The 142,517-nt window shown below is 48.0% G+C and overlaps 3 protein-coding genes and 2 long non-coding RNA genes across 12 annotated transcripts in view; 2 read left to right on the forward strand and 3 right to left on the reverse strand.

The window, feature by feature from the left end:
• Positions 1-215: 215 nt before the first annotated feature.
• On the reverse strand, positions 216-3,945 carry LOC144296799 (uncharacterized). 3 transcript variants are annotated; one of them, XR_013363755.1, is made up of 2 exons: positions 2,577-3,945; positions 216-1,095 (listed from the first exon to the last, which is right to left on the reverse strand). XR_013363755.1 is itself a non-coding variant. In XM_077869995.1 (2 exons), the coding sequence occupies exons 1-2, from the start codon at positions 3,485-3,487 to the stop codon at positions 790-792; spliced, it is 453 nt and encodes a 150-aa protein (XP_077726121.1). In that variant the 5' UTR covers positions 3,488-3,926; the 3' UTR covers positions 216-789. The 3 variants fall into 3 exon arrangements, 1 of the variants encoding a protein (XP_077726121.1); XR_013363754.1 differs by having other exon boundaries at positions 2,455-3,945; XM_077869995.1 differs by having other exon boundaries at positions 3,341-3,926.
• A 4,672-nt stretch (positions 3,946-8,617) lies between these two features.
• Positions 8,618-83,177, reverse strand: SLC4A8 (solute carrier family 4 member 8). Of its 4 annotated transcripts, none has more exons than XM_077869996.1 (26): positions 83,005-83,177; positions 69,848-69,929; positions 60,301-60,447; positions 59,653-59,788; positions 57,933-58,093; positions 54,542-54,730; positions 53,538-53,629; positions 52,460-52,617; positions 51,253-51,340; positions 49,811-49,957; positions 48,894-48,994; positions 43,622-43,796; positions 42,910-43,043; positions 41,736-41,981; positions 38,413-38,518; positions 37,667-37,828; positions 34,804-34,917; positions 31,661-31,822; positions 30,540-30,791; positions 27,417-27,485; positions 25,432-25,605; positions 22,879-23,016; positions 17,700-17,791; positions 16,482-16,528; positions 15,517-15,612; positions 8,618-13,874 (listed from the first exon to the last, which is right to left on the reverse strand). In XM_077869996.1, the coding sequence occupies exons 1-25, from the start codon at positions 83,161-83,163 to the stop codon at positions 15,542-15,544; spliced, it is 3,402 nt and encodes a 1,133-aa protein (XP_077726122.1). In that variant the 5' UTR covers positions 83,164-83,177; the 3' UTR covers positions 8,618-13,874; positions 15,517-15,541. The 4 variants fall into 4 exon arrangements, with proteins under 4 accessions (XP_077726122.1, XP_077726126.1, XP_077726123.1 ...); XM_077870000.1 differs by lacking the exon at positions 83,005-83,177 and adding an exon at positions 82,599-82,617; XM_077869997.1 differs by lacking the exon at positions 16,482-16,528 and having other exon boundaries at positions 83,005-83,176.
• Positions 83,178-99,565: 16,388 nt separating this feature from the next.
• On the forward strand, positions 99,566-103,856 carry LOC144296801 (uncharacterized). Its single transcript, XR_013363756.1, has 3 exons — positions 99,566-99,712; positions 100,614-100,887; positions 101,823-103,856. It is a non-coding gene; the product is annotated as an uncharacterized LOC144296801 (long non-coding RNA).
• A 60-nt stretch (positions 103,857-103,916) lies between these two features.
• LOC144296802 (uncharacterized) lies at positions 103,917-111,416 on the reverse strand. Its single transcript, XR_013363757.1, has 3 exons — positions 111,130-111,416; positions 106,091-106,193; positions 103,917-104,199 (listed from the first exon to the last, which is right to left on the reverse strand). It is a non-coding gene; the product is annotated as an uncharacterized LOC144296802 (long non-coding RNA).
• Positions 111,417-112,652: 1,236 nt separating this feature from the next.
• Positions 112,653-142,517, forward strand: part of GALNT6 (polypeptide N-acetylgalactosaminyltransferase 6) — a 35,613-nt gene continuing 5,748 nt past the window's right edge. Inside the window, exons 1-8 of one of the 3 annotated variants that reach the window (XM_077870001.1) lie at positions 112,653-112,760; positions 119,127-119,371; positions 124,417-125,010; positions 126,441-126,613; positions 136,421-136,570; positions 137,627-137,861; positions 140,609-140,726; positions 142,044-142,244. In XM_077870001.1, coding sequence (XP_077726127.1) covers positions 124,520-125,010; positions 126,441-126,613; positions 136,421-136,570; positions 137,627-137,861; positions 140,609-140,726; positions 142,044-142,244 — 1,368 coding nt within the window. In that variant the 5' untranslated portion in view covers positions 112,653-112,760; positions 119,127-119,371; positions 124,417-124,519. Of the gene's footprint in view, positions 112,761-116,614; positions 116,873-119,126; positions 119,372-124,416; positions 125,011-126,440; positions 126,614-136,420; positions 136,571-137,626; positions 137,862-140,608; positions 140,727-142,043; positions 142,245-142,517 lie in introns of those variants that run through there. The other 2 variants (XM_077870002.1, XM_077870003.1) reach the window with 2 other exon arrangements.

Consider the following 142,517-nt stretch of genomic DNA (forward strand, 5'->3'; position numbering starts at 1 on the left):
TTTTTTTATCTTTGCAGACTCTTATACTTGGTTGCAGTGAGCAGAGTCATCAGATGGCCCCTGGTGATTCCAGCTCCTGGCATCCACACCCTTGTATAATCGCCTTCCTTGAGTGTGGGTGGAAGCCGGGAGATTAGAAGCACTTGCTTCTGGCCGCCAGGCTACAGCAAAGGTGAGGGGATGCCCCTCTGTGGTTAGGTGCCATCAGACAGCCAAGGTTCGGGATTGCTCAGATGTAACTCAAGTTGGCTGATCAGTTGGTCTCAGGTCATCAGAAGGGAGGTTATCCTGGGTGGGCCTGGCTTAATCAGGCGAGCCAGGCGCTCTCGTGCTGGCCCCTGCTGTAAAGTGCCTGCGGAGACGAGCGGCCTCCAGGAGCTGAGGGCCACAGTCCACAGCTGCAAGGGCCTCAATTCTCCCAACACCCAGTGATCTTGGAGGAGGAGCTGAGCCTCAGATGAGACAGGAACCTTGACTGACTCCCTGATTACGCCCCACAGAGGCCTTGAGCCGAGGACAGCCGCGCCGCGTCCACTGGCCATCCACGGCAGTGGCTCCACAGTTCTGTGATTTCCGTTTATGGTAAATGTGCGGGATCCGACCCGTGAAACAAACCGCAGGTGAAGGTCCGCTCGGAGAAGGAATGAGACGTGTATGGACCCAGGCAGGAGGCCACGAGGACAGCCAGGACAGCGCGGACAGGCCCGGGGGCCCGAGTGTTCTCATCTCTAAAAGGAAATAAGGATAATCGCTCACAGGCGGTTTCGAGATCAAGTGAGATGCCGTCTGCTAAGAGGGCTGCTGTGGAGAGGGACGCCTGGCCCGGCAGCCCCCGCAGCGGGACGAGCGGGCGGCAGCAGCTGCTCCCCGGGCGCTCGGGCTCTTCCGACCCAGCAAAGGAGAACGGAGGGACGGGCTCCCGATCCTGCGGGCTCCCTCTCCTTCCAGCTCAGAGACACCCGCGCTTCGCAGTCTAAGGCGCTGGCAGGGAACTTTCTGGAGTCGCTCTTCCGGCTGAGTAGAGGGGAATCTGGGGGGCCCCGGGGGCTGGGGCGCCGGGGGAGGAACGTCTTCCTGTGAACACGCACAGCCTCCCTAGGGTGCAGGCAGGGAGCAGAATAAGGAGTAGGAAAAAGCATGTTTAGTGTGAGGAAATAATGTCGTATCTGGATAACAAACATCAGCGTGAAAGGCTCCAGGAGCCTCCCCCAGAGGTTCTGGGAGGTAAATGAACAAAGTCCAAAGAGGAAAGTGCTTCGGAGTCAAATGGGGCCCCCAGCGGCTCCGTGATCTCGGCCAGTGACTAAGCAGCTCGGAGCGGCACTTCCTACGAAATAGGAAGGATGACCCCACTACCCTAGGAAGGATGACCCCACTACCCTAGGAAGGATGACCCCACTACCCTAGGAAGGATGACCCCACTACCCGGCTGCCAAGGGGTTGGAGACTATGGCCCCTGCCCCGCGGCATCCCTTAGCTCACCCGCTCCTGATCCCCGGGTGGGGCTGAGGGCTCGGCGGATGGGAGGGGGCCGCGGCCGGCCGGGCCCTGCTGGGCGCCCATGGGGCTGGGCACCCACGGGGCTGGGCACCCACGGCGAGGGCCAGGAAGCGGGCGAGGCCCGGAGCTGGGGCTTGAAGAGGATGAAGCCCCGCGGAGCCTCCTGGGCCTGTTGGCCCTTCGTGAGGGGAGACGTGGGTGGGAAGGACGAGCCCGTGCAGGTGATTAGCTTCTGTCACCCTGGGGAGAAGCTGGTGCAGAGGCCGGGGCAGGTGTCTCCTTCCTCGGTGGGTGGGCAATCCCCCCCCGCCTCCCCCCCACCCCCCCCGCCCCCCCCACCCCGTCCTGGTTGTGGCAGTGGGATGAACACTCCAGCCGCAGGGATTGGTCTGCAAGGTCGCAGGGGTGTCTGGGGCTGTGGCCATCCCTCCCGCGACATAACGCATCCGCCTTCTGCTTAGATTTTTCCAGTAACTCATTGAAGGCTGAATAAAGCTGAGTCTGTGACCCAGTGATGATATGAATGGATCCGTGTTGCCTTCTCCAGGCAGGAGATCGGAGGCCACAAACCCCCTGCTTCGGACTCTCGTCAAGGTCAATGTGGCAGACCTAGGAGGCCCCATAAACGTGGGCAGCAGTCTGCCCCAGGGGGGCCCCTGAGGGTCGAGGTCCCCAGGGGGACTCCCCTGCCCCGGTGCCACTAGCTCCAGCTTTCACCCATCGGATCCCAGGCCCCCCCGTGGGAGCCCCCTTAGCCGCCTGGGTCCCCGGCCTCAGAGCCGTCCAGTCTTGCGGGCTGCGGCCTCACCACACCTACAGCCCGCGGTTGCTCGCCCTGCGCAGACTCAGGGGACATCGACCGCGGAAGACAGCCACGAGTCCCACGAAACACGACCCCGGGACTGCACGGAGGAGGAACACGGAGGCCGAGGGCAGTCAGGCCCCGAACCGTACCTCCTGACGTCTCCTCTCCCAGGGCCTTGCGGCAACCCCGAGACCGAGGCCCCTTCCAGGAGCTTTCCAAGCGGCGCATCCTGTTGGGGAGGTCGGCCGCCCCCTCAGGGGCACGTGCTCACCTAGGTCACCCCCTTCTGCGCTGGAAGCACCGTGCGTTTATCCGCCGCCGCGTCCTCAGCCCTGGAGCGGTGCTTGGCACCAGCATCACTTGTTGAATCAGCGAGCGCGTCGCTGCGGATCTGGCCAAACCAGATGAGTCAGCCCTCAAACAAACGTTCATCGGGCCTCGGCGACCGGACAAGCTGAACCAGTGTGGTCAGAACAATGAACGATGATGTGGTTTGGGGCGTGAATGCGCTTTGGACCCAGAAAGACCTACGTCTGAATCCTAACTCTGACATCTCCTGGCTGCACGTCGTCGGGCAGATCACTTAACCTTCTTAACGTCAGTTTCCAGACCCGTAAAAAAGGAATAACCATGCTCACCCCAAAGAGCTGCTGTAGAGTTAAATGAATTGTACACTTAGAGGACTTGGCCCAGTGTTCGACGACTGCTAAGCACTCCGGGTGTGGCAGCTTCTCGTATCAGGGACGCTTCGTGAGCAACGAGCCGGCTCTATCCCGACCTCCCACCAGGAGCGCCCCCACCCACGGCCTCTGCTGCCCGCGTGACCCTGACATGGATGGGACACCACTGGGCGGACAGGGGCAGGGAATTAGTAGTAGAGGTTAACCTGTTCCAGCCCCTTCTCTGTGGGACGTGGGCCTCCCAGTGGGGACGTGGGCCTCCCAGCAGTGAACACTCTCCCTTTGGCACACCGGAGGAGCCAGGGCAACTCAGAGGCTTTGGGAGCCTCCCTGACTGGGAGAGGGGGCTCCTTACCCCGGTCAGGACGGATGGCTCAGCGTTGCTGCCCAGAGCGCCCTGGTGCGTGGGGTGTCGGGCCCGGGCAGCATGGATTGGCACAGCATGTCCGCGGCGGGTGATGGAGGCAGCGGTGGTGGCAGGGTCTTGCTCAGCAGCGGGCATGGCTCAGAGAGCTGGAACTGGGGCCTGGCACGGAGAGGTTGTCACTGAGGTCACCATGTTCAGGAGCAACGCGAGTCAGCTCTGGGGTCTTTTAAGAGGGCGTGGAAGGGGACGCCTGGTTGGGGGGGTTGCTCAGCGGTTACGCCTCTGCCTTTGGCTCAGGTCGTGACCCAGGGGTCCTGGGATCGAGTCCCGCATCAGGCTCCCCGCAGGGAGCCTGCTTCTCCCTCTGCCTGTGTCTCTGTGCCTCTCATGAATAAATAAAAGCTTTAATAAAAAAAAAAAAAAGAGGGATCCCTGGGTGGCGCAGGGGTTTGGCGCCTGCCTTTGGCCCAGGGCGCGATCCTGGAGACCCGGGATCGAATCCCACATCGGGCTCCCGGTGCATGGAGCCTGCTTCTCCCTCTGCCTGTGTCTCTGCCTCTCTCTCTCTCTCTCTCTGTGACTATCATAAATAAAAAAAAAAAAAAAGAGCGAGTGAGCAAGCCTGGAGGTCCTATCACAGCAGGTGGGGGGGGGCTGGGGACAGCCAGGAAAGCGCCCTCTATGTCATTCTGGAACCCTATCTTTTTAACCTAGGTCCGTGTACCCTAGGACACACGTGACCCAAAGACCCTGCCCTGGAGCAGTGGGGACCCAAAGGGCCGAGGCCCCAACCTCCTGCTCGGCCCCAGCTGCAGACGACCTCACCGCCGGCCTGCAGCCCACACCCCTGCTGCCCGCCCACCCCTGCACCCCACCTCCACCGCGCCTCATCCCCGTCTGCCCCCATCGCGGCCCCGGTGTCCACCCCGCACCCCCGGGGCCCCGGCAGCGCCGCCTCCAGCCTGGACCGCTCTGCGGCCTTAGGACCGAGGCCGGCCGGCGAGTCCTCCTTGTCCCCGCGCCAGCTCTGGTCTGGGCTGAGGCTGGAGAGGCTGGCGCCCCACGCCGCCCCGGCCCCACAGCGTCTCCGTCGCCGCCCTGCCCCTTGGTGGCCGCGGCCCTGGGCCTCTCCGGAGCCTGCCAGCTCGCGCTGCCCCCCCCAGGCCGAGGCCGATGAGCTTCCTGCAGAGCCTCCCTCTGCCCCGGGGTAAGGTCCTGCGGAGCCCCGGCCACCTGTCCCCCCAGGGTGGCTCGGGGCCCGGGGAACCCTGGCTGCTTACCTGTCTCCTCAAGTCCCCTTTTCTGCGTCTCCACCTGGGCATGCAGCTGCTTCCCGCGCGGTCCTGGAGCCGCAAGCAAGCCAGCCCGACCCAGCACCCGCAGAACATTCCACCCGCGCCTCTGCCACGTGGCCCATGCCCTCTCCTCTCCCCCTCCGCCCCGACCCGGCCTCGGCGGCCTCCCCGACCAGGGGCTGTGCCGGGTGCCCCTGCCCCACGGAGCCCACGGGCCGCACCACTGTGCCTGCTGCATAGGGGTCCCCCCGCGGGCCGCCGGGCCTCTGGGTCCCACACGCCCTTCCCGGGACCGGGACGGGACGAGCCAGCGGTCAGGGCCCCCAAGCTCCCCTCTGTTCTCCTGATGCTCCTTTCGAGGGCCTGCTTCGGGTCAGAGGCCACAGCCCTCCCCGTGCGACGGCGATACAGGGGATCGCAGCCGAGCCACCTGCCGGGTGACAGTCCCTCCCCCGGGTTCCCGGCGCAGGAGACCCCTCTTCGCTCCTCACGATGCACCCTGACGCGCTTCTTGTTGGGAGAACTTTCCCTGGACCGCCCAGGACTGGTTACAACTGCCCTTGGTCATTCATTCAAGACACAACCCACGTGTCGCCTGCCCGGCCACATTCAGGCCACGCGTCCCCCGAACGCTGAGCTCAGCTTCTGCCATTTACAAGCGACGTAACTGTTCCCGTTCTCCGGGCCCCTATTTCTCCGGCTTCTATTTGCAGCGTCGTCGGACTCTTCTGTGCACGGAAGCGGTGCGTCCCCCGAGCAGCCGGGCCAGGGCGACGCGGAGGCCTCGGGCCCAAAGGCGGCGCTGGGCTCACGGAGGCCGACGTCACTAGGAAACTCCCTGTTGGCCTGGATGGTCAAGGCCTGGGCCCTCTTGGTCCGCTGTGTAGTAAGGAACTCGGGCCATTGTCGTTCAGTCCGTAATTTCTGGGAGTGGGGAGCGGCAGTGGGGGCCCCGGCATAACAGGGACGCGCCCACAGCGGGCTTGGGCCACCCTGGTCACCGCGCCTCTGTCCTGGGGACCCGGGGAGTACCCCTGGGGGGCCGCCGCCCGGCACCCGGATGAAAGGCTCAGGTGCAAGCTGGGCCGGGCAACACGGCTGGGGCCGGGAAGCCCAAGGGGAGCTAACACCTTCGCCCCTCGCCTTCGCCCCTCGCCTCGCCGCCGAGCCCAGGACCCGAGGAGCGACACAGGGAGCGCCTGTCCCGCCATGCCTGGTGATCCAGTGCTCCCTGCTGGCCCTGTGAGGCAGGTGGCACTGGGGCCTCCATTCAGTGGAGAAACTGAGGCACAGACGAAGCCAGTTGCCCAAGGTCGCACAGGCGTCAAGGCAGAGCCAGGACTTGGACCGAGGCCGGCGTGTCCCTGGTTTACCTGTTATCGCGCTGCTGGTGGCTGAGCCTGGTCACCCCCCCATTACCCCCCCGCCCGCGCCCTGGGCCTCCTGCCGGCAGCTCTGCGCTCCCCTCCGTCAGGGCGCCCCGGCCCCGCGAGGCTGTGGGCCACGGCTGGACAGGGAGCAGCGCACTAACTTGCACAGTTTTCTTGCAAATGTGTGTCCGGGTGTCCCCGTAATTAAACACAAGCAGGAGGAGGTACTACAAGGGGCATTTGTGGCCAGGTCATCACTAGGACGTGCGGACACGTCACTTACTGCGTCTCCCTGGCCCCGGCCCCCTCCAGGAGGGCCCCACACCCCGCAGCTCTGCTGAAGGAACAGCCCTGATGGCCATGCTTTTCCCTGCTTGCGTGTCCCTCTCGCCCAGTTGGCCCAGGGGTGGCTCCAGACCCAGAGGCCCCGGCCGAGGACCACGCCGGGGCCCAAGGGACCAGTCAGGTGTTCTCCATCTTAGGGCTCCCCCTGGAAGTGGCGAGACAGTGAGGGTGAAAGGACGTGGAGGTGGTTCAGGCGGTGACAGGCCAGGCACAGGGAGGGGCTGCGCAGGAGGCGGCGGGAGTGGCACAGGCCGCGGCCACGGAAGCCCCGGGGAGCCGTGTGCGCCCTGCCCGGAAGGACGCCCGGAGAATTTTACAAACATCAGTGTCCCCGCTTGTCCCCAGGCCCTCGACGTAATGGGCACAGAGTGGGGACCAGGCACCGGGGGGTTCAGTCTCCCCGAACGAACCGCATCAAGGCGGGAGGCCCAGTGGCCTGCAGGACGCTGCGGTCCCCGCTGTCGCGCTCCTGGTGCCCGGAGACCCCTGGTCCCGCTGCTGCCTGGTCCGCTCTGCGGTGCACCCCGGGCCACCTCGTCACCTCCTGCCCCGCCTGCCTTGATCCTGTAGGAGCCCGGGTGCAGCGGGACATCGAGGCACCTGGCTCCCGGTTCAGCCCGGGGTGGCGGCTCCGTCCTGACCGCCCACCCGGTGGGGCCCGCGGAACCCTAGGAATCATTTTCCCCTTGAGAAGACAGAGTGACGGGGGCACCTGGGGCCGTGACTCCGGGGTCCGGGGTTGAGTCCCACATTGGGCCCCACATGGAGCCTGCCCCCCCCCACTCTCTGTGTCTCATGAATAAATAAAATCTTTAAAAAATAAGTAGGGAGAGAGAAGCTGGAGAAATGCCCTCTCTCTTCCTGCGCTTGACGGACGCCTGGGGCTTCTGGAGCCATCTGGGGACGACTGCGAGGGGCAAACCCAGGGGCCGCGGAGACTCTGGTCAAGCCCTGATGTGACGGCTGCCAAGCTGACCGCCCCAGCACCCCCCCTCCAGACTGGTTGTTGTTGACTGTGTGCTCGGTGCGAGCCGGGTGCCAGTCTAGTACTTTCCATGTGCTACTTTATGGGCTCCTGCACAACCCTGAGGCCCGTCCTCTGGACGTGAGCGTGCTCAGTGCTCCCCCACATCAGAACTGGCCAGTGCCCCGCACGGGCGGCCTTCCCATCCACTACCCGAGACTCCGTGCCATCCAAGCAGGTTTCTCTGACGCGGAGGGCATGTTGTGTACATTGTCAGGATAGTTAAAAAATAGCCAAAAGATAGCAAGAGGCTTCAGAGCTGGGGAGTTCTGGGTCTACAGCCCAGCGTGGCCTGGTTCTCCTTAATAAGATACTCACACTGCGCTGCGCGTTCCGGGGGCTTTCAGGTGGCGCCTCCCTTTCTAGGAACCCGGTGAGGCTTGCTCACTGCCTCCCCACGCGCTTGCCTTTCACCCCCTCACTGGTCTCTCTGCTCATACTCCATTGCTTCCCTCTTCCCCTCTTCTCCAACCTTCCAACAGATGGATTTGAGATGAAGATAAATAGGACACCCCCTGCCCCTCAAGCCCCAAATGCTCCAGAGTGAAAGCAATTTTTAACATCTGGATATTTTTTCTTTTAAGGGGAGGAGTGACTTTTTTAAGTTCATGTATTTTTAAGTGATCTTCATACCCAACGTGGGGCTCGAACTCACAACCCTGGGATCAACAGTCACATGCTGGGCAGCCCCGATGGCAGCGGTTTAGCGCCGCCTGCAGCCCGGGGTGTGATCCTGGAGACTCAGGATCGAGTCCCACGTCGGGCTCCCTGCATGGAGCCTGCTTCTCCCTCTGCCTGTGTCTCTGCTTCTCTCTCTCTCTTCTGTGTTTCAATAAATAAATAAAATCTTAAAAAAAAAAAAAAAAAAGTCACATGCTCTTCCAACTGAGCCAGCGAGGTGCTCCTAAAATCTGAATTTCTAGCTAGTGGAGAGTCCTTAAATGTTAGCAATTGCTCTCATGGGCCTGGTTTTATCTCCAAACTGGGCTGTCTTTTCCCGCTTCCCTGTCCCCCCACCCAAACATAAGTCTAGGCAGTCCCTTTCTTTGCCAAGGGCCATGCCGGGTCTGCAGCAGGGGGTACACATGCCCCTCTGACGGCGCGCCCAGCAGACTCCCCACCCTTTCTCTCAACCATCTCCACGACTCGTCTTCACTCTTCTTTCACGCTCTGAAACTGGCCCGCGTTGGCTCGGCCCCCTGGTTCAGGCTCAAAAACCACCACAGGTGTGAACAGTTTACACAGACTTTATTTGTCACCCGTTGAGCACAGGAAGGTCTGGGCAGGCGAGGTGTCACAATCGCCTCCCCTAGTTCACAGACACACACCGAGAGACTTGGTGGCAAGGGAGAGGGTCCTATTCCTACCACAGATTGCTATGGGATTATCACAACAACACATTTGTTCTCGGTTCTATTTACACCATGGAGTGTGGAGAGGGTACATTTCTTACACTAAAAATATATATTTTGGAATCTCTAAAACAAAAATATCTCTATCTCTACATGAGACCTACTAGAAAGAAGAACATAGAAAACAAGAGAAATGTACCAGCACCTCAAGCTGTCCCCTCCCGCGGGAAGGGTGCTCTGCTCTCCACCTGACGCCCTTAGCTCAGGGCGGCCGCGTCTACCCCGCCGCACAGACGGACACAGGTGCACACGAGGGAGGCTGATCATCTCGGGGGAGTGGAGACGGGGGAGAGGAGCGGGGGACGGGACTGTGGCCTCTTTTGCAGCATTATTGCCTGTGTGAAAACCTGCCTGTCGGAGGCGATCGCAAACCCGCTAAGAGAAGCCCAAGCTCTGCTGCCGTCTGCGGGGCTTGGAAAAGCGCCGTGGGTGGGTTTTCTCTCTCTCTCTCAGGAAATATTAATGCCAGCAGCTAGAAGAAGAAGTTCTGTTTTCTCCAATGCTGAAAGTGGGGTAGGTTTGAGAAAAATGCTACTCGTTTTCTTTTCGGAAGGATCAGAAACCGTTCCATTCCCTTTGAGCACAGAACCTCCTAAAGGAATGATGCCTGTGGATGAATCATTCCACTTCCTGAATTTTCCTACTGAAGAGATCCACGTAATGCTCTTTCCTCCTTTCGTGCTTCACGCAGCGAGACAGCGCCTTCACGCTCTTTTGGTTCTGGTGGAGAAATGGTAACTGAGCCAACTGCCCGTTCTCTGTCATTCACGTAAGAGAACACGGGCGCCACGAATCGAAAAGAATAGATTTGGAAGAAAAACCACTTTGATTTGCTTGTGGGGCGTCTCTGTTTACAGTGAAATGTGGATGAGCTCGAGGGCTTGAGTCTTTGGTCTCTTACACCAAGTAAGGAAAATAACCAGTAAGTCCCCTTTCAGAGAAGCCCCAGACCTGTCCAACCTCCTCACCTCTCTCACCACCCCCACCTGGGGGGATTGTGGGGACCTCTGAGTGGGAGCCTCAGGCCTCCAAGAACTTGAGAGACTGGGCAGAGAGGGGAAGAAGTGCTGCCTGAGGAGGCTGAGTCAGGAAAAGAGCCAGAACCTGGAAGATGTCTCGTGTGGCCAGTCAGTCCCCACGGGAAGAATTTCTACGTGACGGAGGCCTGACAGCTGCAACCAAAAGAAAGTCAGGAAGCCTGAGAACATTCAGTGCAAGGTTCCTGAATGTCCTGCCAGGATGCGTCTTAGAAACCTGAGAAGTCCGAGGAAAATGCAGCGACGAACTAGAAAGACTGCTTCAAAGTCCTAGGAGGAGGCGCCAACACTCTTGCAAGGAAAAATTTAGAGAAGTTGAGATAGTAGCAGAGAGAATATAGCGGATGGGACTTCCGACGCCAATGAGAAGGAAAGCCGGGGGCCCTGGGGTGGCACCTCCTATGCTTCGGGAAAACGTAGACTCAGAACATGGACAGTGAAGTCGATAGAGAAGATGCAGGGAGAACTGCTGATTCCTCTACTAAGAGGGAAGTCTGGAGAGTCCCAGTAAAACTGGGAACTGTCTTTTCTGGATGAGCAGAGAGCACAGATTCCTAAAATCAGAGACCTCTTCAAGGTCACAGTTGTCATAGCCTGAGATGTCAACCCAGCCTGAGGCTTAGCGTTTGTCAGATTTTTATCAAATATTTACGGTTAGTTTAAAAGCCAATCACAGCCCAGACAAAGAGAAAGAGCCACTATTCACACCATCTTCTGGAATACACGGTTCACGGCCCCTCTCTCCCCTTATGACTGAGGTGGGGACAGGTGCTGTTATCTCCCGATAATCCCCTCCCTCGTCAGAAGCTGGAAATCATATGTGGACACAAGGAGGGAGCCTGTGTTCTCTGCAACCAAAGAGATCTGGCAAGTTCACCGCACGTGGTTGCGTCTTCCCCTTCTCTCTAGACCAACCCTTTCCCTCAATGTCACGAGCTAGGAAGTAACCCAACCACCCAGCAACACCCGTTCTTACCACTAGAACCAAGATTTCACCTACCACCACTTTCTTAAACCCCCGGCCTCCCTCCCTTCCCACCTCGACACATCAGGGCATTGGCCAACTCTCCAACTATTCCTGAACTCGCCTTGCACTGAAGGGCAGACTGCTTCTCTGGGCCAAGCAAACCTGGTACAGAAATTACCTAACTACCTGCCTTGCTTTCTACCACTAAGTCAGTTCCTCCTTGATGTTGAGTTTAAACACCTTTTCCTAAAGGCTAATCTGCCTGTATTTGTCATCAGGCTATTCTCTCAGAGAAGCCCTAGATAGGAGAAAGATCATATTTTTTTAATGTCCCCCCAGCTTAGGTACGCAGCTGCTACCTAATAGCAGCAAGGACATCTTGTGGACGCACTTGCATTTGTTGATGAACGTACATGCACACACACACATACACACACACATACACACACATTCACCTCCACTTCCAGTTTACTACCCCAAACACTGCCCAGCTTGACTCTGCCACCAGGGCCACCAGCCACAGACGTGAGCGAGGAAGCACTCGGGTAGGATGGGGGCCGAGCGTTTGGTGGGAGTTGGGGAAAGAGAGACTATTAGAGCGGGGAATGGTTTCTACCACTGAGACGCAGCAGAGATGAGGCTGGCTATTGTTTGAGAAAGATGTAATGGCCTACAAGGATTGGCACAGGCTTCCAAAGTAACTAGTATTCCTAAGGTGTAGGAACCTAGGAGCGTCGGGCTCAGGAAGGACCTGGAAGTAGACCCAAGGTCCTGTGACCGCACTGCACGCAGTTAACAGGTCTCCGGCTCTCAAGAGGCCTAGCTATACAAGGCATCATGGGACATGGGTATTTAGGAGAGAGATTTTTCTGAGTGATAGTGTCACCTAACTTGTTGTATGGTAGGCTTTGTCCTGCCACACTCCTTCCGGCTGTGCTGAGGCTGAGGGGACAGGAGAAGCGGTCACCAACCTTCCCACACAGAGGTAGCAGGAAGAGATGGGAGGGGCAGGAGGGGGGAGGAATGTGGGCGAGTCCTCGGAGAACAAGGAAGACGGAGGAGGAGGCAAGCTCAAGGAAGCGGCCAGAGACAGACTGGGAAGGCCAGCAGGAAAGCTTTTCCCACCGACAGGTTGTCTTCCGATTTTTCTACATTAGGTAGGTAAACGGGTACAATCATCACATTTCTGCTAACATGATAAAATGTGAAGCTTTGGCTCGCAAAGATTTTAATGCCCATAGAGTTCAAAGATGCATGCCTGGTCCTGTCTGCACCATATAAAGGGAAGCCGAGGCTGTCCCTAAAACAGCCTTGTGAGCAGAAATCAGACAATCCAGGAACAATACCCATGATTCAAAGGGTTATCGTTTCAGCGTTTGAAAGCAGCATGGCGTTCGGCCAGCAGGCACCGGTACAGCCCCGCGTACTGCCTGTTTACAGCCGGCATCCGTTCTGAGTGGTTGGCGTCCATCCTGTACCAGTTGGGTTAAGTGTTCTGAAAATCATCTGTGCGTTAGACGAGGCGTGGTTCTAGGAGATGGGGAAATGTCAAAGAAATGCAGGATTCCTTCCATTTCAAAGGTCCTCAGGCTAAGACTAGAATACACTGACATATTTGAAGAGTGAGAGGAATGCAAAATTCAACAGTTTCATCACCAACTCTTCACCTACGAAAGGAGAGCAACCCGTAGGAACGTCCCACCGCACCAAGATTTTATGGATGGAGAACTGATGTGCTTGAATTCCGTGGGTCCCGGCACACTTACTGTGCACAGAAGCAGAGAAGGCCTATACACACTGGGGCCCGAACGCTTCGTACTCAACACAACAGCGAAGAGGAGAAAAAAACTAGAAATCTGGTTCTCAACTAAATACCAAAATTAATTTTACCACTTAAGGTTCATTTCCCAGTGTGGCTTTTTACATCTGAGAGCCAAAATGTCTGTCAACCAAAAGAAACACGTGATGGTGAAGAAACCACATGGCTGAAGGTGGTTTTGGTCCATTGAGTTGATAATGGTTCGCTACTAAGGCAGCTAAGGAGACATAATCACGTAATCATACGCACTTGGTCTCTCCAGGAGTCGAATCAGAACGTATCCTCAAGAGACAGCAGCAAAACATGGGTGTTTCCACAACATGGCCAATAAAAACAGCTCATCTCCCTTCCTACTCACAAGCCACTCTTATCAAACCTTCCCCAGGAGTCTAGAAAGCAGGCACTCTGACAAACGCTCAGGCTGGGAAGCCCTTCCTGGCGTCTAAACCAACTCCTTCTGCAGCAGCTGAAGCTCATCCTCTTGGTCCATCCTCAGTGAAACCGAGAGAAGCTGCCGGTCCTCACTTAGCATTACTGATTTTCCCCCGAGCTTTTTCCTGTCTGAGCTAAACAACTCCAGTGTCCCTCGTGGCCCTTTCATCATCCAAGGTTCTTGCCGAGTTATGGCTGCTGCTAGGGAGCGACACAGACGCGCCCGGGGCGGAGGCACCTTCTGGCCGCGCCCAGGCCGCCGACCCTCCCAGTGGCAGGCCCTCCTGACGACCTCTGGGTCTGACCAGCATCCCCCAGAGGAGGCATCAAACCAAGGCCCAGGTCTGCCTCGGGGCCAGCAGATTCTGCGGGACTGGAGAGCCCTCCCTCTGCTCTCTGCTCTCCTCCCATGCCCCGACCCCATCCTTGAGGAGAGGGAACTCATGGAATGGATCCATATGGCTCTGCGGGCCAGCAGAGAGGTTCAGAGAGAATGTCTGGAAGGTGGGAAGCTGGGTCTTCACTGGTGGCAGTTCTGAAGAGAAAGAGAAAGGAAGAAGAGAAGTACCAACAGGAGGTGGTCTTCCGCTTCCACGCTCACACCTGGCGGCTGGCTGCTGCCATGGGGATGGCGCGTGCCCTCCAACGCACAGCACGGGGAACGCAGTGCTTCGGCATGGCTTGGACGGGACCGCGGACAGGGCCAGGCTTGGTCTTGCTTCTTCTCGGAGAGACTCGCCATCTTCTCTGTAACCGGAACTTCCCTGAGGCACCTCACGGCCCAAATCTTCCTTCCCAGCAAAGACTTTTAGTTGAAGAGACTGAATAAAAGTGTTACAATTAGACAAAAAGGGAACACATGATTCACTCCTGCTTTTAACACAATACTTTGAAGATGTCACCACAATTTGGATTTGGCTGTATTTTAAGTTCATTTACAAGTAGACTAGTTCTTGGCTAAAAATAACCATGTGCGTTATACATTTCGACAGCTGCCTGGATTTTCCTCTGAAGGAAACAAGATTCTATATTTCACTCACATTCAGCACAGATTTATTTTAACCCATTCGATGAAGAAACAGCCTACCACTACCACCCACTGGTGGCTGTGACTTTTCAAAGTACTTCAGCCCCTCCTCAGATCACTCTCAGGAGGGAGACGGTATTATTATCCCCACTTTACTGCTGAATAAACTGAGTCCCCGAAACAATGGCCTGCCCACTTATACAAGGATGAATGGCTAGACCAGGTCCCCTAATTCCTAGCCTACTTACTGCCTTTTTTTCTTAACTAGAAAAGTTGTCTTCAGGGGCGTCTGGGTGGCTCAGTGGTTGAGCATCTACCTTTGGCTCAGGTCGTGATCCCGGGGTCCTGGGATCGAGCCCTGCACTGGGCTCCCTGTTCAGTGGGGAGTCTGCGTCTCCCGCTCCCTCCGTCCCTCCCTCCTGCTCATGCACACGCTCCTTCTCCCTGTCAAATAAATAAATGAAATATTTTTTAAAAAAAAATACACAATTCTTAAAAAAAAAAAAAAGTTGCCTTTAATATAGACCTAAGACTTTGCCTTTAGTTATCTGACTTCTTAAATTAAAATAGCTTGGACTAAATCAATCAAGTAATTTGGGTGCAAAGCCTACCTCAGTGAAGGCAAAGACGCCTCGAGTCTTCCATTTTCTTCAGTAACCTGATGAAAATGGATCTATGCTATTGGCAAATGATATACAGAATTTCGTTTCCCAAATATGTAAACTGTTACTATATTTAGAATCTTTAGTTGGCAGTAATTGTCATTATGGAATGAGTTAACTAGTCTCTATCAACACTATTGACACTCAGCCCCTGCACATTTTAGCTCCTTTCTAGTTTGTGCAGTTACAGTAACCAGGGAAATTTTGAAATAAGAACTTTCAATGTTTTTTTTTTTGTTGTTTATTTATTGACATATATTTTTTAGAGAAAGCGAGCAAGTGCATGAGCTGGGGGAGGGGCAGACGGAGAGGAAGAGAGAGAAAGAGAGAGAGAGAGAGAACCCCGAGCAGGCTCTCCGTCCAGTGTGGAACTTGACCTCATGACCCTGAGATCATGACCTGAGCTGAAACCAAGAGTCGAATGCTTTAACCGACTGAGCCACCCTGGTGCCTCGGAAATGGGAACTTTTAGAAACCGGATTAAGATGATCAAATAGATAAAGCAAATTTACATCCCCAAATAATCCCAGCCTGACTCTGGGGCTGTGTAAAGGGGCAGCTCCAAATAGCACATCTGTTCAAATAGTCAGAAAACATGTGTCCTTTTCTTAGGCTTCTAGCAATTCTCCTGAGGTTAGCGGCAGCCCTGGAAGTGGTATTTTTTAGACAATTCAATCTTGCAACTAAGAGATATTTTACTTTCAATGTGACTGCTATCTTTAAAAGCCAGAAATAAACAAAAATTAGCAATTATAGTTTTTTTTTTTTTTTTACCTCTTCTCCTTTGTATTTCCAGAATTCATACTGAGAGCTTTCCATACCGTAGTTTTAGGCATTTCATCAGATATATTAATCTCGGAGGGGTCGCATCTGAAATCAATGCTTAGGACAGTAAATGTAGGACATACAGATATAATACACATATCAGTCTAGAATGATCAGCACGTCACCGCATGGGAAAGAGTAAGCCTGAGGGAGCTCAGCTAACAGCTCTCGGCAGCACCAGGAGCTGGATGACTGGAACGTAGGGAGGCAAGGTGGCCCACGAGGTGGTGCTAAGGGCTCAGCTGGGGCTCTGAGAGGCAGGCAGCTCTGCCCCCACAATCCTGCCCTCTTTCAAAGGGCCCCTCTGGGGGGCTGATGACAGCCTCAGGAGCTACCACCTACTGAGTGCTTGCTGTGTGCCAAGCTCGCCGTGTGCCAAGCGTGGTGCTAAGCATTCTTCATGGTGCTAAGTTTTCTCACTTACATGGCCGAATGTTTTCCATTCCTGGTTTACAAAGGACTCTCACAATATATTATCTTAACTATCAAATCAGAGATTATTCACATCCTTCTTTTGAAAGTACAGAAACCAAAGCTCCCAGAGCTAAGTGATCGTCCAAGGTCAAATGTCAGTAGATGGAGAATCAAGGCCTTGCATCCAGAGTCCTTGGTCTCCTAGCACCCAGAGTACTGGGAAATTTTCTACAAGCCAGACAGTCTCATTTTAAAAGGCCAGGAGGGGAGGCAGTAACCCAGCAGAGAGGGAGCACTGCTCCTCTTTTGCTACCAGAGAATTCAAAGTCTATGGCTACTTCCTTCACAAGTTGTAGAAAGTTTATTAAGGTCCAGAGATTCCATTTCCTGGGGGTTAGTCATACCCAAAAAGTCAAACTCATAGGAACAGACAGTAGAATGGTGGTTCCCAGAGGCTGGGAGCAGGGGAAAAGGGGAGCTGTTGATCAAAGGGTACAAACCTGCAGTTAGGAGTAAGTTCTGAGGACCTATATATGCAGCACGGTCACTGTTAACAGTAATGTACTGTACACATGAAGTCTGCTAAGAAAGTAGATCTCAAGTGTTCTCACCACACATACACACACACACACACACACATACACAAAGAATAGTAACTATAGGAGGTAATGAAAATGTTATTAGTTTGATTGTAGTAATCATCTCACAATGTGTACATATAGGCAAAACATCACATTGCTTAAGTATCTATTTTTATTTATCAAAGACAAATAAATCAAAAATTTCTAAATACCAAAGACAAGATTTTCCTCATTCCCCATCAGTATGAACCACAATCAGTTCAATGATTCGGCAATAAATTATCTAGGAGCTACATGATCCAAATCCCCTTTCTTCCTTTTCTGCCCCCTCTCGGCCTCTGGGCTTCTTCCAGTTTATGTGTACCTCTTCCACAGTGGAAACAAAATGCCAGGAACGAAGCCACAAATGGACCAATTCAGCGCCTTGTGACCTGTGGTGAGCAATAACTGCTCAAGAAGGGGGGGGCTCTGATTACTGGCAGAAGTAAGGAATTTGGGAGACCCCAGTTCAGTAGCCCCCTTGGCTCCTAGGACCACAGATGCCCTGAGTCACACTGGAGGGGCTGCCTCTGCTCCTTACCAAAGGCTCACCCAAGCATGGGAATTTCACACCCCCCAGGTTGAGGACTCTCTGGAAACAAAGGCCACATCCTATCCATCTCTGGAAAATGGCAGGGAAAGGAAAGGGAGTACTGACCTGAAGAATAAAAGGCCAGGGTTTGAATCTTAAACTTTCTATTTAGCAGTGTTGTGACCTTGGGCAAATTCCCTAAACCCCTCCAAGCCTGTTTCCTGATTGTACAAACATGGATAACATGACTTTTATCAGAGAGTTGTTGTAAAGATTAAATGAGAATATCTAATAAAGCTTCTAGCACATTCCCAGCACAGAGAAGGTGCTTAGCACATGGGCTCCCTTACCTCTGTTCTTGTGATTCCCAACACCTGGTGTGGCATCTGGCACAGAGCAGGTGCTCAGTAAACCAAGAAAGGAAAGGTGTTTTCCCAGGTTGGGGCTGGGAGGCTGAACGTCAGCTCTTTATGCCATCAGGTATGTTTGCCACCACCTCCACCACAAACCCACATGTTTACAGAATAACCAAAACAATAAATTTCCTGGTGTTTATGGAGTTTTACCTGAAACTGTTGCTCTTTCCAGGACTACTTAGTAACTTCCTGCTCTCCAAGGGGAACTTGTCTCCCCCCATTTCTAACATTTTCTCAGCCTCCTGCAAGAGAAGAAGACATTATTCTGTCTTAGACCAAGTAAAACCGTGAGTCCACATCACCCATATTTCTCTCACCACAATTTCTACCTAATTTCTCTCACATTTATTATAGAAAGGTGTACTTATGTTCTTTCATAATTTGGCTTGTCACCAAAAAAGAGAGAACCAGATTATTTGTACCTATGGAATAGTACTTTTTATTTTTTTTAATATTTTATTTATTTATTCATGAGAGAGAGAGAGAGAGAGAGGAGCCCGACATGGGACTCGGCCCCGGGTCTCCAGGATCATGCCCTGGGCTGAAGGAGGCGCTAAACCACTGAGCCACCGGGGCTGCCCTGGAATAGTATTTTTTAAAAGGTAAAAGAAAATGATTCTGAATAAGCCTCTAGAGCCAACTACCAATTTACTGGAAATATAGAGAACAGAGAACATATTGTTAAATGTCACCAAGGGACACAGTGAAATCTAAATGGTGGAAAATCCTAAAGGTCACAGATCCAGTTTCTTCAACAGAAAGAAAAAAAATACAAAAGATACTAAGGAGATTTAAGAAACATCAACCATTGTAATATATAGACCTTATTTGGACCCTGATTCGAATAAAGAGATTGTTAAAAAAAAATTAGACGGCAATTGGGGAAATATGAATAATGACTGTTCTTTCTACTTTTGGGTGGATATGCTTGAATGTCCCATAACAAAAAGTTTAAAAAAAAAATATTCCCACTAATCTAAAGAAAACAGTTACAGAGAAAAATTTTGTACAAATATGTTTAAGGTAGTGTGATTAGTAATAAATCCTAAAACAACTATAAATTTTAACAAAGGAAGAAAGCTTAATTATAAGAAAATACTATAGGATATTATGCTCTACTACAGAATATTATACAGTCATTAAAACAATAAATATGACTGTTTATTATATAGATGTATAGAAACATGAAAGTGTCTTATGAGATCAAGTTGAAAGGGAAAAAAAAAACCTTTGTTCCCCTCAAATAAACAATTATTACAGTTATATGAAAACTATGTTAAGGACTTAGAGAGAACATAAAGTAATAAACAATACTGGATGCCGATATAACATTTGTGGGCGGGGTCTTCATTATTTTTTTTCTTTCGTTTAGTTTTCAAAATAACTTTATAAAGTAAATTTTGGAAAATAAGGAGTATAGTGTTTCCTGCCCACCCCAAAATTAACATCCAAAGAGATGCTTTGATTTTCCTCCCCAAACTGCTTAATAAGTAGCACAGTCACTTATCCAATTGTTCACTCCCAAAGTCTAGGACGCCTTGATTCGACTCTTTCACCCCTGCTCACTGTACATTAGCAGAACCGGCCACCTCTCTCTTCACAAGAAGTCCCCAGGGCAGCCGCTTCTCCTCCTCCTCCCTTAGCCTCGGCCACCTGCACCTCTTGCCTGAGCTGCTGCCACAGGTTTCTGGTGTCCAGCTACGTCCGGGCTCTGGCTTTCTCATGTCCTTTAACCACACCGAGCTCATTCCTGCCTCAAAACCTTTGCCTTTGCGTGCCCCTGAACTGGAAAATTCCTACTCCCGGATACTTTCACGACTTGCCCTCACTTTATTCAGATTTCAGATATCTCCTTACAGTCATTCCCGACCACCCTAAACAAAGTAATTCCCTCCCTCCTTATTTTCTTCTTCAAACATATCGCTACCTAAAATTTTATATAAATCAGCAAATAAATGTACGTATGTGTGTATGTATGTACTGGCATACCCCAGAGATATTATGGGTTTGGTTCCAGACTACCACTATAAAGTGAGTCAAATGTTTTGATTTCCCAGTGCATATAAAAGTTATGTTTACACTATACTATAGTCTATTAAGTATCTAAAAGAAATGTTAGGTCTAAAAACAATTTACATGCTTTAATTAAAAATACTTTATTGCTAGAAAATGCTATTTTATTTATTCATGAGAAACACAGAGAGAGAGACAGACACACAGGCCGAAGGAGAAACAGGGTCCCTGCAGGGACCCCGATGCGGAACTCGATCCCAGGACTTCGGGATCATGACCTGAGCCAAAGGCAGACCCTCAACCACTGAGCCACCCAGGGGTCCCTATCCGAGCTTTCAATGAATCATAAATGCTAATCACAAATCACCATAAGAAGTTTAATAATAATGAAAAAGATCAAAATACTGCAAGAATTGCCAAAGGATGACACAGGGACACAAAGTAAGCAATGCTGCTGGGAAAATGGTGCTGCTGATAGACTGACTTAACACAGGGTTGCCACAAACTTTCAATTTGTAAAAAAAACATTATTTATGAAGTGCAATGAAGTGAAGCACAATAAAATGAGGTATCCCTCTGTGTCCGTGCGTACGTGCCTCTGTGTATATATGTAATTTAAAAATTTTATTTAGGGCAGCCCGGGTGGCTCAGTGGTTTAGCACCGCCTTCAGCCCAGAGCATGAATCTGGAGACCGGGGATCGAGTCCTACGTCAGGCTCCCTGCATGGAGCCTGCTTCTCCCTCTGCCTCTCTCTCTCTCTCTCTGCGTGTGTCTCTCATGAATAAATAAATAAATAAAATCTTTTAAAAAAATAAAAATAAAATAAAATAAAATAAAAATTTTATTTATAGAGTTTTGGGATGCTTGAAAGCTTCATATTTTATGTAGTGATTTCTATCACTCTTCTCTTTAAAGTTTTCCTCCACTGCTTTTGTGCTTATAATTGTTAAAAGTCATTTAATAGGAGTGCCTTGGTGGCTCAGTCAGTTCAGCAGCTCCTTCAGCTCAGATCATGAGCTCAGGGTCCTAGGACTGAGTACTGCATCATGCTCTCTGCTCAGCAGGGAGTCTGCTTTTCCCTCTTTCTCCCCCTCTGGGCTCTCTCCCTTCCTCCCTCTCTCAAATAAATAAATAAATAAAATGTTTTGGTTTTTTTTTTTTTAACTCACTTAATAATAGAAAATGGACATATGTAACAGACTTAGGATCCCAGAAATAAACCCAAGCATATATGGTCAACTAATATTTGACAAGGGAGCCAAGAATATTTGGAGGAGAAAGGATAGTCTCTTCAATAAGTATTACTGGGAAAACTGGATATTCACAAGCAGAAGAATGAAACTGGATCTCCATCTTACACCATTCACAAAAATCACCTCGAAATGTTATTAAAGACTTAAATGTAAAACCTGAAACACTAAAGCTCCTAGAAGAAAATATAGGGGAAAATTCTTTGACATTGTTCTTGGCAATGATTTCGTGGATATGACACCAAAAGTGCAAGGAACAAAAGCAAAAATAAACAAGCGGGACTAAATCAAACTAAAAACCTTCTCTGCAGCAAAATAAATGACCAACTGACCATGAAAAGGCAAACTATGAAATGGGAGGAAACATCTGCAAATCGCATCTCTGGTAAGGAGTTAATATCCAAAATATGTAAGGAATACATACAATTCAATTGCAAAAATAATAATAATCCGATTTAAAAATAGGCAAAGGACCTAAATAGCCATTTTTCCAAAGAAGACATACAAATGGCTGGAAGGTACATGAAAATGTACTTAATATCACTAATAATTAATTAGTGAAATTTAAATCAAAACTGCAATGAGATCATACTCCACACCTGTCAGAGTGGCTATTACCAAAAAGATAAGAGGTAAGTTCTGGCAAAGATGCAGAGAAACAGGAACCCTCTTACCTCCCACCTTGTTGGTGGGAATGCAAAGTGGTACAACCACTCTGGAAAACAGCATGGAGGTTCCTCAAAAAGTTAAAATTAGAGCTACTCTATGGTCCAGCAATTCCATTTCTGAATATATATATCCAAAGGAAATGAAATTACTATCTCGAAAAGAGGTCATTGCAGCATTGTTTGTAATAGCCAAGACATGGGAACAACCTAAGTGTCCATCAGTGGATGAAAAGGTAACATATCTACATATATACACACAACTGAATATCATTCAGCCATAAAAAAGAAGGAAATCTTGCCATTTGCAACAACATGAATGAAACTTGAAGCCATTATACTAAGTGAAATAAGGCACACAGAGAAAGACAAATATTATATGATCTCACTTATTTGTGGAATCCAAAAAAAATTGAAGTCAAAGAAACAGAAAACAGATTGGTTGTTGCTGGGGATGGGAGAAATGGGTGAAGGTGGTCAAAGGGTACAAACTTTCAGTTATAAGATGAATATGTTCTGCGGATATAATGTACAGCATGGTGATTATAGTTAACAACACTGTATCGTGTATTTGAAAGTTGCGGAGAGAGTAATTTTAAAAATTCTCGCCACAAAAAAAATGTATGACTATGTGAGGTGATGAACGTGTTAACGAACTCTACTGTGGTGATCATTTCAGTCTATACATATAGCGAATTATTATGTTGTACATGGTGTTATATGTCAATTATATCTCAATAAAGCTGGGAAAAAATAATACAAGATTTTAAAAATTCAAGATATTAGGAAAAAATGTCATTTAAAAAGGATTTCAATGGACACTATTTCAGGCACTAACTGTATTTGGAAACACTTTCTGGCTCATTCATTTCTTGGTCTGGTATTTTCAGTTTGCTACACATCCATTCTTGGCACGTACAAGCCATTGATTGAGGGTCCATTGTGTGGATAGCAGATGCCAAGTGCTGAGGGAAAAGAGGGAGCACAGAAAGTCCTATGCGAGTTATCTTTGCCTGGTGCCAACCATGACACCATCTGCAATTAGGTACATAACAAATAATAGGTTTTGTATAGTTGTCAAATTAGGCCTTTTGGGGGAACACGAACCATTAGATCTGATAATAAGAGCAGACACTATGTTCATATTCTAAGTATGAACCTGGTGAGTAGACTGTAGACAAACACAGTAAAAAACAACTGATTATTGGGTTCAAAAATAAAGGACAGACAGGGACAAGAATCCTTAATCCATTCTCAGCTAAGAACATCTTTGGAGTTCTCTTCCCAGCTCCTAAATATAACCCTTGGGATTCCAGACATGCTGACTTTTCATGTGGCCCTTCCTATGTTCTGTAACTTGAGGCTGCCCCGGAGTGTACAGTTGGTGCAAGAACTATGACCTCTTCCTCCTTGGCCTTCTTTTTGGCATCATCCAACTTCTTCTTTTTACTTTCAGGCATGAGATCATCTAACCAGCTTAGCTCTCGTTTAGAGAAACAGAGATCCATGACTTTCCTGACGAAAACCAACGCCAAAACCTGAAGAAAAATAAAAAGAGGGAATTAAAGGAGCTCATTTCCTTCCTGGAATTAAAAAAGTAAAGTCTTACTTTCACAGCACCCAAGGGCATTTCAAGGAAGAGCAAATCCATAGTAATCGTAACAGTTGCCTATTAGGGACCTATTACGGAGTAGCTTCTTTGTACCAGATACTAAGGTGAGTGTTTTCTCTAAGATGTTTTATTTAACTATCATCCTAACAACCCTACAACTTAGAGAGCAAGCAATTTAAATGCCCTCATTGAAAAGAGAAACCCCTCATCCTCAGATGCCCCAAAGAGTTGCCTTTCCCTGTGGTGAGCCTTGGGATAGAGAGCTTTTGCCAGAGCACAGCTACGATGAGGCCAGCCACGCGCAGCCCAAGCATGCCTCACCGCGGCAGGAGGGACTTCGAAGGACCATCTGAATTCCCTCTAATCCTCCTGCCTATACAGAATCCTTGCTTTATGCCTGCATCATGAATCGTTAGTGTTTTGCATCTCTGCCCTTTGGACCGGCCTGACACTCTTTTTTGTAAATGAGGAAACTGAGGCCCAGGGAGAGAAAGTACTTGCCTAAAATCCGACATCTAATTTCCTCAGTTGTACATCGGACAGGGCGCCTCAACTGCTGCTCCACTTTTTTTCCCATAAAAGGCCATTTCTGCCAAAGGGGAATTAATAATAACCCGGAATGACCGGCTTGGATTGACTGGTGTTCACCAGCTACATCTGGTGGCTGGACAAGGAATGAGGCAAATCAGGCTTTTTATGTTCAACCACATTTCTCCCTCATTTACATAACTACTTTCTCAATAAATCCAAAATTGATAGTATCCCTTCCAAGGGGTCATCAGGAATTTGCTGTTTCTTTAACCAAACGGTCAACCCCTGAATATAACACCCAAATGCAGAAACCTACATGCACTCCAACAAAATCCAGGGACCCATCAGGAGGCATAGGTGTAGGAGATTAGGGGAGAAGGGTCCCTGACCCCCGTTTCCTCACCCTTGAGTATTCTCCCAGTAAGATAGAGTTCAAAAGTCCCTGAACAAGTACCAAACATTAGTCTCACTGCCTTTTCTCTCTAGAGGCCCATCCTTTGGGTCATTTTCAAACAGTCCATGGAATGCTCAGCATCCTCGTGACACAGGGTGAGCCAGAGAGGGGAAGGTAATAACAAGAGGAGAAGAGGAGACAGCAAGGACGTCAGGTGGCAAGAATTTCATCCTCACCCTGGTGGCAGGAAGCAGCTTGTCACCTGCTGCACCACACTCAGGTCAGCTTCCCTACTCCCTTTTCCGAAGCCTCTGCTTTGGTCCGAGAGGAGGTAGAGGAGGTAAGGATGTCCCAATCACTTCTCGGTGCTGGGCCAACTTCTTCCTCTCTTCCAGTGGCTTAAAACAGTATGTTTCCACCACTCCAGGCACATTGCAATAAATTCTAAACTGCAACTATGTTGCTTTGAAGTAGGCAAATTTTACAAACATGAAGAATCCTCTCCATGTCAGATTCATGAGAGAGAGGTAAGAGAAAGGAAGTTAGGGAGGAAGGAAGACTGGCCCAGACTTGAAGGTAAACATGGCAAGCTGCTACACATGTATCCACACTTCAAGGTCCCAAAACAATGCTGCTCCTGCAAGAGCCAACCATGAAACTCGCCATCAAGAAGGGATTAATATCCAGAATAGATCGAGAACTCCTAAAACTCAACAATAAAAAACACCAACAATCTGATTAAAAAATGGGCAAAGGATTTGAATAGACACTCTCCAAAGAAGATATGCAGATAGTCAATAAGCACATGAAAAAGTGCTCGACCTCACTAGTCACTAGGGAAATGCAAATAGAAATGAGTTAGCACTTCACCTACATTAGGATGGCTGTTAACCAAAAAACAACAACAAAACTAAAACCCCCAAAGCAGAAAATAACTGTTGGCAAAGATGTGGACAAACTGGAACCCCATGTACTTATAAAATTGCGCAGCCATTCTTCAAAAAATTAAAAGTGGAATTACCATATGATCCAGCAATCCACTTTTAGGTATATACTCCAAAGAACTGAAAGCGGGAACAGGAACAGCTATGTGTACAATTCATGTTCACAGTAGCATTATTCACAATAGCCAGAGAGTTGGAGCAATCCAAATGTCTATCAATGAATGTACAGATAAACAAACTGTGGTATGTATATTCCTAGGGGACTAGGAATGGGGAGTCCTTGTTTAATGGGTACAGAGTTTCAGTTTTGCAAGATGAAAAAGTTCTGGAAATGTATGGTGGCAATAGTTGCACAACAACATAAACGTACGAATGCCACTGAACTGTACCCCCACAAATGGTTAAGACGATCAATTTTGTGTTGTGTAGATTTCATCACTATTTTTAAAAATATTTTTTTTTTGAAACTCACCATCATCGGGAAGACAATGGCAGCTGGAGATGCTTTGATGACCCAGAGCAGGACAAGGCAGGTGAGCTGGATGAGGGTGAAGAGGTGCACTTTGCGCAGAGGCACGTGCCGAAGGTAGATAAAATCTGGCTGATGCTTTGCAGGCATCCCAAAGAGCTTCAGACGGTCAAAGAACTGAAAGAAGGGAACTGGCATTTATTTTCAGAAGGTTCCTCTGGGTCAGAAGCCTTGTTAGGCCCATTCATGTCTCTTACATTACCTGCTCTGAAAGGTTACCCACTGTTTCCACTGAACAAAAATGGAAACTGAGTCTCAAAGAGTACAGTCTGAATGTGGCTGAAGTTGGTAAATGACAGAGTCAAAATTTAAAATCCATCATTTTTTTAAGATTTTTTAAAAATAATCACTATACCCAACCCATGACACTTGAACTCACAACCCGGAGATCAAAACTCACATGCCAGACAGCCCGGGTGGCTCAGCGGTTTAGCGCTACCTTCAGGCCCTGGGCTGATCGAGTCCCACGTCAGGCTCCCTGCATGGAGCCTGCTTCTCCCTCTGCCTGTGTCTCTGCCTCTCTCTGTGTGTGTCTCTCATGAATAAATAAATAAAATCTTTTTAAAAAAGACTCACATGCCCTATCTACTGAACAAGCGAGGTGTCCCTAAATCCATCTTTTCTAATCCTAGGTTCAAATTTCTTTCTTCTATACCACACTGGCTCCTGAGAGATCTTTCTCAGAAAGGGTTGAAAACCAAATAAGCCAGTTCCATCTTCTGCTTATTATCAAAACCAGATCTCTTACTTGTTCTTTGAGGAGTTTAGAGCTTTTCACTGATTATTTAGAGTAAAAAGATAAAATAAAACTTCATAACAACCTGGATATAGAACAGATGACCGATCATCTTTATATTAAAAAAAATGAATAGGGGCACCTGGGTGGCTCAGTTGGTTAAGCATCTGCCTTTAGCTCAGGTCATGATCCCAGGGTCCTGGGATGGAGTGTGGCATCAGGCTTACCACTCAGCAGGGAGTCTGCTTCTCCCTCTCCCTCTCTCTCTGCCTCTTCTCCTGGCTTGTGCTTGCTTGCTCTCTCTCTCAAATAAATAAATAAAATCTTCAAAAATAAAATTAATTAATTAATTAATTAATTAAAAATAAATAAAAAAGCAAACAGAGACCCAGAGAGATTCAATAACCTGCCCAAGATCACATTAAAACTCAATGGGTAAGAGTGACCACCGGACATTCCATAAAAACAAAGAGAAAGCAGCCACCAATAGAAGAAGAAACTAGGTTATCGTATCATCTGGGATACCCAAGTTATCTGTGGCAAGCTCCTGATTTTCTCTGTTCAAAGGACTCAGATGATTGAGTTGACAGATGGGAAAAGGCAGAGCATGACAGGAGGTAATATCTGCTTACCTGAAGCAGCCCCCACTACTGCCAATCTTGTCACCAGTGTGCCCCAGTTAAGCTCCCTCTCTCACCCTGTAGCCTGGCACTAAAACTAGTGTGATCCATGTGTAGAAGCCTAATAACTGTCTGTTAAATAATTAATGGGGACACGGGGGGGCTCAGGGGTTGAGCATCTGCCTTTGGCTCAGGTCATGATCCCCGAGTCCTGGGATCCAGTCCCGCATCAGGCTCCCCACAGGGAACCTGCTCCTCCCTCTGCCCATGTCTCTGCCTCTCTGTGTGTCTCTCATGAATAAATAAATAAAATCTTTAAAAAAAAATTAATGAATGACTGGTACCATGACATCAAGCCAGGCCATCCTGTAGGTGTTTGTCCCCTCATGCCAGCTTGACTGCCCAAATGACTTGCCCAATGCCCCAAAAAACATCTAAAATAGCTTAACCAGCAAGACTAGGAAATGAGTTCTCAAGAAAGGGTTTGTGCGTCCCTGGGAGAGCTTCCCTCCCTGGTCAGGACAGATGAGCTCCCGTTGCGAAGCTGTTGCCCTGGCCGAACCACGCAATACCTGAATTCCTTGTAGTGAAGAAACTCCCATGTAGAGGAAGACTCCATAGAGTACTGGCATCGGAATAAACTGAAGACAAGAGAGCAGAAAGACCAGAAATTAAATTTGATATCACAGCACACTCAAGACCACATAAACTTTTAAATCTCCAAAAAGGAAACAAAGTCCCAAAACCACTGCATAAATGTTGCATTCAGTTTCTGCTGCCTTTGCACGATTTAGAAGCAGAAGCAAAACCAGAAGCTGACAATGATAAAAAATCATTTTGTTCTAAAATAAAATAATTACACATAAGTGTAGTCCAGTCCTGGTTAAATCATAAGCCTCACATTTTACCCGTCTGGCTCCTCCTCCTCTGTGGGGAGAGGCAGGCAGACACACACACACACACACACGCACACGCACACACATCCCTCTTTTATAGAACTAATACCTTTTAACACTAATTACATAATCTATCATCTCAGGGATTTGGTGTATTTTAACATGGACTAAAAAGTTTCCTTTCTGCTAACCAGAGACTTGAGGGCAGGAATGGGGCGGTATCAGAGAGGGAATGATTTGGGGAGAAATATCAACATCATATTGCACTTGACTATACATACACACCTATCACATCACATCACATCATCAATCCCGGTAATCTTCAGGGCAATCTATGGGATAGGGAAAGGAGGCCTAGGAATTAAGGCAAGAGAAGTCTCAGAGCTGAAGACTAAACTTGACTTGCTTTTATCCTGAGGCTAAAGAACATTCCCAAACATAATTCTCAGAACCAGAAAATGCCCACTGTATTTTATGCTGTTTCATGGTAGCAAGTAGACATCTCAGTTCACTGCTAACTTTGTACAACTATGATGGTTCCCTGAAAGAAGCCTTCTGGGCCAGTTCTAGGAAGGCCAGGCGGTGCCCACTGCAATGCCCTCGTGTGACCTTCCTGGAGGAGCAGCAAACTTTGGGCTCCTCCAGATGGCAGCTACACCAAACATGGGAGTGGGGACCAGGCTGGGGACAGAGTAGTGGGGGGTAGGAAGGGTGAGGAGAGGTGGCAAGACTGGGCAGAGAGTAAGGGGCCAGGAAGATGATTCTAAACTCTTTCCCATTTCTCTCAGCTGTCACCCTTAAATAGCACTCGCAGTGTAGGCTGGGGTGGTTGAAAATTCACCAAAAATATGGGGAAAGGAAGCAAGGGAGCCAAGTAAGTGCTCCAGAGTGTTTGGGGCTTGGCAGTACAGCCAGGGAGCTTTCCTTTTCACCCCGTTTTTCTCAGATGCAAACCTTACAACCACAAAACTAAATATTTTTATCACATTTGAGGTATCTTCCATCTTTCCAAAAATCCTCTTTTAACCCCGTATCTCACACCAGTCACTACGCATGTTCCATTCCATTGCATAGAAAAATCTCTTGAAGAGCTGTCTGCTCACGCTCTCTTTACTTCTCACCTCCTATTTGCTCTTCGCTTCCCTGTAATTCAACTTCCACCCTATCATTCCACTGAATCCGCTCTCGTCGAGTTATGTTAGGCCTCCATGTTGCCAAATCCGATGGCTTGGTTTAGTCTTTATCTTTCTGGGCAGATTCTAACCAATCCCACTTCTGGAAACATTCCCCCTGCTTGGCTTCCCTGATACCACACCCTCCCGGGTTCCCTCCCACCTCTCTGGCAGCTCCTCTGAGTCTCTGTTGCTGTCAACTCCTCTACCCAACTTGTAAATACTGGAGCTCCTTAGACTCTGCTCTTGCCTCTGGTCCGACTTCTCTTTTATATCTACCCTTCTCCCTGAGTGATCTTATCTACTCCCATGGCTTTCAATACCACTCAGTGCTGTTGACTCCTGCATTTATATTTTTAATCCAGAACCTTCCTCTAGCTTCTTCACTCAGTTGCCTCCTGAGTTTTGCCACCCAAAACTTGACCATAGCCCCACTACCCATCACAAAATCACTTCCTCCTTCATGCAGCCTTCTCCATCTTAAATGTCAGTACTCTCCACCCAGATGGTCAAATCAGAAACCTAGCATTTTCATTTTTCCATTTTCCACTCCATTCCACATCCAGTCAACCAGCAAGACTTGGGATCTGCCTCCAAGATATAGAGAAGTCACCCCTTTTACCCATTCCTTCTACCACCTTCCTTATCCAAGTCCCCATCATCTCCCACCTATAATAGCCTCCCTAGTGTCTCTGCTTCTACTTTTCCTTACCCTAAAAACTTATTCTCTAGACATCAACCAGAGTGATCTTTTAAAAATACTAAATGGACCACATCCTTGCCTGAAAGTCAACCCTTCAAAGGTTAACTTTACCAGAGTCAGCAAGGCCCTGTATGATCTGCCCCTACCTGCTCTTCACTCTCATTTCACTACACTCTTGCCTTGATTCATTGCCCTCAAACCACATGGCCTTCATATTTCTTAAAACACATATCATTCTTTCCCACCTCAGGCCTGACTAGAATGCTCTCTCCTCCTTTCTCCCATGCCATCTCCCACCATCCACAGCATGGCTGGCTCCATCCCATCTTAAATACCATCTCTGTAGAGAGACCTTCTCTGACCACACTAAAACAACACTCCCTTAATTCATTCTCTATCACACCATAGAACACTACATATTTCCTTTTATCATTTATCATAGTCTATAACTATCATGTTTGTTTTCTTTCTTTTTTAACTCTCCCTCCCTCCTCCTCTTTCTTTCTTTCTTTAAGTAGGCTCCATGCTCAGAGTGGAGCCCAATGCAGGGCCTGAATTCAAGACCCCAAACTGAGATCAAGAGTCAGAAACTTAACCAACTGAGCCACCTAGGTGCCCCTCATATTTTTTAAGATTTAATTTTTAAGTAATCTCCATACCTAACATGGGACTCAAAACCACAAGCCTGAGATCAACAGTCACCCGCTCCACTGACTGAGCCAGCCAGACACCCTTCATGTTTGTTTTCTTAACTAACTTCCTTAATTACATCTTATCTGTCTTACTCTGCTAGAGTAAGCTCTTTCAGGGCAGGTGTTTGTATGTGTATCTCTTTGGCATGTATCACTGTATTCTCAGTACCTAACAGAATTCATGACACGAATCAGGCATTAAATATTTTCTAACAAGTGAATGAATGGTTACCTTCAATATGGCCGTCATGAAGACTGAGCAGCCCATCAGCACAAAGATCATAAGGCCCGTCACTCTCTGTTCTCGGATGCCCAAGAACTTAGGTTGTTCTCCAGGAGCAGAGCACTCAGATTCTAGTTTGAGGCTGTTCACATGCGTGATGGACAAGACAGTTGCAGCCACAAACCAGGGCAGGCCCATGATGGAGCAGACACCCAGCATGATGGCCACCATCAGCAGATCCAGGTGGTAGCCACAGCCTTTCTGTGGGGAAACAGAGTCTCTGTCACCACCAGTGGGCTGGCTTTAGTGGGGCATAGAACAGTGAGCTAATTGTCTCAGGCCCAAAGCAGGAAGGGGTGTATGGGTAAGAAAGAAGGGGTCCAGGGATCCCAGATGAGTCTTCCAGCCCCTCCTGGTTTGGAGGGAACAGAGAAGAAAATAAGAAATCTTAGCCTGTCCTAAACATGCCATATCCATTTTTTATTCAAGTGTTCCCAGATCTCACCCTGAGTCTCACACACTCAAAGATTCATCTTTTCTTGGCAGAGTACCAGAGGCCAAGCCACCTCTTGACGATTCTAGTGTCTAGATGGTAGACAATACAGACAAATGGCTACTTACAAACATTCCCAGATCCTTGACAAATATGGATTTACCTACTCTACAGAGATGAAGGCATGAAGCCTCTCACTAACAAGTGTATTAGAATCAACCCTACCTCCTTAGAATCCTTGGGTCTGAGGCTCAGTCTGGAAACCCCAGTAATGGACGCCAATGGGAGAATATCTGATTTAGGCAACAGTGGCCCAAGCCCTGAACTGAACCTTAGGAAGATAAGCCCATGTAGGGACCACAAGGAACTGTGCCCACCCACCTTCCCCACAGGTTTGCAAGGACATAATGAGTCTAAGCTCCCTTCACACCATTCCATCATGCTCTACTCTGGTTTCATTTCCAAACCAATCTTTGCCACTAACGGAGGGACTAGAAACCCCTAAAACCTTTATGAGCTCCTTCCACGACTGCTTTTATTCGGGTTCTATAGTTCCTGGTCTAAATGGGCTTACCCTAAAGTAAAAAAAAAAAAGTAATAGGTTGTCATTTGTCCTTCTAGGTCGGATTTTTCTTACCTTGAGCTTGTGTTCCTTCCTGTTAATGATGACAGCTGTGATCTGCTGGTCCATGAATATTAAGATGGTACAGAGAAGAGCTGGGATAATTGCAGCTATCACAGTCCACCAGGGATTGGGGCCAATGGGACTAATAATCCACCCTCGATCATCCCTTGTTGGCTAAAGGAGGGAAAAAAAACACCAAAGTTTTATTTTTATATTTTAACTATAGTCACTGGGGCAAAACAAAACCAACTGAATCACAATATCCACATTATTTTTATTCTTAAATGAGAATCCTTAAAAAAAAAAAGTCATGAAATACAGAAACTCTTTTTTTTTTTTTAAGATTTTATTTATATATTCATGAGAGACACACAGAGAGAGAGAGGCAGAGACACAGGCAGAGGGAGAAGCAGGCTCCATGCAGGGAACCCGACGTGGGACTCGATCCCAGGTCTCCAGGATCATGTCCTGGGCCAAAGGCGGTGCTAAACCGCTGAGCCACCCGGGCTGCCCAAAATACAGCAACTCTTTAGGAAATGTGTGATCTTGTTCCAAATTCCCTTTGAGTCAATCCTCAATTATCAACTTCCTGTAAAATATTCATTAATCCTTCACTTCCTTCCCCTAACTCTCCAAACCCACATACAGAGAAAGCAACTTTATCTGAACATTAGCCCAAATAAAATAACAAAATCTGTTGTCAAAAAATAGCTTCATATAAAAAAGGATTTAATACGATTATAATGAAGGCAAATATATATAATTTTTACTATGCTCCTCCAGATTTCTGGACTGCTCCCCTCCAGAGGCCATGTGATGTATGTCTATAGCACAAATAAAGATAAAGTAGAGCCAGTTGCATGGAATCTCATGGGCTTAGACTGTATTGGTCCAAGGGCCTTCTCCCATCAGCAATGAAACAGGAGCCCAGGTACCAGAGACCTCAGAGAGGAGCCCAAGACTACTGAACTTAGGAGCTTTTTGGTCTAGGACCCTTCCTCCTATACTCCAATAAGACCACGACTGTTGGGACGCCTGGGTGGCTCAGTGGTTGAGCATCAGCCTTCGGCTCAGAACATGAGCCCAGAGTCCCGGGATCAAGTCTCACATTGGGCTCCCCGTGAGGAGGCTGCCTCTCCTTTTGCCTCTGTCTCTGCCTCTCTCTGTGTGTCTCTCATCCATAAATAAATAAAATCTTAAAAAAAAAAAAAAAGACCACTACTGTTCATAAATCTTATTTGGGTGTTCATGACATACCTAAACTCTCCTAGATTCTCAAACCCCCTCCAGGGTACTCTGGGGAAGAAAAGTTCTCCCTGTTTGGCAAGTAGTAACGGAAGATAAAAGGCCAGGGACACAAATTAGTGAAGAATTGACCCCAACTCAATGGACAAAGCAAAGACTGTTACATCCAGAGTAGTTGGGTTCATATTGGTCACGATTCTAGGATTCAAAGACTCATCAATAATGCCATCAAATCCCAAATTATGAATGGGTTAAGTTCTGAAAGTTTATAGAATCTGTGTCACCTTAGTAACAATGTTCTAAGTGATAGTTAAATTCTCAGATCAACACAAAAATTTATTAAGGTTTGACTAAGATGGGGCACCTGGGTGTGGTTAAGCATCTGCCTTCAGCTTCTGCCTTCAGGTCATGATTCTGGGGTCCTGGGATCGAGCCCCGCATCAGGCTCTCTGCTCAGTGGGGAGTCTGCTTCTCCCTCTCCTTCTGGCCCCCACTCCCTGCTTGTGTTCTCACTTGCTCACTCTCCCTCTCTTTCAAATGAATAAATTTTAAAAGAATCTTTAAAAATATGACTGACATTAACACATTAGTAATAGTACTAGCCGTCAGACTGGGTCTTAACCACTAGGGGCCAAGTGACATAATAGGGAAGGAAAGAAGGAAGAAAATTTCTTCTCTGCTTCCTGAAAGTGAGGCCTGCCAATGAGCAACATTTTCCTTGACATTCTCCCATTTTCCCTTCTCGTCTCTCTCCTACCTCCCAGAGGCCTCTTCCCAGATGTCCCAGAAATTCAGTACCTTCTGACTATCTTAAGCTTACCCATCAGGGAACCTTTCCAAGGACTGCTTAATGTTCTCAAATTACTTATTTTTACACCAAATCCGTTCCTCCTGGAGGGCTGACCTCAGCTAGGTATTAGAGAGAAAGCTGATTGCACTCATCCAAACAAAGGTGAGAATGACATATTCTTGGAGGAATTATATTTTTAAGGAGGGTGTTTTTAATCCACAAATTTCTAACTGATGGCATTGCAGTGCATTTAACAAAATAAAATAAAAAATTTTCAGGCAATATGGAAAAGGATATTTTTAACCACCTATTTCAGGGAGGGAGAGGAAAAGAAAGGGAAGACAAAGGCACATGGTACAGGGATGTTTATAAGTCAAGGACTCCCTTTATTCCCCTCCTCCTCCTCCTCCCCAGCCTCTCCTGTCTTCTCATTTCATGATTCGTCTCAGGTCACTGAGTACCCCCAGGCTTTCCCTCCCCTCTGCTCTTACAGGGCCCTCTTGAACCGAGCTCACCTTCCCAGCCTCTCTGTTACTGGGTACTCCTACACTGAAACAGATCTACAGCCCCACATATGACCATTTCTTTCACTTTTTTGTATACATTTTTGGGAAAATATTATAGATTATAGAGAGTTATGCAAAGAAACAATGAAATAGGGCTGAAGAGCTGCCCTGGTTACTCTAGCAGGGGCGCTACAGTGTGGATGAGGCCTCCTGGCTCGCTCACTTCTTCACTGGCAAGATCCTTGCAGACAGGGAACAAGTCCTAACTTAGCTTCTTTATCCTTCTTAGTGCCCTTAGAGAGTTGATGTTCCATGAAAGGGCTGTTAACCAGGGACCCACAATTCCACCATATGTGGTATCTATTTAAGTACATGTGTACCTTCCATTGTTCTAAATCTTAACTTTTCATTCATTAAATCACCTTAGGGTTCTGGCTTGAACTCATCCAAGCCTGAAGAGTTTACTCTTCTGAAAGGTAAGGAATGAGGAGCAAAGCCCAGATTTAGAGGACTGCAGAACACAGGATTAGGATATTGTCAGGCCTTTGAAATTAACTCAGGACCAAATTCTAGGAAACCACAGGAGGGCATGAAGTGCCCTGAAAGCTGTTTACCTTGAACACACTGGGAACTTGAAGTTTTGGTGATGGGACTCCAATCAAAAAGTCAATAATCACCATTGTGAAGATAGTGAGAAAAACAGCAAAGTCACTGACCATGGAACGTACCTGGCATGAGAAAGGATTGGAAAAATGTTTTATTAGGTCAAATGCAATAGAAAAGAATTTAGTATTACAAAAGGTTTTAAATCCTCAGAAGACTGCTTTAATTTTATAATTGAATTAATATAAGCATATTTAAACAATAGAAATATGTTAATATGCCCAAGTTAATACCCAAAAGGGTCGATATGATGGGGGAAGAACAGACTATCCATCAACCTCTAATGTAACCACCCTGTGAAGAGTTCTGTTTGGAGCATTCATGGCTGGGTTTCAGCAATAGTTCTGAGAACTTGGAATAAGATTTTCTGGGACCAGTCAAGGGCCATTTGTGCCAGCCCAGAAGAGCCTTGGCATCAGCATCGACTCTTCTTCTCCCTCATGTCCCACACCTCATCTACCTGCATGCAAGTCCTGCTGGCTCTACCTTCAGAACACATCCCGGCTCTGAGCACCTCTCACCACCTCCACTGCTCCTGCCCAGATCAAGGTCACCATCAGCTCTTGTCTTGGTAAGTACAGCCGACCCTTGACCTTGCTCTGTTCTCCTTTAAAGCTGCCAGACTGATCATTTAAAACATAAGTTGGATCAGGTCACTCCTCCACAAAAACCCTGAAATGGATCCTCATTTCACTGAGGCAAACACCCAAAAGCCCCTGGCCTATGAGCCCACACACTGAAATCATCACCCCTCTGAGCTGAGCCTCTAAAACTCTTCCACTCACTCACTCTGCTCCAGTCCCATGGACTCCCTTGTTGTTTCTTAAACATGCCAGACCCACTCCCACCTTAGGGTCTTTGTACTTGCTCATCTCTCTACCTAGAATGCTTTTTCTCCGGGTGACCTCTTGGGTAGCTCCCTCACCTTCTTTATGCTCATGCAAACATTACCTTCTCCTTGAGGTCTTCTCTGATGCTACTTAAAGCTGGTCACCACCCTCCACTCTCCACCCTGGCATCTCCTAAACTCCTTTCCTGCTTAATTTTCTCTATAGCACTTCTGACCGTGTTGTGCCCAAGAGGCCTTTAATAGTTTAGTGTAGCTTTAATAAAATACAATGCCTCTAGAATGCCCACTGCCTGTCTTAATCTGAATTTACAACAGAGATTGAGCAAAATATGTCTTAGCCAAAATATATCTTAACCTGACTTTGCCTTCCTTTGAAACCTGAGGTTTTCAGCTCCCTGCCCCTGGTTTTGTTAGTTCTCTTCTAAATGTTACACAAATTCTCTGCACATGTACCTGCTCCCACCCTCATGAACCATCCATCTTGGGTTCATCTGACCAGCCTGGGGTGCAATGGCCCTTCTCTCTGCTGAACTACTATGGCCCTTACACCCAACTCTCTACTAATGTCTTATATGAACCTGTATGCTTCATGTGTTTCCCCTTCCTATATGATGGCAGAAACCATGTTTTAAACTTCTTTGGGGGCACCTGGATGGCTCAGTTGGTTAAATGTCTGCCTTTGACTCAGATCATGATCCCAGGGCCCTGTTTTGGGCTCCCTGCTCAGCGGGGAGTCTGCTTCTCCCTCTGCCCCTCCTCCTATGCGTGCTCTCTCAAGGTTATACACTCTTTCTTAAATGAATAAATAAAATCTTTTTTTGAAAAAACTTTTTTTAATGTACCCGCTAACACTTAACCCAGGCCTGGGCAAGCAGCTAGTAGAGAATTGCTGCTTATTAACTATTTGTCCAGACTAGAAATAATGACCCTGAACTTACTTAATATGTGTTTCCCTTAACTACTCTGTAGTCTCACTGAAATCTAAGAATATGTTTTAGCTATACATGTGTGTACCATAAATATCTTATCAACTGAGCTCCCCACCCATTTGGATTTTCTGCTCTACAAATATACCTGGATTAAACCCGCACTTATAGAAAAGCCACCATTTCTCCTGATTTGAACTCTATTTCAAAGTAAAAGTGGCCCCTTTTGGCCACTCTACACCCAGTCTCTAATTCTGGCCTGAAACTGGTCATGATCAAACAGTGCCATCTGCATCAGGAAAGACAGCTGAGCTTCAAACAGTCATGGAAACCGAGTCAGGAGTACTTTGGCTGCTGCAATCAATGTGACCAGTGATTTCAAAGGTGCCACAAGAGCCATCCCTGGGAAGAGACTTCAGGGTCTCCCATGTATCCAAACTAATTATCCCAATTTACTATATTTAGGAGCCAGCTCTAGCTATTGCATGCTACATATCCCAGCATTCTAGAAATGAAAACTTAACAGCATTCTGGAAATAAGCATTAATAGCTTTTAGAGAATCACCTTAAACCCTCTGACTTTTTTTTTTAAGTAATCTCTACCCTCAGTGTGGGGCTTGAACTCATGACCCCAAGATCAAGAGTCTCATGCTCAGAGGGCCTCGGTGACTCAGTTAACCTGAGAGTCAGGTGCTATACCAACTCAGCCCAGGTCTTGTGAGTTCAAGCCGTGTGTTGGGCTCCATACAGGGCATGGAACCTACTTAAAAAAAAAAAAAAAAAGAGTTGCATGCTCTACTGAATGGGCCAGCAAGGTGCTTATCACCTGTCGCCTTTTTTAAGTATTAATTCCTCATCTCACCATACATTTATGAGAGGTTGCCAGACCCTAGAAGAAGAGAATGCCATGGTGTGGCTTACCAGGACATGTGGAGCTTGCCACCTGCAACTCCACTCCGCAGGCAGCATGGAGGCTGAGAATAGACTCTGTTACATTAGAATTCTAATGCAAAAGAGATGTGTGAGTGTGCTACGTACTCTGGTTGGGAAATAGCGGCTTGTCTTAAATGTCTTTAAAGTGCTCGAGAGGATGAAGGTGGTGAAGAAGAGAATGCAGGACCAAAAGAGCACATCAGGAGTATAGGGTCCGTGATGGCCACACGCAGATCCCGTGAACTCTCCATGCAGCTCCTGGCATTCCTGGAGGAACAAGCATCCTGGGTGACAGCAGGCAGGCACGAGGGAACCAGCATCTCTGGCTGCTGGAGCCCACCACCCACTGTCACCCCACAGCGTGGGGGAGCGCAGGCTGCCGGCAGCATCTGCCTGCCCTCTGTGCACTGTGGCGCGGTCGCTTGCACAGGCCCCTTCCCAGCACAGTGACGACTCCTAGTCCTTCAGCACTTTTGGAAATGAAGCCAGGATGGTCCCAAGCAAGCATGCAGTGCTGGGAGGGCCCTGCCAATTCATATTGTGTATATGACCGAGCACTTCCAAACCTGAAAGCTCTTCAGGTCTCATAAGCCCTGGGGGTGCCCCCTGCCCTGCCTGGTTTCGTGCTCACATATCCCTGCAGGGTCACTGGGAAAGGGGCACGTGGGAGAGAAGAGAAATCTTCTTTTCTCTTTATACTACAAGAGAATTTCTGAAGGGGGGAAAAGGGTCAGTAAGACTAGTGCAAATAAATTTAAAAACCTTTATCTTTGAAAATGCCAGACCTGGCTGAAGGGCCATGGCACTCAAACCTGGAGGTCCCAGCACTATAATGCAGCTCCTGGACTTACACTAACAGTCAGATTGGCCCACTGGACTTCTGTTGTCACGATATGGTGGTCCTTCCAGTACTGGAGGGTATGATTGCTTGGATTTTCTGGGACAGTACACCTGCAGCTAAGGAAAGAGAAAGCAAGATTCCTGAAAAAGCAGGCAAATATTCAATGAAACCCATTCAGTCGTGACTGGGCCAGGGGCTCCGTCAGGGCCTGCTCCTTGGCCCACTTCAGGCCCCTGAGGTTGGTCCTGTTGCTCGAGGCCCACGCACAAGCCCCAACCACACCCAACCACACATCAGCCATTACTAAAGAGAGACAGAGATCAGCATGTAGATCTTGAATTAAATTGTGCCAACAACCAAGCTTGGCACCTCATGTGCCCAGAATGATCCCTGGTGGTCTCCTGCTTAGTTTCTTTCTCTCAGGCCCTTCCTGTGGAATTCAATCTACAGAGCAAGGAGGACCTGGTCCACCTATCAGCTCTCAACCATCTCCTGCAAGCTTGGATATCTCCTGCTCCTGCTCCATATGCTCCATCACATTCTTGCTTTAAAAATCCAAATTGTGATGCAAGCTCTTCCTGATACTGCATTATTCCTGGTAGTATCCCACCACAGTGGCCTCCTCTTCCATCTAACCAGACCAGATCAGATCAGATTTGTTCTCCTGGCCACCCTGTTGCCTCCCAGTCCCAACATGCTTCATGCTTCAACTGGCTCCGAGGATATACAACTACCATAGCCATTCCCACATACTTTGTATCATCTGTAAATTCAACGAGCATGCCTTCTAAGGATATAGTATGACAAAATTAAAATACAAAAAGATCTCAACAGATTGTAATAGGAGGAAATCATCAAAATGAAAAGTAATAGGGAAAGCTATAAAGTCCTATATTTAGGTACAAAAAAAATTGACTCCAGGTGTATCTGGGTGGTGTAGTTGGTTGAGTGTCAGACTATTGGTTTCAGCTCAGGTTGTGATCTCAGGGTTGTGGGATCAAGCCCTATATTGGAGTCCGCACTTGGCATGGAATCTGCTTGGGACTCTCACTTTGTCTTTGCCCCCCACCCACCCATGCTTACTCACTCGCTCGCTCTCTCTCAAATAAATAAACCTTTAAAAAAATCAATTCCAGGACAGCCCTGGTGACACAGCGGCTTAGCACCGTCTGCAGCCTAGGGCGTGATCCTGGAGACCTGGGATCAAGTCCCACATCCGGCTCCCTGCATGGAGCCTGCTTCTCCCTCTGCCTGTGTCTCTGCCTCTCTCTGTCTCTCTATGAATGAATAAATAAATTAAAAAATCTTAAAAAAAATCAATTCTAAAACTTGGAGGCAACAAAAATACCCTTGAGAAGGTGAATGAATGAGCTATAATACACCTAGACAATGGACTATTACTCAGCACTAAAAAGAAACTATCAAGACATTAAAAGACATAATAGACCTTTAAGGAGATAATACTATGTGAACAAAGCCAGTCTGAAAGCATGATTACAACTATATGACATTGTGGAAAAGGCAAAACTATGAAGGTGCTAAAAAGATCAGGGGTAGCCAGGGGTAGCTGGCGAGGGATGAGGAGGCAGGGCACAGAGGATCTTCAAGGCAGTGAAACTATTCTATGATACTATAATAGTGGATATATCATTATAAATTCATCAAAACCCACAGAACCTATAATACCAAGAATGAATCCTAATGTAAACTATGGACTTTGGGTGATAACGATGTGTCAACGTAAGTGCATCGGTTGCAACAAGCTTACCACTCTAGTACAGGGGATGGGGGTAGCAGGGGAGACTGCATGCATGGGAGCAGAGGGCAGATGGGAACTCTCTGCATCTTCTGCTCAATTTTGCTGTGAAGCTAAACTCTTCAAAAATCAATTCCAGGGATGCCTGGGTGGCTCAGTCAGTAAGCATCTGCCTTCAGCTCAGGTCATGATCCCGAGGTCCCCCAATTGAGCCTCACAGCAGGCTCCTTGTTTAGTGGGTGCTGGGGGGGGTCTTCTTCTCCCTCTCTCTCTGCCCCTCCCCCTGCTCTTGTTCTCTCTCTCTCCTGCTCTCTCTAATAAATAAAATCTTTTGTAAAATTAATTCAAAATTTAAAAATCAGTTCCACACAAAACATAAAATCATTTAAAGAGTTGGAGAGTTCTAGCTTCACAGTTCCAACAGTGGAATGCAACTAAGAAAAAATATCATCTTGAGCTTCATTAACACAGAATTACAGTATCCAGATCCAAAGTCTACTCAGTCTGGGGCTGCTCACTTTTGTCTGTCTTCTCCCACTAGGATATAAGCCTCATGAAGATAGATCCTTTGTCTGTCGTGCCCTATGTTTCCATGGCCTAAAACAGTGCCTGGCACATAGTAGGTGCTCAATAAATATTTGTTATATGAATATATAATTTTTTAAAAGGTCAAAGAATGAGCCTTACCACAATACCAACTGGCAATCCATGAGGCTTTAAAGATCATACTCCCTAATGGCTGTTATTTTGTAATAAAATAATTTCAAAATTAACAAATTTTTAATGAATTCAGACCTTAAAAAGGTTAATAAATGGATAAGTGAAATCTATAGAAGCGTATCCATGGCTAGATGGCACATCAGAAATGTATAGGCAGAAAGGAGGCAATTTGATGTACAGAGCTAAAGCTTGAGGGACTTTAGCCATAATTTGGAAAATACTATTCCAGAGAAGAAATGTCTAATAGGACCAGATGCTCCTAGATGGTTGAAAACACAGCCAAATACTGGGGTTCTTTTCCAGTTGATCCAAACTCTATTAAACATGTGAAGACAATAGTCTCTTGGGTTGAAATCCAGATAAGGAAATAGATCTTTAGGAAACAGTAAGAGATCTGTGGATCTCTAATGAATTATTATTATATCTCTACCTCATTATTCCAAAGAGTAAGTAGCCTGTACATACTTGCAGAGAATCTTGGTAACATGCTCCAGGGACTCACAAATCCTCGTAAGAAGTTCCTTCCAACAACTAGCTTGAACTCTCCCTGCTCCCTTTGCGGCCTGTTCCTGTTTCATGCCTGAACCGAAAGCCATGCTGTGGAAAGCATCTCTCATGTCGCCTGAGTTTCACTCTTAATCCACCCTCTCTATCATCACTTCTGACTGTTCTCTTCTGGCACCTCTCCCAGGTCTCTACCTCCCTCTCTGAGCCCTATTTCCCAGTGAGAGGGTCAAGACACTTCCTTATTCCTTGACACAAGCTACAAGTACTGCCTGGTACACTGTATCCAGCCAATAAACTCAGGTCCTCTGCTCAATTAAAAAAAAAAAAAGACAAGCAGAAAGCATACTTACTAATATAGGCTAAGGTGGTCCAGCTGGCTGTGCATGTGGATGGGGTAGGTCTCTGCTAGGTGAATCAGCTTTTCTATTGCTTCATAGATGAAAATAATGCAAATCAGGGAGGCAAACGCTTCTTCTGTGAAGCGGGTAATGTAACAGACAAGGGAACTGGCATCAGTTGCCACGAGGACAATACACAGGAAGGCGGTCCATAGTCCGATACAAGCTCGCAGGGAGAGGTATGAAAGAGCGTAGTCTCTGAAACAAGACCAAGGCTCATCAGAGAGTATGGATGGATGAATTAGGAGAACAACGGTCAAAAATGTGGTTAATTCATCTCATAGTACCCATTCCAGTACTGCAACCCAGTTTATCCCTAATTCTGACTGTACTTCACTCCTAAATGCTGCCCAGGGACAGCTGTGACAAGAGATTTGCTCCTCAGGTGGCATTTGCCACGGCAAGGACATGGGGAGCGAGAAGGAAGGAATTGTCCTTCACCCATTTCTGCCGATACTGGCCAACGTGATTCAGATCTTATTCTTGCAGTTAGAAAAAAGGAGCTGGCCCCTAATCCACGTGCTCCTACTTCCAACTCAAAATGAAAAAAGGTTTTATGGGAAAAGTAGGGAAACAAGAGCACTGCCAAGTTCCTACCATCACTAGCAACCAGAATATGAAGGGGGCATGTCAGGTCAAATTAAAAATGGAGTTGAGGGATGCCTGGGTGGCTCAGCAGTTGCGCGTCTGCCTTTGCCTCTGGAATTCCGGGATCGAGTCCCGCATCGGGCTCCTGCACGGAAGCCTGCTTCTCCCTCTGCCTGTGTCTCTGCCTCTCTCTCTCTCTCTCTGTCTCTCATGAATAAATAAATACAGTCTTTTTTTTAAAATGGAGTTGAAATGAAAATAGAGGAATCTGAATTAGCTAGGGAAACTTTTTTTAAAGATAAAAAGTAAAGATTTCAATAGTGACTGAGGGACATTGATAAAGCTTGTTAAGACCGAGAGATCTGCTATTTTAGGTACTACCTGGGGGCAGGACAACAGACCTAATGATGTTCTTCCTTCAGGTTTTTATGGTTCAGAGTAATATTTGCCTGCTTATACTTGCCTAGGATCCTGGCATTCAATCCTAACAGCACAATAACACATCCAGTTAGAGTTTTCAGAAAACCAAATGTCTTACTTGCAGAATTTGAACAAAATCTTTTCAAATACAAGCACTGGCCCAGTACTTCCCAGGATGGTGAGAGCCTGTCCCGCAAACAAGGAATAGGCAATCCCAGTCATGGAGGCTCCAAACAAGGATTCAATTGCACTCTGAGGGGGGAAAAGAAATCATCAGAGTCCATAGCCCATCTGTAACCAGTAATGTGGGCTTCTGTTCACTCCTGACTTAGCTCTCTTGTGTGCCCTGACAAGCCATTTGCTTGTATTTCATCTTAGCAAGAGTGAAGTGTACACACTGCCTAATACTCTTGTAAACGGATACTGCTTTGATAATTCAGGTGCCCAAATCCAACCACATAGGAGTCCTTAACTAAGTCCTGTTCTTCAGTGACTCAATTAGGTACTGAAATATACATAGAAAGCACAATGATACCATTCACACTACGAGCCATTACCCTACATTTCAAATGACATCGGTATATCACTTTCCACCCTTTGAGCACCAGGTAACTCAGCTACTGCAATTGATATTCAAGCAGAATAAAGTCTGTTCTAAAGGGAAAACTGTGTTGCTGCCTGGTATGAAGTCAGAAGATCACAGTAACTCAGTAGAAAGAATCCAATCTCCTCAGTCCTAGCCCAAGGGATTTTCTCCTCAGCGGACTTGGCCGCCAACACAGTATTTTAAGTCTTGTCTGGGACCAACAGAAGTGGTTAAAAGTCCTTACTATGCGTCCCTCAGTGGCTTCTCCGAGCAGTCCCCCAAAGGTGATGACAGGTGACATGCAGGCACAGTACAGGAACAGAAAGGAGGCCAAACACTGTAAGCTGAGTGCATCCCGGTAGTCGCTCCAGTACCAGGGGGCCTTCCGCTTGATGTCCAACACCAAGCCTCCAAACAGCCTGTGGAAACATGGCAGGTAGGCCTCTAACACGGTCCTTCTTCCATGAAAGTATGTGAACAGCACCCATTTGAAAAGCACTTCAAATGTTTTCCGTACTGAAGACATACTTTGGCTCCAATTTGACCCCAAGTTCATACAAGAGATCTCTCGGGGTCAGGCACAGAATCTATTTGCAATCAAGGGCATGAGTTTGAATGATTATCCCAAGCATGAAAAGAATTAATTTGGGTGTGCATACTACCTATTCAATAAGAAGTTTCAAAAAACTAACGTGAAATTAAGTAATAGCTTCAAATTCTGAGCTGTTAGGAGGAAGTGTGTGAAACCAATTCAAGGTATTAAAATTGTTAGTTTTAGTATGTGTAAGTCTAGATAAAAAGCCCCATCACATGCACTGTCCTACTCTGAACAACTACCCACCTTCCTGTTGAGAAATTAGCATAATAATTCATTCATGCAGTTGACAAGTAGTAGCAGATACTTCGTGCCAGGCATTGTGCCAGGGACTGCAGAGGCAGCAGTGAGCAAGACAACACAGCCCTTCTCTGCAGGACAGTGCAGGGGATAGACAGTGCTGTGAAGGTGCCACGGCGGCATAGGACAGGGAGGGACATTTCAGCGGAGAAAGGATCAGGAGTCAGGCAGATGAGGCAGAGGGGCTAGTATGGGTGCCACCTAGAGGTGAGAGCACATGGCTGATGGAGATCCGGCTGGAAGAGTCTGAGGAGCCAATGCCAATGGACAAGGATGGAGAAGCTGGGAGAGGCAAGTCACAAAGGGCCTTGTAAACGGTTTTATGGAGTTAGATCTTTATCCTAATGGCATGTCAAGTCACTGAAGGATTGCAAACAGGAATAACATAAACATGCATTCTGGAAGGATCATCCAGCAAGGGTGTAAGGAATGGAATGTCGGGCAAGACTGGAGGCAATGGATTGGGAAGAGAAGTGGATGGACTCAAGGGTTTAATCAGGAGGTAGAATCAACGGGACTTGGTGACGGGACTTCAGGGACCCCTCTCCACTTCCCAAGGATGAAACAGATCAAGAGCAAGATATCCCACACCAAGGAGGGATAGTGTTCTCAAACGGAGTCACTTTTTCTAAGAGGAGTCACTGTACTAGAGTGAAAGTTGGTAGGTGAGTCACAAAAAAGAGCCACTCAGTATTCTACAGGACAAATGGCCTGGTCTCTTCTACAAATTAATGGTATAGAAAAACAGGAAGGAGAGTTGTCATAGAACGGGATCATAATAACCAAAGGCAATCCCTGATTGGATCCTATGTCAAACAAATGAACTCTAAAAAGCTGTTGCTAAAACAATCACAAAAAGCTGAATTCGAACTGAGCATTAGACAATTTAAAGAACTATTGTTAATTGTGTTAGATTTCTTAATGGCGTGATAGTTGTTTTTTAAAGTGGCCTCATCAAACAGATACATACTGAAGTAGTTACAGGTAAAATGACATGATACCGGTGATTTGGTTTAAAATAATCTAGAAAACATAAAAATAAAACCATTAAGTGGGGAGAAATAGATGAAACACGATTGGCAAAGTGTTAATAACTGTTGATGGGCTCATGGGGGTTCATTATACCATTCTCTCCTCTTTCTTATGTGTTTGAAATTTTCTATAATAGAATTCTAAAAACAAAAAACAAGCTACTCCTTCATGAAAGGAGTCTTGGCCAGTTCTTTCTCTCTTCTTGGAATCCTGGAGGAGACCCATGAGGCTTGGAACAGGGTATGCCAGGGGAGAAGACCCAGCCAGCTCTCTCTCTCTCCATTTGAATGCCTCCTCTCCTCCAGTCAGATGCAATGAGGGTACAGGTGGACACAGGACAGATGCTATTCTATCTCACCCATTTGCTCTTTTCCTCTGGTTTGGGTGGGATTAGTTGGGATTCACCATTCTTCAATTTATAGCAGTAACATCACAATCTGGGCCTTGGCTTAGGGAAGAGAGGCAAACCTGACTTTGTTTTTAGTCTATCTGGCTTAGGTAAGGAGCTATCTATACGGGCTAACCTAGAGTGTGAGAATTCCACCTCGGGGACTGGAACCAAGGCTCCAATCTATAATAAAGTGTCACTATGTTTTGCTTTCTCCTCCAGGTAAACAGGACCTCATAGGCAGTTGTGACTTGTCTGGGGCGAGATACAAGTGTTTCTGGGTCTTTCCCAACACAGAATCTTGATACCATGTGAATATCACTTAATCATTGATGACCTTCCTTTGAAGGGTGTTATTCTGGGAGAATAATCTTCTGCAGTAATGAGCCTCACCCCACGAGGCAACCAGAGATGCTGCCATGACTGCTCAGCCTCTGGATGCAGGAGGCACCTTCAGGGAAGAGTGTCTGTGAGTAACAGACAAAAGATTTATGTGAAATGGATTCATGAGAAGTCAATAGAAAGGGAGGACATCTGTTTGCCTAGCAGTGATTAAAAGGGGGAAAGAAAAGAGGGATCCCTGGGTGGTTCAGCAGTTTAGCGCCTGCCTTCAGCCCAGGGCCTGATCCTGGAGTCCCGGGATCGAGTTCCCTGTCGGACTCCCTGCATGGAGCCTGCTTCTCCCTCTGTGTCTGCCCCTCTCTCTCTCTCTCTCTCTCTCTCTGTCTCTCATAAATAAATAAGATCTTAAAAAAGGTGGGGGGGGTAGAAAAGATCTGAGGCTCTTATCGATCATGTACGTATAAATTAATAAAATAATTTCTGAATACTGTTTACAGTCACCTTGCTTATACCTCGCTCATGCATAAAAATCCAACCATAATCGCATATTTACCACAAGATCAGGCACCGATGCTTCTCCCCACATTTGAGACTTCCCTTCCCTTCCAACACTACCTTTGATGTTCAAGTTTTGTAGGGATAGGAAGCACACGGGATACGAATTTAAGCTTGATGTGAGACAGGACTTACCCATGGAGAGGGTCACTAGGCTCTGGAGCACTGAGCTAGGGAGCCCTTCTCTGAGGGCTGTAGGGACAGGACAGCCATCCATTTGTCTGCTCTGCTTTGGAAGAAACCTGTTTGAAGTGGGGGTGGGGTGGGGGATGGGGGCGGGGATCATCAAGACAGCAGCTCCTGATTCTTTATTTCATTAACCCTTCCCAAAAGCGGCACCCCCAATAAGGTACATAAATATACCTTGGAAAACCCCTCTCTACAGTATCCTTCCCGGAATGAAGCTCGTGTCCTAGGAACACTCTAGTCAGACTTTCCTCTTTGTTATGTATGGGAACGCATCAGCATCAACATCAGGGAGGTCCGAGATGCTGTCTGAGCCCTGGCATGGCGGGTCAGGCAATACAGAACTCAAGGTACTGTTTTCCACTCATCTCTTGCCCCCCTTCTTAGAGTCTAAATTCCCACATCTTCATATATCTCACCGTCCAACAAGTAGAACATCCTCTGAGTCTCCAAGTTTTGCCCCAGGCTACACAACATAGTAGAAAAAGCAGATTTCTCCACCTCAAAGAAACACAACTAATGGTATGAAGAACTATAAAAACCCAAGCTAACATATTTTAGTCTGTGCAGTCCAGGCAGATCAGAAAGTTCTAGGATGTCCACCTATATGGGCGAGTTTACATTCACTCTTTGAGAGTGATCTCAATACTCGATTGGGGAAGGGGCAAGAGTTGGCACGGCACTATAATCTCTGATCCAGGTATTAAGTCACTTGACCCACAAGGCTACAATGGGAGAAAGGCCATGTGTCTTGAGGTCTTCTACTAAGGGCTCTAAGGAAAATTTCAGGAGCTCAGGAAAAGGAAGTATCTCCCCTACCAAATAGACTGAGGCTCTGAGCCTAGATAACCCTTCCTTTCAGCCTTATGACTCCAGAACTTCGTGACAAGAACTTCCTCAAACCCTATGTGACTTTGTGAGTAAGGGTACTTTGATACTGTGAGTAAGCATGCGATCATCGGGCTATATGAAATCCTCTTTGGGGATGTCAGGCACCATTTCTGAGAATCTATATTTGTTGAGATCCAATCTAATGGTCTCCCAAACACTCACATGGAATTGATTATAAATGACCTCCTCAAAAGGCCTGAGACTGGTTTATTCTCATCTGACACCAAAGGAAACCTGAGATCTCATCTAATCTTCTATAGAGAACCTTCTCCTTAAGCATCTGTCCGTAGAATCTTGGCCTAGAAGAGTAGATTGAGGGCGCCTGGGTGGCTCAGTCAGTTAAGCATCTGCCTTCAGCTTAGGTCGGTCATGATCCCAGGGACCTAGGATGGAGTCCCACATTGGGCTCCCTGCTCAGCGAGGAGCCTGCTTCTCCCTCTGCCCTTCCCCCCTGCTCATAACCTCTCTCTCAAATAAATAAAATCTTTAAAAAAAAAAAAAAAGAGGAGTAGATTGACTATTCTGAGACACACACATACCTAAAATACTACCTATATTCCTACCCTAGAGGAGCTTCTTAACTTAATCATTCCATATTTATCTGTATTTAGTCCACTGATGCTACAGAACAGGGATCATTTTATAAGTATTCATTCATAAGCTCATCAGATTAAGTGCCTACTCTGTGCAGGGCACCGTGCTGGGTGCTAGGAATATAATGGGCACCCCGTGCCTTATGGAGCAAATGTTCTGGCAGGAAAACAACAAGTCAAGCAATAATAATGAAGAATGAGAAGGGCTTTAATGGGGGTGGGGGTAGGAGGAGGGCAGCAGACAAGTGAAGGCAGAGCTCAGAGCTGTGACCCCACATAGCAGGAATACCTAACCTCATCTATAAAGTCTTAGGAGGCTTTCCAAAGGAAGTGACACCTAAGCTGAGACAAAGGATGAGTAGCAGTTAGCTGGGAGATGAGGAAGGGGGCAACTGTTCAAAGCAGGGAACAATGTGTAGAAAGAACTGGAGGGGAGACAGACAGTGGTAGGTGGTTTGAGAAACTTGAATGAATGAATACAGTATCTGATACTATTATAGTCGGTGGTTCCATTTGGAAAGTCATTCCCAGCCAGTATACTACAGAGAAGAGTGAAAGCAAAGAGTAGGACTCATTCCTTTGCACATCTTCAGCCCAATAAGCAGTATGAGCCGTGAAACGTCCCCAAACTTACCGCCCGGTGCGCTGAAGCTCTGGCCCGCTGTGGCCCCCATGTGGTTCTGGTTCTATGTGACAAACATTTCCATTTGGAACTCCAGGCATTTTCCTTTTCTCCTTTTAACAAAAGACCACAAAAATGAGTAAAGCCAGCCATCTATTCCATCCTGCCTGCTAACAGCAGGGAGTGGTAAGAAGATAATCCAAAAACAGCCCCCAAATACCCAATTTTTGGAGTTTTTGTCTGTAGTTTTCAAAAGCATTTACTGAGTTGGGACAGTTTATTGACTTTGCTGAAAAACGACAACAACATATAATTTCTCCCCTTCTCCTAACTCTTTGTCCAGAAGCAGAAATATGGAAGCTTTGGCATCAGGTATGACCCAAGTTCCTGCTTCAAATCTCCCTCTGTGTAATCTTACTTGACCTTAAAACTTTGAAGATAGTTTTATTTATTTGTGAAATTAAGGGTAAAAATACCAACTTGGGGATGTTGCTGGCAAGGCTGAGTTAGTGCTTATAAAGCACCAGGCCTGGTGGCTGGTATACAAAAGCTCCTTTTCCACCTTTAGCCTGTCCAAAAGTATGGGGGACTCTACTTGCTCTCTCTCTCTGCAACTTGCTGTTTTCATTGCACGGCTTCATTCGCAATATACTCCCAAGAAATGTCCTTCCCTCCCCTCTCTGCCATTCCACATCAAATCTTCAAAAACCACTTTAAATTTATCCCAGAGTAATCCTGATTGGTTGCATCAGACCTGAGCTGATATGTAATGGTATAGTTATTTTTTATAACTGTTCTGTTTTTCTAGGTGCCCCAAACTGGGCCATGTCTTGATTTATTTAGCATATACCCACATGGTCTTTGCTTTGTCCATGATGGGTACTCAAGAAGCAGCACTATGCTACCATTGGCTAATGTGTATACATTACCTGGGAAGGGACGTTTTTGGGTGGCTCGATTCTAATGGAGGGGTCCCACTCCCCTGGAGGGAGCACTGTGACCTGATCTAGGAACTCATCAATCCCCGCCAGAAGATCATCTCGCTCTTTTGCCTTATATGCCACATCATGAAAAATCTACAGAGAAGAAAAAACCCTCAGAAAATAATTTCACTTAAGACAATCACCAAAGAATACGGTGAAGGACAGATAAACCTCATGATTTTTATCTCTGTCATGGGGATCTGAAAATTTTAAAATTTTTTTAAAAATGCAAAGATAAAAATTTAAAAATGAACCTGAAGATGAGATGGTACAAAAAGAACTAGATATATGGGGATCCCTGGGTGGCTCAGCGGTTTAGTGCCTGCCTTCGGCCCAGGGCGTGATCCTGAAGTCCCGGGATCGAATCCCACATCGGGCTCCCTGCATGGAGCCTGCTTCTCCCTCTGCCTGTGTCTCTGCCTCTCTCTCTCTGTGTCTCTCATGAATAAATAAATAAAATCTTAAAAAAAAAAAAGAACTAGATATATGTATGTGAGAATAAGAAGAGCTAAGACTCGGGATATCTAGGTAGCTCAGTGGTTAAGCATCTGCCTTTGAGTCCTTCATCGGGCTCTCCAAGAGGAGTCTGCTTTTCCCTCTGCCTCTCTCTGTGTCTCTCATGAATAAATAAATTAATAAAGTTAAAAATTTTTAAATTTTAAAAAAGAAGAGCTAAGATTCTAACATTGTGTCATTGTCATGGAACAAAAAGCAAAATGCGTGGGAAAATTTCCTGATCACAATGGTTGGAAAAACCAACAAAGGTCATCCTCTAAAATAAGCTTCCCAGTCAAAAAGAGATGATAAAACACAACCCAACCCCCATCTTCCTGTACCTACTACAACACATGCCTTAAAAACTCTACATTACAGTTTACATGAGCAGTGCAGGCCTCACGAGGGTATGTAGTGGGGATTTAGCACCATCGTAGCCAAAATCTCCGGTTGCCTTGGGACACTCACATTACAGGGTCCAAGCTCCTACTACTAACTCTTACACAAACTGGTCCTGTTTACATGGAATAAGAGTGAAGTTTATTTATGTAAATAGCTTTTATGCATGTAATTAACCATCCTCTCTAGAAAGTCATCAGCCTTAGTATCTTTCTCTCTAGGTATCCCAATTGGCAATAATAATTTTCCCAGAAAAGGATTCCTCTGCATCCTTGATTACTCCAAAAGGGAGAGATGACATAGGAAGAAATACCCCCAGAAGGTTTGGTCCTCCCAACAAAAGGCATTCGGAGAAGTGACCCGAACTGCTTCCCAAAAGATAATTATTCAGAATGGTAATTATTTTATCTCCAACAAATAACACAGGGTAAATAAACAGAGTAAATACTCAATAAATATCTGCAGCATGAATGAAAAGCCAAAGTGACACATACCTCATCTGTCATGATGGTAGCCATGGATCTGCCAATCTCATGATATTGTTGACCTTTCCCCACTGGACCCAATAGGATAAACAAAAATCTGGCAACACATATAGAGAATGAAATTATAAATTATGTAAGTAAACATAAAGAAGTAGCATCTTATTTCTCTCCAAATAACAAAACATTTCTCTTTCCCATCAAACAGAAATCACTGTTGTAACTTCAATAAGAGGAGGGACGCCTGGGTGGCTCAGCAGTGGAGCGCCTGCCTTCGGCTCAGGGCATGATCCTGGAATCCCGGGATCGAGTCCTACATCAGGCTCCCTGCATGGAGCCTGCTTCTCCCTCTGTCTGTGTCTCTGCCTCTTTCTCTGTGCGTCTCTCATGAATAAATAAATAAAATCTTAAAAAAAAAAAAAAAGACCTCAATAAAAGGAGACAGGCTAATGATGGAGCAAAAGAAGTTGCCTTGACCTAAGAACTCCACTATGAGCACTGGAAGCTTTTTGTATGACTCCATTTAATAATGTGGTTATAATTCTTAGGGTTTCCATAGACACAATTCCTTGCTATAGAAAAAAATGTGTTTTTCAAAACATGCCATTGTAGTGCAAATTCAAAGCTTTCTGCATCTCATTCATTGCTCTAATAAGAAAATGATGGGGAGAGGGGAGGGATAAGGAAGTAGAAATGATCAAGTCCAATAGAGGAGTCTAAATTGTATTCTGGACATCTGAATACTCTGTAATTAATGGGGCTCTGAATCACCTGAGTCACCATCTCCAGAGTGCATGAATAGCCTTTTGAACAAATGTGGACATATTTGCAAACCATACACATCCTGCCAGAACCGGGGAAAGAGACATCAATACCTTTGCTCAGAGACATTTCCCTGGGACACGGCTCTGTAGAACTGGGAGAGTAAGACTCAGGCTTCCCATCATAACAAGTGATTAGCCCGTGCTATGCCCTTGGATGCTCTTCAGTTCTCCATTCCCAGGGCTGTAGGTACTCTATAGTCATAGCCTTAAAAGTCTTAGAATCCTTCTGCATGGAGATTAATCAAATATAACCCCAGTAAGATCACAGCTGAATTTTAAACAGCGTTCCCCAATTAATCCTAAATTTTGGCATTCACTGGTTTCTTCCATCAGAGCTCCCACAAATCTGTACATTTAGACTAAAATGCCTTGCGTTTTGCTGTCCTTGTCTTTACCTTGTTGGGATGGGCACTTCTGTGAGGCCAGAGAGAAGAACAGCTGGAGACAGCCTCACAAAGGCAACAATGGGGCGGTCCAAACTATCCACCTCTCCAACCAGGACATTTGAGGCCTCTGCCCCAGTGGGAATTTTTTTCATGAAATGAAGATCCACCTGAAAGTCCAAAAGAACCCTCTGACCTCAAACATCAATCACCCTCTCATACCTTACATTCAACTGTCATGTTTATGATTTAACAAATGTTTTCTCATACTATTTCATTTAACCCTTACAATGACTCTATAGAGTGGATAAAACAGGTTTTACTAGCCTCATTTTTTATTTTAAAAAATGAAGCAGCTGAGACCCAGAGAGGTGAAGTTGACTTGCCCAATAGAGCTTTTGGGAGAGAGAACTTAAATCCAGGTGTTCTGATTTGAATCCCATTACACCAAACTCTCCCAAAGATGGTTTTTGAAGCTCTAGGTCAAATTTTTTTCCATTTTAAAACACTTGAATGGTTTGTCAGAGGTTTCGGCTTTTCTAAATAAAACAGGGAGTCTTGCAAGCAGAGAAGTGACATGACACCATCTGTGTTTTAGACAGTGTCAAGGATAGGCCAAGGCAGTGAAAGGCTGGAGGAGGGGAGACCAAGGCTTAAACCAGCAGCTACAGTGAGGCACAGCCACTGCACAAGGCCTTGGATACCCAAGTCACAGACCACCAAGTAGTTTTAGGAGATAAGAGCAAAAATACTGTTTCAGCAAAACCCTTGGAGGTAAGAAGGAGCTGCTGAAGAGCAAGTACCCCAAAAAATTCTGGAAAAATCAGGAGGTCTGTGTCAGCGAGGATCACCAGGGGCTACTCCCAGTTCCATCACGTTGCATCTGGTGGAACAAATGGAGTTGGCCCCATCTAGACTGGGGTGAAAGGGAGGAGACCTGAGCGGGGGCCTCCTTTCCTGCAGAAGGGGTTCTGAGCTTAGACAAAGGCTGCTGAAATACCAAAGCTTACCCAGCTTCTAGCAATTGGGCTCCCAGTCCCACTACAGATGCGCTCAGGCCTATAAGCTAAGTTCCTATGTCTCTGCTCACCTTGCTTAAATCCACGGGACTGTGTTCATAATTCACTCCATTTTTTACTTCAAGACTTGTAGTAGGAACAGACTGAGGAGATACAGTTTGACCTATTCAGAGAAAACAATTGCCTGAGTCTCTGCCCTTTTCATCCTTTTGCCACACCCCATCCATCACTGGTTGGCTATGGCCGTGTCTCCTGAGAGGCCCGTACACAGAAGAGGTTCAGATGACTATGAAGCTAAGACCCACACATACGTATCTCCTTACCCACCAGTTAGTGGTAAAGGGAGGACAGAAGTCTCACTCCTTCTGTACCTTCTTCCTGAACATATTTGTGATTCTCTTTAGTTCCTCTATTAAGGTAGTAATTCTCAATCAGGAGCGCACATCAGAGACTCCTTTGGAAAGCTTTTCAAATATGTAGATTCCCAGGCATATCCCCTGCACATTGTGATTCAGTGAATGTGGGGACAGGGAGACATATAGATTAGGCCCTCCCTGGCCACAGAACAGGAAACCAATCAGCAACTGAAATTCACAGAGTGTTTGTAATCCATCACGTACCTGGTTAAGGGATTTACATGGATTACCATATTGAAGCCTCACAATAAACTTATGGGGTAGATGCTATTATTATCCTTATTTTACAGAAGGGAGAGTGAGACTTAAAGAGATTTAGGAGGTTGCCCAAGGTCACATACTTTGCAAGTAGTGAAGCCTGAATCTGAAGCATAAGAGTCGACTTAAGAACCAACACTAGAAAAAAAAAAAAAAAAAAAAAAAAAGAACCAACACTAGTGCATTTTGTGTTTCTAATCTAAGATCTGCCGGAGATCTGAGGCATGCATCTCTAGTGCCACAAGAGATAGATGCTCATCAGTCCCAGCCCTCCAACTTGCTCGTGGAAGTGAGTACGGAAGCATATTAGACAAGTATAGCCTGTACCCTCTAGTAACTTAGCATCCCCAACTAGTTCCTAAATGCCTGATTAATAAGATTATTAATGGTGATAATCTTACCATTTTTATCCATTGAGTGTGGATCAGACTGCTTCTTGCCAACCTCAGCAAAGGAGCGAACAATGGGAATGAGGTTATTCCTCTTTTTTTCATTCTGATGGTGATGCTTTTTGAGCAGGGCTTCTCGTACTTTAACCCTCATGCTGTCATTCAGGTCACTGAACAGTTCTTGCTGGTCCAGTATCAGGTCTGGAAAGCAGGTGCAAACAGGAACACTCAAACTGACAGTCAATGAACCCAAAGAGGCCAGCATCTGGTGGGGTGAGGGATGAGAGGCAAGGAGAAGGGGAAGGAGTCCTACCAGGGTCACTGAGGTAAGCTTATGCTTTAGTGTCCAAAAAGAGTTATTTGATGACAGCAACTGTGACAAGTTATACTTGGTTCATGTAATAAATCATTATTATTAGAAACTATCAAGCGCTTACCATGTGCCAGAACTGTACTATGAACTTTGCATAGATCATCCAGTCTCATCCTAATAAAAACTCTGAGAAGTAGGTGATATTGTAACAATCTGTACAGATCAGGAAACAGGCCCAAACATTACAAAATTCCCCAAGATCTCACATTTAATAAGTTGCAGAGCTGGGGTTCAAATTCTAGACTGTCTGACTCAAAAGCCCACATTAATACCCACTTTGTTCTGTTATCTGCCAAAGTTCCTCTATATTCCCTTCCTCCGAGATTTCAACATTGCTTTGTTTGTCAAGAGGAACAGTAACTGTAGAACACTCCAAATGACAATTTGAAGGTGGAACCTACATGTATGATTAAGTTAATAAGCACCCCAAGTGATTGCCACCAAGCACCAACCTTTAATTTATCAAGCCCAGAGCAATAGAAGGGGAAAAAAATATCCCAATACCTGCTACTGAGTAGGAGTCCTAGGTGTAAAGGCCCTCATTCTATCCCACTTATACCACTTTCTGTGTGATCTTGGGCAAGTCACATAGGCTTTCCATACCTCAGTTTCCCCATCTATAGTGTAGAGCTAATATTATCAACCATTCTCAAAACTTGTTATGGAAAATTAATACAAAATTAATATGAGGTGCTGATTCACAGGTGATACTTGATCCTGTTGACCTTCCTTATCACTAACACGAATATATCAGGAACTATATAGCAATTATACTTCAATCCTACACACATATCCCCAAGCCTCGCAAAATCTTTAACCTATTCTCAACCCCAACTCCATCCATGACTACCCAAGTACTAGAAGCGACAAGTAAAATCTATTTTGAATATTCAAGCTGAAGATCCATGGTTTCTTTATCTTTAACCTTCATATTGATTGGTTCATTACCCTCATATTTTAAATATGCTTCAGGATCCTACATCTCAAAAGAAAATTTAAAAAGAAGAAAAAGAATGTCCATCCCAGGTCCCCCTTTATTTACCTCTTTCTCTTATCACTTAAAGTTCTCAAAAGAAAAATTTCTTAGTCCCCTGCAATTTGCTACCTCAATGAAACTGCTTTTGATAAAATCATCAATAACTTTCCAGTTGCTAAATCTTGATGGATATTTACCTGACCTTTCTGCAGCATCTAACACTGATGATTGAAACTCTCTCTTCTCTTAGCCTTTGTAATAGGTTGAATGGTGCCCCCTCCAAAAGATACATCTATGTATACTAACCCCCCAGAACCTGCGACTGATCTTATTTGTTAAGAGGGTCTTTGCATATGTAATAAAGTTAAGGATCTCAAGATAAGATCATCTTGGATGATACTGACAAATATCTTCACAAGAGAAACACAAATGAAAAGTCCACCTGAAGACGCAGATTGGGTTACGCATTCATGAGAAGGAACACCTAGAGCCACCAGAAGCTGGAATAACTTTACCCTAGAGCCTTTAGAGGGGACCCAGGATCTCATCAGAGCTGACCCCTCCCCTGCTTTCCCAAGTGATCCCACAAGAGACAGAAATATTTGGATATTTGAAGAAAAGTTTGTGAAGAAATCTTTATTTAACCTGCCAAGCCAAACAGAGCCAACCTAAGGGAAAAATCCTCACGTGCACCCACATGCTTCTCAAACGCCATTACCAAAATGCAGTAACAACACTTAACCACATCACGAAACCCCATCAGATATCACCCTGCACATCCTACTGAAGACATCAGGGGACTTTGGCTCAATTTCTTACATGTCTTCCCTAGGTGCCATCTTTTTATGGTCAATTCTTTTTTTGGGGGGGGATCCCTGGGTGGCGCAGCGGTTTGGCGCCTACCTTTGGCCCAGGGCGCAATCCTGGGGACCCGGGATCGAATCCCATGTCGGGCTCCCAGTGCATGGAGCCTGCTTCTCCCTCTGCCTATGTCTCTGCCTCTCTCTCTCACTGTGTGCCTATCATAAACAAAAAATAAAATTTTTTTTTAAAATCTTTTTTTTTAAGATTTTATTTATTTATTTGATAGAGACAGCACAAGCAGGGGAGGAAGTGGCAGAGGGAGAGGGAGAAAGACAGACTCCCTGCTGAGTACAGAGCTCAATGTTGGGTTTGATCCCAGGACCCCAAGATCATAACCTGAGCCGGTTAGATGTTTAACAGACTGAGTCACCCAGGCTCCCTTATGGTCATTTCATTTTTGACAAGGGCACCAGTACAACTCAGTGGTAGAAGGAATAGTCTTCAATAAGATGGTCTTAGGACAACTTGCTATCCAATTACAAAAGACTGAAGTTAGACTCCTACACTACATCGTATATAAAATTTTACTCAAAATGAATCAAAGGCCTAACCATAACACCTACCATGTCTAAAAACCTTTAACACCTTTTTCTCTGCACAATTCCCAGTTGTCCCTTTCTCTAAGTACTACCAAGACATATCTCTGTGGTTGCACTTATTTGAATTGTCCCATGACTATTTTCCCCACTAGAAGGTGAGTTTCCTGAGGGTAGGAACTGCATCTTATCTTTATTCTCTGTGCTTATTAGCACATTATCAAGCATAAATAGATACAGACTAAATGTGTGCTAAATGAACAGGCAAATGGAAGAGTGAAACTCTATTTCACATAATAAGGCTGTGAAATGGTAGTTTCTTAGTTTAAAACCTATCCCTCCAGGGGTGCCTGTGTGCTTCAGTGGTTGACCCTTTGGCTCAGGTCATGATCCTGGGATTCTGGGATTGAGTCCTGCATTGAGCTCCCCACAGGGAGCCTGCTTCTCCCTCTGCCTATGTCTCTGCCTCTCTCTGTCTCTCATGAATAAATAAATAAATAAATCTAAAAAAAAAAAAATCCCTCCAGCTGAAGACATTGAGGTCGATAAGGTTCAATGACTGACCTGAGGACACACAGCTACTTTATTCCTTTCTCCATATGACTCTTTTTAATTTACACAGACACTCCTCTGTTCTCCCTCACCTAATCTTACCTGAAATTTCTTCTATGCTATTTGCACGCATATCCAGAAGGACTGTTCCATTAATAAGGCAGCTCCTTAGCTCAAAGAGACTATGCAGTGAAAGGGTTGCCACATAAGGCTTGCTCCAGCGTTCACCCCCATCCTCAACATCTTCTTCAAATTTCAGCCACCTGAAAGCATTAATAACAACTGGATGCCAAAGACTGATAATGAGGAGTTTTCACAAGAGAATTTTTAATGTAAGCCACACTGAAGATACCTGAATAATTATATCAAACATTATAATTTAATCTGTATATTCAGGGTACATTGATAGGTGAAAAAAGCAGGTTATAAAACAGCCCAAACTTGAGTACAATTTGATCCCATTTCTATTTAAAGAAATTTTTAAAATGCAAACACACATGTATAAAGTGCCAAATGCTATATTCCTCATTATCCTTGAGGTAGTAGATTTATACATAATTTTCATCTTCCCTTTGCTTATCTTTCTTTTCTAATTTCATATAATGAGCATATATTACTTGTGCAATTAAAAAGATCTAATCTATATTGTTTGGATAGATTAATAAAATGATAATATTTTTCTTTTTGAAAAAGCCTCTGTGTGACCTTTACAAGTTGGCAAAGACAGAATAACAAGACTAATTAATTGCCTTTTCACTTGGTATCAGGGTGATTGGCTTGCTTAATCCTCTCCACCCGTGGAGGATATAGCAAGGATCCAGGAAGAGCTGTTCCAGTGAGAGCTGGGGCCACACTTTGCTAGTTACCCACCTTGCCTTCTTCCCTGAAGCTCAGGCATGCTGACTTTGTATCACTCATGGGGCTCACTGATCAATTATGAGAGGAGCCTAGACATGGCCCTGGTGAATCTGAGGGCTCTTCTGGGGTTTGAGCCTCAGGCAAAGCATGAGCTGTAGAGGCTCACTCTACAGCTACCCCAGGAAGCCTGCTGTCAGGCCAGCTATAAATTCCCACAGGTCTCCATGAGGTTGAGCTATCTCCATAAGACGTCTCAAAAATTATGAAACTTCTAGTGACTCAAAATCCAAATGAATTAAAACACTATCATTCACCTGCAGAAAAGTCTTCACCTATGCTATGTTTGCTGGGGTAGGTCCAAACCAAGGTGGCCCATCAGGCATCTTCTAAATCAGATTGGGGAATAAAAAAAATAGTGAAAGGGAATAAAGGGAAAGGACAGAAAATGAGTGAAAATATCAGTGAGGGTGACAAGACATGAGAGACACCTAACTCTGGGAAATGAACAATAGGTAGTGGAAGGGGAAGTGGGCAGGGGTGTTGGTGTGACTGGGTGATGGGCACTGAAGGGCGCACTTGGCGGGATGAGCACTGGTTGTTACGCTATATGTTGGCAAATTGAACTCCAATAAAAATAATTTAAAAAAATTTAAAAAAATCAGACCTATAATATCAAGATAGCCCATGAACAATTCTGGGCCCTAAATAAATGAGAGGACTCCCTAAAGGTTCTGTGTTTCTGTCACCAATCCCAGGCTCAAGGTCAACTGGTATAGGTATCACCAGAGACATCACAAAGAGGCCAAAATCAAGACTTCCCATAGAAGATTCTGGAGCATCAGTCCCTATGTCAGCCATCACTTCTCCCACGAAGAAATAAAAGGCAAACAGACCTGTCACTTGCTAAAAGGTATATGTTTGCCTACCCAAGCAAATCGTGAATCAGGATATTTTAGGGCCTTACCTAGCTGTCTCCTTCCACTCAGCATCTTCTCCCTCTTTCATACAGATCTCATCCAGCTCTGTGAACAGCTCATGTGGCACATGCTCTTCATCTTCCTCAGTGCCAAGAATGAACTGAACACGCTGAGATGGTGTATCTAGAAAATCAACCACAGAGAAAGGTCTGCTCCTAGGCTCAACTTAGAACAGAAATAGCATTCTGCTATACTTAGCACACCTGGAGGCCTTATAACTTCAGGAACAAAAAACAATCCTAAATGTAAATCAAAAAGATTTAGTTATTCTTACCCACCCCCCACCAAAACACTATTCTATGGAAGCAGTTAATGGAAGGAAAAAATGATGAATTAAGACCACTTGAGGAAAATCCACAACTGAAAATCTGATTAAGTTGATCAAAAAGAATGGTTACTTTTTTGGCAAATGACTTCATTCACCTCTATGGTAATCAATTTGGGAGGCCTGAACTATTAGTTTTTCAGGAAGATATTTGATTCTTGGAGGCATTTCTTCTTCTGGGAAGCAAGCTCCAAAAACTCTGCAAAAGGGCTAGAGAATCAAGACCACCTACTTGATGTCCATCACACGTTCCCTCAGCCTCACCAAGGTCCCAGCCATGGACCCCCGCCCTTCCTCCTGAGAATGTTACCATGGGCCAGGGCCTCTGGGCCTTCCTCTCCTTGGCTGGCTCCTTTGCCTCGCCCTCGTCTGCGGTGCTTTTGGCCATGGGTTCGGTGATGGCGATGGCTCTGCCGGCCCAGTGGCATCCGAACCCCCACATACAAAGTTCTATGACCTGGAACAAAGCAGAAGGTCTGTGCAGAGAATGCCTTTATTTTTATTTTATTTTATTTTATTTTATTTTATTTTATTTTATTTTATTATTTTATTTTATTTTATTTTATTAAGTCTTTATTTATTTATTTTTAGTAATCTCTATACCCAATGTGGGGCCTAACTCATGATCCCGAGATTGAGTCTTATACTCTCCCAACTGAGCTAGCCAGGCACCCCAGAGAATGCCTTTCTAAAAGGAAGTGAGCATATTTAAGAGAGAAAAAAATCATAGTTCTCTGGCTGGGTCACAACTCTGCAATGGCAAAACTTCAAAGACTTCAGGACCAAAGACATAGAGATCTTGGAGCTGACGCCCTCCTTCACCCTGCACGTGGCTGCAAACCTCACAGGAGTGTTAAAATCAAAGGAAATAATGTGCGTGAACTTGATTTGCAAGCCCTAAAAGCCAACAAGGATTCTAGTTGCTGTTATGACAATTTGAGCAATTGAAAAAAAGCAATACATTCACTGTGTCAACTGTAGCAAGTCATGGCAGGGAGGCAGTTTGGAGAACTGACTAAATACTCAAGTCAACCTGCCTGGGTCTGAAACTTGACTTCATCATTCGCTAACCATGTGACCTTAAGCAAGTTAGCTAATCTCTCTCAGTCTTTAAAAAATAATACTAAAAGCTTAGTATTTAAACTCAGAGGGTTTTCATAAGCAGCACATAAGATGATGTATACAAAATGCTTAACCAATGTCTTGAATAACTTGTAGCAGCCACTACTTTCTAGGACCAGTTTCTACTACCCTTCTTTCTGCCCTGTAGAATGCACAATCTAGAATAGTAGTGAGAGACTAGTCACAAATCATAAGAAGCATGAGTCTGGGGTTACAGGGAGAGATAGTAAGTGTTGTACAAAAAGAGAAAAATGTGGGAAAATAAGTGATCCAAGAGTGTTCCTGTTCAATTCCTCCTTTTCCACTCATTTATTCCTTCTATAAGCCTTATTTTTTTCTGCTCATGACTGCCAGGATTCTCTCTCACTTCCACCTGGCTTCCCTTGCCTTACTGCCAGCCTGAAGCCCTGAACCAGTAGCTTCCAGAATGCTACCACCCCGAACAACTGAGCTTTAGTCTTCCCCATTGCTGCCCAGTTACTGCTGCTAGCACCCTAGATCTCAGGCTGACTCCTCATTTCTGCCACCACAGAAGTATTCCAGTCTTCAGTTGCTATCCTCAAACCCACAACCCTGATCTACACTTCCTCCCTCAGAGTAGGTGACCTGGCTTCATATTTTACTTAGAAGACTAAGGCAGAGTCAGCCTGGCTTGCTTTCCTCCCCCAGCTTCTCCTCTTTGCCAGGCTAACGAGTATGGCCTCCCACACCTCTGGGGTCCTATTCCATCAACTATCCTCAGTCTCTCCTTTTGATCCATCCCTTCCACAGTTTTCTCCTGATCACAACTCTCTCTTACCTTTTTATTTTTTTTAGTAAGCTCTACGCCCAACGTGAGGCTCAAACTCATGACCCTGAGATCAAGAGTTGCGTGTTCTACCAACTAAGCCAGCCAGGTGCCCCAAGTCTCTCTTAAAAAGAAACTTTCTCAATCTAGTGCTACTCTCTAAGCTTATACCTGTCCGTTTCCCTTCTCCGTCAAACCACTTTCAAGAACAATCTACCCACCTAGCTTCTCTATTCCTCACCATCTCCTTGTTGCCTACCCTCTGCATGCAGCCGCTCTCCAATAAAAGTGCTCTCATTAGGGACCACTTAATCACCAAATCTCTATCATCTTATGTCTCTCTCAGGTCACTCAAAAGCCTTTCCTGAGAGCCCACCACGTACCAGGCAGAATCCAAATCCCTTGACTCTTTGACTACGTCCTCCCATTGGTGGCCCAGGGTCCCTTAGCTCCCATACCCATGCCTCCTTAGTTCATCTGCACTCCTTTGACTGACTATGCTTCTCCATCCCTTCCACAATCCACCAAAGGAAAGTTCCCTGGATTTCAGTCCTGGGCCCTTCTCTCTCTTTTATTTTATTGGTATCTATTCTAATGATTTGAAAGTTTTCTTCTACAAATGACCCCCAGATCTTTATCTACAGTGATTCAATATATCCCAAAGCAAACCCATCATCCTCTATCTCAAATCAAGCTCATACCCATTTCTTCCATGTTTCTGTTCATGGCTTCACCATTCTCTCAACTTCCCAGGCCTGAAACCTCAGAGTTACGTTAGATTTCCACCTCTCCCCATGCTCCTTAGTGCTATATCCTATAGATTAAGGATGTCAAGGATTTCTCTCCTCCCACCTTGACAACAGTAGGAGCCTCTTTCCTGCCTTCCACACCAATACAATCCTACAAACGAATCCTCCTGAAGCACTGCTCTGATCACAGCTCACTTCCGTGCAGTCAGGACCCTTCATGCTCCAGGATGCTCAGACCCCAACCTCCTTTCTAGTCTTTTCTTCACTAGAAAAAATTGTACATTTAATAAGAAAATAAACGGAAGGGCCTCTAGAAGAACTGAGCAATCAGCTCAAGCGAGACTGGGAGGTGGAAATCCCACACAGGCTCACAGCACTTAAACATTCTGGGGGCAGGGGGAAATCTAGAGACGTACACTTTCTGCATCTACCCCAGCAACTCTGTCTCCTCCCCACAGCCTTGGCTGCTCCACCCGCCATCCTCTCCCATTCTTTCCTCTCTCTGAATCAACCCACTATTCCACAAATGTGCCAGTGCCCTCTAGACACAGACTTGGCTCGCTCCCACAAGATTCACAGCAAACACACCTTCCTTCTTGATATTATATCTGATCTCCCCAATCAGATGTGCAACCTACCTCTAAACCCCCAGAGCCCTTGGCTAGCATTCTCTTATGCACTTATTTTACACCTTGAACTAGAATTAATACCTCCAACTATTCATCATCTGCAAGCTTCTCAAGGTCCCAAATTGGACTCCACTACTTACACATGAAGTTAATTCATATGCCTTGGAGTGCTGCTCTACATTCCTTCATTCCTTTCTCTATTTCTCTCTCCTTTTCTTTGTCCTCTCCTGCCTTCCAAACTCCCAAGTGATAAAGAAAAACAAAAAGAAACAGGATTATATATACCACATATTATTTATCCATTCATCTATGGATGGACACTTGGGTTGCTTCCACATCTTTACTATTATAAATAATGTTGCAACAAATATGCAAAAAAATGCATATATCTTTTTGAATAGTGTTTTCGTTTTCTCTGGGTAAGTACCCAGTACTGGAATTACTGGATCATATGGTAATTCTATTTTTAATTTTGGGGAGAACATCCATACTGTTCTTCACAGTGGCTGCATCAATTTGCACACAAACAATGGAATATTCCTCAGCCATAAAAAAGAATGAAATCTTGCCATTTGCAATAACACGGATAGACCTAAAGGGTACAATCCTAAGTGAAATAAATCAGACAGAGAAAGATAAATACCATATGGTTTTACTCCTATGTGGAATTTAAGAAACAGAACAAATGAACAAAGATGAAAGAGACCAACCAACCAACCAACCAACCACACACACACACACACACACACACACACACATACATGTGCTCTTAAATAGAGAACAAACTAGTGGTTCACAAAAGGGAGGTGGTGATATAGGTGAAGTAGATAAAGGAGATTAAGAGTACACTTATGATGAGCACTGAGTACTGTACAGAACTGCTGAATCATTATATTGTATTAACATAACACTATATGTTAACTCTACTTCAAGAAAAAAAAAAAGGAACAGAATTAGAGGGAAAGCTGATCAGAGATTTATTAGAAGGTTGAGAGGTAGGAGGCCAAAACATTTAGTATCTGGAGGAATCACACCTCCTATCCTCATCCCATCCTGTATTAACTCATGCACATCTCAGGACGTTTCTAATGGCAGATCTCTGAACATAATGTAGTCATCTTGCAACTTTATCGAAACAGAAATACAGAGCCAGAAGAAGTCATCTGCTAAGATGTGAGATTCCAAACCTCTGACATTATCAATGAAAACTATAAAGTGTGAAAATGACTAAATTGAATACCATCTTAATAAAATACCATCTGTTAACTAATGATGTTCCACTCTAGTATGTTAATTAGTTCCCTGTAGTACACCACTGAGACCAACCCAGGCTGGAGTCACCTAACTGTGCCAGGTCCTGTCCCAAGGGCTGGGGACGCAGTAGTGAACAGCACAAGGTCCCTATCCTCAAGACACATATTCTAGTTAGTGGAGACAGACATCGTGAAAACAATAACATATTATTTCAAGTACTGATAATTATTATGAATAAAAACATGGTAGGGGCCCCTGGGTGGCTCTGTCGGTTAAGAGTTCAACTCTTGATTTCAGCTCAGGTCATGATCTCAGGGTCATGAGCTCAAGCACGGCATCAGGCTCCACACTGGGTGTGGAGTCTGCTTAAGATTCTCTCTTTCTCAGAATGCCTGGGTGCCTCCAGTGGTTGGGCGTCTGCCTTTGGCTCAAGATGTGATCCCAGGATCCAGGGATCAAGTCCTACATCGGGCTCCCTGAGAGGAGTCCGTTTCTCCCTCTGCCTGTGTCTCTGTTTCTATCTCTCATGAATAAATAAATAAAATCTTTTTTTAAAAAATATTTTCTCTTTCTTTCTCCCTCTCCCTCTGTACCCCCATGCCCCACTCTTGTGCATGGTCTCTCTTTCTCTAAAAAATGGTAAAGTGTCTGGGGTAAAGGGTAGGATGGAGAAGGGAGATTGTAGCTAAGATGGTTAGAGGCAATATCTGAATGATGAGGAGAGGCCATGAAAAGAGCATTCCAGGACAAGGCAAGATCAAGTGCACAGGCCTTACAGTGGGCATGTGCGAATTCCAAAGGAAAAGGATGGCCAGGAGGACCAGAGCAAGGTAAAAGAGGAAAGAAGAGGAGGAGGCAAAGGTCAGAAAGACAGGCAGGGGCAGATCATGAAGAACCCATGGGCAGTGAAAAAACATAATTAGATCCCACTGAACCACTTCAACTAGTCCCTAAAATAGTGACCTAGGCATTGTAAAATCCAGTATGTCTAGGTAGAGCTTAGACTTAAGTGAAGAAAAGCCTCACCAAGGGGTGACTTTAACTCCTCCAATAGAGCCATCCCAACCCTGAGCTTCTTGTTCCCAACAAATCTCCCAGAGGGTTATTGGCCAGGCTAGGACCTATACTTTTTAAGCACATTCCAAATACTTCCACTGGGCTGTTGGTATATTGCTAATATTATGTAATTTTAAGTATATTCTAAATAGAAATTGAGGGGTAGTGACTAGGTTTTGGAATCTGTGTTATTAGAGCTCTCTTGGTTCATTTGTTCACTGTCACTATTAAAGTAAAACAAGGAGGTTGGACCAAATGACTTCTCACGGCTAGTCCAGGTTCTCCCTTAGCCCAATACAGAACTCAATCCCAGGACCCCAGGATCATGACCTGAGCAGAAGGCAGATGCTTAACCAGCTGAGCCACCCAGGCGCCCCCAGTAAATGTTTGTTGAGCCAATGATGTATGGTTTTGCTTGATGCCTAAAATTCCCACTCGGCAAGTCTGAGGATAACGAGGAAGACATCCCTCAGGTGCCTTTGGTGGCTCTGCAGGAAGTAAGGTCAAGTATAAATCTTAGGGAAGGAAGACTCTTTTTCTCCCCCACAATTTTTTTTGGTCCAATCAGTTCTCCCAAACCAACGGCAGTGCCTGCCTTTTGAAATGCTGGAGACAGGCAGAAATGAAAACAAGCCCCAGCAGGGGTCAGAGCTAAGAAGGACCAAGTGGCTGTCAGAAAATTAGGCCTCGGTTTCCAAGCTGAAGACTCTGAAACAGGGACTTGGGTATTCTGAGTGAAATCTGCAGAAATGATGACAAACAAATGGACACTCGGAAACAAATACGGCATCAATAAAATCTAGACCATTTCACTGGATTCTGGCAATCTGGTGACTTCACTAAACTAATCCTGTGGTCACTTGGCTGGCCATTCAACTGCTCTCCCACTCAGTCTTCTTCCCCCCCATCTACCTGTCAAATCCCCATCCAATTCCCCATTCTTTCTTTCCAGCCATTGTCAAACCTATGCTTTGGGAGCTATCTGTGAGTAAATACAAGTATTCATTCAGTAAAACTTATGGGAGAGATGTAATGCTAGTGTATATTTTTAAAAATAAGTATGTATGTGCATATAGAGAGCAACCATTAGTGAACTGGGGCTGAATCTTCTGGAGCAGGACAGAAATCACAGCTGTGACCTACCTTACAGATGGAGACTGGGCCTACCAACGTAGAGTGCATGTCATAAACACTGTTTACCCAGCACACACGGAGAACTCATTAGCACATACTGAAAATTATTCCACCCCCCTGGGCTACAGGATGACTCAAAGTCAATAACTGGAGGGGGGAATCTAACATGCAGAGAAGATATAAGCCTTTTTTTTCATGACTTAAAAATAGGATCAAAAGGTTCTTAACCTCTGTTAAAAACTTATTAGAAGGCAACAAACCCAGTCTAAGATTCCTAAGTCTAATAGTTATTCAGGAATAGTGATGTGCCAGAAAAAAAAAATGGAAAAAACCATTTCTGAAACTAAAACAACTGTTCCATGTCCTTCTGGGAGTGGGAGGGTCCACTGAAGTACATCATGGACTATTGCTCTTTGTGAGTTTATCTTGGGAAATCTGTTCTAATACTTGCTTTGGACGCTTCTCATATATAAAAAGAAGCAATGTCATGGTTTAATGCACCTTCTCCTACTGATGGAATTAACTTATGCAAAAAGACCCACATTTACAAAAGTCTGTAACAATGTCCAGAGACTAAATCTCTGAAGTAGTTCTGAAAAGGGGGATCGTTACATTATGTGGAGCAGAGGGTATGGAATAAAGGGGAAGGAAGAGCCAGGGATTTATCTACAGTCACAGAACCCTATATCATGGCATACACTTTGAATCAGAATACAATCTACTTCTGTCTTCTATCAAAGTGGGACTGACTTTATTTCAACCCTTCAAGAAATGACACTACTCTAGGTACACCTGAGTCCTAGGGCCTCCCTCACAGTGAGTCAGGGTAGAGCCCCCAACATGACCAAGCCTACAGCAAATCCCAGCTCTCCCTCTTCTCCTCCCTGGAGCTGCCCTAGAACCACATCAGGCCTGAGAAGCGGGAACCATTTGTCCTCCATGTGCCAACTGTGCTTTATTTAAAAAAGGCTAACATCAATAAGATTCTAGTTTTCAAAAAGCTCTATGTATGAAGGATCATTTCCTATCCCCTACAAATGACATCATAGATAGCTTTCTTTAATAGCAAAATGGTGAGTGCATGAAGAACAGATGACGCCGTCTTGAAAAGAAGCTCCAGTTGCCAATTACTCAGCTGGCCTCTGTGGATGGAGCCCAGTCCTCAGGACCCAAGAGAACTTCCCCATGTTCACTGGCCTACTCCCAAGCAGACAAGAGTGTTCATAGGTGGTTAGTTACCTCCTTGCTGAGGGCAAAGGTCTGGTAGGCCCAGACAATTAAACTGAGAATAACAGTGCCCTCAGGGTGCAATGAGAGGCAACAGGATGATCAGAGGAGAAGGACGGGTAGGGCAACATGATAAATATTCATATGATGCTTATAGCATATAAAAATGTTCATGTGACGGAGCAAGATGTTGAGGCTGGGTGGTTAATGCCGAGTACTGTCCTCCCTTGCAGGCAGTGTGGGGGAACAGAATGAACAGAATTCCATCCCAATCTCACCTGCCATTAGGCTAAATGACCATGAGCAATTTCTCCACATGTAAAATAGGGATGGTACCTACCGGCCCGGGCTGCTGCGAAGATGAAAAAGACAACTTGTTTGAAATGCTTCATCGAATGCCTAACACCCAAGGGGCATTCCATAAATGTTAGCCTCCCACCTCCACACCCTTTCCTCCCTTTCTCCCAGTTGTCGAAACCCACACTGGCTCTTCTTCCATCTGGTCAGAATAACTTGGAAAACTTGACCTTGATCTATCCAAACTCCACTGACCTCCAGAAGCCACCCACAGAAGTTCTCATGGTAACAGACCCAGAGGCTGAATCAGCCTCTACAGCTTCCACTCTCCCCATCCAAAGGACAAGTTTGCTCTGGGGATTATACAACTTTGATGAAAAACGTCACGAGAACAAGCAGTACCGCGAGAACATTTTACATGCTGTCTCAGTCACTAGAAAGTTGCTGTATCATAGCCATTGCAGGGGATGCTGCAGAGATTTCACAAAGGCTTTTGAGCCAAATGTGGGTTCTCATTAAAGCTATACTGGACACGAGCCTTTGTCTAATAAAACTGAGCATCGCCACTTATCAGGAAACCAGAAGGACAGCACCAATGTGCTGGAACTAAGGGTTGGACAGGGGAAAAGAAGGTCAAGGGAAACTACACAGAGCATATCAATAAAAATGACTCTTCTTTCCCTTCCACTTTCGCTGGGTGTTTTTAAAATACAGCTCTGTGCTACGAATTCCTAAAGAATACGTTACAGGTGTGTGTGTTTTCTCTTGTCTTGTTTAGATGAAAACACCAGGCAGGAATGGGTATAATTAGAATGGGAAGAGCAAATATCGGAGATGAGGTAAACTGAATAATATAACAAACTGAATAATATAACAAACTGAATATAACAAATCTGATCTTAAAAACTATTTGTATTTTATTTCCTTTTAAAATTGTGTATAAATTTACATTTATATTTGTAGGCAGTTGTCAAGAATTGACAAACTGATCTGAGTACTCTACATTCTCAAGGAATAGATCATTTATTAATATTTATGCCGGACTTTATAGTACCCAAAGCATTGTCTCACATGGTATTAGATCCTAAGAGTGAGGTATTAATATCTCCACTTTTTACATTGAATTATAACTAACGTACTGTGCTGTGTTCATTTTACGCGTACAACATGATGATTTAACAATTCTATGCATTACTCAGCGCTCGTCACAGTAAGTGTAGTCCCCATCTGTCACCAAACAACATTATTACAATATTATTGACTATATTCCCTATGCCATACTTCTCATCTCCACAACTTATTTATTTTATAACTGGAAGTCTGTATCTCTTAATCCCCTTTATCTATTTCACCCATTGCTTCCTCTCCACCTCCCATCCCTCTGGCAACCACCAGTTTGTTCTCTGCATTAATATCCCTACTTTTATTTAACAGATAAGGACATAGAGCCTACGGGGAATGAATTGATTTTCCCCCAAGGTCCTACAGCTAGTAAGAAAGAGAGGGCTCCAACTCAGGCCTTCCGATGGCAAAGCTCTCCTCCCATACCAGTCTGCTCTCAATAATTCTCCCCGGTCACGCACACAAAACCACAGTTCTTACCTTCCAACTCCTCTTTCTCATAGTGAATGTTGAGAATTGTACTGGTCCCACCCTGATCCACCACAGCTTCTTCATCTGGTCTCTGTTGAAACATAATTAAGTAGCCCCAGTAATATAAAGTCATTCATTCAAACATTCATTTAAGTTGCACATGTATGCCAGACCCTTTGGGCAACCCTTGGGGGAGCAAATACAATGGCTTACATATGTTTTTCATTGAACTTCACATTAACTTTGGGACACAAACATGACAGCCACTCTTTCTCATTTTAGCAACCTGAGACTCAGAGAAAATGAAGTAATTATTGCTCAAGGGCACTAATGTGGTAAAAGGCAGAGGTAGGACTGAACTCAGGTCTTGTGACTGCAGATCTCATGCCTTTTCCAACTCCCCCCTCCACCTGTACAAATGGATAATACATCTGCATTTTGTAAGTGGTGCCAACCACATCACTTCATTTAGTGTAAATTGGTCTCCTCAACCTCTACGGTATTTCAGCCTCTTGTCCTTGAAATTCTCCATCTTTTTCCTCTGATCAAGTCTCCCCTCTCTCAACCAAAGGCTCATCTTCTTCCTCTAACCATAATTCCCAAGCAAGAGCACTCTACCTTTTGTTTCCCTCACTTGAGTCTAAAACTTCAACAGTAGCCTGAAACTATTGACTCAGTATTTGATAAACTATTGAGATGGGAACCGCAAGATCCATGTGCCTAAAACCAAACTAATCTTTCCAAAACTAGCACTCTGTGCTCATTTACTTATGCTTACCCTGGCACCATCATTCCTTAGTCCACGTTTGAAATCTCAAGTGTATTTATTTGTCCATTCCAAGTATATTGAGTGCCCATCACATGCCGTTGGGGAGATCATTTTCTCCCTTATTGAGTCTTCTTTTGCAATTTCTCTTGAATCCACTCTCATGTCTCATCTACTCTAGGGCACTCTCCAGCTCCTTCAGTCATACTGGACATGTTTTCAGTTCTGGAACCACACTTACTTTCTTCCTTGAGTGTTGCTCCCTCTCCCTAGAACTATCACCCTCTCCCTGCTCACCTCCACCACCAGCAGCCCATACTTATTCATCCTACAGATCTCAGCCTCAATGCACTTCCTTGAAAGACTTCCTTGACTAGCCTCATCTGAACCAAGCTAGGTCCTTCCATTTATATGCCCTCATAGCACACTGTACTTCTCCTTCATAATGAAATGTCTCTGCTCAAGCGAAGGACCCTTGTCTGTCTTCCTCACCAATGTTTCCCCAGCATCCTACACAGACTTTTCACGTAGTAGGGACTTAATAATTCTTTGTTAAAATAATGAATATAATGGCACCTGCCTTATCAAGACCCTGAATTATTTTTTAAAAATCTGAACTGATTTTCCTGCCAATCTATTTCTCTTATCAAACCTGCAGTCAAGTTCACCGATCTCATGGGCACTGTGCACATTCACACTTTCATGCCTTTGTTCACATGTTCTGTCATCTAATGTGCCCCACCCCATCCCCAACTCTTCACTAAATCCTGACCACCTTCTAGATCCTGCTCAAATCTCCAGATTACTGCCCTAATTTTACTCTTTTTTCCTTTTCAGTTATTATCTATGTCCCCAAATAAGGCAACCCTGAATGTAAAGCAATCCATTTTCCTAATGAGAAGACTCAAAAAAATTTTTGAGGGCAACTTGAATAAACCAATTTTTAAGTAAGTAGATGAAAGTCAAATGTCTACATAGATATGCTACTCTTTTTTTAATTCAAGTATATTTCTATTTCTTTTTTTTATTCAAGTATAATTAACATACGTGTTAAATTAGCTTCAAGTGTATAATATGATTCGAAACTTCCACACATTACCCAGTGCTCATCAAGGTAAGTGTATTCTTAAGTCTCTTTATCTTTTTCACCCATCCTCTTGGCAACCACCAATTTGTTTTCCGTATTTAAGAGTCTGACGTTTTTTGTTTGTCTCTTTTAACTGTTCATTTGTTTTGTTTCTTAAATTCTACATATGAGTGATATCATATGGTATTTTTCTTTCTCTGACTTGTTTCACTTAGCATGATACCTCCCAAGTCTATCCATGTTGTTGCAAACAGCAAGACTTCATTCTTTTTTATGGCTGAGTAACAGTCCTCTGTGTGTGTGTGTGTGTGTGTGTGTGTGTGTATTTTATCTTCTTTATCATCTATTGATGACATTTGGGTTGCTTCCAATATTACATATTATTTACTACTATGGAATAATCTTCAAGATATAATATCGTTTAAAAAGCAAGGTAGGGCAGCCCGGGTGGCTCAGTGGTTTAGTGCTGCCTTCAGTCCAGGGCCTGATCCTGGAGACCTGGGATCGAGTCCCATGTCGGGCTCCCCGCATGGAGCCTGCTTCTCCCTCTGCCTGTGTCTTTGCCTGTGTTTCTCATGAATAAATAAATATTTAAAAAAATAATAATAATAAAAAAAATAAAAAAATAAAAAGCAAGGTAGAGAAAATTGCTATAATTTGCTAACTTTTATCAAAGAAAAGGGTGTTGGGAGCACCTGGCTAGCTCAGTTGGTAGAGCATGGAACTCTTGATCATGGGGTCATGAGTTGAAGTCCCATGTTGGGCATAGATCCTACTTTAAAATAAACATATATTTTTGATACCTTTTTTCTTTTACATATATATTATATAGCATATATATGTGTGTATATATATATATGTATGTTACAACATAAGCATCTGCTTATACTTAAAAACATATCAAGGAAGAATAAGCCATGAATAATTGTTTTGAATAGTTACCTACAGAGGAGTGAGGATTTAGGGCAGACTAGGAGACAAGGACAAAAAAAAAAAAAAAAAAGATATCTTTGAATATACCTGATTTTATAAATATCATACATAATTTTAAAACAAAACTAAAAATTTTTAAAGCAATTCCCAAGGGCACCTGGGTGGCTCAGTCAGGTAAGTGCCTGCCTCAGGTCATGGTCCCAAGGCCCTGGGATGGAGCCGCATCAGACTCCCTGCTCAGTGAGGAGTCTGCTTCTCCCTCTCCCCCTGCTTGTGCTCCCTCTCTCTCTCTCTCGCTCTCGCTCTCTCTCTGCCTCTCTGTCAAATAAATAAATAAAATCTTAAAAAATAAAATAAAATCAATTCCCAGAAATGAGAAACGAAATGAAAGCAAATGACAAATTGATGGTATAACTATTCCAAGAGAAATTATTCCAAGTAACGTTAAGATATAATAAATTGACTGAACATCCATAGGGGCATATACCCTAAAGATGAAAAGAATTTCAGAAGATCTTAAACTGCTTTTTAGTTACCTACTGGTGGTAGAGTTGGTGCTATCACTCTAAGACTGCTGTGCATTGTGAGATAAACAAATGAGTGATTATGTAAACTTGTTCTGTCACTCTCAATGTCACTGAAAACTGGCATTCTCTGCAGGGGTAAAAATACAGTCCTAAGATAGAAGTTAAGTAAAAACCATGTAGTCCTGGAGCACCTGGGTGGCTCAGCAGTTGAGCATCTGCCTTTGGCTCAGGGCATGATCTAGGGGTCCTGGGATCAAGTCCTGCAACGGGCTCCCTAAGGGAGCCTGCTTCTCCCTCTGCCTGTGTCTCTGCCTCTCTTTCTGTGTCTCTGATGAATACATAAATAAAAATCTTTAAAAAAGAAAAAAGAAAAGAAAACATGTAGTCCTGAATTTGAATCAAATGTGTCAATAAAAACATATATTTTAATCTTTAAATGTCTTTAAACTTCTAAATTTGCATTTTCTAGCTCTGTCCACTCAAAAAGCCTAAAAAAAATGATCAGCCAAAAGCAATGAGCATTCTCAGCACCGAGATTATGGTCTCTGAAAATGCCATTTTCTACTAAGAGGTACCCACAGACAACGAGGGTTGTGTCAAAAGGACTCAGGAGTCAACTTAAAGAGATCCCATGCTTTTTAGGATAATTTGAGTATCAACAAAAGTAGTAATTGCAAAAGATTAAATATATCAAATATGTTGAAATCCATGAGTTCACAATGTCACTCTAAAAATTAATTGGTTACCACTGGAGGATAATGCTAACAAGCCAACTCATTATGTTGAAAACTGTCAAAAATTTATCCTGGCTCTCCTATATAAATTGCACCATAGAGTAATAACATAGAAGAAATGAGAGAAGTTTCTTATTATAGGAAAGAATAAATTTAAAAAGAATGTTAGAATTAGGACATCACCATTTTGCAATCCCTAATGGACTGCATTGATTTTCAACAGCCACTAACATCACAAAGAGGAACAACCAGACATTCTATGTCTCCTAATGGGAGGCCATATCACCACCCATTAGGTAATCTTAACAAATAAATTGTCCCTGAATCTGATCAAGCCTCTAAATCCAAATACCAATTTACTGACAATACAGTGAAACAGAGTTCCATGGAAAAACACCAGCAGGAGAATACAATCAACAAAATCCAAACTCTGGAAAACTATAGAACAAATCCTCGCCTGCGCCTGCCCCTTTTTTAAAATAAATAATTGCAATAAAAGAAAGAGAGAGAGTAAGAGAGAGAAGATGAAAGCAGAAATTTAAAAGAGATGACAAATCAATTTCAATGTGTGGACTCTATCTGAATCCTGATTCAAATAAACTGAAATATTTTTTAGTTTTTTTTTTTAATAACTGAGACAATCGGAAATTTGAATATTGACTAGATCTTTTATTATATTAAAGAAACTGCTATGTTTTCCTCATGTGATACTGTGCTTATTTTTTATAGAATTCTTATCTTTTTTGTATGGAATTGTTGAATCACTATATTATAAACCTAAAACTAATAAAACGTACATTAACTATACTGAAATTAAATTTTTGAATTAAAAAAAAGAATTCGTATCTTTCAGAGTGATACACACAGAACTATTTACAGATAACTGAAAGATTACAGATATGTAAAATAATATATTAACTTAGAAATGTTATTTTTTCACATTTTATAATTATTTAAAATTATCCAAAATCTTCAAAAATATCTTTACCATCAATGGAAAGACTCATATAAAGTAAAAGAATAACATTTAGGCAGAAAAACTTGTCTTTATTTTAGATTCATTATTTGTTAATCTAGCTTATCCTTTAGATCATGGATTTCCTGTGGTAGCAGCCACAATTTATCATCTTTACGTTCTTAGAGCCCAATATAGTAGCTTAACACTGTAAGTAGTTTGCACTCTTGTAAGTCCCAGAGGGGAGGTTCTGTGCCTATGTTCACCACTATGTACCTAGCAGCTAGTATAATGTCCGGTTTGTGTAAGTATCTAAAAATTGTGATGAATAAATATTTATTAGGGTTCTGAACTCTATCACATGATCATATATTTTCCCATAAAACTTCATATATACGTATATATATGAGTTTTGGTTTGTTTGTTTGTTTTATGAGTGATTTTTCATGTTGGGTTCTCCATAGGTTTGTAATATCCAAAGGACAGCGACCCATGCGTTAATAATGCTTAGCACTCTCCACAGATACCCAGCACAGCATAGAACACAGCAGAAATCTGGAGGAAGGGGGTAAGGGAAGAGTGGGATCATTGATTTTATGACTCTAAGAACTATAAAAACAAAATATGGAGAGCAAGGCCAATCATCCGAAATACTCAGGTTGAAAAATCAACTTGTTTCTTTAACTGAAATTAGTTAACCACAGCCGAAATTCACTGAATTGTTCATCCACTTTCTTTGTCTTGCCAAAGAAAACAGAGCCACTGTCAAATACCATTAGCCAAAGCATTTGAAATGTCAGGCTTGAATGTGAATGTGTGGCCCTCATTTGGATCCCTGTTCAAATAAACCAACTATTTGAAAAATTATAAGACACTGACATAAATTTAAACAACTAAATGGATGTTTGATTATATTAAGGAGTTATTGTTAATTTTTAAAAATAACAATAATATTGCGATATGGTAGTTATGTCATTTAAAAGAGTCCTTAATCTTTGGTGACACATACTGAAGTTTTTACTGATGAAATGATATGATGTCTGGGATTCGGAGAATGGGTGGGGACATAATGAAACAAGCCAGGTCATGGGTACATGATGACTTACTTTGCTATCTGCTTGAAATGTTCCATAAATTTCAAGTATATACAAAGTTTATTTAAAATCACAAAAAATGGGGATCCCTGGGTGGCGCAGCGGTTTGGCGCCTGCCTTTGGCCCAGGGCGCGGTCCTGGAGACCCGGGATCGAATCCCACGTCGGGCTCCCGGTGCATGGAGCCTGCTTCTCCCTCTGCCTGTGTCTCTGCCTCTCTCTCTCTCTCACTGTGTGCCTATCATAAATAAATAAAAGTTTAAAAAAAATTTTTAAAAAAAAAATCACAAAAAATGGGGGCGCCTGGGATGGCTCAGTCGGTTGAGCATCTGCCTTCGGCTCAGGTCATGATCTCAGAGTCCTGGGATCAAACCTGTGTCGGGCTCCCTGCTCAGTGGGGAGTCTGTTTCTCCCACTTCTCCCCACTCGTGCTCTGTCATGATCTCTGTTTCTCTCTCTTGAATAAAGAAATAAAATTATTTAAAAAATGAAAAGAATATTGAGTCTCATGGGTCTGTGCTTGTTGCAGATTCCTCACCAGTTGGCTGTTACTGCCTCTGATACCATCATTATTTCTGGTAGAGAGAATTTCTCATCCATAGATTTCTAGGGTTCCCATGTATGGTCTTCAGGATTGCGTGTGAGTGTGCATTTTTCTTGAGCAGGTCCATAACTTTCATCAGATTCTCAGAGAAGCTTGCGACTCAGAAAACCCTGGAATCATGAGAACCTCATTATATAAGTTTAGGAGAAAAAGGAAAGAAGGGAGGGAGGGAAAGAAGAAAGAACTAGAGACAAGGTGGTGTTTCTAAGTCTCCTCTTTTCTGTACTTCCCGCTAGCTCACTGACAACGACCCACCATGTAAATGTGAATTGATTTGGGTGCCTACCTCAAGGACGAGATAAGATAAAAAGAACTAAGGAGGTTAAATACACATTAGAACACTGACATTGCAGGGCACATCTTATTATAAGCCTTGAGAAATGAATGAATTATACCTGAGTAGCAGACCAGATTCTTACTTACAGTTAATGGACAAATTAAAAGGCAGGGGCAGGGCTGAGTCTCACATAATGGCTCCAGCTCCTGGAAGCAGCCTCAGAGGCTGCAGGGGAGGGGGAAGGCAGCAGAGGGTGGAGCCCACCTTGAGCCCTCTCCCTGACTCATGCCCCCTGCAGCGCCACTCTGGCCCTGCGGGTGGTGGACCTGCCAAACTCAACTCCCCCTTCTATCCTACAGTTAGTCTCAGGCTTTTCACCTCCAAAGACCCCTTTCATCTTCTTTTCCTAAGGATCAATGTTTTCAGAAATTGTATATAACAGCCTTATAGCCCTCTACCCTCCCATCCTCACCCCAGACAAGAAAGAGTCAAGCATTTATTGAGCTACATCTAACCATTTTTAAAACAACAAATATAGAAGTGACTTCCAGGGCTTCTGATCAGCAAACTGAGTTGATACAGTATCAGGAACAAATATTTACTGAGCACTTCCTATACGTCTGTTACCCCACTTAATCCTTACAGCAATCTTAAATTAAGCCTAAGGAAGATCACACAAGAGCTAAGTAGGATAGGAGGAACTCAAACTCAAGCCTCTCTATATTCTTAATATATGCTAATATTGCCAAAAGCAAAAAACCCAGTTATTTCAGAGAGCCCAGGTCACCTAATCATGCATTAATGTCCACAGCGCGAGATCCACAGTATCACCATCTTAAATCCTTAGTGTGCCAGAACCTGGTACTTGAAACTTGCACTTTGCCTTTTACTGAGCAGACTTCCAATAGTTCTCCAGCTCATTCACTTCCATCCTCCTCTTCAGCCAGCAAGGTCTCTGAGTTCTGGGCTCCCTGTACACCCTTGTCAGTGAATCCGGCCCACACATGCCCATCTGCCTAATGCCCTCAATTTGACTTCCTCGCTGAATTCAGACTGCTTTGGCAGGAAAAAAAAGGTTCTCCAAGGACTCGTGCAGCTGTTCTGGACCTCCTCTCAGTGGCCGTGAGCTCCTGAATACCTGTGAGCTTCCTATTCTGACTCTTTAGCAGCCTTGAAGGGGGCCTCAGATTTCAAAGTAGCTCTGGTTTCTCGGTGATTCTTTTCTTGAACCTCACCTGGAGTCACTCCTGTTCGGTGTTCTGATTACTAGTTAGTACGCGGTGGTACGGAGAATAAATGGCCTCCTGATTAGGGTGGCAAATGGAAGTAAGGTTGCTAATCAGCTGAACTTCAAATGAGGAGATTATCCTAGATTATCTGGTAGGCTCAACGTAATCACAAGGATCCCTAAAAGGTGGAAGGAGGGTGGAAGACCCTCTCATTCCTAGGAGCCAAGGAATACAGGAAGTCCTCAGAGCTGAAGAAGTCACGGAAACAGCCTCCAGAAAGAACTAGAGCCCTGCCCACACTTGGATATAGCCCAGTGAGAGCTGCATTGGACTTGAGACGCACAGAACTAGGAGATAATCAACGTGTGTCGTTTTAAGTCACAAAATCTGTGGTAATGTGCTATGCTGGTAATAGAAACTAAATCACACATGTGGTTCCCTAACTACCAAGACCAGAGTAAACTTATTAGTACCTTATGTGAAACAGCCAACCTCTCCATTATCCAAGATTTGTTGCCGTTACCTGGCAGCGGATCTAAGATAAACATGGTTGCTTTCTGCGTCCTGATCAGTACGTGGTAATCTTGACCGAGAGCCCTGTCTACCCTGCCAAGGCAAACCTGAGCTAAAGCAATTATCTGCAGATTCTGAAGGAAGTAGATTGGCACCCCGAATGGTCCCCCAGACTACTCCGATTCTCCGCTTAGCAGGACAGCCCACATCTCTCCTACTGAAGCTCCCCAGTAGAGCTGGTAAAGCCAAGCACAGAGAATGCTCACAGTTCCCCCCAACCCACACACACACACGGGAAAAGAACACCTAGTGTGTGTTGGGAGACGGTGGAGGAATAAGCATTGTACACTGGAGCGTAGCAGAGGAGAAACTGCTATGGTTGATACTTTCATTCAGTCCCATTCAGCAAATGTTTACTGGGCTCGGACACACGCCAGGCATTAGGTGCTAGCGTTCAGGTCTCCTTCGGGAAGTCCTGGCCAGAAGGAGTTTTCTCAGGTCCACAGAAGGTATGGAACGTGACTGTCTTCTCACCAGCCGTCATCCCCAACTATCACCCATTTCCCAGGGCTTGGTTTTCTAAAGGTTTCTGTAGAATGTTCCATTCTGAGCAGGCTTGATTCACATAAAGCCTTGGTAACCACCCAAACTCACTTGCTCCCCTCTCCGTCACTGACACCACGCCTCAACGTGCCTGTAGTTCGCAGCACCACTTGGCTCAAGTGCTGATGGTTTGCACCACGCCAGGCTTCTCCTCCAGCACTTCTTTCTGCTCAGTTCTGCAAGTGCTGGTCAGGAGAACGTTGAAGATACCAGATGTCCTCAGCTCCAGTCCAAGCTAGAGGCTCTCCCTAAAGCTCTCTGATCTTCTTCCTCCCTTACCACCTGGCCCCTTTAAGAGCTCGTTGACTCCTTAGCTTTCAGTTACCACCTCCAGAGATCTCATCAAAATTGGGTACCGCAGGCCTTCACTGAGACATCCTACCCGACAGCCTCCTAGCTGGCCTCCTCAGTCCAGTCTCCGCCCAATCCAAAACACCCTTTGTACACCTTGCCATATATCTTCCCAAACACTCATTAAGGGCTCACTCCAAGCCACACTGGTCTAGGTTTCAAAGACACAAACGACAGTCATGCAGAGGGATTAAAGGCACATACTCCGGAGACAGTAATAGCTCTTGGTGGGCATTGTGAGCAGAGAAGACCGAGTGACGAATTCTGACAGTGACACAGAGCCGGACCTTGAAAGCTAAATGGAATATTCTAGGTGAAGAGGAGGGGAAAGAGTTCCCAGCTGGAACACCTGAGCAAAGGCACAGCCACACACAAGGGAGAGCTGTTGTGTGACCAGGCAATGGGCACCTGATGCTCTGTGCTAATCCTGACAAGACCACGAGCTCCTCAGGAGAAGCACGACGGCTCAGGAAACAGGAAAGTCACTCATTCGCTCACCCAACCGAGCCCCTGTGTTACGCCAGGAACTGCGCTGCGTGATAAGACTTCCTGCCTGGCGCTTGCCCCCATGAAGCTTCTACTCAGAAAGGTAATAATGAGATGGAACAAGAACACTTCAGGTAAGTTAGAAGAGCTATTACCATCTACAACAGGATCACATGAGAGAGTGACTGCGGGTGGAGGTGAGGGGAAGCCACTCTGAGGAGGCAACACTTGAGCTGAGTCACAAAGAGCCTGGAGAGAATCATGTCCTAGGCAGAGAGAACAAGAACAAAGGTCCTGAAGCAGCAGGAGCTTGCCATATTGAAGACACAGAAAGAAACCCACAGCAGAGGTGCAGGACGAGAGGCCTGAAGCTCGGTGGGCCGCGCTGAGGAGCTTGGATCTCATTCTCGCCCGCGCTGGGAAGCCTCGGAAGGGTCTCAAGATAGGAACGGGCGTGACCTGTGTTTTTAAAAGCTCTCTCTGGCTGCCGGGTGGAAAGTGGACAGTAGAAGCGAGAGAGAGGGACGCCTGGGGGGCTCAGCAGTTAGCGTCTGCCTTCGGCCCAGAGCGTGACCCCGGGGTCCCGGGATCGAGTCCCGCATCGGGCTCCCGGCATGGAGCCTGCTTCTGCCTCTGCCTGGGTCTCTGCCTCTCATGGATAAATAAATAAAATCTTATTTAAAAAAAAAATAGAAGCAAGAGAGAAAGCAGAGGAGAGTGTAGGACGCGAGTAGAGTAGTCAAAACCAGAGAAAACAGCCTAGACTTAATATATTTAGACGTGATGCCTAGAATCTCTGTTTACATCAAGTTACACAATCTCCTGGCTTTGCAAGGTCCATCCCCTGCAACAAACACACACACACACAACCCAGCTGCACATAGGAGGCCTCATCGGTAAACTTCAGTCGGTTGACTGTGTGTCCCCCAAGTCATCCCTATTTCCTTTCCTCCTCCTGCCCTCATTTCTTTTCCTCCCTAGATCTCAGGTACCCGTCTGCCCATCACCTGACTCAGCCTTCAAGAGGTCCTACAGCTTCTGCTCTATTCCTTTTCCTCTCCTCACCCCACCACCATGAAAGTTACACGAACTAGATGTGAAGGAGATCATTATTTTTGATTCCACCCCAGAAGCACTCAGGCATTATCACGTTCACGGAGCACTAACAGAAGTTTATGGGTTATTCCGATCTTGACAATACAACTGGTACACGTTCTGCATGTTAAGGACACTGTCTCCTCACACTCGTTCCAGCCTATTCTAGTCTCCCCACTGGAGCCGGAGAAATCTTTCACTAGGAGAACCTGATCATGATCTCATTGGCACTTGCTCTCTCATACTACACCCCCCCCAACTCTCATGCACTTGTGCTCTCTCTCACACTCTCTCTCTTCCTTCCCCTCCCTCTCTAAACCCCTTTGGTGGCTTCCCCTCGTTCTTCAAATAAATCCCAACTTTCTCAGGATGGCCCATAACGACCCCAGAGTGCATCTCACACCACTCCCCCCATAGCTCCCTGTGGCTCCAGCCACACTGGCCGCCTTTCAGGCCCTCTACCTAGATGTGCTCCTTTCTGCTATTGTCTTTGTCTCCAATGTCCTTTGCTCTCCCTCCTCCCTCAGTTGACATTTTAGCCTTTAGATCCTTAATTCTCTTCCTTGGCAAACTCTCCTCTCATCTAGGACCAAGGCTGGAACCACTCAGAGCACTGCTTATCCTTCTTTCGAAACACTCTTCATGGTTCCAAATAATACATTTATTTGTGTGATTATTTGATTAAAAATAGTTATTTCTCCCCACCCTCCGAGACAAGGAGTTCCGGGGGGGGGGGGGGCAAGAACATTGCCTATTTTTGCTCACTGTTGTATCCCCAACATACATTGAATACACTCAGCGGGCCTTGGGAGGATCAGATACGGAAAGATCTTCCAAAATCTTAGATATGGTTTTCATCATTTTTTGATGGAGCAAACAAACGAGGAATCATGGATCTTCTAGTGGCAAACCATTGCCAGCAAGAAGAGAGTCAGTGTCTGATGCCCATTTTGCTACAAACTTGGAATGCTTCCCCTGCCTCCCTACACAAGCAATCGCTGACATCAACATGGCCCTTGTTTCCAAGGCCCATCATCCTTCCTGGGAAGTCCCATAGTCCTCCTCACAGCCTTCCACTTCTGGCTTGACCTTCTCCCTTCGATCTCTTTCCAGAGCAGTTAACTGGACCACCTGACTGCACAGGAAAAGGGGGGAGTGAGAGTTCAATGAGCTGTTGTCACACAGTAAAGCCTCCCACAAATAGCACCTCGCTTAGCCTTCAGGGCAACCCTGTGAGGTGGGCAAGGCCGCTATCCCCATCCCCATTTTACTAGATGGAGAAACTGAGGCTCAAGGAGGCAAGCGACTTCCTCAAGGTCGCAAGGCGGTGGCGGCAGGTGCAGGATTTGAGCCTTGCGGTCCCTGACCCCTAGTCCAGGGCTCTTCCTGCCACCTGCCACCCGCCACCCCAACGGCTGGGTCACCACTTACTCCCTTAACTGAACACCTGTTCCTGACCTCCCTGACCCGCCCCCCCAGGTTGTCAGCTGTCGCCGATGGAACCAACCGAGGCGGTCGCAAGCCCGAGCACACTGAGGGGTCTGGTCCAGCCTCCGCTCTTTGCAGCTCTTTCTCGCAGCCACTGGAGGAACCAGAGGTCTCCAGAAATGAAAACAACAAAGAGGAGACCTGCCCCCCGGGAGCCCGGTCCGCGGCCACCTGTCCCCGTCCCTGGGGGGGGCGCCCGAGGGGAACGGAGGTCCCCGCCCGCCTCGGGTGCAGCGAGGCTCCGGCTCCGGCTCCGGCTCCCGCTCCCGCTCCCGCCCAAGGTCACCCGGTCGCGGCCCGCGCCCGCCCCCGCCGCCCGGGGCGCCCCCTGCTGTCCCGCGCGGGCCCGGCCTGGGTCTCGGGGCGCCGCGGGCCGGGCGGGGCGCGCGGGGGCGGGCGGGGGCCGGGCGCGGGGCGGGCCCTACCTGGTAGCGGAGGACGCCGTCGGGCTCGGCGCTGCCCGCGGGCATGGCGGGGCGGCGGTCGGGGCGGCCGGGGCGGCCGGGGCTCCGGGGCTCCGGGGCTCGGGGCCCAGAGGCAGCAGCCCGCGCGCTCCCGTCGCCTCCGAGCCGGCCGTCACCCATCCACCGCCGCCGCCTCCATTGCCGCCGGCCCGGAGGCCTCGCCGCAGCCAATGGGCGCGCGGCCTGGGCGGCCAATGAGCGCGCGGAGCTCGGGAGGACGCCGCCGGCGGACCGGGGCTCCCGGGAGGGGGGAGGGGGAGGGGGGGCGGGACCCGGGCTACCGGGAGGGGGGAGGGGGAGGCGGGGGGGGAAGGGGGGAGGTGGGGAGGGGGAGGCGGGACCCGGGCTACCGGGAGGGGGAGGCGGGGGGAGGGGGGAGACGGGCTACCGGGAGGGGGATGCGGGAGGGGGGGAGGCGGGAGGCGGGGAGGGAGGGGGGACCCGGGCTACCGGGAGGGGGAGGCGGGGGGGGAAGGGGGGAGGTGGGGAGGGAGGGGGGAGACGGGCTACCGGGAGGGGGATGCGGGAGGGGGGGAGGGGGGAGGCGGGGAGGGAGGGGGGACCCGGGCTACCGGGAGGGGGAGGCGGGGGGGGGAGGGGGGAGGTGGGGAGGGAGGGGGGAGACGGGCTACCCGGAGGGGGATGCGGGAGGGGGGGAGGGGGGAGGCGGGGAGGGAGGGGGGACCCGGGCTACCGGGACGGGGATGCGGGAGGGGGGGAGGCGGGAGGCGGGGAGGGAGGGGGGACCCGGGCTACCGGGACGGGGATGCGGGAGGGGGGGAGGCGGGAGGCGGGGAGGGAGGGGGGACCCGGGCTACCGGGAGGGGGATGCGGGGGGAGGGGGAGGCGGGGGGAGACGGGCAGGGAGGGGGGACCCGGGCTACCGGGAAGGGGGGCGGTGGAGAGGGAGACCGGGGTGGGGGCCCAGGCTACCGGGAGGGTCGGGCGGGAGGAGGGGAGGGGGCGACAGGACCCGGGCTACCGGGAGGGGGAGGGGGGAGAGGGACGCCGGGGAGGGGGGGCGGCTGGCGGGACCCGGGCTGTCGGGAGGGGGACGGGGGGAGGGATGGGGAGGGGGGCGGTACCTGGGCTACCTGGAGGGGGCTGCCCGGGAGGGGCCGCGGGAGGAGGAGAGGGGAGGGGAGGGGAGGGGGGGCGGGCGGCGGTACCCGGGCTAGGGGAGGGGGGAGGGGGAGGCGGCGGAGGAGGGAGCCCGGGGAGCCTACCGCTCCGGGCCCGGTTGCCCGGGAAACCGCCGCCCTCCCTTCGGGGGCCTCTGGGCTTAAAGGTCCTCCCGACTGCTCGCTAGAAATTGAAAATCTCGTGCTATTTGCGGCCGCACCTGACCCTCGAAAACTGGGAAAGTGTCGCTTTTGTGTCACTCTGATGTTATGACTTAGGTCAGGCCCCGGGGATTGCAGAGGGAAGTACCTGAGGAGGAGGGGACCGGCCTTCTAAAATTACTCGTGAAACTCGGAACTAGTGGCCAGATGAAGAGGGCGTTGAAGAGAAGCGGGCGGGCAGTGTCAGGCCCCCTCCAAGGCTCACTACCTCTTAGGTCTTCTCCCTGGGTCTTAGGCTGGCAGAGAAGTCACAAGAGTTGAGCCCAGGTTGATGGCTGAAATCATTCTGCAAGAACGCTTCCAACTTTTCCGAGAAATGATCTAAGGCAAATTATTATCTAACAACAGAACTACTGATCTAAGGCAAGGTTAGAAAATCATGAGTAATGCATTCAATTTGATTTGGACTTGAAAGCAAAGAGATGCTGGCCACAATCCAACCAATCTTCCGTTCCCAAGAGGAGGCAAGGGGCCTTTTGCTTTACATGCAGTATCACAAAAGCCTGTAGGTGAGTCCATATTATTAGAGGGGGAAAAAACGGTCCAAAGGATTGTTGGCCTCAAAAGAAATTACGTTTGGAGAACATAATAGTCGGGTACATGTTACATTTCAACCCCTGCCTAGCACAACTTGCATTGGCCCTGACATTTGAAACAAGGTTGTGCTTCAGTGTCCCTGGGGCAGAGCCATATTTCTGATCTAAGGCCCCTGGTCCTGTTTCTAAGCCCACGGGGAGCCTGCTGCAAGGCTCTATCCCGGGACCCAGGGATCACAACCAGACGCTCAACCCCTGAGCCACCCGGGTGCCCCTGCCCATCAAAATCTTAACCATCTTCCAAAGTCAATCTCAAAGGTTATCTCTTCCAAGAAACCTTTCTTTATCCCACTCCAACACCTCTTAGAGATATCGTCTCTCCCTTCTCTGAAGCCTCACAGGACTCCATACCTTTCTTATGACAGTTACCATGCTATGGTTATTTAAGTACTTCACTTATATGTTTTTACCTTACTATATAATATTGTAAGTTTTTTTAAGATAATTTTTTATGGGGGATCCCTGGGTGGCGCAGCGGTTTAGCGCCTGCCTTTGGCCCAGGGCGCAATCCTGGAGACCCAGGATCGAATCCCACGTCGGGCTCCTGGTGCATGGAGCCTGCTTCTCCCTCTGCCTGTGTCTCTGCCTCTGTGTGTGTGTGTGTGTGTGACTATCATAAATACATTTTTAAAAAAATTAATAAAAAAAAGATAATTTTTTTATGTCCTTCTGTACTCCACAGAGCATCAAAGAATGCTGGGCATATAGAAAGTACTCAATAAATATATGTGCTTTTAATTCAATCAAAAACATATTCAACACCTACTAAGTACAGGCCTAAATGGCACTGAAGATGCAGACATTTAAAATACAATACATGGGGATCCCTGGGTGGCTCAGCAGTTTAGCACCTGCCTTTGGCCCAGGGCCTGATCCTGGAGTCCTGGGATCAAGTCCCGCATCGGGCTTTCTGCGTGAAGCCTGCTCCTCCCTCTGCCTCTCTCTCTCTCTGTCTCTCATGAATAAATAAATAAAATCTTTAAAATAAATAAATAAAATAAAATAAAATATGTATCTCCAAAGGGCTTATAGTCTCATCAGGGAAACAGAAAACATGTGAATATGATGACAAGATAATAAAACATAGAATAAGAGCCATATGAGTAATGTAGACAACAAAGATTATAAAAATTCAGAAGAGGAAATGATCTTTGTGACTTGGGACACTTCAGGAACATGACACAGAGGACATGGGTTAGAGCTAAATCTGAAAATAATTGAGCCAAGGTAAGGAGAGCAAGCATCTCGACTACTGGACAAAGACTTAATAATAGGAATGGGGGTGCCTGGGTGGAGCAGTCTGTTGAGTGCCCAACTCTTGGTTTCAGCTCAGGTCATGATCTCATGATATGGGATTGAGCCCTGTGTTGGGCTCCATGCTCAGGAACTGAGCTATCAACACAGAACTTTCCCTCTGCCCCTCCCCTCACTCGTGTTTGTGCGCACTCTCTCCAAAATAAATCTTAAAAAAAAAAAAAAAAATAGGAATCTATGTGGCCCATTCAGAGTAAGCCATGATTTGAGCCAAAGCAAAAAGTCAGAGAGAAGAACAGTAGGAAGTACAAATTGTGGTCTAAAAAACCAAACAGGATTGCCTGGGTAGCTCAGTCCCTTAACGTCAAGCATTGGACTCTTGATTTTGGCTCAGACCATGATCTCAGGGTTTTGAGATAGACCCTCCCTCCTCCCCCTCCCCCTGTTGGCTCCGGGCTGGGCATAGACCCTGCTTAGGATTCCCTTTGCCCTTTTCCCTCTCCCCGACTCCTCCCCGCACCCTCCAAGCACACTCTATGGCTCTCTCTAAAGAACAAAAACAAAAACCAACTATGGCTAAATTATGAAGAGCCACCCAATTAATTCAGACTTTACTTTTCTCCAGGACAGAAAGTAAGACTGCTGAAAGTTTTGGAGAATGCTTCCATGTACCAGGACCCAGGCTTTGTTGTATAAATGCATTGTGTTATGTGGTATTTATAATATTTCTATTATATCTCCATTTCACTGGTAAGAAAACTGGGGCTTAGGGAAGTTTAGCAGCTTTCTTCAGGTCAGGCAATTATGAAACTGGGCTTTGGTCATTTATTAATTCAAAATACATTTCCCAAGGACCTTTGTGTTCAGGCCCATGTTACATGTCTGGGAAAGAACAATAAAACAGGCTCTTGGGGCACCTGGATGGCTCAGTCAATTAAATATCTGTCTTCAACTCAGGTCATGATCCTGGGGTCCTGGAATCAAGCCCCAGGTCATCAAGCTCCCTGCTCAGTAAGGAGTCTGCTTTTCCCTCTCCTCCCCGCTGTCCTCTCACTATCTCTGTCTCTGTCTCTGTCTCTGTCTCTCTCTCTCTCTAAAACAAACAAAAAACACAACAAACAGGGTCTTGCCCTATTGGGCCTTACAGTCTAGTGGGGAGACAGTAAGTAAGTAAACAGACAACAGATTATGATGGCTGCTAAGAAGTCAATAGCAAGGTCATGTGATAGAGGGTAATTGACATGGGGGGTGGGGTGAGCTCCTTTAGATGGGGTGATCATCGGTGAGAGGTCCTCTGAGGAGGTGAATCAAGGATGAGTCTGTCTGACTCGAGTTCTTGGCCACCATGCAATCCTGCCAGCATCTGGGCCTGGTGGGTTACAGGAGGTGAAGCTGGGGCAGGGGGTCAGATAGAATGACTCCGGCAACCTGGTAATTCTGGAGAAGCCAAGGATGCTGTTCAAGGGGAAGATGTGCCCCGAATTCCCCACTCCCCAAAAAGATAGCTCTGAGCCATGGGGGTAGGCCCCAGCGGACAGAGGAAGGGAGAGGGCTAAGGAGGTAGAGAATCCCTGGGAGCTCTGGTGGCTCTATTTTCCTCTTCTTCAAAGGTGGAAAAAGTCAGAGCCTCTGGCCCTTGACTCCAAGGTCAAGAGCCCCATCTTCTGGTCTATTGTGCAAATTACAAAAGAAATGAGGCCACAGCGCCAGCCTCTGAGGCTACGGGAGGCAGCTACTACGTGAGGCGCTGCAGAAGACAGGCTCTCCTCTGGGCAGCACTGTGGTGGTCTCTCCTTCCCGAAGGAGGCCGGCTCCTTGGCTCCATGCCTCAGGCTCTAGGATTCTAGCCTCTAATGCTTCCTAGGCTGCTTGGAATAGTGCAAATAAGCAGCTCTCAATGTGGCCAGCAAACAGGCTCTAGAGGAGCTGGAAGGAGGATATTTGGCTGAGGACACGGCCTCACAATGATTATTTGTTCTAAAGAAAGCAGAAAAAACAGTGGAATAGAATGCAGAGCTTCTTGAGGCCTGCACAGGGTGCTTGGCCCAGAAGGAGGCCTACAATGCGCAGGAAAAAGCAAAGTGTGCATAAACAGAGACTACACGCAAGAGCCCACACACACCGACAAGAAAGCAAGGAGGCATGCCGCTCGGATGACCTCAATGCTTGCATCAACTTCGTGGGGTAGGTTCTATCAGCCCATTCTATAGGTGAGAAAACTGAAAACTGAGGCTTAAAGATGTAACTTGCCCTTGTCACACAGCGCGGTTAAAAAAATAAAGACACACACATCTGAGCTCGGATGTATCTGATTCCAGAGTACACATGCTTACCCGCTCCCTCCCTCTCCCATGGGTCTGTCTGGGGAAGAGAGCATGTCTTGGACCCCCTGGGGACATGATAAAATCAGTGGGACTCTCTTTTCAGGTAAGTACACAAAGCCCCAAATTTCTCATTTCATTGTAAGGGAGTGTTCACAGCCTTCCCAGGGAAGCACCAGGCACCTTACATGTATTATCTTTAAATATTGGCTGAAAATAAATAAATAAATAAATAAATAAATAAATAAATATTGGCTGAAAAACATTAAAATTATTTTATTCAGAAACAAAAAAGGCAAAAACACAAGGAACTCAGAATGTCTGAGCAAATGCTCTCACATAATTGCAACCAATCTCTTCATCAAAAGCATCTTAATTTCCCTATCATGTTACCATATCCCTTGCTCCCTTTAAACTGCCAAAAGAGCCACCAGAACTGAGATTCTAGTCTTTACTTGCTATTAAGTAGCTCCCAATTCCCAGCTGTGCCGTATACCTGATTTTTGTCGCCCCCACCCCACCTCACCCCTTCCTCTTAATCACACAATCTAAACCCAAGCACGGATTAGAGGAAAAGGCGTCAGGATCCAAGGAAAGACTTAATTAGGGCTTGGTGGTGCTGCCGTCTGGGAGCGTTTCCTGTGAAGGGAGGGGGAGAGCCAGGCTTCCTTGTCAAGCTGATGAGGTTGTGCAGGTGCATGACCTGCCTTCAGCCCTTTGCCAAGCGTGCGTTCAGTTTCTCCGTGCACAGCGTGCTGCAGGCCGGGACACTACACGTCGAGGGAAGAACAACGAAGTGCCACAAAGACTGACTCCTGACTGGCAAATCCTGCCCCCTCGGTTGGTCGTCGTCAACACCATCCACAGAAATTCCCAGGCTGTGCTCCTTGACACGCTGCTCGGGACTAAGGCTGTAGTGGACAGAACCCACCTACGATGGCAAAAACCTACCCTCTGCGTTTTCTAGAATCACGAGGAAGTGGTTTGGGCCGAGGCAGAGGCCGGGGAAGGGGAAGGGACCAAAGAGGAAGCAGAGCACAGAGGAAGGCAAGCCTTTGAGGAAAGAAGGCTTGAGACTTCCAGATGCAGGTGGGCAATCACTCAGGGATTGGGGAGAGCTGGGTGCTCCCCGAGAGCCCTTTGCCAAGTCCTTGATATCAGATCCAAATACGTTTGCATTAATTAAGCACATCCGTCTTCTCTGTTTCTAACTAAACCCAGTCCTGCTTCGAAATCGGGTGGTTTCAGGCAGCCCTGGTGGCCCAGCGGTTTAGCGCCGCCTTCGGCCCGGGGTGTGATCCTGATGACTCGGGATCGAGTCCCACGTCGGGCTCCCTGCATGGAGCCTGCTTCTCCCTCTGCCTGGGTCTCTGCCTCTCTCTGTGTGTCTGTCATGAGTAAATAAATAAAATCTTTAAAAAAAAAAAGAAATCAGGTGGTTTCATTCCACATCTTACCTGCGTGGAGATAAGACCTCTTGAGCTTGAGCTTGTTAGACTACCTACAGAAATTCTTGCTTCACTTTTAGCCAACGTGCCTAGGATATCCTTAAGGTGGCAGCACATTCAGTACCTCGCATTTGTATAATCCTATATGCTCAACCTTCTTTTTATTTTTTAAGGATTTTATTTATTTATTCATGAGACACACAGAGAGAGGCAGACACAGGCAGAGGGAGAAGCAGGCTCCCTGCGGGGAGCCCAATGCAGGCCTGGATCCCGGGATCACAACCTGAGCCAAAGGTGCCCCTCAACCTTTTTTTTTTTTTTAATCACCTTATCCCATTTCTCTTCAATGGGTCTGTAAACGTACACAGAAGCATGAGCTTGACTAGACAGCTGAAGTGTGGCTGGAGTAGGGACTTGCCCAGGCCAGTTAATAGCAGAGCTCGGTCAAGAACTACTAATGCTTTCCACTTCACTGTGTGGCTTCCTAGAAATATAATTCCACTCAGCCACTTCCTGCACAAAATTGAATTTATTTCAACTGAACAGCAAAAATGAGAATCAACTTGAGAATTGACATTAACTCCCCATAGCAAAAGCCCAGAGTCCCTCCCCGGCTACCCCTTTCCTATCAGATGACAGTTTCATATAATTTCCACTTTGGGAAGCTTGTCAGTGATACCCATTCATTAGTTTACTGAACAAACTCTAGTGAACTTCTGGAAATAACTCTTACTGCTTCTTATCTCTAAAAGCACGCGTTAAGTAACAGATATAAATTTAGTCCAAGCTACTTACTCCTGGAGAAACATCCCTGAGGTCTTTCATTTTGTAGTTAATAAAAAAGAGACCCATTCAGACATTTGCACTGGGGCAAAATGGAATAGACATAGATTTTGATTTTGAATGTATTTCCCTGATTTATCCTTTCCTACCTTTAATCTTTTGCCAAACTGAAAAGGCCAGCCTCCTCCTTAAAGAATGCAGAGTTTCTCTGGTCTTTTCTTATAAAATGTAAGAGGGAGTATTTGCTAGCTTTACCAAGAACAACCAGACCTATGAGATGGGAAGCCAATGAATAGCAGAGAAAAAAGTCCTTAAAACAGATATAGAAAAAATCAGCGGGGATCCTTGGGTCACCTTCAGCCCAGGGCGTGATCCTGGAGACCCAGGATTGAGTCCCACGTCAGGCTCCCTGCATGGAGCCTGCTTCTCCCTCTGCCTGGGTCTCTGCCTCTCTCTCTCTCTGTAGCTCTCATGAATAAATAAATAAAATCTTCAAAAATAAATAAATAAATAATTTTAAAAAGAAACAATCAGCTTTGTGTGGGATAGACAAAATGAACTAAGGTTGAGGCGCCTGGGTGGCTCTGTCAATTGAGTGGCTGCCTATAGCTCAAGTCATGACCTCAGAGTCCTGGGATCAAGTCCCACCACCGGCTCCCTGCTCAGCGGGGAGCGTGTTTCTCCCTCTCCTGCTGCCCCTACCCGCCCCACTCATGTTTTCTCTCTCTCAATAATAAATAAAATCTTTTAAAATTGAAGAAAAAAGAAAGATAGAGCAATATAGGTATAGAAACAGATACGCCTAGATAGAGAGGAATAAATATGGCAAGATGTCAACAATTGTGGAATCTAGTGGAGGCTTTACAGATGTTCATTGTCCTTGTTTTTCATATTCCCTCTATGTTTGAAATTTTTCATACTGTATATAATTCTTGAACCACTCTGTTGTACACCTGAAACTAATATGTCCACTATAGTTCAGTTTCTAAAAATGTTAAAATCATACTGTTCTCTCTCTTTTTAAAGATTTTATTTTTCAGTCATCTCTACACCCAACATGGAGCTCAAAACCACAACCCCGAGATCAAGAGCTCGATGCTCCACTGAGACATCCAGGTGCCAAGGTGTTATTCCTTAAAATAAAACAAAACAAAAATTTCTCCTGAAAAAAAAGTTGAAAACCAGAGGGCCACAAAAGGTGGGGGACAAAAGTGAAATAAAGACATTTTTGAAAACACAAATAATTAAACAAAAAAAAGACCTCCATCAAACAGGCAAATTCCCAGTCCAGTAGGCACTACTTTAGGACATCTCTGCCCTGAGCTGGCCAAATGCCAAAAGTACAGATTGTCCCCCAAAATATAAGAATCATGCCTAAAGCAAGATGACTCAGTGAGTTTTAAAGATAAAGGATGGACAAAAGCATGTCACATAAGTGAAAGAAAGAAAGGGGCCGGGGGGAAGAGGAAGGAAGAAAAGAAGGAAGAAAGCAGGAAAGCATGATCTTAGCTTCTGGTAATTCAGATTTCAAAGCAAAAATTACAGGCACTTTATAACAATAAAGATTTACTTTACTGGGATCCCTGGGTGGTGCAGCGGTTTAGCGCCTGCCTTTGGCCCAGGGCACGATCCTGGAGACCCGGGATCGAATCCCACGTCGGGCTCCTGGTGCATGGAGCCTGCCTGTGTCTCTGCCTCTCTCTCTCTCTCTGTGTGTGACTATCATAAAAAAAAAAAAAAAAAAAAAAGGGTCCCTGGGTGGCGCAGCGGTTCGGCGCCTGCCTTTGGCCCAGGGCGCGATCCTGGAGACCCGGGATCGAATCCCACGTCGGGCTCCCGGTGCATGGAGCCTGCTTCTCCCTCTGCCTGTGTCTCTGCCTCTCTCTCTCTCTCTCTGTGACTATCATAAAAAAAAAAAAAAAGGTTTACTTTATTGTGGGGATCTAACACATACCTGTGCAACCAAATAATATAACAACAAAGTTTACTAGAAATACAAGAAAGAATCAACACATGTATCATTAGAAGAAGAGTTTCTTTTACCCCTCTTAGACTGTGACAGAGCAAGATAAAAATTTAAAAATACACTTGAGTAATACAATGATGATTGATCTGATATACATTGAATTCTATATTTTGAAAACAAAAAATATATCTTTTCAAGGGCTTATGGAAAAGTCACCAGAATTGATTATTAGGCCAAAAGAAAATAATATAAACTCTATAGAGTAAAAGACATTCTATTACGATGATGTAATAAAACTTGAAAAATTGTTTTAACTCCACTAAATAGAATTTTTTAAACTCTTAAGTAAGTCATTCATAGGAAATGAAATTACAGGGGCACCTGGGTGGCTCAATCGGTTAAGTGCCCAACTCTTAATTTCAGCTCAGGTCATGATATTGGGGACGTGAGATGGAGCCCATCAAGGAACCTCACCTTGGGCACTGCTGCTCTATGCTCAGCACAGAGTCTGCTTGTCCCTCTCCCTCCTCCACTGATCCTCCCCTCATTCTCTCTTTCTGTCTCTAAAAATAAATAAATAGGGGCACCTGGGTGGCTCAGCATCTGCCTTCAACTCAGGTGGTGATCCTGGGGTTTGGGGATCGAGTCCCACATCAGGCTCCCCTGCAGGGAGCCTGCTTCTCCCTCTGCCTATGTCTCTGCCTCTTTCTGTGTCTCTCATGAATAAATAAATAAAATCTTAAAATAAATAAATAATCTTTTTTTTTCTGGAGGGGGTAATATCCAAAATGTATAAGGAACTCATACAACTCAATAGCAAAAAAAAAAAAAAAAAAAAATGATCCGACTTAAAAATGGGCAAAGGACATGAACAGATATTTTTCCAAAGAAGACATACATATGACCAACAGTTATATGAAAAGATGCTCAATATCACTCAGAGATCTGCAAAGCAAAACCACAATGAGATACCACTTCACACCTGTTAGCATGGTTAGTATCAAAAAGATAAGAAGTAACAAGCATTGGTGAGGATATGGGGAAATGGGAACCTTTGTGTACCGTTGTTCATGGGAATATAAACTGGCATAGCCACATGGAAAAGAGTATGGTGTTTCCCCCAAAAAACTGAAAATAGGACTATCATGTAACCCAGCAATCCCATTCCTGGGTATACACCTAATGGATATGAAATACTTTTCCAAGAAATACCTGCATCCCTATGTTTATTGTAGCATTATTCACAATAGCCAAGGCATGGAAATAACCTAAGTGCTCATAGACAGATGAATGGTTAAGAAAATGTAATATATATACATACACATACACACACATAGGAATATTATTTAGGCATGAAAAAAGAAAGAAATCCTGCCCTCTGTGACAAAGTGGATGGACTTGAGGGCATTACAGAGTGAAATAAGTCAGACAGCAAAAGGAAAATACTATATAGTATAGTATAACTATAACTATAGTTATATAGTATTATATAACTATAGTTATATAGTTATATAACTATAGTATAGTTATAGTATAACTATAACTATACTATATATAGTATATAGTATAACTTATATGTGGAATCTAAAAAAGCCAAGCTCATAGAAAGAGTAGAATGGTGGTTGCCAAGGACTGGGGCGGGGGGGCGGGGATAGGGAGATGTTGGTCAAAGTGTACAAAAGTAAGATAAGTTCTGGGGACCTAACGTACAGCATGGTGACTATAGTCAGCAATAATGTATTATATGCCTGAAAGGTATGTGAAGTGATGGATGTGTTAACTAACCTTATTGTTGTAATCATTTGGCAAGCCGTCCAAGTCATGTATCAAATCACCACATCGTACTCCTTAAACTTGCACAAAGTTATACGTCAATTACATCTCAAAAAAGCAGGGGAAAAAATGTACTCAAAACTAATTCTTGAGGCACCTGGGTGGCTAAGCGGCAAAGTAGCTGCCTTCTGCTCAGGTTGTGATCCCAGAGTCCTGGGATCGAGTCCTGCGTCGGGCTCCCCACCTGGAGCCTGCTTCTCCCTCTGCCTATGTCTCTACCTCTCTCTATGTGTGTCTCTCATGAATAAATAAATAAATATTTTTTAAAAAAGAAAGAAAAAGAAAAGAAAGAAAAGAAAGAAAAGAAAAGAAAAGAAAAGAAAAGAAAAGAAAAGAAAAGAAAAGAAAAGAAAAGAAAAGAAAAGAAAATCCAAACCATGGAGGGCAGTGGGCAGGCATAGGGACAATAAGAAAGTTTCAAATACCCTCCATTAAAAGGAGAATGAATTCAAGCCCAGAAGCTTTTGTGGGCGATTCTTACCAGAACAATCCAAGCCACCTTATTCTTAGCAGGAAAACACTACAAGTATTCCAGTAGTCAGAAACCAGTTAAGAATGATCACAATCACCTCCATTACATAATGGATAGGAAGGGGTTAGCCAATGGATGTCGGTAATAGAAAAAAATAAAATATACAAAAAAAATCAGAAAGGAAGAGACTGTATAAGCCTAGAAAACCTACAAGAATCAACTGAAAACTATTGCAAACAATAAGACAATTCAGAAAAGTGGCTGGGCATAAGATTATTCTACAGAAATCAATACCTTTCCTACGCACAACTGATTAGCTAATAGAATGAGAGAAGATTCCAATTACAGTAATAAGCAAAGAGAAAAAAGGTCTTAGCAAACAAGCAACATGCGAGAACTGTATGAAAAAAAATCGAGCACTACTGAGTGGCCCAAAAATCTTGAGTAAATCGCAAGACACACCCTCTGTTTGGTAGGAAAAACTCTATTTTATTAAAGACGTTAATTCTTTTACTCTTCTATAAATTTTAGGACAACACAATAAAATTATCAACTGGGTTTATTTATTTTGAGGGCAGGCAAAAATATCCAGGGAATCTTGAAAAAAAACCAAAAGCATTATACTGGGAGCTTCGTTCCTTGAAGAACAGCTGGGAAAAGGCCCTGCAATGGCTCCCTTGACAGGAACACAGCTCTATGCCTCCCTCCAGACCCGCAGTGCTGCTGTGGCTCTAGCAGCCCACACCTTCCTCCAGCCACAATCCTGGGCAGCCTTGGGTCTCTAAGTAGAGACGTAGGGACGCCTGGGTGGCTTAGCAGTTGAGTGTCTGCTTTCAGCTCAGGGCGTGGTCCTGGGGTCCTGGGATCGAGTCCCACATCGGGCTCCCTGCATGGAGCCTGCTTCTCCCTCTGCCTGTGTCTCTGCCTCTCTCTCTCTCTCTGTGTCTCCCATGAATAAATAAAATATATATTTTTTAAAAAGCAGAGACATAAACACCATGTTCCCACTTCAGAGCACTGGGAGCTCCAGTCCTTACTGTCTGAAAGCTCTGCCACACATCTGAGAGATGCTGTTCGTGCTCTAACTGGGCCCTCTGCACCCACCCCCAAAGATGCTGAAATCCTAAATGGCACTCCCCCCCCACCGCCACTGCTGCCCCATACCTCAGAATATGACTTTATTTGGAAACAGAGTCGTTGCAGGTGTAATTATTTAAGATGAGGTCATAGTGCAGTAGAGTGAGCCCCTGAGCCGTGTCCTTATAAAAAGACAGCCATATGAAGACACAGAGAGACTCAGGGCGACAGCCATGTGGACGCCAAGGATTGGACTATCCTCCTCTTCTCTCTACAGTCCTAGAAACTACCAAGACTGCTGGAAGCCATCCGAAGCCAGCAAGAGCCAAGGAAGGGTCCCCTACAGGTCTCAGAGGGAGCCCTGAAGATTTCTCAGGACCGTGTGACAATACATTTCTGTTTGAAGCCTCCTAGTTTGTGATATTTTGTCATAGCAGCCCTAGGAGACTAACACAATGTCTATGAGCAGGATCTTTTTTTTTTTTTTTTTTTTTTTCTATGATCAGAATCTGTGCGCTGCATACCACTGGGGCAGGACACTGAGCAGCTGGCTTTGGGAAAACAAGAGGGTTTTCAATGGAGGTTTCTGACCAGTTCAGCTAGGAGTGTGCTTTCCCAAGCAAGGAGCCCAGGTTGAGGGACACACCCTCAGGGCCTGACATGGCCCCGTACCTTTGTCCTTTCAAAGGCCTCCAGCTCACCCAGCTTCCGCCTAAGGACTGACAGGTCTGGGCTCCCGGCCCAGTGCTACAGCAAGCCTGTTGAGCCAGCACCACACTGGTTCTGTGGTTACTCAACACTTGTAACCCCAGGGTTCCTGGGGAGAGAGTGCAGCCCCACAGGACCCCAGACTGGACTTTTGGATCTGATGTCACTGCAGATAGGGCCTGGAGCACGAAACTCGGTGGACTAGCTGGGGCATGTTATTTGTACTCCAGATTAGGAGGGCCACCGAGGTCACACACTCTACCTGCACCTCTCCCACTCACCCGCCTGGCGAACTTCTATTCATTCTTCACGAGCTACGTCATGTCACCTTTTCCTCCAGCAGATGAAGTCAATGGCTCCCTCCTTTGTGGTCCCCCCACCCGACCTCCTACATATGTTCCTCTGCTCCTGTTGTGATTCTGTAAAGCTGTAAATACACCAGGGCAAAAGGAATAAAAATAAGAGAGGAATAAAAATAAGAATCAAGTCTGACGAGTATCTGTCCTGCAGAAAGGTGTACACAAACAAAGGAATTCTCTAAAGAACCCCAGTGGGGAAGAACTACTGGGGTAAGTAGGGGATCAAGACACTAAGGTCAAGGAAGGTTTTTGAGGAGAAAGAGGCCAATGGGATCGCTTCTTACGGCCTTGCGCTGTGGTCTCTGTGGCTTCCCTCACTTTCTTGGACATTCTAAAGAAATCACAACAGAACAGAAAGAAAGGGTTCGGTAGATAGGGACTCTATATGGGAGGGAGGGACTCTGGTTCCCATCTCGGGCTCCCTAGCACATAGCACTGTACTCCCTACTTACTCCATAGTGGTCACGCTCTATGGCTTCCACGGCGCTTTCAAATGCATTATAACCTCTCCAACAGCAGATAGAATGCTAGAATGTTCTTGCTTATTCCAGGACAAAAATCTCTCACCTGAGATCATTTTATTTGTAGCTGGTGATCTCCCTCATTAAACAAAGAGTTCCCCGTGAGACATGCTTGTTCTTTGCCTTGCTCTGGCCCTCACCCCATTTACACTTGGAACCGCCCTCAGTAAATGCAGCCACCGTGGCTGCCACCACCACAGTTCTTACTTTCAAGGAAGCACCCTGATAACCCCATTACTTCTCTCTGGTGCTTTCTATCCCATTTCTCCCGGGAACCAGGCACTCCAATTTGTTTAATGCCATGTGATCGGCTGCATCCACAGCACACTTTATGGCCTTAATTTAATTTATTATAGACATTGTGACAGGAGTCTGTTTTTCTGAAAAGCAGGTCACCTCTTACTTATTTGGCCATCAGCCGTCTCCTAGTTGCCAAGGGTGGAAACTTTTTACATCTCTTTTCTAGTAATGGATAATATTTCCTCCTGGAATAAGAATCAAAACCTTAATAATGTCTGTAGCCTTTGACCCAGCAAGTTCCACTCCTAGAAGTTGACCCTAGGAAAATGACCAGAGCTGTGCATAAAGGGGATTTACAGCAGCACTATTTACAGGTAACAGTGGAGACCCCAGAGTGGGATTTGGGTATAACCTTTCCAACGTGAAGGACATGTTTGACCATAGAACATTAACAGCCCTGAGCCCAAGGTTGAAATGAAGTAAAGAAATGGTGATGTGTCCCGCTGAGCCAGCACTAACAAAGACGAGGTACGGCAGGCCCTGAGAGGCTTGGAGATAGGCCAGACATTTGACCAGACTCTTGACTCTCTAATCTTGGGGGTCACCTTGTCTCCCAAGGGGAAGTCCACCGGTTCCCCTGGTTTCCCATGTATCTGCAAGTCCTACCAGGGAGACGGTCTGGTTCAAAGGCATCTCATAGGCTAAAGCCTGGAAAGATGAGTGATCCATCCTTCCCACTCGGATATGTCCTCACCTCCCACACTATGACTCACCACTTGGCTCCCCTTCTCTGCTCCCTAGAGATCCAAAAGCATCATTTTCTAAGTGTTTCCTGAGAGTTTCTCTCGGCTTCCTCCCTGCCAGGCTTGGTTTTAAGTGAACACAGACAGAACACTTTCACCAGATCCCCCTAGCAATAAGTTAATTCACCAGATCCCCCTAGCAATAAGTGTATATACTATTTATTGGTCCGATTCTTTGTTGCAAATAACGAAAACACACTCAAACAATTTCACCCAAAATAAGAAGAAAAGAAGAAAAGGAAAGGAGGAAGGAAGAGAGAGGAAAGAAAAAAAGTTGAAAAGGGAGATGTCTAGGAATAAATGGCTTCAGGCATAGCAGGATCCAGGAGCCCAAAAGTCTTGCTCTTTACCTTTATGCTCTGCTTTCTCAGTGTTGGCTTCATGCTAAGGCTGACTCTCCTTCCTCATGCTATGGCCAGGATAGCCATTAGCAGCTCTCAAATGACATCCTCTTCCCAGCTGATGATTCCATACTGGTTGTGTGGGTGAGGCATAGGACACGTGGGCAGGGGGAAGGGGATCCTTTTTTTCCTTTTTCCTGCTAGTTCTAGGAAATATCTCAGAGAAGGTTCTGAGTGGTCTGGCTTGGGGTTTAGGGCCCAACCCTAAACCAATCCCTGAGGCTAAAGGATCCCAGGTCTACCATCAGTACTGGGGAGTAAGTTGGGCCCCATCCGAACTTCATGGACTGGGAATCAAAGAGAGGTTGTCCCCTGATGATGTGCTAGACAAGGAAGGCAGTCCTTTGCGCTTGTCTGTCCCAACCCCTCGTGCTTGGTTAAGCTTCCCAATCTCTCCTACATTTGGTGAGGAGTCAACTTCTAAAGACTGGCAATTTTATGCTCAAGCGGCGGCCCCGGGTTCCAAAGCTGTTGTCAAGCTGCAGGAAGCCCCCGACACCAGATTTGGGTCTACTCTTAGAGAAACAGCAACAGCAGCTAAGCAGTAAGAGTCCTAGGGTTTGTCCTGCTTCCCTTAGCTACCCGAAGACACAGACCACAACGGCAGGCCCTGGGCAGGAATGGGGACTCCCGGGCCCTGACCCCTGGGCTGGCACATGTCATTGCACAGCTTGTGTCCTGACACAGGTCTGCATCTGCCCAGAGGAAAGGGGGGCCTTTTAACAATTCATACAGCTTTTAAGAATTCGTGAGGCTTCTTAGGAGCTAATGGCCACTTACATGCAGCTGGGGTACAGATAGGGGGTGCTAGTCCCAAGGCTGACACAGGAAGAATTTCAAGTTTGGACTTAGACCTGAGTGACGTGGCTTGAGTATCAGCATGATTGCTTTATGAGGTGTGTTTGTGTTCCTGGGTATGATGTGGCTGGGCTGTAAAGGTAGCGAACCCGCAGTGCTGCGCTGCTCTGGTCCTGCAGGCATCTTGCTCCCCATCGACTGCCAACGCCTCCAAACTCTGGGGTGGGCGTGTCTCTGTGAACTGACGCAGGAGGCCGTGGGGAGCGGCCACCACCCACCTGGATGTACCTTTGTCTCGTTTCTATCCTGTGCCCTGCTTTCAGTGGCTCTGGGAGTAAACCAAAATGAAAGAACTTTGAGCCAGGATCCAACTGGTCATTCTTGCCTAGCCTCAAACCCAGACCAAACTTCATGGGTCAGTCAAGTTCATGGAGCTGCAAGGCTCCTGCTCAGACTCTGAAAATGAGTAAATAGAACTTTCAGGTGGAGTTACAGATGCATACCAAGAAGCCTACACGTTGACCCTTTTAGGCTTGAGTGGCCCCAGCACATTTAGTAGAGTTCAATGGCTCTCCTGGCGGGGGGAGAAGAGTGGCCTTGGGTGCCTGTGTTGTTATTGTTGTTGTTGTTGTTGCTGTTGAACACAGAGCGTCTATCATCTCTGAGCAAGTAAGTGATTTGCATACATAATCTCCTCTAAAATTCACGGCAGACCCACATCATCTCTGAGGTTAAACAACTTGCCCACACGACAGAACTGCCAGCCCCGGAGAGACTTCATGCAATCACCCTCTGACTCTTCAGAAAGGAGCCTTGGAAAGGACTTGGAAGCTCCACACCTCTTCCACACACCTTGCCCTACCCGCCTCTTCCTTTTGGCTGTTCCTAAATTATATCCTTTGATCACAAACCAGTAATCTAGTAAGTAAAATGTTTCTCTGACTTCCATGAGCTCCTCTAGCAAATTAATCGAACCCAAAAAGGGGGGGATCTTGGGAATCTCTGATTTATAACTAGTCCGTCAGGAGCACGGGTAACAACATGGGTCTGCAACTGGCATCTGAAGTCGGGGTGTTGGGAGGGGGCAGTCTTGTAAGATCGACCCCTTAACCTGTGAATCTGATACCAGCCCTGGGCAGTTTCAGAACTGAGTTGAATTGCAGGATAGCCAGCTGGTGTCTGAGAACTTGTCGATGTAGGGAAGACTACACACGGGCACGCACGCACGCGCACACACACGTCAGAAGTGGGCCCAGGAACAGGACTGTGAAAACAGGAATGTGTTTTCTTTCCCTCACCAAGCATGGATTTTTCTTAGTACCACTCCTCACCGAATACCAACTCCCCTGTCTGGCAGCAGGTCCCACCTCTGAGAAAATCTGTGCACATCCCCATTGTGTCCAACTGTTCCCACCACCTGTGGGGAGTTGATGCGGCCATACTGATAATCAGTAGTTGCTTTTTTTTTCTTTTTTTTTTAAGATTTTATCTATTTATCCATGCGAGACAGAAAGAGGCAGAGACACAGGCAGAGGGAGAAGCAGGCTCCATGCAGGGAGCCCAACGTGGGTCTCGATCCCGGGTCTCTAGTTCACACCCTGGACCAAAGGCAGATGCTCAACTGCTGAGCCACCCAGGCGTCCCTAATCAGTAGTTCTTTAAAGTGTTTCTGTAAATCTCTAGTTTTAAATACCAAAATCTATTTTAACCTGCTCTCAGAAAACATGAGCCACACTCCTTTCATGGAGAAAGAAAAGCTGATTCTAGTTTACAGTTTGCTTCCTTTTCAGTCTCTCCTCCTGATGTCTGGGTGTTCAGAAATCACTGAGATCAAAGCCCTCTGGATTTCTCCACAGCTCCAGGTGGAACCAACCCAGAAGAGAACAGAGGGATGGTTCTTGGCTCTGTGCGTCCATCCACTCTCCCCACCACATCTGGGCAGGAAGGACCACTCTGTACCCACACCCTGCCTTTGGAGAGTGCCTCATTTTATAAAGGCTGGATTTAAAAATCAGACATCTGGTAGCTGGAAGTGCCAGGATTCAACCCAGGTCTCGCTCCAAAACTGTTTGCACTTTGCCAAAATTCTATGTTGTTGACATGTCTGTCTACCTAGAAAGCCCAAGAGGATCCATCAAAACCCTATCAGGGCGACAAAGAGAGCTCAGCAAGTTGACTGTGTTTCAAATAACTTTAACCATTTCAGACAATATGATGAAACAATTTACTCCTTAAGGTACCTGCTCAGATCGGGGTGACTCCTTCTCTGGGCTATGTTTCTAGAATCAAAAGAAACCAGCAAGGGTGGCTGCCCCTGGGGAGGAAACTAAGTGACGGGGAATGGGAGTAGGAGGGAGATTTATATCTCACTGTTCAACGCTTGATTGTTGTGCCCTATGAATATGTTACCTATTGAAAATCAAAATTCCATGGGATTAATAAGCGGTGAGGCAAAAAGTTCAGGATATCAGAGCATCTGGCTGGCTCAGTCGGAGCAGAGGAGCATGCGACTCTTAATCTCAGGGTCATAAATTCGAGCCCCACGTTAGGTGTAGAGATTACTAAAAAAAATAAATAAATAAATGTAAAAGAACTTTTTAAAAAATGTTCAGGATATTAGCAGGGATATTAATGGGACATTAAACATCAGGACGTTAGAACTACTGTTGAGTTATTCTATCACCTCTGAATAATTTTCAACCTAAAAGAATATTAAACAAGATTTAGATGCTACTAGGTACAGAGGTAGAAGCCTCTCTAATGAAATTTACTGTTTTTTTCAAATGTATAAGAAGATAGGAACTCCCCCTCCTATTTTTGGGGGATAGATTAACAAAGGTTTTGCTGTTACCTGGAGGTTACTTTGCTCCAGAGGATAGTTTATTACTCCTTTTATTACTTCCCTCTGGATAAAATGACTGTCAGGTTAAGATCCAATTACCTCTGTCTCAGAAGGTTCAATGTGCATTTCTCTTTCTCTCTCTCTCTCTCTTTTTTAAAGAAAGCTATTAAACAATAAGACATCATTAATTTGAGGCAGAAAGAGTTCTCACAGCAAAACCTTAAGAGCATTTAAATGCTTTATTCTAATAATTAAAGTTCTCTCTTGCAAAGGGTACACTTAGATCCAGGGCATCTTGAGTGCTTTTATGGAGAGGAGTCCATGGTCACAGTTCACCAGTCCCATGAGATTTTCCAAAAGAGGAAGAACTATTCGTTGTAACATGGAAGGAGGCTTCTGTTATGTAGAAGAAAAACTGACCAAGCGTCCTCTGGAATAGATAATATTTACACCAGCAACCAAAATATAAAATACCAAGAGATCTTTTAAAGAACTGCACAGGGGATCCCTGGGTGGTGCAGTGGTTTGGCGCCTGCCTTTGGCCCAGGGCACGATCCTGAAGACCCGGGATCGAATCCCACGTCGGGCTCCCGGTGCATGGGGCCTGCTTCTCCCTCTGCCTGTGTCTCTGCCTCTGTGTGTGTGTGTGTGACTATCATAAATAAAAATTAAAAAAAAAATAAAGAACTGCACAGATCTGGGAGGGAAAACACCAGGAAAAAAATTTCTGATCATCATAAAATAGGGACTTGAATAGATGGAGGGATTTGCAGAAAGTACCGACAAAGACCTCATACCCTGGCGTCACAGGCACCTGCTGAGCCTATAGACAGACAGCTCACTTGTAAAAATGAGGTGCCTCGCAGTACCTGCTACAGCAGTGAACATCAGAGAGATGCCTGCAGAGCGGGGGCACTGGTACCTGTGAGGCGGTCTGTGTCACGCTGGGTTTCACAGAGGATAAAGATGCCAGCATTTTCCTCAATCAATGGGGCAGAGGCCTAGACAAGTTAGGTTTCTTGACAAACTGTATTTTCTTTTTTTTTTATTTTTTAAAGATTTATTTATTCATGAGAGACACACAGAGAGAGGTAGAGACACAGGCAGAGGGAGAAGCAGGCTCCACGCAGGGAGCCCAGTGTGGGACTCGATCCCAGGACCCTGGGATCACGACGTGAGCTGAAGGCAGACGCTCAACCACTGAGCCACCCAGGGATCCCCTTGGGCAAGTTTCTTAACCTCTCTGTTTCCTCAACACAACATGAAGGCAATATCTGCTTTCAAGGACTGTTGTGAGGGTTAACAGGTGCCCCAACAAGCTGTATTTTCGAGCGGATTCTCCAATGTCCACAGTCACACCTCCTGCACGGCTGCCGTGTTAGTCAGATTCTCTAGAGAAACAGAACAAGTTATGCAGAGAGAGAGAGAGAGAGAGAGGTTTATTTTAAGGAATTGGCTCATGCGACTGTGGGGGCTGTCAAGTCTGAAACTAAACTTGCAGGGCAGGCCAGCAGACTGGAAACCAAGGCAAGGTTTCTATGCTGCAGGCTTGAGGCAGAGCTGATTCTTCCCAGGAGAAGAGGAGCCCTTCCAGCCTTCAAATGATTGGATGAAACCCACTCATGGGCCCCCCCGGGTGGCTCAGCGGTTTAGCACCTGCCTTCGGCCCAGGGTGTAATCCTGGGGTCCCGGGATTGAGTCCTACATTGGGCTTCCTGCATGGAGCCTGCTTCTCCCTCTGCCTGCCTGTGTCTCTGCCTCTTTCTGTGTGTGTCTCATGAATTTAGAAAGAAAGAAAGAAAGAAAGAAAGAAAGAAAGAAAGAAAGAAAGAAAGAAAGAAAGAGAAAGAAAGAAAGAAAGAAAGAAAGAAAGAAAGAAAGAAAGAAAGAAAGAAAAGAAACCCACTCATATCATAGAGGATTATCTGTTTTACCTAAAGTCCACTGACTATAGATGTTAATGACATCCACAAATACCCTCACAGCAACATCTAGACTATCATTTGACTAAACAATTGGGTGCCATAGCTTAGTCAAGTTGACACAGATATTGATCATCACAGCCACCTCTTAATACAAGGGGTTCTCCTGAACCTACCACTCAGACTATTACCTCCTTCCAGGAGGTGTCCAGGCAGGTATCTCCTTTGAGATTCCCCTAACACAGATGGAGCTGTGGCATCTCACTTTCCTATGGCTAGATGACTACTTTCTGTGGTCCCTCCTTGCTTCCCAGGGTCGTTATCACATACACACACAGACACCGACACACACACACCTACTCTTGGAGGTAAGGAGCTACTTCAAGCAGAGGTGAGGTATCCCACAAATACCCACCAAAGTGGCTTTCTGGCTCCTGTCACCCTTGAGGAGCCAAAAAGAAGGAAAGAAAAACATGTACAGATTCAACCTCCAGCTACACATAAAAGAAAAATTTTTTTTAAAAATGAGCCTTAGTCTCCTGCAATAAGGGATCGGCTAGAAAAAAAAAAAAAAAAAGACTTGTCTACATAACAGACCACTATGCAATGATTAATGATCTTGCATGAGATTATTTCATCACCTCACAAAATATTGAGAAATACTTAGTCAGAAAATCAGGTTATAAAACAGCATATTCAGTATGATCCCAGCTTGTAATATGCATACAGTAATTACATACATATGTAACTCTGTACATATATATAAAACTGCATGACTATTTATATAGTTACTTGACATAGATTTGTAATACAAATTATTATTTTATATACCAGTAAATGAAACATTGCTAATCAAATTATAACATCATCATTTGTAGATACATCTTGATCTCCAGGTGCCTGATGGCTCAGTCTGTTAAGCTGACTCTTGATTTCTGCTAAAGTCATGATCCCAGGGTCATGAGATGGAGCCCAGAATGAGGCTCTGTGCTCAGTGGGGAGTCTGTTTGAAATTCTCGTCTTCCTTTCCCTCCACCCTTCCCTGCCTCACTATTCACACTCCTTCTCTCTTAAATAAATAAATCAATCCTTAAAAAAGACATCCTGATCTCAAAAGTGTAAAAAAGTGAAAAAAAAGAAGCATCTCAGAATTGATGAAATATATATGTGCATGTGAATTATACATAGAAAAAAACAGAACATATTATACCAAAATTGTAACAGAGGTTATTTTTAGATGTCCTAATTATGAATAGCTTATTTTTTGCCTTTGTGATTTTCTGTGCTTTCTAAATTTTGTATGTAGAACATATGACATTTGAGTAGTTAGAGAAAACAATAAATAAACAATATTACCCACCCCTGCAACTCTTCTAATCCTCTTCTCTCTTATGCCCTGCTCCATTCTCTTCAGGTTCTCTGTCCAGCCCCCAATCTCAGGCCATGCTGAGCCACACGGAACCCTATGGGAAAAAGAAATTGGCTTTCATGCAAGCAGACTTATCAACAATATTTTTAAAATCTAAGTCCTTGCTTATTGCACTTTCCAGCGAGACACTGTCATGTTTGACAACTTCTTTTGACCAAGTGATCATCTCAAATAAAAATTTTTTAAAAGATTTTATTTATTCATTAGAGACAGAGAGAGAGAGAGGCAGAGACAGGCTAAATGTTTAAACTGAAAATAAGGGATCCCTGGGTCGCGCAGCGGTTTGGCGCCTGCCTTTGGCCCAGGGCGCGATCCTGGAGACCCGGGATCGAATCCCACGTCGGGCTCCCTGCATGGAGCCTGCTTCTCCCTCTGCCGGTGTCTCTGCCTCTCTCTCTCTCTCCCTCCCTCTCTCTCTCTGTGTGTGACTATCATAAATAAATTAAAATTTAAAAAAATAAAAATAAAAAATAAACTGAAAATAAGGTCCTACTTCTCAATTTTTCAATAGTTTCTCAAAGACTTTAACATTCTAGAAAAACGTACCACTGACAAATATAGTTTAAAATATATACGGGGTACATGCGCCTTTTCCTTTTGCCTCAGGCTCCCACAGGGCTCCGCAGGGAACTAGGTGTTTATTTTAAACTGTTGATATTTTGGGGCACCACCAAGATGCCAGCTTGTCACTCTTCTCTCACAACCCCTGACCTGACACGACATTCACTGGAAACAAGGCACCGTGGCCTATCCGAGGTCGGGCCAAAGGAGCTGCCCTGACAAGAGGGTAGAGACATGATGGCTGATGCTACCCATTCCTTCACGGCCTTGTCTTCTTCAGAAACCGATGGAACCTCCATATCCATAACCCTACGGTCGGAGTGTAGGATGAAAGTCCAGAAGCACAGCTCCAAAGCCAAGGTGGGAGAGGCAACGGGCTCACCAGCAATCACTATTTTGCTCATGCCCCGAAAGCCTGGTTTGCTACGCCACGCAGCTTATGCCAAGCTGGCATGCTGAGGGCCTGCCTACGAGCAGCTGAGGCAAGAGGCGGGACCCAGCCTCAGGACGTTTCTTACCCTCAAGATGATCCACCCAGCAGGTGGTGGACCTGCTTGGTAAAGAGCCTTTAAGGATCTGGACAGTAAAAAGGAGCCCAAGCAGACACCGTCTCCACAGCCCTAGGCAGCATTTTATAGCAAGATATACACAGTTCTTTGCTTTTATTTGATAAAGTTTCATACAGAAGAGAGAAAACGGCATGTCTTTAAGAGCTCTTTACCAAGAATTTGGGTGGAGGAGGGAAGAATGGGTTCTTAAAGGATGACTTGAAGTTTTCTGCAACGTAAATAATTACCAAAAAAAAAATTCTAACATTTCAAAAAACAGTTGGTGATATTTTGTCCAAGAAAGAATTTTTTTTGCATCAATTCAGGTGTATTAAGATATTATATGAAATATTACTCGATTCCTGAGGTTTTCGGTGTCTACTTCAATTTTGCACCAAAGGCTAGTACCTCACTCATCTTACCCCAGTCCTGGCTCTGCCCCAGTCATCAACCTCTTGACATTTTTTTTCCTGTCCCACTAACAAATTTATTTTCTATAAAGCTGTTTTGTAAAATGGTTTGTGTAGGTTTATACATTTATCAGCCTCCCTTCCTCTACTCTAGGTGTCCTGAACAGAGAGATGGGCTTATTCACCTTTCTATCTCTGTCTCCTACCCAGTACAGAGGCTGGCATATGGTGGGCTCCAACATCATTTTCTTTTTTTTATTTTATTTTATTTTTTTTTTATTTTTTTATTTTTTTTTATTTTTATTTATTTATTTATGATAGTCACAGAGAGAGAGAGGCAGAGACACAGGCAGAGGGAGAAGCAGGCTCCATGCACCGGGAGCCCGATGTGGGATTCGATCCCGGGTCTCCAGGATCATGCCCTGGGCCAAAGGCAGGCACCAAACCACTGTGCCACCCAGGGATCCCTTTTTTTTTTTTTTAATATTTTATTTATTTATTCATGAGAGACACAGAAAGAGAGAGAGGCAGAGACACAGGCAGAGGGAGAAGCAGGCTCCATGCAGGGAGCCCGACGTGGGACTCGATCCCAGGTCTCCAGGACCAGGCCCTGGGCTGAAGGCGGCGCTAAACCGCTGAGCCACCTGGCCTGCCCCAGTGTTGTTTTCCTAATGGTAAAAGAGGAAGAAAGAAAACAGCTAATGACAATGGCCAACATTCTAATATTTACCGAGCGTTTTTTGGGTAAACCGGCGTTGGGCTAACCATTTTGCTTGTTTCATCTAACAACCCAATAATAAAAATAATATCTGTGCCCATTTTACAGATCAGGAAATTGAAGCCCACCAAGCTGAGTGACTTGGTAACGCATGAGGGGTTAGGGCAGAACTTGAGACAGCTCTGCTTGTGTTCCTAAAACATTTTTGCCGTGAGGGTTTCTCTTTCAGGCGTGAGTGAAGTGAGATGAGAAGGAGGAAGGGGAAATATGGGGGGAAAGATAAAGAAACAGATGTAATAGAAGAACCAAATTATCACACTTTCACATCAGTTATGTGCTCGGGCTTTACAACAACACTGGGCATCATTAACTTTACTTTCCAGATAAGGAACGGAGACATAAGAGGTTCCCAGGGACCCATTCAGTTCCTTCTGCTGGTTAGCCACCTGCGGGAGGCGGAGGTGGGGTGCAGCGACAGCTAGGGTGGGCAGGCTACCGCGCAGGCCAGCTGCACCCCCCCCCACTATCTGCCTGGCAAACTCGGGGCGGCTTCCTCTGTAAACTTTGCCTACAGGGCGAGTGTCCCTCCTCCCGCCCCCTCTGCAGGTGGGCGTCCCCTCTCTGGGACTCTATGTGGACGCCAGAGACTTGATAAGGGCCCACGCTGGTGTCAGCGGCCTCCAGGGCTGCCCTTGTCTCGCTTGCTTCAACAGAGCTGCTCCCCAGCGCATTTCCTGCCGTAAGGGGGAACCCCCTAAAACACGCGGCTGTAAAAGGTGAAACTCAGAACGCCCAGAAACACAATCTAAAATGGCCAAGAAATAAAAATAAGACAGTGAGAAAATAATGAAATTCACGGGACTTCTGGAGGCGCGGGGAATTCGGGCGTGTTCTACGGAAGAGCTTAGTGATGGGAAGTTTCGGTCAGGAACATGCACAGAAAGGTCTCGGGAGGGAGAAAACGTGTCTTCCTTTTTGCAGTGCTTGAAAAACTTTTTTTAACCACGTGCCTATATAACGTCTTCAATTAAAGAAAAAAAAATTTTTTTTTTTTTTAATGGGCTTGCCACCGGGGACAGGCTGAGGTCACAGTCACCATTCTGCAGCAGCTCACCTCCAGGCCTTCCTGGAGCGGAGGGCAGGAGCCCAGGCCGTCCTCCCAGTCAGGAGAGAACAGCTCGGGGTCTGACACACCGGGGGCGGGTCACACATCCTGCACACTCATGCACCTCCAAATTAGGCCGCTAATTATTCTAAAGCTCAAAGTCATGAGTAAGATTTGAGTGCGCTGAAGTAAAATGGGATGAGTAATTTGCTTCCGGAACGTGGAGCACACAACACAGACTGATGCGGCTTCCTTGAAAGGCCGGACACCACCCTCTCAGGAACTCCAGGCTAGGGTTGGTGGCCGCGACTCTGTCGGGATCTGGGCCAGACTGAGGCTGTGAGTCCAGCCTAGCCCATCACCCGCAGGTCAGGTTGGGTCCTGACTAAGGCTCAAGGGCCAGGTCAGCAGCACACGACCCCAAGGGTCCCAGAGCGGAGTTCGAGGAAGGGCAGGGCAGAGACAGAAGGATCTTGCCACCCAGGAGTGTCCAGCCCCCGGGCAGCGGCCCACAATCTTCTATAGAAAATGCCCTTGGTCTGAGTAAGACACTGTGGAATAAGGCAAGTGACAAGAATGGTAGCAGCTGGAGAAGTGGCAGTTACAGCCCTGAGGGTCTGTAAAGGGGCTAAGGTGGACGATCCAGGTAAATTCTGCAGAAGGTCTTTCTTCAGGAGATTACAACCCCAGAGAGTCTAGTGTGAAAGCAAGGGAGTTGGGGGTGGGAGGAGAATGGAGGTCAGAGAGGTGACCGGCCAGGAGTGCATGGACGCCTCCTCTCCTTTCCCCGTTTGGGGAAAGTCTGTCCTTCGTAGTCCCTTGATCTAGTGTGGCGGGGCAAGGTCTTCAGGCTCCGTCGGGCTGCCTCCTGTCTCCAGACCCCGTCACCTGGCCTCCTTCTGAAGAGCTTGATCCTACCTCGGCGTCCCAGATTTGAAAATAAGATTACTTCCCCGAGGCCGGCTGTGGATCCCCAAGCGGCGTCCCTGCCCTTCCCAGTTCGGCGAGAGCGGTCTCCTCGCTCAGATTTGCCCACCCGCCCCTGTGCTCCCGAGTCTCACCCGCTTAGAAATACAAGCACCTTTAAATACTCAGAAAGAAAACCAGAATCAGGGGTCCAAGCTCCTACCAGAGAAAACTTCCAAACTACTAGCTATTTTGTAGTCATCCGTGTTACTTCTCTATAACTGAATAAGGACCTAAAAGATGACATCATGGAAGCCCTAGAACTGGACAGAACCAAGTGGGTGGCCCGAGGCCTGGCAGGAGGATTCAGAGCAGGTGCTTTAGCACTGAAGACACTGAATCTTTTTTTTTTTTTTTTAAGATTTTACTTATTTATTCATGAGAGACACAGAAAGAGAGAGAGAAAGAGGCAGAGACCCAAGCAGGCTCCATGCAGGGAGCCCGACGTGGGACTCGATCCCAGGTCTCCAGGATACCGCTGCGCCCCCCAGGGATCCCCCAAGTCAGAGATTCTAAGTCTAGCCCTGCCGCTACCTGTTCACTGGTTCTCAGAGCTGAGCGTGCGCCAGGGTCACCTGGAGGTCTTTTAAGAATGCAAATTGCCGGGCCCCGTCCCCAGAGTTTCATATTATTTAGGTCTGGGGTGGGGCCCAACAACCTACGTTTCTCCCAAATTCTCAGATGAGGCCGATGCCGCCGGTCCGGGACCCACACCCAGAGCAACACGCTGGCCCCGCGAGCAGCCGTCTCCCGCGCACACCGCGCTCCCAGGCGTGCAGTTGGCCGGGGCTGGGGTTTGCTAGAGCCCCGGGGACCAGGCCCTCGCGCCAGGCCCTCGCGGGGAGGAGTTGAGAGTGCGCCGCACCGAACTGCCTGCCCTCGTCCTGGACCGACCGACGGACGCGCAGAAGGGACGCAGCGTTTGGCCAAGACACTCCCCCCGCCCCCTTCCCCCGCAACCCGAAGCAGATGCGGGACTGCGCCCCAGGCCCCGCGCCGCCCGCCGCACCCCTCCACCCCGCGCTGCCAGCTGCGCCCCCCAGTCCCGCAGCCCCAGCCCCGCGCCCCCCGTCATAGTCCCCAGCCCCACGCCCCCCAGCCCTGCAGCCCCAGCCCCGCGCCCCCCGCCGCACCCCTCCACCCGCCGCACCCCTCCGCCCAGCGCCGCCCGCCGCAGCTCCCAGCCCGCGCCACCCGCCTCACCCCTCCGCCCAGAGCCGCCCGCCCCAGCCCCACGCCGCCCGCCGCACCCCTCCGCCCAGCGCCGCCCGCAGCACCCCCCTGCCTGCGTCCCCCGCCGCACCCCTCCACCCGCGGCAGCCCCCAGCCCCGCGCCGCCCGCCGCACCCCCCAGCCCCGCGCCCCCCAGTCCTGCAGCCCAGCCCCGCGCCCCCCGCCTCACCCCTCCGCCCAGCGCCGCCCGCCCCAGCCCCACGCCGCCCGCCTCACCCCTCCGCCCAGCGCCGCCTGCCCCAGCCCCACGCCGCCCGCCGCACCCCTCCGCCCAGCGCCGCCCGCCCCAGCCCCACGCCGCCCGCCTCACCCCTCCACCCAGCGCCGCCCGCCCCAGCCCCACGCCGCCCGCCGCACCCCTCCGCCCAGCGCCGCCCGCCCCAGCCCCACGCCGCCCGCCTCACCCCTCCGCCCAGCGCCGCCCGCCCCAGCCCCACGCCGCCCGCCTCACCCCTCCACCCAGCGCCGCCCGCCCCAGCCCCACGCCGCCCGCAGCACCCCTCCTGCCCGCGCCGCCCGCCTCACCCCTCCGCCCGCCGCACCCCCCCAGCCCCGCGCTCCCCAGTCCCGCAGCCCCAGCCCCGCGCCCCCCGCCACAGTCCCCAGCCCCACGCCCCCCAGCCCTGCAGCCCCAGCCCCGCGCCCCCCGCCGCACCCCTCCACCCGCCGCACCCCTCCGCCCCGCGCCGCCCCCCGCGGTTCCCTGCACGCGCTGCTCCCGCCGCCCGGTCGGCGCCTCTGGTCTTTGGGGTGACCGGACGCTCGCATCTTCCGGCGCCGAGACTGCAGCCCCGGGTGGCCGAGGGCTGGGGAAGCCGGGCTCCCAGCAGCGGCGGGGCGGGGGGATGCCCGGGGCGGGGGCGCCCTCCCCCGGCCTCCGGGCCTCCGGGTGCAGCGGCGCTCGGGGGCGCGCCGGGGTCCGCCCGCACCTCGCCGGGGAGGGGCGCGAAGGGCGCGCCCCAGTGGCCGTGCACGGCCCGCCCCGGCCCCGCCCTCCAGGACGTCCCGTCGGGAAACCCGCGGCCCCGCGGAGCGGCTGCGGCTCTGCCTCGGCGGACAGGTAAGTGGCCGGAGCCGCCGGCGGCCCTCGCAGGCCCTCGCGACCGCCCCCGGGGCCCGCGACCCCGGCTCTCCGCTCCTCGGGACTTGCGCCCCACCTCGCCCCTCGCCGACCTTCTCCCCTCCACTTCCTCCTCCCCCCACCCCGTAGTGAAATGAAGGGGTTGGGCCAGACGGGTCCCCACGTGTCGTGGCGGCTTCAGCTCCTCCCTCGGCAGGACCCCCACCCCCCCCCACCTTTGCGCCTTCCTTAAAAGATGAATGAAAAAGCTCAGACCTCTGGCTCTTGGAGGGCTGGGTGGGTGGGAGAGGCACAAGCCATCGCAGCCCCTCCCGGGTGCTGCCGCCTTTCCCCCTCACCTGCCCTTGCCCCCCCCTCCCCCCCGCGCCCCTTCTGTTCCTCTTCTTGGGCCACCCCATGCGCTCTGCTACAGAAAATCTTTCAGAGACGTCTCTTCCTGCCAGTGCCACGTTGCTCCGGAATAGAGGTGCGGTCTCGGATGTCCTCTCTGGTTCTTGGGCCTTTTGGGAGTGGGAGCTCTGTGGTATTCTGGGAAGGGAGTCTCATGGCTCTTCATGCCTGTGACCGTCACCAACTTCCCGATTTCCCCGTCACTTGTTCCGACAAGCCCCAGGCTAGCCCAAAGGAGAAGCCATTTGTTACTTGCCCCCAGAGGTGGCTCATCATCCCAGACCCTGACTTCTGCAGAGGGTAGGACAGGACTGTCCCGTGTGTATGGGGAAAGGGGGGCTCAGTCTTCAGCAAAGCTTGAAACAGACCCCTTCTGTTGGCCAACACCTCTTAGCAGCAGTCCCAGGAAGGGTTTTAACGCTGCCCCTCCAGACCCACAAATGCAGTTTACATTTGTGCCTGGACGAGGTTAACAGCTCTAGACCCACCAAAGAACCTGGGGCTTCTGCTCATTTTACCAGAGATGTGTATGCGCTGCGCAGGCCCTCCCCCTCCCGGTCACAGGAAGGGCAAAACGCATGAGACAGGCAGATTCACGTGGTGGGTAGCACAAGGTAAGGTGAGGGCTTCAATATATACTTTGGCTCATATTCTCCTGCACAAGCCAGTATCAGCAGATACCTCCCTAGTTCCCGTTCCTCAACGATGCCATTCCTGTAGGACACAGAGGTAACAAGAGCAAACTAGCTTTGGGGACATCAGGCCAGAAAGGGCAGGACTGTGGAAGAGAAGAGTCCTCTGCTGGAGCCAGGAGAACCATGAAGGATCCCAGGCTACCCAAGACGGCCTCGTCCCTGGTCATCACTGCCCACAGTTGGCAGGACGGCTGACACCTACCCGCAGCAGCGTGGAAGGACTCACGCCTGCAAAGGGGAGATGCCGATGCATGTTGGATGCCGTCTGAGGTCAGAAACATCTCAGCCCCAGTTCAGCTGGGAGAAACCTGGAAAGGACAGATGACCAGAGGCTTAGTCCAGGTGGCCATGGCCTAGAACAGAAGTCAGGTATAGGAGGGGCAGCTAACCCTAGAACCCAGGGCCTCCCCTGCGGGGAGGCAGTTGAGAGTCACCAGGCAGCTGACTTGGCACTGTCACTAGTTTAGCTTCTAACCTTGGCCAAGTCGCATAAACACTCCCTGGGTGGGGCGCAGAGGAGAAGGCGTATAGGAAGGTGCCCTGGGAGAGCTCCGGGCAGCGGCCGGATAAGAGACAGTGCGGTGTCACGGGCTTTGGAGAGACGTGGGACTGAGTGCAGATTCTGCCGCTGTGACTTCCTTGCTTTGTGACCTTGATCAAGTTACATGACCTCCCCGTGCTTCGGTTTCCTTCTGTGTAAAATGGAAAACTTAACTGTCTCTTGACTTGCAACGGAGAGTGGTGCTATCGAAAGTGCTGGTGGTATCGCCCTCAGCCTCCTCGGGCCCATGCAGACCTCACCAGCTCTGGAAGCGAGGCTGAGCATCAGAGAGGGTGTCTGTGGGCTGGAGGGACCCAGCCAATGGCCATGCCAAAGACTTGGGTGAACTCAGTGCATCATACAGCCCTCTGTCCCCCTCTGGGAAAGCCCAAAACGTCCTTTCTCATTCAATGGGAATGAGAGCGAGGGTTTGAATAAATGAGGGGTCAAGTGCGGGGCACTGCCTGTCTCTGTGTTGAGTTCAATGCTCTAATTGTGCTGTGAAAAGGGCTCGCAGAGTGAACAAGGTTGGGTTCGGTCTGGGGAGGGGAAGGACTGTTAGAAGACTCTTTTGTGGCACCTGAGAGCCCCAGGGGGGCGGGTACCCTGTGCAACCTGGTCCTGGGCCCTAGGTAGGCTTGAAGGAAGGAAGAAACCCAATCCTTACCCTCAGCTCTACCTATAACAGAACAAAGGACAGACAGACCAAGGCAGTAGAGTAGCATGACCAAATTCTTCAGGGCTGTTGGGGTGCTACGAGGCTGAGGAGGCCAGGTGGGTCGGCCAGGAAAAGCATTCTGGAGGCTGAAGAGTGAGGACCAGGAAATTTGAGGACTGGGAAGGACAAAGCCAACAGGGTCTAGGCTACCCGAGTCTAGGCCTATTGGTTCTCTCCCTCTCTCACCAAATCTAATGGGGCAGTCCCACAAGGGGGAAGTGTGGGCAGTGGATCTCAGATACACCGCGACCGTGGGGGCAGTAGGATGGCCCTTAGTCTAGGAAGGATTCTTGGAGGAGAGTCAGGGGAAGAATTCCGAAGAGAAAAGAATGCAGCTGGTTTAGCGAGACTATGAGGGGGAAAGGTACGCCAGGGAGGGTTGGGAAGCCTTCCTCCCGGGCCCTGGTTCTGCTCCTGGCAATGTGCTAAAGGAGTCAGAAGACAGCTTTTCAGATTGTGGAAGGGAGAGGGGCCGAGGCAAAGGAGGCGGCCCCAGCTTCTGCTGATCCTCCAGATGTTGGGAGATAAGGATGCAGGCTCCGGAGGTGGTGACAGTTTGGAGAGAGAGGAAGAGGAGGATCCGAGGCCGGGAATGAATCAGCGGGCCCTGGGAGTGGGCGTGACGCGGCCTCGGAGTGGGGCAGGGCTGCCTCCAGGACTCCCAGGCCGCTGGCAGCACCCCGGAAATTGGGAAGGCCCCCCAGCTTAGAGGTGGGGCAGGTTGAGTGTGGGTGGTCCTGGGCGCCGGTCCTCCCGGGAGCCCCATGTGGGGTGAGAAGGGGGAAAGCCCCAGTTCTGCTGACTCCCCTCACCTCCCCCTCATCACACCTGGGGTCCAGCCCAAGCCTTCCGGAATACCCTTGGGGCTGGCCCCCCCCCACTCCTCCCCCCCACACTCCTCCTCCCCCCCCACCCCCCACGGAGGAGCTGCAGGTTCCAGGCTGCCTTCGAGAACAGTTGCACATCCCCGCCCCGCCCGGCGGGCCTGGAGGTCCTCCAGTGAAAGCCCTGGGAGCTCCGAACTCTGCTCGGGCCTATTATTCTGATTTTCAGTGGCTTTCGCAGCCTTGGAAGAAATCACCAGACATTTCCCGGCCGCGTGGCCTGCCCTGTTGTAGGTACACCTGTGAGCAAATTTGGGTTGAGTTTTTCCGTGGAATATCCGTGTTTGGGTAACCTAGGATTACTAGACTGTTCCGCAGACAAAATGAACCTAGATACCCGGGGGGAGGGGCGGTGGATAACTTGAGAGACTGGCTACAGAAATAACTTTTCAGTGCATCTTTCTGGGAAAACACGCCGCAGGACGGCAGCCTGAGTCTTGGTGGAAAGCTGAAAGGTCTTGAAGGTGTAATTAAGGGGAAAGTGAAAATCTCCCAGCGTTCTGTAATCAAAAGGGTCAGAGGGTGGGAGGAGGGAGGGGTTTGCAGGAGAGAATTTGCTATTCACTAGAACAGAGGAAGTGAAATGAGTGTTGTGTGTGATGCAGAAGTGCTGGTGACAAAGAAAGACTCCTCTGGCCCCGAAGGGCCTCTGGGTGCCCTCCCCCACCAGCAGCTCTGAAATCGACCTGTCCCCTTCCCAACATGATGTCTGGCTCCGCACACCTGCGCCCTGGGTGAGAACGGCGACAGTCATCACTTTTGGAAGAACCTGTAATTGAGCCGTAGTCTGAGTAACTTAAGCAAACATCCCTGTGGTGGTGTCGACTGCTTCCTTCCTGGCTGCCACGTCCCCGTCCCCGGAGGTGAGCAGCTTAGCTGATAAACAGAAAGAAACATTGTTACAAAAAAGGCCACCTGGCCAGCAAGGGCGTGTTCTCGGTGGCTGACTCTGGTTTTCACAAGAGCTGAAACTTCGCCTGCGACTTATAATTTTGTCACTGTTATAATTTAGTCACTGTTAGAGCGTCTGTCGTCCTAGATAGGATTTCGGGGAGGGCCGGGGCGGGGCGGGGAGGGGGCTGTATGACAGTGGAGTGGTGGGTGGTGGCGGCGGGGAGATTTGGGAAGACTCTCAAGAGCCGAACCCAATCCCCAGGCCCTCCCCGGGGACCTCCAAGAGGGAGGTAAGAGTGTGGGGACAGAGCAGCGGCCTGGGAGTCGGGGGACTGGCATCTACTCCTAATGATGTAATTCTGGAATATAGGTATGTCACACACACCCCACCCAGGAGTGGGGGGCCAGGGCTCTGCGGGGTGTCCACTGGTGCTTCGTGCCCAGCTTGCCTTCTGCTCCCCCATCACCAAGAACCACTAGGCGTGCGATACTAGAGAAGTCACCTAACAACACCCCCCCCCCCCCCCCCCCCCGGCCTCTCCTGTAAGGGCAGGGCGCTGGACTCAACAGACCCAGAGTAGCGCGCTGATGCACGAACAACAGAATATCGTGCAACTCCGGGGCTTGCTGTGTGTAAGTGCATTCAAGATCTTGTCCAGTGAAGCCAGGGCGTACCCTTGGAGCCCGGGACAGCTCGCTCTCGCCCCTTGGGCCTCATCTCATTTAACAAGAGTTCATGGAATAGCTCTTCCCTGAAAAACTTGGGCGAGATTTTGCGAGTGATAGAGAAGGTGAGAACGAGCTGCCCCTCTGGCCAGGTGGTCCCAACCGTGTAAGAGAGAGAACAGACTCCTCGGACACACCTGCAGGGAAGCCCGGACGCAGAAGGGGCTGGACAGGGGAGACATGAATTCTGCTGGGAGATCCGAGGGGGCTTCTGGAAGGAGGCGGGGATATAAAGGGGAGGGACTGCACTGCATCACTGGCTTTCAGACTTCGAAGTTTTTTTATTTATTTTTAAAAGATTTTATTTATTTAAAAAAAAAAAAAAAGATTTTATTTATTTATTCACGAGAGACAGAAAGAGAGGCAGAGACCTAAGCAGAGGGAGAAGTAGGTTCCAAGAGGGGAGCCTGATGCAGGACTTGATCCCAAGATCCCAGGATCACAACCTGAGCCAAAGGCAGACACTCAACCACCGAGCCACCAGGTGTCCCAAGTTTTATGAATTTTAAATAACGAAATTTTCATTTTAATTGTATATCACGATATGTTTCTCATCTCCACTGAGCGAGGACAAGCATTAAAATAAAAATTTGTTATTCAGAATTCATAAAAGTCAGGTAAAAGAAGTCTTAATAAAACTTCCAGATGATGTTTTTAAGTCTGTAGTATTTACACTTCTGAAGGTGTTAAAGCTTGAAACTGCTACGACTTTTGGTCTTATGCTCTACGTGCGTATATGTAATAACTGACCTGATATTTTAGCAAAACAATACTTACCCGTACTGCCTGCGATACACTTTGGTATTTTCTTTCTTGTTCTGTTCTATTCTGATCTTTTAAAGAACGTTTTTCATGCTGATTTGGAGCACTTTAAATTTATTCCACAATCCCACAATGGGTTCTAATCAGTGGTTGGGGAGACGCTGGGCTGGGTGAAACCTCAGTGAGAGAACATAAGTTTGTGCTCTGCCTCGTGGGGCCAGAGAAGCAGGTCCCATTTGTTCAATCTAGGAAAGCTTCCTGGAACAAGAGGTTTTCTGGTGTCCTCTTGGTACCGAACCCAAGGTGGTTCCATGTGGGGCAATCCCAAGGGTGGCTGGAGGAAAAAGAGTCGAGAATGAATGCTCAGCAGTAGCAGGAGGGGAGTGGATGAGGGCCATGCACACGTTGGCCCGAGGTCCTGGAGGTCCTGGAGGCCGGGTGGGGGAGCTGTCCGCGGCATTGAGCGGAGGACCCTGTGAACCTGACCGGTACTACCACCTACGGTAGGGGCTGCTCCTCTTCCAGGCTGGTGGAGGGCTGACTCCCCACCCTTGCTAACCACACTTCTGGGAATCTCCCACGCAGAGGTCAGGAATCCTTAATCCCAAAGTCTTCTGGCTTCCATCCCATCCTGCGTCCCTTCTCCCGGACTCTTGCCTATGGCCCACATGCTGAGCAAACAGAGACCTAGTCCCTACTGCCACGGCTAATCACAGGTGTCTCGTTTCATTTCAGGATGTGGTTAGTACCTTGAGGAACTGCAGACTCCAAAGAGCAAGGCTTAGACAGGCAGGCTGGATTGAGAGAGCAGACGCCTGGGAAGGACTCAGTTTAACCCTAGGTCTCTCTCTCTCCGGGGGAAATAAAAGGAGCAAAGGTGAAGCCCACTGCAAAGGACCACGAGGCAATGCCAGGACGAGGGAATTGGAGTGACCTGGCTGATTCTGAGTGAACCAGTCAGGGAGGCCATCCTAGCGGAGGTGAGTCTTGAGCACCTGGAAGCAGCTGGTGACTAAGCTGTTACCAGGTCTTTGTTTCCCACTGTGCTCCCTCTTCCTTGTTGGAGTGGGAAGGTAGACAGGAAGGATCAGGGAAGGTGCAGGGGGGTTCGACACTGCCCTGGCAAACACTTCCCCACTTTTCGGGCCCTGTTGTTTGTGCTTAGCTGGGGCAGTTCCAGAATTGAGGAATTGTCTGGCTCAACCCTTTGGGCTGGCGCAGCATAGCTCAACCTCTGGGGAGAAAATCTATCTCTACACTGAATCCCCATTCCCTCCTCGAAGCCTTCTTTAAGCCCAAAGAGACACCTGCCTCTCTCAACTTAGCACTTACCGTCTGTACTATTACTAAGTTTTAATTTTATTAATTTTTGAATAGGTAATGTAGTCAGGGTTCAAAGTACAGAAGGGTGTTCAGTGAAAGCTCTTTTTCCTGCTCCCGTCTCCTCCCTGGAACAGGTGCTACCTGGACCCGGTGCTAGCAGTTCTTATTCTCCAAATAGATCTTAAAATCCTTTGGGGTCGGGGCGCCTGGGTGGCTCGGTCAGTTGAGCATCTGCCTTCGGCTCAGGTCATGATCCCGGGGGCCTGGGATGGAGCCCTGCATCCGGCTCCCTGCTCAGCCAGGAGTCTGCTTCTCCCTCTCCTCCTGCACCTGTGCTATCTCAGTCACTATCTGTTTCTCTCTCTCAAATAAATAAAATCTTTTAAACCATATAAAAAAATTTTTTGATGCAAAAAATCTAAAAATAAACAAAAGATAAAATAAATCCCTTGGGGAGAGAAATTCTCTCCTGTCCCTCCGCGTCCCTGTGTCCCAGCTAGGGCAAATTCACCCATCCCGTCACCCAGGAGTGTTTTCCTGGCACCATGTGCTCCGTCCTCATCCACACCCCAACCTTCCTGGGTCAGACCGCCCCCTCCCCAGGTCCTGTCCTCTGGCCATCCAGCTGCCGACCAGATCCATCTCCTGGACACCCTCCACCAGCTGTCGTACTGTTTTCCTGTAATGCTGGCTAATCTTTTCTTTTCTTTTTTTTTAAGATTTTGTGTGTTATTCAGGAGAGACACAGAGAGGCCTAGACATAGGCAGAGGGAGAAGCAGGCTCCCTGCAGGGAGCCCGATTCGGGATCCCAGGATCAGGCCCTGGGCCAAAGGCAGCAGCTCAACCGCTGAGCCCCCCAGGCATCCCTCTGGCTAATCTTTTCTTGCTCCCATGCCTCAGGTCAAGGACAATCTCCAGGCCCACCGTCAGCTATCCTCTGCGACCCCACACTCCCTCCCACCCTACTACCAGCAGAGCCCTGCCTGGCCGAGCCATCTGCTGCCTCCAGGCCTTAGTCTGAGCCCTTCCCTCTGCCTGGAATGTGCTCACCTGGTCGGGCCAGGCCTCCTGGGGTCCGTGCTCAGCCCAGGCCCCTCCCTCCCTTCGCGGACCCCGCCCTCTCCCACTTTCTGAGTTTCCTGCCTCCCCTCCTGGGGCATGGGGCTGCCTGACTCCCTGGGTGATCGCCAGGTTAAATCTGACTTCCCAGCTCCACTAGACTTCAATTAAAAAAAAAAAAAAAAAAGAAAAGAAAATCTGACTTTCCCAATTGACTGTATGCAATTTGGAGGCTGGGTTTGTGTGGTCTCTGTCTCTCCCATTGAGATGAAGAAGACAGCTTCGTTTTTCTGAGCTGCTGCCTCGGCATTTTACAGTACGATAACCCTACGCACATCCAGAGCCTGGACATTTAGTTGAGCACTTGAGTTTAGAATACCTGCCGAAAGTTCTGGCTTTGCTTGTAGCGGGGCACCTTTTAAAATAACCACCTAGGGGGCCTCTGCGGGGCTTAGCGGTTGAGCGCCTGCCTTCGGCCCAGGGCGTGATCCTAGAGTTCCAGGATCGAGTCCCACGTCAGGCTCCCTGCATGGAGCCTGCTTCTCCCTCTGGCTGTGTCTCTGCCTCCCTCTCTGTCTGTGTCTCTCGTGGATGAATAAATAACATCTTAAAAAAAAAAAAACACCTAGGGGGCACCTGGGTGGCTCAGTCCATTAAGCGTCTGTTTTCGGCTCAGGTCAAGATCTTGGGGTCCTGGGATCGAGCCCCGAGTCCTGTTCCCTGCTCGGCCTCTGCCCCTCCTCATGCTCACGCCCCCTCTCTCGCTTGCTCTCTCAAATCAATCAATCTTTAACATAAAATAACCACTTAGAGTTAAGCCTGAGAAAAGTTGCTGACCTCTGTCCCAATCTCCTTTAAGTGTAGGTCCTAGCTGTCTATCTCTGTCTCCTGCCTGCTGGTGGCCCGGCTCCCAGGACTGCCCTCCCCACCCCCCCACCCCCTCCCCGGGTCACTGCGCCCCCTTGCTTCTGAGCTCCATAGGTAATAATAAATCTTGTGCCTCCGCTTCCTTTGTGTGGGTGTGTTGAAACTGGGCATTCAGTCAGAATGACCCCATGGGTTTCACTTCCCCAAAACGGGACGTCAGAGGCCGACGGAACTACCTGCGGATGCCATGCGGGTGGCTTGCGCCTCCTGATTCAGCAGGTCATAATCTGAATATTCGTAATTCAGTACATAAGCTCGCCCTTAACACACCCATGGGGAGAGTACCTGGCAGGTAGCAGGTATTCAGTCAACGCAGAACACACTTCCTCTCCCGTCTCCCAGACAACTGCTGATACAAAATAGTTGCTCGAAGAGATTTCGTTTCATTTGATTTTGATGATGCTGTTGAATCCGCTGTTATAACAGAAAACCACCTGTCTGGCCCTGCTGCCTCTTGAGATCATGACAGACGCCTGTTCCCCAGATCCGAGTGACTCCAGACACCAGGCTCCTCTCCGCAGGCAGGAAGGGGCTTGTGTGTTTAAACAACAGCATTAAGTAGCTCAACTGGCATTAACGTTAAACAAGACATGCCATGGGGGATGAATGTGGCTTTGGCCACGGACCAGGTACTCAAGGATAATTGCTGGGAAGCTGAGCAGGGATTTATTAGTTATAATAGTAGAAATAATTGATGGCATTTATTGAGGGCTTACTATGTACCGGGCACTCTGCTGAGCATTTTACGTGCATTATCTCTGATTTCATTCTCACTGCAACCCTGTGCATTAGGTATTAGTTACCCTCACCTTTTAAATGAAGAAATTGAGCCTTAGAGAGATGAACTACTTTATCTCAGGGTCACGTAGATGCTAATCATGGAAACTGATGCTTTTTGAGAACTCACCGTGTACAGAGACTACTAAACTTTTTCCATGAATTGTTTCACCGAACTGTAATACTTACAACACCCTAGAAGGTAGGTGCTTTATTACTAGAAGGGGCACAACTGGGATTTGTACCCAGGTCTCTTGCCACCAACATCTAGCGTGTAACCGATGAACCTTATGCTTCCAGAGTTCCCCACAGAAGTTTTCCAAGTACTCATCCTCTCATCCTTTGAGCCATGGGACTATGTGCCTGAGGGTGGAAGCTGATGAACATGTGATCCCATGTCTGTCTGAGATGTTGTTGTAGAAACTTAGGGTTTTTTAAATTAAATATGAGTAGGGCAGCCCCTGTGGCTCAGCGGTTTAGCGCCGCCTTCAGCCCAGGGCCTGATCCTGGAGCCCCGGGATCGAGTCCCACGTCGGGCTCCCTGCATGGAGCCTGCTTCTCCCTCTGCCTGTGTCTCTGCCTCTCTTTCTCTCTCTCTCTCTCTCTCTCTGTCTCTCATGAATAAATAAATAAAATATTTAAAAAATAATAATAAATTAAATATGAGTAGATACAGAAGAAATATGTAAGGGTGTAGAGAATAACAGTTCCACCATCCACTTAAGAAAAAATACTTTCAAATCTATTATGTGCCTCTATTCCCATACATTTTCCTCCCTCTTCAGATATTTAGGTTTTATTATTCTTTCAGGGGTTTTTTTCCTTCATTTTTCTTTATAGCTTTGCCACATATTCTTTTTTTTTTTTTTTAAGATTTTATTTATTTGAGAGAGAGCAAGAGCACATGCACAGAGGGAGAGGGAGAAGCAGACTACCCGTTGAGCAGGAAGCCCGATGCAGAACTCGATCCCAAGACCCTGGGATCGTGACCTGAGCTGAAGGCAGACATTTAACCCACTGAGCCACCCAGGTGCCCCACCACATATTCATTTTTGTGTTCATAAACAGTATATTTATTTTAAAAAAACAGTATATTTATTAGTTTTACAGGTTTTCGAATTTTCTATAAATGGATTCATACTCTATGTATCTTTCTGCAACCTTCTGTCTGGTCTCAGCAATTACCCCACACAGCTAGCTGCTTGTAGAAGTGGCTCGTTCTTTGTCACTGCTGTCAAGTACTCCGTGCTGGGGTATTTCATACTTGTTCATTCTGTGGATGGACATGGGATTGTTTCCAATTTTTGCCATTTTAGTCAGCGCTGCTAGAAACCTTCCTGTATATGCTCATATGCGCAGGAGTTCAGCTGGGGTATAAAACTCGTAGAATTGCAGCATCATGGGGTATGTACGTTTTTTTTCTTCTTACCAATTTTTTAAAAGATTTATTTATTTATGAGTTGAGAGAGATAAAGGAGAAGGGCAGAGGGAGAGAGAGAGAATCTCAAGCAGACTCCCCACTGAGCGTGGAGCCTGACATGAGGCTCGATCTCACAACCCTGAGATCAGGACCTGAGCCAAAAACCAAGAGTCAGAGGCTTAAGCAACTGAGCCCCCCTGGGTGCTCCTGGGTGTGTACAGTTTACATTTTGCTTGATAATGCCAAATTGTTTCCTAAAGTGTTGCGTCGATTAAACCTCTTCATGCAGGGTTTCGGCATTGGGTAATCCTAGATCCATAGTGTCACAATCTTAGAGCAGGAAAGAAACACTGAGACTGGTTTCCTTATTTTACAGATAGAGGAAATTTAGGCACAGAAAAGTTAAGCGACCGGGCCAAGGTGTTGTCACCACTCATCAGAGCCCCAACTCAAGTCCCCTGGCTCCCTCCACACCTCTGCCTTGGCTCATTTCTCTCTCTCATCTCTTCCCTTCCCAGGCTGAGGCCCCAAGGCGTGACCACCACAACACATCAAGCTACTTCCAAGGCCGGGCCCCGCACGCAGAGCTGACCCAGCCAGGGTCCCCGTCGGCTCCCGAGGATGCGGCTCCTCCGCAGACGCCACATGCCCCTGCGCCTGGCCATGGTGGGCAGTGCCTTTGTGCTCTTCCTCTTCATCCTGCACAGGGATGTAAGCAGCACGGAACAGGCCACAGAGAAACCGTGGCTGAGGTCTTTGGTGAGCCAGAAAGACCACGTCCTGGACCTCATGCTGGGAGCCGTGAACAACCTTAGAGATTCGATGCCCAAGCTCCAGATCAGGGCTCCGGAGCCCCAGGAGACCTCGGTCTCCACAAACCAGTCCTGTCTTCCTGGCTTCTATACGCCAGCTGAGCTGAAGCCCTTCTGGGAACGGCCACCACAGGATCCCAACAGCCCTGGGGCAGATGGGAAGGCATTCCAGAAGGACAAGTGGACCCACCAGGAGACCCAGGAGAAGGAAGAAGGCTATAAGAAGCACTGCTTCAATGCCTTTGCCAGCGATCGGATCTCCCTGCAGAGGGCGCTGGGGCCAGACACCCGACCCCCCGAGTAAGTAGCCCCCACGTCCTGGGGTGAGGCCAGGGCTCTGCCAAAGAGGGGGTGGTATGGTCATGGCCATGGGCCAAATGCCAGGTAAAGAGCTGATGCTCATTTTAGGATACAGGCAGGGCTTTGCTCTAACCCCTCCCTTCTTTGCCTGACCTTATCCTCGGGGTTGGTGTCGTGGTCAGGCCCGGGGCCCAGGGAGACTGTGGCAGTAAAATGACAAATTATGAAATTATGCTTGTGAAGGTGACAGGATACAGAAGGAGGAGCTCAGGGCTTGGGAGCAGGCCCTGGCAGGAGGGCACCTGGGAGGCCTTGCCCTCCGCGGAGCCTGTGGGACTCTGCTGCTGAGCTGCTGAGCAAAAGGCATTTCCTGACAACGGCCTGGAAGGCCAGGACCGTCCCCACGCTCCCGGGCTCCTTCCGTGAAGGGCCCACAGGAGCACGAGTTCATCCCACCTCTATTTGAAGCCCTTTGTCCTTACTCTCTTGGGCTGCGAACCAGCACCCGGACGTCTGAGCCACCTCACCCCGAGGCCGGCCGTGCTGTGCTGCCCCTGTCCTCGGTGTGTCCTCAGGGATTTTGTCTTTCCCAACTCCAGAGTCCACCCTTTCTGGCCTTTCCTTGCGTGGCCGCCCCTTTCCCCGAGCTCATGATTCCTTCCGTAGGGCCGTGAACCCGGGGACCAAGGATGGGAGCCCTGGAGGGTGGGGCCTCTCGGATTCTCAGGAGCTCCTGGGGGGCATCAGGCATGAGGGCAGCCAGTGAGGAAGCTGGGGGTCCCTTCTGGAGGATCCATAAGAGGTCTCTCTGATGGCAGAGGGACGGTAGGAAGGTGTCAGGCCCCATGATTCCCTGAGGTCTGGGACTCACGCTCTCTCCCCGCTGGCCAAGGTGGAGCGTCAAGAGCGTGGCGGCGTGGACATGCCCAGCATAGCTGCGTAGACGAAGACAGAGAAAAGGTCACAGGAAATTGTGTGTGATGGTAGCATCGGGTTACAGGGAATTCGTGAGGAAATGCGTTAGAGAAGCACTGTAAATTGTCAAGAAAAGAGCCTTTTTCTCTCCTCGACTAAGGAAATTGTGGTCACTTTTCTCAGATGTCAAATTTGCCCTTTATTACTTCCCCCTCGGGGTCCTCGGGACTGGATGACCCTTGCTACAGGAGGCACATGACTGAGGAAGGGAGGGAGGCAGCCCTGGGAATGCGCAGAGCAGATGAGGGAAGGGGGGGGGCACTGAGCCGGCCGCGGGGGGCACATGGAGTGGGTCCCCAGGACCTGTGCAGAGGCCCAGGTAGGTGGGAAGCCAGAGCGAGGCAGGCGTGGGCAGCAAAGAGCAGAGGATGGTTGTGGCAACCTGTGGGCGAGCCTCGCCGCCCCTGGAGCCCCCAGGGACCCGGAGAGCCACCTCTACGCTTGCATCCTTCCAGATGTGTGGACCAGAAGTTCCGCCGCTGCCCTCCGCTGCCCACCACCAGCGTCATCATTGTGTTTCACAACGAGGCCTGGTCCACGCTGCTGCGAACGGTGTACAGCGTCCTACACACCACCCCTGCCATCCTGCTGAAGGAGATCATACTGGTGGATGACGCCAGCACTGATGGTGAGGTTGGAGGGGGCCCTGAGGAGGGGGCCGGTGTGCCCCCGGCCTCTGGGAAAGAGGGTGGGCTCTCTCGGGGAGCAGCGAGCCTCACACCCGCTTCCTGGCCCCCCTGCTCACCAGGAACGCCAGGAGCCGGGCAAAGGCAGGTGCAGGTGATGGGGAGGAAGGCAGGGGACGGGGGCAGGCGGTAGACCACATTCCCAGAGCCTGAATTGTATCCCCGCTTCGGCCTGTGAGCTCCAAAAGCTCTGCATTTCTGACTTCTAAGACCCTTAGAGCTGCCAAGCCCAACCCCAAGCCAGAACGCTGGGCGAAGTCAGGGCAGTGGGTGGAGACGGGCCTCCCCCCCGCTGCTGGACGACTCTTCCACTCTGGAAAGAATCTACCCCCCAGGCCCTCTTTGCCGTAGTTGGTGAGAGGTAAGTGAGGTCGCTGCCCAGACTTCCACCCTTTAAGGAAATGCCACTAACATCGACTGAGTAGGCTGCCTGGCATTGACCTCGGCATGGGGGATACACTGACAAATGGGACGGACCTGCCCCGAGAAGGCCAACAACCCACGTAGGTCAGAGGCCGCTTGCAGCACCAGTCACAGCTGTGTGGCCCAGAGCACACCCCCAGCAAACATGAAAGAGCTCGGACTTGAGGAATTCAGATCCTAGCTCTGACGCTTCCCAGCTCTGTGACCTTGGGCAAGATGCTTACCCTCTCTGATCTTCAGTTTCCTTTCCCAAAGATGAAGAGGACCGACTCCCTCACGTGCTGGTCCAGGGATCAGAGAAGGGGGATAAGTGAGATCATTCAGGCGCCACAGGGAACTTAGCAGAGTACGAGCTCCATAGGCAGTAGCTGCAGGGTTTTCTTTGTGTGGGAGCAACGCGCCCCAGGGTGTCATCTCCGAGGGAATGGCATAAGCAGAGTCCTGGGGACGTAGGTGTGGCTGTGAAAAAATTCAGAGGTTTGATGTGCCTGAAGCTTACGCCTCTTGTAGGAAATGACACTAAAACTATGTTGAATTGAAATTCGTGCCAGGCTAAGAGTATTTATTTGGGACAAAAGAACAAGGAGTCCTCGGTGTTTAAGCTGGAGAATGACCTTGTCTTAGAAGGGATGACGGCTTTGGGGGAGGGTCAGCGTCAGGAAGGGAGGCAGGGGACCCCCCACTCCAGAGAAGAAGGTCTTAGAGTCACCTGAGAGTGGGATGAGGGGCCGGCACGAGGACGGGGGCTGTGGGACCAGTGTGTCCTCATTAGGCTTGGCGTCTCCCCCTGCGGCACATGGCATCTGTGGCTCCCCTGGCTTGGCCCCCAGGGCCCCTTCTCCCGGGCAGGAACTGATCCCACACGGCCCAGTGTACGCCCTGGGGCCACTCGGGTTTTCTGCTCTCTCCTTGCCTTGTTGCCCAGTCTCCCTCCTGCCCTAGAGTAAGGCTGATGCCAACAAACGGAAATGGGGGGGGGGGGGAGCTGAGTGTGAGCACCCCCGAGTCCGTGTCTTCCGGGTGTTCGCATTTCCCCGGGGAGGACAGACACCCAGCAGCAGCCCTTAACAAAAGCAAGGGCAGACGGGTATCAGGGGTGCAATGGTAGGGCCTAGCGGACAAGGAGCTGGGGATTGGTCTTCCTGGAGGAACGAAGACTTTAGCCGAGATGGGGGGGCGTCGGGGGGTCCTGCAGGGAATCTCAGTTGCAATGGGATGGTTGCACCGAGAGCAAGTGTATCACCTGCCCCTCCTCTCAAACTGGGGTCTCTGGAGACCCTTCTCTCGCAGGCCTTGCGCACCCATCCTGCAGAGGCCGCTTGCCTTGAATCACATGCGGTGGAAGTTGCCGTCCAGAATTTTGTGCATCCGCAAGGGACAGCTCTTCCCACCAGGCAGCGCAAGTGACATACCGGCGGGCTGGCACGGGCAGCACGGGCATGGCAGTGTGTGCCCGGTGGGCGGGCTTCTCCGAACGGCCTGTCCCCCGGTCGGGCCACCGGACACGCGCTCCCATTCTCTGTGGCTGTCTTAGAGCCCGTTCCAGGAACCCGGAATCCCCCGCCTGGAAAACGTAAAGCAGTTGTTCTTTTCTTTTTCCTTTGCACCCTGGCCTCTGTGAGAACCTGTTAAGAGCTGAGCCCCCCGTAGAAGAGCGGACGGTCGCCACGTCAGTGTGCGCAGGGCCGCGTGTAATGCCAGGCGATTTACAGACCCTCCGATAACGACCCCCCACCCCACCCCCCCGCGGGCTCTCGGGCTCCAGAGACACTGGCAGCAGCGTTCAGGTCAGTGGGGGAAAGGGAAAACCTCAGATCTGTGCTCAGAAATCTCCACGGTCCACGGCAGGATAGAGTTTCCCACCCGCCCGACGGCTTGATCAGATCAACGGGCTCGGGGCACGCGCACGGACCAGGCCCGTGTCTCTGCAGAAACACGGCGACCGTGCCCTCCTGCCCTCCTCCTGGCGCCGCCCGCAGGTACACGCGTGTGACACCGGGCTGGGGGCGCCGGGGCCTGGTGCCAGGCCGGGGAGCTGTTTCTTCCCCACTTTGGAGTCCGAAGCCCGGGCACGGATTTCCTTCCAGGTCCGCTCGGGTCTGGCACACTCCACAGGCTTCTTGAAAGCGGCCCTAGAGGCCCATGGGTGCGCCGTGCCCCCAACAGGGCACCCCTGTGCGGAAAGCCCTGTCCCGCCCCTTGGGCAGGCTTGAGGAGGAGATAACCTAGGCCTCCACCCTGTGGGGATTTGCTAGACGGATGAGAGGTAATCAGACACACCAGGGCCCGGACCCTTAGGAGGTGAGCAAGTCCCCGAGAGAGAGGAGTGAGGAGTTGGCGTTGGCCAGCGCGGGGTACAGTAGGAAGGGGAGCCCCGCCGTTGGGGAAACACATGGTGACAGCCGGGGCAGAGGCGTTTGGAGAGCACTTTGGACTAGCTCGGGCTTCCCCCACTTCCATCTCCCCTTGCTGCGCGGAAGCGGAGCAGCCGGGCCTCTCAGGGCCTCCGAGACTCCCAAGTCCTGCAGGTCGGGAGTCGTTTCAAAGCCTCCGATTGTAGCTGGATCACAACTTCCAGTGTGTTTCTCAACCGGTAAAGTCGCTTTGTCACCTCTATCTCCTACCTCTGTCCTGGTTTATGATATCAGAGGGCCTCTCTATAGGAACTCTGTGTCCTGGCGTCGCCGTTTTCTTCTGTTCCTGCCCGTAGAGAAATTCCGCTTCCACCTGTCAATTGCGTCTGCTGCTCTACTGCTTCCACCTGGAAATGGAAAGCGGCCGACAGTGAATCTTGATTCTAATCAGGTTTGAAGATATGGCCCCGTGTCCTCCTGTTCTTTCTGGACCAGTGACTTGCAGTGTGCCCCCAAGGGGTGTCGTACTTGCTTATTTCTCCTTTTATCCTTCCAAGTGGATTAATCAAGAAAAATTTCCCCGTTGCAGCTAGACTCAAGGCTGGATAGAACACAGATGGACATGGAAATAGAATACAAACAAACAAAACAGGAGGGATGAATGAGGAAGTCCTGATTACAAGAAAGGCTTTCTGTTGTTGTTTTCTAGATTTTTCAGAAGCTGAGAAGAGTGGGACAGCCCACAAGAGAAGAGTAAACAAAGCCAGGCATTCTCTGATTTGCTTAATAAATATTTTTCTTAGTTACCTCCCAGGTAGCACACCCTGTGCCAGGCCATGGGGGTACAGCAGTGAACAGGTTGGGCAAGGTCTCCATCTTCTTAGAGCTTTACTTTTCCTTTTTTAAAATATTTTATTTATTATCTGAGAGAGAGAGAGATAGTGAGAGAGAACAGGAGCAGAGGGGGGAGGGAGAGGCAGGCTCCCCGCTGAGCAAGGAGCCCGATGTGGGGCCCCATCTCAGGACCCCAGGATCATGACCTGAGCTGAAAGCAGACGCTCAACCAGCTGAGCCACCAGGCACCCCTACAGCTTACTTTTTTAATGGGAAAGGCAGAAAACAAATACTTGCAGGAAATAAGTGCTCTGAAAAATTAGAGGAAAAAGAAGAAGAAAAAAAAAAGGAATGCAGGGTGATGGGCCAGGGAATAATCCGGGAGCTCTTTGAGTCAAGGTAGCCAGGAAAGGCTCCTCTGACTGGTCCCCCTGCAAAGGGAACGGCAAAGGCCCTGAAGCTACATGTGCTGATGGTACAAAGGGAGTTTAAGGGGGCAGCCCGGGGGGCCCAGTGGTTTGTTTTTTTTGTTTTGTTTTGTTTTTTGTTTTTTGTTTTTTGTTTTTGGCCCAGCGGTTTAGCACCACCTTCAGCCTAGGGCGTGATCCTGGAGACCCGGGATCAAATCCCACGTCCAGCTCCCCGCGTGGAGCCTGCTTCTCCCTCTGCCTGTGCCTGTGCCTCTCTCTCTCTCTCTCTCTCAAGAATAAATAAAATCTTTAAAAGAAAAAGCTTAAGAGGTGACTCACAAAACTGAGTCACAAGACCTTTGTGAGCAATGATCAGTGTTTGGATTGTGTGTGCGTGTGTGTGCGTGTGTGGTAAAATATGCATATCATAACATTTACCATCTTAACCATTTTTAAGTGCACCACTCAGTGGCATTTAATACCTTCATACTGTGAAACCATCGCCACCATCCATCACCAGAACTCCTTCCTCTTCCCAAACTGAAATTCTGTCCCCTTTAAACAACGGTTCCCTCCGCCCTCCTTCCCCCAACCCTGTCAACCAGCATTGTATTTTCTGCCTCTGTCAACTTGACTACTCTGAGTACCTCCTAGAAGAGCAATGATTCGGTATTTGTCCTTTTGTTCCCGGTTTATTCCACTTAGCATCATGTCTTCAAGGATCGTCCGTGTCTTAGCACGCGTCAAGATTTCCTTCCTTTTTGAATTTTTGATTGAAGTGTAGTTGACGTACAATATTGTGTTAGTTTCAGGCACATAACACAGTGACTGGACGGTTATATACATCATGAAATGCCTGCCATCTGTCACCAAAGTTATGACAATATTACTACATATTGTGATATATATTCCTCATGCTGTGCGTTTCGTCTCCATGACTTGTCCTCGAAATAAAAGTTTGTACCTCTTTTTTTTTTTAAGATTTTATTTATTTATTAATGAGAGACACACACACAGAGAGAGAGAGAGAGAGAGGCAGAGACACAGGCAGAGGGAGGAGCAGGCTCCACGCAGGGAGCCCGACGCAGGACTCGATCCCGGGACTCCAGGATCACGCCCTGAGCCAAAGGCAGACGCTCAACCGCTGAGCCACCCAGGCATCCCGACTCTTTCTCTTTTTGTTGTTGTTTGTTTTAGTTTTTAGATTCCACGTGTGAGTGGTGTGTGTAGGTAGTTTAGTCCGTTGAGCCTCCGAATCTTGGTTTTAGTTCAGGTCATGATCTCAGGGTCCTGGGATCGAGTCCCGCATCGGGCTGTGCGCGCGTGCAGAGTCTGCTTCTCCCTCTTCCTCTGCTCCTCCCCTCGCTCATGCTCACTCTCTCTATCTCTAAAACAAATAGAAAAATTACATCTTTAGATTCCACATATGAGTGACGTCATACAATATTTGTCGTTCTCTGACCTATTTCACTTAACGTTTTACCTCTAGGTCCATCTATGTTGTCACAGATGCCAAGATTTCATTACTTTTGATGGCTGAGCAATATTCCTTGTGTATATATACCACACCTGTGTGCCTTCATCAACCAGTGGACACTTGCGTTGCTTTCATATGTCGGTGGTTGTGAATCATGCTGCAGTACACATAGGGGTGCATGTATCTTTTCAAATTAGCATTTTTGTTTTTTTCAGGTAAATACCCAGAAGTGGAATTAATGGATTGTTTGGTACTTCTTTTTTTAGTTTCCTGAGGAACCTCCATTCTGTTTTCCATGATGGCTGCACCAATGTCTGGTCCCACCAACAGTGCACAGGGTTCCCTTTTCTCCACATCGTCACCAACACTTATTTCTTGTCTTTTTGATACTCGCCATTCTGACTCGTATCAGGTGATATGTCATTGTGATTTTGATTTGCATTTCCCTGATGATGAGTGATGTTAAGCATCTTTTTTTTCATGTGTCTGTAGGCCATCTGTCTGTCTTCTTTGGAAAAGAAGATGCCCACTTATTTTTTTTTAAGATTTTATTTATTTATTCATGAGAGACACACAGAGAGGGGCAGAGACACAGGCAGAGGGAGAAGCAGGCTCCATGCAGGGAGCCCGATGCGGGACTCGATTCCGGGACTCCAGGATCACGCCCTGGGCCAAAGGCAGACGCTCAACCACTGAGCCACCCAGGTGCCCCCTCTGCCCACTTTTTAATCAGATTATTTGGTTTTCAGTGTTGAGTTGTATGACTTCTTTATATATTTTGGATATTAGTTCTTTACCAGATATATCATTTGCAAATATCTTCTCCCTTTCAGGGAGTTTCCTTTTTATTTCGTTGATAGTTTCCTTTTCTGTGCAGAAGCTTTATAGTTTAATGTAGTCCCAATTGTTTATTTTTGCTTTTGTTTCCCTGGGGAAATATGCCTAGGGAGACATATCCAGAAAAATATTGCTGAAGGTGAAGTTCAAGAGATTACCGCCTATTTTTTTTAGGAATTTTATGATTTCAGGTCTTACGTTTGGGACCTCAATCCATTTTTATTTCATTTTTGTGTAAGGTATAAGAAAGAGGTCCAGTTTCATTATTTTGCATATGGCTGTCCAGTTTTCCCAACACCATTTATTGAAGAGACAGGTGTTTTTTTTCTGCATTGTATAATTGTGCCCCCTTGTCATAGGCTGACTATATAAGCTTGGGTTTATTTCTGGGCTCTGTATTCTGTTCCATTGATCTATGTGTTTATTTTTGTGCTTTAAACACACTAGCTTGCAGTTTGAAATCTGTAATTTTGCTACCTCTATCTTTGTTATTCTTTCTCAAGATTGGTTTGGCTATTTGGGATCGGTGGTGTGCCATGCAAATTTTAGAATCATTTGTTCTAGTTCTGCAGAAAGTGCTACTGGCATTTTGGTGGGGACTGCATGGAATCTCTAGGTTGCTCTGGGTGGTATGGACTTTTTTTAAAAAGATTTTATTTATTTATTCATGAGAAACAGACAGAGAGGCAGAGACACAGGCAGAGGGAGAGGCAGGCTCCATGCAGGGAGCCCGACGTGGGACTCGATCCCCGATCTCCAGGATCACACACTGGGGCGAAGGCGGTGCTAAGCCGCTGAGCCACCCGGGCTGCCCATAGTATGGACATTTTAACAATATTCACTCTTCCAATCCAAAGGTGGTGTATCTTTCTATTTACTTGTGTCATCTGCCATTTGTTTCAACAATGTCTTATAGGTTTCAGAATATAGGTCTTTCACCTCTTTGGTTAAATTTATTCCTAGATATTTTATTCTTTTTTTTTTTTTTCTCAAAAAAGAGCTTATTTATTTGAGAGAGCATGAGCATCAGTACTGGCCAACGGGCTGATTGTGATGGGTGAGAAAAGGGAAGGATGCAGCAACTCCTGGGTTAAAGCAGCCGGAGGGATGCTGGTACCACGTACTGAAGCCGGAAGACGAGACGAGGCAGGTTGGCAGGCAGTCTGTAGTTGCATTTTGGGCGTGTTAGGTTTGTGGTTCTGTTCCACACCCAGGTGAAGATGGCAAGGCCAGTAGAAAAGCCCTAGGAGCCATCTGCGTATAGATGCGACTTCACACCGTGGGACTGAGTGATGCATGTGTATTAGAGGTTCCCAGGAGTCTCATAGACCCCAGTCAGGAGGAATGGAACTGTGTTGGGCTTGTGGGTTCTTGAACCTGAGTTAGAAGGTTAATGCCTGGGGGACATAAGAGAGTATGGATGGGTTTGCCTGTGTCTCCACACTTCGCGGTTCTCATCTCCCGGGCATATGTCCAGTGGATCCAGGGGTGTGACAGGAAGGACAGCAGTTACTGAGGGGAGTTGTCTCACTCCCCTAGAAGGGCCTGAGGCTCATGCTCAGAATCCCCAGGTCCAGCCTGACCCCCTGAGACTGGAAGGAAGGCGTGGGAGAAGGGCTTAGTATTGCTTAGCACCCCCTGGGGTTCACAGCTCAGCGCTTCTCAGTCTCTTACCACAAAACCCACTTCCTATGATGCTTTGTCCTTAGGTTATCTCCACCACCATGAATTTCCTCTGAGCACAGTTAAGCTAGTTCTCAGGGGAAACATGAACCTCATGCTGAGAAGGTGAGGCTCCTGGTTGGTGCTCCCCCCTCCTCCTCCCTTTTAGAGCCAGTACTTGGGACTGTAGTTGGATTATGAATCCAGAAGCTTCCTCAGGGCACGACCAGGCCGGTCCCTGCCCTGGGTGATGTCTGGCAACCTGGCAGTGTGTTAGCACGTGTTTTACTAAGTGCTGGACTGAAGATGCCAAATGAGGCTGATTTTGACTCCTAAACATCAGAAACAATGCCCAGATTTCAGAACATTTTAATCTTTGTAGAAAAGATTAAGTAAGAAAGTCAACATGCAAGAACCTGGTTCAATGACTGGCACATGGTAGGTGCTCAAGCATTTGGGCATAGCATGTGGGTATGTGTGTGGGGGGGAGAGAGAGAAGAAAATGAATCACACACCCCCAAAATTGATTGATTTGAGGCCCTACATCTTGTTAACACTGCCTTTGAAGCAGGGCCTATGCACTGGGCTGATCCCACAACCCCAAACAGGGCGGCCACACTCACCTGTGGCGCCTGCCCTCACCACCTCTTCTGAAACTGTAGGCAACCCCATTCTGCACAGCCAGGAACAGAACAGCGGCACGGATAAACCATACAGCAGTTAAAAACCAGAAGTAAGACCTGGAATATGTTTCAAAATGGATTGTTTTAGAATAGAGCTGTTCTGAAAGCCCTGAGGATTTCAGAATGAATAACAGGGTCATGAAGTAAGCCCCTGCTCAGAAGGAGCTGGAGATCTCAGCAGAGCTATCCCTCCCCCCACATTCGGGACGGTTGTGCCCATGGCAGGCTCCCCCAGCCCTGCACTGCCGCTGGTAGGTCACTGATCACCTACCTGCAGTCGCCACTTCCTGGGCAGCAGGCTCACCACTGTGCCCGGCACGGGGCGGACACTTGGTACATGCTTTATTTAATCTATTTTATTTTTTAAGATTTTATTTATTTATTTGAGAGAGAGAAGGAGCGTGCACAAGCAGGACAGGGAGGAGCAGAGGGAGACGGAGAGAAGCAGGGAGCCCGACACGGGGCTCGATCCAGGGACCCCGGGATCATGACCTGAGCCGAAGGCAGATGCTTAACCGACTGAGCCACCCCGGAGCCCCACGTTTTTTTAATTTAGTAAAAAAGCTGCTCCGTCTCTTTTCATCTTCTTAAAGATTTCTCCATGCGGAGGAGTTAATAAAGAGGATTAGAGCACGACTTCTTGCTGCTGACCAGCAAGCCAGGAATCACCATTTGCGTGTGTGTGCCTGTCGGCTCGCTCGGCAGAGCCCGGGAGGCGGGGAGTCACAGCTCCTGAGAGATGATGCCACCACCCCGGGTGCGGAAGGGCCAGGAGACTGGGTCACGGTTCCGAAAGATGGTAGCTAAGAAGAGGCAGAGACCAAGGGGCCGCTGAGAGCCTTTGGTGGCAGTTTATACTTAATTTTGAGACCAGAGGAACCCAACCCCGGGTCCTGGCCCTGCTTAGAGGGGTTCCTGGGTAGATGGGCCCAGGGTGGGAGCGGCGGAGCAGTCTCCCGGCGCGGGGGGCCCGGCTGGCAGGGGGCCGCACGCGGGCCTGCACGCTGGGTGCTCCCGGCAGGTTGGCGACACAGTGATGAGCTGGCACCAATGTCGCTGTCCCTTCCAGAATACTTAAAGGAGCAGCTGGAGCAGTACGTGAAGAAGCTGCAGGTGGTGAGGGTGGTGCGGCAGGAGGAGCGGAAGGGCTTGATCACCGCCCGGCTGCTGGGGGCCAGCGTGGCCCAGGCGCAGGTGCTCACCTTCCTGGATGCCCACTGTGAGTACGAGACCAGCCTAGCACCCGGGAGGCCTGAGGGTGCCTCACGGGACCCCTGCTGCTCTGGGGCTCGGGGTGGCTTGGGACTCACTCCAGCTTCTCATGCCCTCTGCTCATCCCTATCCCAGGGATGTTTGATCGGCAGATGCACAAGGCCCTAAAATAATTGGCGCCCCGCAGTCACAGGGCGTGTGCTCTGGAGCCTAGATTCCGCCGCCCCCCGCCCCCCCCCCCCGCTTGCTCTGTACCTCATTCTGAGCTCAGCCCCTCAGAGAGCCCACTCATCACCACTGGGAACTGGTTTGTGTGGAGCTTCCCCCTAGAGCCACGCGGAGCCACAGAGGCCTCCCCTTTGCCCCAAAAGCCAACACCTCCCCACCGTTGTCTGGGAAGAATCTGTTCCCCGAAAGCGGTGATATGTTAGGGAAAGCGCTAGATTCAGAGTGAGGAGACCTGGGTTTGCCTCCTGGCTCTGCCAGTAACTGAGCCTCAGTTTCCCCATTTGTAAAATGGGAATGAGGAGACCAGACTTTACTCACCAACAAGATTAACTATTCCAAAGGCCAAATACAGTAATCTGTGCAGTTTACTGAAAATCCCAAGGGGCTAGAGCAGTGGAAGGGATGCTTATTCCACAGCTGGAGCTGGAGCTTGAGGTTTGGTCCCCTGGGGAAAGGGGGTACCCCCCCCTTTCTGAAATCCACATGTGAGTGAGAAGGGCTGATTGAGTAGATAAGCTGGAAACCCTGAAGGGTGGGTCCCCCACCCAGGGCCTTCCCCGTGGTTTGCATCATTTGAGTTGACCACATTACTCCCCTGAGAGCTCCACTCTTCCCTTCGAAGTCACCTCCACCTTTGGGTTGGGTGAGGGAGGGTGGACAGGAGCGTCTCAGGAAATCTCTCTCTGCTTTCTACAACTGTGGAGCTTGCCTGTGTGTCTCTAACCCCGGGGAGTCTGCGGAAGGTTCTCTGGTCTTCCCGAGCCTCCCTGCTGGCATGGGGCATGGGCTCAGCCGCGGGCCGACCCTGACTGCCGACTCCTGGTCCCCACTGCAGGTGAGTGCTTCCATGGCTGGCTGGAGCCGCTCCTGGCTCGCATCGCTGAGGATGAGACGGTGGTGGTGAGCCCGGACATCGTCACCATCGACCTGAACACTTTTGAGTTCTCCAAGCCCGTCCAGAGGGGCAGAGTCCACAGCCGTGGCAACTTTGACTGGAGCCTGACCTTCGGCTGGGAGGCTATCCCTGCCCACGAGAAGCAGAGGCGCAAGGATGAGACCTACCCCATCAAGTAAGGACCAGAGCCTACCGAGCCCCGAGCCGGCTCCCAGGGACCGTCTTAGGCCCGCGCGTATGGGGCGCTCCATGAAGCATGTGACACACTTCCCTTACTCGTCCCCTCCGAGCTGGGGGCTGGCATTAGCCTGTTTCACAGGTGAGAGCACGGCCTCCTAGGGATGGGCAGCGGCCCCAGATGATGCAGTAGCACACGGTGGAGTGAGCATGCCCATCCCGGCGGCCCGACCCAGCCCACGCCCCACCCGCGGCCCTGCTCCGCCTCCCACCACCGCTGGCCCTTCTTCACCTCTCACCGTGGGCCAGGCGCCGACTAAGGGCCTCACTTGTTGCCTCTATTTATTCCCCCCTGCACGTAGAAGGGCATGACCGGGCCATGCAGAGGCCCCGGGAGATGGGGCGAGAGGCCACTGTGGAATCGCCCTTGTCACGGGGAGGCGTGGACTCCCAGGTCACCGGGAGTCTTTGCAAAGACTGAAAACCTATTGAAAGCAAGCAGACAAGGGTTCCACTGTCTGCGCTGTCACAGTTGCCCTGAACTTCTCCGCGAGGGGGCCAGATAGCAAGGAAGTTAGTTTCTGCCAGCTGCGGACAGCCTGTTGCATATTATTCCTTGTTGGCTTGTTTTTGTTTAACAACCGTTGAAAGTGTGAAAACTCATTCTTTGCCCAGAGCCTTATGAAATGAGGCCAGCTTCGGCCTGTAGGCCATAGTTTGCCCACCCCTGACCTATAGGGCGGAGACTTGAAAGCTCACCCACTGTTTCATGCCCAGCTGGGTCTGCCGCTCGCTCACCCACCCCCTCCTTCCCTCTCCACGTCACCCCGTGGTGTTGCTAGAGATCACAAGTTTATGTCGTTTTATTTATTCATTGTTTTTAAGTAGACTCCGCGCCCACCATGGGGCTTGAACTCACGACCCTGAGACCAGGGGTCGCATGCTCTACCGACCGAGCCAGCCAGGCGCCCCCACAAGTTTATTTGAACAGGTGTCTCAGCCAAACTGAGCTGGGCAGTGACTTTTAGAGAATCCCCTGGTTTGGGATCGCCTGTGTCATTGTTTTCCCACACTGGCCGGGAAATTTAACCGAACGTACACCAGGGATGGAGGGAAGCAGAGGTTGGGGATGCGGGGAGCAGAGGGTAAGAGGGAAGGCCTGAAAGGAGAGGGTGAGCTCGTCCCCCGCCCCAGGCCCACAGCCTCAGAACTGCTGCCCAGAGCCTCAGTGAAGTGCACCCGTGGGTACCCCAGGGAGCAGCCCCGTGGATCCTGGCCGGCCAGCTGCTCCGTCTCCACTAGAAGGAGGAAAAGAAGCAACCACAGGGGGAAAGAAGAAGAGATTAGGCAGGAGAGAGAAAAGAAATCTGAACTCCCCATCGGCCCTCTGCTTGTTTCACGGAGGTCTTTTGTTTGCTGTGCTCGACAGCTGAGCCCCCCCGCCTCAAACCGGGGAGCCAGGCACCTGCTCCCCGCCCATCACTGCTGTCCCCTGCTCCAATGTCTGAGGACCACGCAAGCAGAAGACAAAGCTCCAGTGTTTGAGGCATGAATTTGCTCCCTGGGCTCAGTGCCCCCGCGTGTGGGGTCCCCCCAGGCATTCTGCACAGCACCCCCGCCAGGAGGCCGGCAGGCAGTCCCCTCCCATCCCCCACTCTCAGAGCTCACGGGTGGCCAAGGGGAGAGGTAAGGGGCCCAGAAGGAAAAACAGGGTGTCTCCGGAAGTGGACTGGGTGTGGGGCTGCACGGAGGCTCCCCGGGCAGGGTTTATGCCCGGAGGTCATCTTGGGCAGAGAAGCCTCTCAAGGCCAAGAGACGGGCCGGTCAGAGACACCCCCCAGAAGCAGCAGAGAGCTGCACAGTGCTCATCCGAGCCCCGCGCTCCCCGGGCCTCCCCAGGACTCATTCGGGGTGCTCGGAGTGCCTGGGGGAAGCCAGAAAGCCTGCCTGAGCATGAGGGTCTTCTGATTGAAATTCCTTCTGGAAAGTGGCTCTGGGAGGCAGCTCCTGCCCGGAGCAGTGACGGGAGCAGCCGCAGGTTGACGCCGGGCCAGGCTCCTTGGCCCATGAGTCGGGGGAGCCCTGGAGGAGGCCTGCTGGGCCGTAGCACATGGAGCCCCCCACCGAGGGCCCCGAAGCCCCGTCCAAAGCCCGGCTGACCGGGCGGGATGCCAAGGGCTGGCGGGGCCTTCCCTCCTTGGAGCCTGCAGACGCTCCCACGGCCCCACCTGAGCTTGCCTCCACGTCCCCTCTACTGCTTCCAGGAGCGCCTGTCACCTGTCACCTCCGATGCCCGCGCAGCGGCCGGGGCCCCCGAGCACGGGCTCTCGAGTCCGTGGGAAGGCCCGGGGTTCCAAAACAGAATGGGGTCCCTCCCGGCTCATTCGTTCGTGGTTTGCTCCCCCTTCCGAAGACAGCTCCGCGCAGCTCTGACAACTGAGGGTCTGTGATGCTCTAGAACTTTGCTGCCTCTGCCGCAGGCGGCGGGGACCGAGCTCCCACGACAGTGCCCTGGGCCGCGTGGCTGCGCCCCGTGGGTCCCCGCGGCCCGTGAACGGGTGCCTCTCCGCGGACGGTGATGCTCGCCTCCTGGGGCTTGACGGGCCCGGAGGGGGGAAGAGCCCGGTGAAGCCCGGGACACTTGGGCTGAATGAGTGAGCCGGGGCGGTGGCTGCGGCGGGGGCGGCCGTGGGTGGCCCGGCTTCCCCCCGAAAGATGCACATGCTTCTCCCTCTGTCTCTCCAGATCCCCGACGTTTGCCGGCGGCCTCTTCTCCATCTCCAAGTCCTACTTTGAGCACATCGGTACCTATGATAATCAGATGGAGATCTGGGGAGGGGAGAACGTGGAAATGTCCTTCCGGGTGAGAGTGAGGAGGGCTTGGGGGGGAGCCACGGCCTCCCGGGGTGCCCAGCCCGAGCCCCTGTCTCCCAGGCGGTGGCAGCCTCAGGGATGTGACATCTGGAGCTGGACCTAAAAGGGTGGCTCTTTCCCGTCGTGGCATCACCTTTCCTCTGCTCCCCCCACCCCTGTCCGTAGCAGTAGGGCTTTGGGGATCCGAGTGGACAACTTAGAACAAATTACCAGAATGTCTTAGGGGAACCAGACATCTGGGGCCTGGTGACATCTTTCTTGAGGTCTGTGGGAAAAGTGTTAGGATGAGGGTGGGAAAGATCAGCCAGCAGGTCAGAGGACACAGGCCCTGGTGGCCTCTGAAGTGTCCCCCCCAGCAAACCCTGCATCGCTGAAGATGGAGGCCCAAACCCTGGTGGACCCCACAACTGAGGGTTCCAGGAGTAAGGCAAACCAGGATTGGGTGAGGAAGAAAGATTTCCTCTCCGTGCCGTCCACATGAACCCCCACGCTGGGGTCATTAGCATGCAGATGAGCTCATTTACAAAGTGACTTCTCACGGTGCCTGGCACACACCAAGCGTGTCTCTGGTGCCTGTGTTGTTATGACTATGATCACGTATTTCTGCTGCTGCTGTAGTAAACCGAATAACAACACATCTACTAACATAAAATGTAAAAAAGAGAGGACCCGGATGTGGGGGGGGGGTGTCTTAAACCAGCCCACTAGCATAGAGAAGGGGCACCAGGTCAGTCACCGGAACTCCCAGGGTTCTGATTCTAGGCTCATCCATGAGCCTCCGACCGCTGTTGAGTCTCTCTCAGGAAGCTAATGTGCTAACGGCCCAGGTGACTACCACAGCCCACCCGGAAACTGATGTCCTTGCTATAATTGATGCGCCAATGCTCTAGTTGGGTCACAAGTCCATCTTGATTTGAGGGAGCTTGGGTTTCCAGTAACACCTGGGTGAGCCGATAAAATCACATTTCCAGGTCAACAAGCCAAGTGGCCGGAGCTCGGAGTAGGTATACAGACACAAAGTTAGCCAGCTGTTTTTTCTCCAATGTGGGCTCTGACAACCCGGAGCACCCTGCAGATTTCCATTGGCCTGAATCAGCCTTGAACTACCATCATAGAGCCAGGGATTACATAGTCATGGGCCTACGAAGAATCCTGGTCAATGTCCTTTTTTCTAGGAGAGAGCACCATTTCCCTGAGTCCTTAGACCTGGGACCCTCACACCCTGGGAATAGAACAGAGCTGCTTTGGGGGGACAGTGACCCCCTACCCACCCCTCAAGGCTCTATCTCTTGTCTTCTTTTGGCAGGTGTGGCAATGTGGGGGCCAGCTGGAGATCATCCCCTGCTCTGTGGTAGGCCATGTGTTCCGTACCAAGAGTCCCCACACCTTCCCCAAGGGCGTCAGTGTCATTGCTCGCAACCAAGTGCGCCTGGCTGAGGTCTGGATGGATAACTACAAGGAGATTTTCTATCGGAGAAACATGCAGGCAGCAAAGATGGCCCAAGAGGTGAGAGGAAAGGGCGCTTGGGAGGTGTTTGGGTGAAGAGCAGTGTAGCATCCCAGACCCTCATCAGGGACTTAATGGTAGAAATCCGCACGTCTCTACTACCTGGTGCCTCCCGTCACCCCTCAGACCCCGTGAGCTCAGGGAGGCCAGAGCTTGAAGGCTAGCACTGAGGACAGGAGCTTCTGTTACCCCCCCCCCCACCCCGAGAGTCCTGGCATCTTTTAGGAGAGGAGGGAAAAAGATTTGAAGAACCTCTTCCAGGAGGAAGGGCTT

Source organism: Canis aureus, chromosome 25 (genome assembly GCF_053574225.1).
Source record: "Canis aureus isolate CA01 chromosome 25, VMU_Caureus_v.1.0, whole genome shotgun sequence".
Lineage (NCBI taxonomy): Eukaryota > Metazoa > Chordata > Mammalia > Carnivora > Canidae > Canis > Canis aureus.

Excerpts from the sequence above, each read along its gene's own strand:
- LOC144296799 (XM_077869995.1), bottom strand. The coding sequence starts at position 3,487 with ATGCCCGCTGCTGAGCAAGACCCTGCCACCACCGCTGCCTCCATCACC. Across the intron at positions 1,096-3,340 it reads AGCCATCCGTCCTGACCGGG|GGAGGCTGTGCGTGTTCACA; the intron begins GTAAGGAGCCCC and ends CCTGCACCCTAG.
- SLC4A8 (XM_077869996.1), bottom strand. The coding sequence starts at position 83,163 with ATGGGTGACGGCCGGCTCGGAGGCGACGGGAGCGCGCGGGCTGCTGCC. Across the intron at positions 54,731-57,932 it reads TAGCATAGAAGAAATTTCAG|ACCTGATACTGGACCAGCAA; the intron begins GTAAGATTAGGT and ends CCTGCTTTCCAG. Across the intron at positions 37,829-38,412 it reads GGGCCAATCTGACTGTTAGT|GAATGCCAGGAGCTGCATGG; the intron begins GTAAGTCCAGGA and ends TTGTTCCTCCAG.